Genomic DNA, 144,179 nt, shown 5'->3' with positions numbered 1-144,179 from the left:
TGCAAATACACTACTACTTCCACTACAAGCAATACCAACATGTTTTCAACAGGATTCCCGTTACCTTCACTGTAACTTAAGACTTCCTTGGGCCAAAGCAGCTCTCTTGTATCCAATAGCCCCTCCCACTAGGCTTACAGTATACACAGTATACAGTAAAACTCTAGAGAAAGCTTTAGGTTGTGAGACTGACTCCAGGTCAGCGATTAGCGCTCCAGGTGTGTGATGCTCTGTGTAGCAGCGCAGGGTAGACTGACTCGCTAGCTTCCTTGTAGATGACCTTAGATCAAGCTAAGACTGCAGATTGCTTGACAAGTTCTACTAAAGTGAAATATCCCTTTTTAAGATTGCCACCCAGAGATGTTGTAAATAATGGTAAATGGCTGCTTTTTTTATATAGTGCTTTTATCCAAAGCGCTTTACAATGTTAGTCGCATTTTTACCCGTTCACTCACACATTCACACACCGACGGCGGAGGCAACCATGCAAGGTGCCAACCTGCTCACCGGGAGCAATTAGGGGTTAAGTGTCTTGCTCAAGGACACATCGGCACCAGGTCTAAACTGTCTGGGAGGCACCAGGTTGTTTCTCTTCAGTATAACCGCTCCCTCTCATATGATATTATTATTAACTAAAGGCGTTTATCTTCAGTATAACCGCTCCCTCTCATATGATATTATTATTAACTAAAGGCGTTTATCTTCAGTATAACAGCTCCCTCTCATATTATATTATTATTAACTAAAGACGTTTATCTTCAGTATAACAGCTCCCTCTCGTATGATATTATTATTAACTAAAGACGTTTATCTTCCGTATAACAGCTCCCTCTCGTATTATATTATTATTAACTAAAGATGTTTATCTTCAGTATAACAGCTCCCTCTCGTATTATATTATTATTAACTAAAGACGTTTATCTTCAGTATAACAGCTCCCTCTCGTATTATATTATTAACTAAAGATGTTTATCTTCAGTATAACAGCTCCCTCTCGTATTATATTATTAACTAAAGACGTTTCTGATAACCTTCTCCCGCCAGTGGAGGTGGAGCTGGAGGACTGTGAGCAAGTCTCCGTGGTGAACGAGGCCGACATGACGTGTGCCTCTGCAGTGGAGAGCCTCCTGGCGGCAGAGGAGGACGCGTCGGAGGAGCAGAGGCACCGAGGGGATGCTGGGGGTGACGCCTCGGAGGAACAGATGCACCGAGGGGACGCTGGGGGGGACGCCTCGGAGGAGCAGAGGCACCGAGGGGACGCTGGGGGGGACGCCTCGGAGGAGCAGAGGCACCGAGGGGACGCCGGGGGGGGCGCCTCGGAGGAACAGAGGCACCAAGGAGACGCCGGGGGGGACGGACCGCCATCGACGCGCAAGTGGAGCTCCATCTGGATGCACTACGAGTACCTGGAGCAGCAGAAGTGCGCCCTGTGTCTGCTCTGCATGGAGAAGCTCTACCACCACAGCAGCACCAGCAACCTGCACCGGCACCTGTCCAAGAGGCACCCCGAGGTGTTCGCCCGCATCATCAAGAAGCGCCCGCCCAAAGCCGCGCAGCCGCCCAGCAGAGCCAGAGCCTCCAGGCCGTCCAAGAAGATCACCGTGAAGGACAAGTTCTCAGGTCGGTTTCTTGTTCCTATGTAAATATGACATAATTTGCATAATAAATATGACATAATAAAGTGTTGATGTTTATAGCTGTGGCTGTTTTTGAAATCAAATCTAATTTATTTGTAGAGCCCGAAATCACAACGGATTGCCCCCATGGGCTTTACAGAAGAAACATCACAATAGATCCACAACAAAAACCACCATAAAGTCCACATATGCAACAACACCCCCAGACTTTTCCCCAATGAAGATGAGGAACGACTCCCTAAAACCTAGCAATAGGGGAAAAAACCAAGAGATTTTAACTTGTAACCATAGGATCCACAGCCAGCGGACTAACCAGTTGAGCTAATCAGTCGGATGTTAACTGTGAGTGACTAATCCATCATTTACACTTGTGCCAATTGCGTTTGTCCCAAATTTTTTGTATTGGCATTAATAAATCAGATATGTCATGTTCTACAGTAGGACTTACTACTATGATGCCCATTAAAACAGTCATTTGAATAATAGAAGCCTACTTTGCTGGAACGATTAATTTCAAACTTATACAGTGCGTGTGTGTGCTTTTGTGTGTGCGCTCGCACGTTGAGGCTCGCTAAGCCTTTCTCCACGCATTATTTTGACCTCCGCCTGAGTAACGCCCCCATTGATGACGGAGACGGTGGAATGTTGGTTCTGCTTAAATGGGTGTAAACTGTAAACGCGGGCTGGTTCGCCAGAGAGCACCAGGGTTCAGAGGGTTCAGAGCGGAGCTGGAGCTTGAACCGGAGCCCGGGCGGTGTAAAAGGGCTATCAGAGAGACGGGGCAGACATGGGAGCAATAAACAGACATCCTAACTGAACTAAGCAGACTAAGCTATCGCTTTCACATATAGTTTTGGTGGACTCGGTGCAGTTCTGGGGGTGAAGTTTGTAAGATTCTGATCAAACTGGCCAGTATCACGTCTTCGTCTGTTTGGCCCTCCATCCAATTCCTCTGCGTTGTGTACTTTTAATGGTCCTGACGTCTCCGATACTGGTAGATAAGATCCTTATCTTCCCCCGTTAGTGCAATCCATAAACCATAATACTTCTCCACTTCCGTAAGAATTCGACACTTCGACACTGTGAGATACCTTATGAGGAGAAGCGTTGTTTTATTGCTATCAACAGAACCTCATAATCAGATGTTATCTCGGTGTGTTCAGATTGTCCTTTTGTTATTCAGTCCAATAGTGGTCAGGCCTAGTCGTTAGCCTGAACCCTCCTCGTGTTAGCCGAAGCTAATGATGTCGTGGCATTCTTCCTCCCCCCCCCCCCCCCCCCTCTCTCGTGATAAGAGGGGAGAGAGAGTCCTCTGTGTGATCTCAGTCCTACTCGCTCTCGGTCAGATTATCATCTGCCTTACACCCGGAAACACCGTTCGACTCATAGATGTTCGTCGCCGCAACGACGGCCCCGCCTTCTGGTTGTCATGCGACGTGTTGTCATGACAACTGCATAACCTTTAACACTAATAAACTCACGTTTCATTAAGATGAACCTCTCTCCCTCCTGCCCTGGGAGACAGTACGTCTAATCTCAGATGTTCTTCTAAGGAATTCATAACAAAACCCTCGCTGACGCGGCCTGTGCCTGTGAAACCACTGGTTCCACCACCGTCAATATCACCGTCCATGCACATTTCACCGTTTTAGCTGTGGTCACCCCCCCCCAATTTATACATCACATACATTGAAAAAGCACCGTTTTCTCTCATTCCCCCCTTTGATTCTCAATCAACTTTCAGAATCAACAGACTACTTGGTTTTTCAATTAATTATACCCAAAAATGGACTCATAACAATTAGGGCCCCGCCGTCTGCTATTTGCCTTTTGTTTTCCATTACCCGCATCACACCCAAACCAGAAAGGATAAACAACGGTCATGGAGGAGAGAGAGAGAGAGAGACAGAGAAAAACACAGATTGCAACTTTTCAGACGACACACCTAAAACCCTTCGGCCCCCCTATCAGGTACCCCACGTCCAAATCAGAGCGCTCCCTTCCCTCTCTTACAGTACACCTCCCATCTTGGGCCGGTCCCGTCTTCTAGGGCAAGGGCCCCTTTCAGTGACGGCTCCTTTCCTGAGCTGGTCCCCCTCCCAGGGCGCGGTCCCCTAGGCAAAAATGTCTCCCCTGGTCTGCTACTGCTCAGTGTCTCTGGCTGTCCTCTCCACATCTGCTCCTCCACCGCCGCCGTCTCCTCCCTCTCGTCGTGGATCCTCTGTGTACCAGGCTGCGGTGCCTGGCCCCTGCGGCTTCCTCCTCCTCCAGTCTGTCCTCCTGGTCATCTCCATCGCTGTCGGTGTCATTCCCCCCTTGAAAGCAGAAACACAACACCGGCAGTCGTCTGTCCATTCGACTTCCCTTGTTTTGCTATTAGTCTACCATGGCTTTGGGCCTGCAGCTCGTTCTATTAGTCCCCCACCTTCTCAACACCCATATCTAATCCTACAGGGCTGTTCCCTGTTTTGTTGTCTTCCGGCGTGACACCAGCAGCTAAACGATACCCACTCGGCGCTCTACGTTTGTCCCACGGGTGACCCCCAGCGCGCGCCAGTTCTTTCTGGTGACGTGTCCCCTCAAGACTCTGCCTGTTTATTAGGTGTGAGAAGGCCCCACTGGAATTCAAACTCCCTCTTTAATTCCATAATTAACCCATTCTAATAACTGCACCATATTTCTGTGCAATTCTTATTTAATCCTTTGTATAATTAAACTCTATATCTAATATTATTATTATAATAATAATCCACTCTCTGTGCTAAATATTCCCCTATGGGTAATGAAAACTCCCCAGCACTACCCCCCCTCCACCACTAGGTGGCGACCTACTCCTCCTCTATGGTGGTTTAGTTGACGTGTCACTTCCTGATTCTAAACCCCTCGTGGCTCTGCGGCCATTTTGACTCGGTGCAAATGGCTACTCTCTCAACAAACGAACGCTGCCCTTCCTTCCAAGGCCTAAAAACACCGCTGTTTTTCTTCTCTTTCCTATCCATTATCAGGGGACGCTTTCTCAGACTAATACTCTTGCCTGATCGGACATAATACACACTGGTACAATCTCCTTTCGACTTTCCTTCTGTTATGAAAACAGTCCCGCCATAACAATTTTTCGATCTGATTCAAGCGCCCCCCCCCCCCCCCCCCCCTTTCCTCATCTCGCATTTACCCTCCTTAAACCAAAACTGTGCAGCCTGCCTCGTTTGCTTTTCATTCTCTGTAGATAACACCCTCGATTTTCACCATGGCTCTCTGCTCATATTATTACAGCTGGCATTCTCTCTGTCGAACTAGAAATGTTTACGTTTACGGATTCACTATCTGTTCGTTTTTATTTGGCTTAAAAGATCAAAACAACCGTGTGCACAGTGAACTCACATTTTTTATCGGAGCGCTGTTTCCCCTACAGCGCTGGTTTGCCTCCTGACCGCTCGACTCGCCGCTCTCTCCCAGGGCTGGCCGGCCTTGCTTCGATCATGATTCTCCCACACATTGATGACTGTTGTCCACTGTCGCCCCATTATTGAAAAAGTCTTTATCCGTTGTTCTTATCTCTTGCAAATCCGGCTGTCATCAACAACCAACTGTTCCCGTTGTTTTAATCTCTTGCAAATCCGGGTCACGGCACCAACTGTAAGATTCTGATCAAACTGGCCAGTATCACGTCTTCGTCTGTTTGGCCCTCCATCCAATTCCTCTGCGTTGTGTACTTTTAATGGTCCTGACGTCTCCGATACTGGTAGATAAGATCCTTATCTTCCCCCGTTAGTGCAATCCATAAACCATAATACTTCTCCACTTCCGTAAGAATTCGACACTTCGACACTGTGAGATACCTTATGAGGAGAAGCGTTGTTTTATTGCTATCAACAGAACCTCATAATCAGATGTTATCTCGGTGTGTTCAGATTGTCCTTTTGTTATTCAGTCCAATAGTGGTCAGGCCTAGTCGTTAGCCTGAACCCTCCTCGTGTTAGCCGAAGCTAATGATGTCGTGGCATTCTTCCTCCCCCCCCCCCCCCTCTCTCTCTCGTGATAAGAGGAGAGAGAGAGTCCTCTGTGTGATCTCAGTCCTACTCGCTCTCGGTCAGATTATCGTCTGCCTTACACCCGGAAACACCGTTCGACTCATAGATGTTCGTCGTCGCAACGACGGCCCCGCCTTCTGGTTGTCATGCGACGTGTTGTCATGACAACTGCATAACCTTTAACACTAATAAACTCACGTTTCATTAAGATGAACCTCTCTCCCTCCTGCCCTGGGAGACAGTACGTCTAATCTCAGATGTTCTTCTAAGGAATTCATAACAAAACCCTCGCTGACGCGGCCTGTGCCTGTGAAACCACTGGTTCCACCACCGTCAATATCACCGTCCATGCACATTTCACCGTTTTAGCTGTGGTCACCCCCCCCCCCCAATCTATACATCACATACATTGAAAAAGCACCGTTTTCTCTCAAGTTGCAACATTGTTGCATTCTTCATTTGGTTCGCCTGCGTTCACACAGATATCTGTCAGGCGGACCGAGACCTTCTGAACAATGTCACGCGGTCGAAAAGGGCGCTTGTCTATTGGACAGTGGAAATGTGTGTGTGGCTGCGATCCCGTGTGTGCGCGCGCGTGTGTCTGTGTAGACTGCGGACATGGCATTGATCCATTGTTCTATTGAAGCACATTACCACCATCCTCTCGCTAAACAACTTGTAGACCACAGTGTTTTTATGAGTGCCCACAAGTAGCTGTTTTATTAATAATATAATAAGCCGCGTTCGGTAATAATAATAAGCCGCGTTTTTTCTTCCTTCTTCCCAAGATGCACAGATATATAGATAGATAGAGAGATTAGATGCAGTGTGCTTGTTTTGCAGTGAGTGCTGCGAGCAGTGGTAATAATAATCACTTCCTATATTTGGTTCGCGTTTGGTTCGATGAAGCCGAACCGAGACCGACGTTTTCAGGCGGACCAGAGTTCGACTGTTTGGTCCGCGAACCGAGTTCGACGCGCATTCACACAGACCTGAAAAACCGGACTATCGAATTCTGGTCCGAAAGTCCGGACCAAACAGCCCCTGTGTGAAAGCGACCTAAGGGTCAGTCCCCGACCAGGTGAGATCAGGGTAGGCTGAAGGAGCGAGAGAGAAAAGATGGGTCTTAAGCGAGGATTTAAAAGCTTCAACAGAGCAGGCGCCCCTGACGACGGCAGGTAATTTATTCCACAGATAGGGAGCGCGGTAGGCAAAGGCTCTGTGGACTGGCCAGTGGATTTATCTTTTACGCTAGGAATCGATAGGAGCCCTGCATTTTGTGAACGAAGAGCATGAGCGGGCGAGTATCATATAATGAGATCGGATAGATCGAGCGGTGCCCATTTAGAATGTTGTAGGTGAGGAGTAGGGATGCCCCCCGGACCCCGGTTTTAAACGGGAACCGGTACTATATTAGAAAATACCGGAGTATTTATAAGCTCTGACGTCCTCGGTACTGCTATCGATACTCTAGAGAAATTATTATTATTATTATTATTATTATTATTATTTAAAAGTTGCGAACGATCCTCTCTCTGTCTCTGCACGAGAAGCGAGCCGCAGCCAGCGAGTCAATTATTACACACACTCCTCGCGAGTCGCTCGCTAGTGCTACACATAGACATACGGGTCCTACATACGGGTACTCCTTAATGAAAGTCCCCGACGCCCCGTGCTATAGCGCTCTGCACACAGACAGCAGCTCTGCATGCACTGAGTCGTGATCATGGCGGATAGAGCGAAGCGTTCTAAAGTATGGATATACTTTACAAGGGTCAATGCCGACAATGCACGTTGCCACAAGTGCAACAAAACATTTGCCAGTAAGGGTGGCAATACGAGCAAATCAATTTATCAAAACATCTGTTGGCAAAACATGATATTAGTGTGCAGAAATGCGCGTATTCGACTGCCTTGCGCGCAGTGTTCCATCTGCATCCACTGCAGCCGTAACCGTAAGCCAAGATACGGAGTTGCCTAGGCTAATAACGAATTATTACAAATAGGCTAATAAACAAAACAATTGTTTAGCTACAAATACTACAATCTAAACTTTTTATAGATCGTCAAGCTGAGGCGTCAGCCACTATGTCCCAGGCCAGTGAGCCCAGGGCCACCACACATCCTTCCCTCTACCTCCCTCCACCACCCAAAGTCCTTTCTCCCTAGCAGCTAGAGGAAGGATGACAGAGGATAGGGTGAACGAGTGTCACAGTTCTGTTAGCCTTTTGCATTTGTTGTTTATTATAAAAAGTCTATAATTCAGAGTCAGACACATTTAAAACATTGTTGCTGCTGTTGCTGAAGAAATTATATTAATTTATTATATTTATTTATAAAGTTATATAAAAGAACATTGCTGCTGCTGTTGCTGAAGAAATTATATTTATTTATAATACTTATTTATAAAGTTGTATTTATAAATAATAAAGCAATGTTGATTCTGTTCTTAATTAATTGTCTTTTTTTCTTGCAAAAAAAGAACAAAAAAGAACCGATAAGAGTATCGATAAAGTACCGAACCGTTAAGCAGTATCGATAAGAGTAGTAGTATCGATAAAATCCTAACGATACCCATCCCTAGTGAGGAGCAGCACTTTAAAGTCAGATCTGGCCTGGATGGGAAGCCAGTGTAGGGCGGACAGAATGGGTGCGATATGATCACATTTCTAGTTCTAGTTAGTATCCGTGCAGCCGCATTTTGCACGAGTTGAAGATTTTTCAGGTTTGAGTTAGGTAGATCAAATGTAAATGTATTTGTAAGCATGTATGGCAATAGAAGCTTAATATTCAACGTTAATTAAAGATCAAAGTAAGCCAGTGTAAAGTAAAGATATTGAGCATAGATTTGTAAAATGTGCAACCCTAGTTTCACCTAGTGTCGTATGAGACGTATTTGTCGTACGGCTGGATGTACCGAACTGTGACGTCCGTACCGTGAAGTCGCGGGACGAATACACGTACCGTGACACCCCTAGTATCCATTGACCTCTATAGGTTATGTTAAAGTGGTATGTGGTCCAGTTATGCTGCTCTGATTACGTCCTCTTGAAGTAGACAGACTTCAAATGTGGAAGTATATAATCTTCATCTTTTTTTATTTTGTATATATTATGTTTTCTATACAAAATCCTTTTCTTCAAAGTAACTAGTAACTGATGGGTCCAGATAAATGTAGTGGAGTAAAAAGTACAATATGTCCCTTTAGGGCTGTCTTAAATACTTCAAAGCTTCGTTCGATGGCACGAGCTTCGAACAAAAATCTAATTTTTCTAAGTTAAAAAAAAGAAAAGTTATTATTTTTTTTCTCAAATCTTGCGCCTCCATTCCAATGAAACGAAAGTAAGCGGCGCCTTCCCGCCTCCATTCCAATTAAACGAAAGTAAGCGGCGCCTCGACTCCACCTCTCTACAACAAGCATGTGGAGATTATCTGTAGGGATGTCCCGATCGCCTTTTTTTGCTTCCGATCCGATCCCGAGCATGTGATTTTAAATATCTATCGATCCGATCGTTTCCGATCCGATCTTTCACATTAGTAATCAATTTTGACGCATTTGTCAGAAACTGGTGGAGCGAGACAAGCCCATCTGTTGCCTATATCCGGGGCGCGAGCGCGGAGGCGTTTGTTATTACATTCACCCTGAGAAATGTGCTTCTGCTTCATATGAGAAATATTAAAAGTTTCAATATATGTTTGCACATTAGTATACATTCAGTGTTCGACTTACGTAATGGTCCATTCTGGTCTGAAACGCCGACGATCATCCTCAGTCACGTAACGTTATCCTCCAAAAGTTAGTCTGAAAACTTCGCCTCCAGCCGGCTGTCCTCCTTGCAAACATTGCAACTGGCTTGACTTTCTATTTTTAAATGCTTAGTTCCAAACCTCTGACATTAAGTCTAGCTGCTCAAGTCAGTGGATATTAACCGTGTTTCGGGAGCGACGTGTTGTTGTTGTTGTGGTCGAGCCGCGTGTAGCGTGTAGCGTCTAAATTAAAGGGGTGTTTGTTGCAACGGTGAAAATTAAAGGGGAATGTGTTTGTTGTGGAAAATTATTCTGCTCTGTGTGACAATAAATACATTAATGATGATATATTATATGTAATTTAAAACCAAAACTAAGGCCTCCGTATGAGTTTAAGACGTGGACATGGTCATGTTTGTTGAATAAAAATTTTCTTTTTTTGACTGCCGATTTTTATTATTATTTTTTCCCGATCCCCGATACTCTGAAAAGCACGTGATCGACGCCGATTCCGATCACGTGATCGGATCGGGACATCCCTAATTATCTGTGTTGAAAACAACAAGGACATGTGCAGCAGACATGTCGACGAAGAAGCGAAGCAATGCCGTTCCATTCCCCGACGCTCGATTGTCCAAATCACCATGACAACAGATCAAAAAGTTTGAGCCTGGTCGAGAGCAGGGTTAACTTCAGTTAGCCGGATGAACCATGGCCACGCCCCCGCAAATAAATGACAGCTCGCTTCCTGAAATGATTCTCACAGTCTAGAGATCCCATTTATACCATTCTGAATTATGTTTCTGTGCTTCGTTTTCCTAGAGGGGGCTTTTGAAATGTATAATAATAGAACTAAATGCTGATAATAAATCATATTGAGCCTATAGATTTACTTTGTCCTAAATAAAATAATGCACGTCATATACGGCGCTCGGAGTCGCGATACACGCTGCATGTGGTTATTTTAATAACGGCGCATTGCAAATGTGAATCCCGCGGGGATATTTTTAATGAATGAATCGGCCGTTTGGCTCTGATTAGTTTCATATATTCTCCGCTGTAGATTTGCTTAACGGAGCGCCCGGATTGTGTTTCATTCAAGCATAAAATTGAAGTGTCTATGCGTGGATTGTGGTTTTTGTGTGATATTGTAACTGGGATTAAAATGTCTGATGAGATGCGCTGTTTGACGGATTTGAGAAATTGAATGAGCCGTTGACGTCACATTAATGCATTTGAGAATAAAGAGATAAAACTTCATTCAAAAGAAAAATATTCTAAACACGGGTCTCTCGTCCATTAATGGATAAACAATGAATATATCCCGTCTGGCACAGTGGCGCAGCGGTAGTGCTCAATCCTGTCAACCGGGCGACCGGAGTTTGAATCCCCGCGTTTCCAATATAATTTTTTTGGAATATAATATTAATGATTATACGCAAAAGTAGCCTAGTTTTAAGTTAAAATATTATAAATCTACATGCATTGAGGATGTCATTCTTTATATAGCTCTCAACGTGCACCAAATTGAATTATTCCTACATTGCAAAAAGAAGGAAAAGACTAGGAGAAGTGGGATTCGAACCCGGGCCGTCTGCGTGAAAGTCAAAACCACAAACCGTCACACCACAGTGCAGATAAGTAAAAGATCCACCATACATCAATCAATGGGTAAGAGAGCCGTATTCTTATTCTGTATAACATTTGAACTAATTATTTTCGCTAGCAAGATCTCATTTGATTATTCAATCCATAAACCTACTGCCAGCAGGCAAGTTTAAAGAAATATAATCTGATTGATTACCAAACATTCTTAGAACACTGGCTGTGTGTCGGCCAGCCCATTTTAAACACCTGATGCCTGTTTCCCCAAATTAGCCACATGCATCTCAATTGGCATCTCCCTAATTAGCTTATCAAAAATATAATAATTACAACAATACATGATCACAAAACCCATTATGTATATAAGTCATGACTTCATTCATACCGATAACAATAATAATAATAATAATTCCACAACCATACATTTGGCACCAACAGTGATTATGTAGATTATGGCATTTTAAGTGCTTCTATAGGCTATGTATGAAATATAGACTATAGACCTATACCATTATTTACGAAGTAAACAAAATCATACATTTGGCTCCAACAGCCGTTTGTTATTTAAGACTGTCGGACAGATTTGTGTTCATTGTGCTGCTTTTTTAAAGTGTCCCGACCCATATAAAAATATGTCTTAATAAAACGTGCTTAATTAAGTCGAATTCTGCCTTTGTCTCTATCAACTACATATAAATATTTATATAATTGTTTGCGTGAGACGAAGGTTGCAACATAATTATGTAATGTCATGTCGTTGGCTGTGAGAGCAGCCCCACTGCACCCAGGCAGCGCAGCCGAGTGAAACCTTGTTGGCTGCGTCACAGTCACGAAAGGGGCTACTTAATTAATTAATCCAATCCACTTTATTTATAGAGCACATTTAAAAACAACAAAGTTTACCAAAGTGCTGTACACGTCCCACAACATAAGATTTTTTTTTTTTTTTTATTATATATATATTTTTTTTTTCTCTCGAAGCTTCGAATAAAAATCGAAGCTCGGCCCGAAGATTCGATTGCCAAAAAAAGCTTCGAAGGTCAGCCCTATGTCCCTTGAAATGTAGTGGAGTAAAAGTATAAAGTTCCCTAAAATGAAAATACTCACATAAAGTTCAAGTAGCTCGAATTTATATTTGATTTCACTCCGCAAATTGAAATACAAAGACTCTTCATGGTAATTCGAAAACTGTATCTTTTGAAATTAAATGTTCCCCTTAAATTGTAACCCCCATCTTGCACGTTGAACAATCTTTGAATATTTCCTGGGAGTTTATTATTTTTTGCTTTGTTACATTATTTGTGCAGTTTGATACATTACAATATCAGGACATTTTAATCAGTTTGACTGTAAGAAAAGTGAATGAGTATGTTCCAGATATCCAACCTTGTGAATGATGCGCACAGCTCTTTTCTGTAGGATGTTTAATGGGCATTTATAATTATTTCCCCAGATGGCTAATGGGTGTAATGAGCACTTATAATTATCTCCCCAGACTTCAACGCAGTAAGTTAAATATGGTAAAACTAGTGAACAGTAGAGAATGTGAAGTGATTTGTGATCCAGGACCTGCTTTGCTTGGTTTATTACTGAAATGCTTCTTGCCAATTGGGTTTGAATAGGTTTGATATGTGATTGCCAATACATTTTTTCGTCAATCGTGACACCAAGAAATTTTATTTCAGACACTCTATCAATATCCACCCATCTATTTTTATCTGTACACATATATCTCTCCTACAATTTCCAAACAGCATTATTTTGGTCTTGAATAAATGTAATGATTTTCTTTTTTAAATCAAAGCATATAAAAAAAAAAAAAATCTATTTTTCTCCCATCCCAATTCCACTGTGCCAATTCTCCCCTCCCCTGTCTTGAACGTTGCTCGCATATGCCCCCCACTGGCCGGTTGTAGGGAGGATAGAAGCCTTGCATCACGTGTCCCCTCCGGTACACGAGGAGGCAGCATGTCACATCTTTTCGCGTGCCAGCGCGGACTCTCAGTGGCGAGGTGTAACGTGTGGGAGGCTCACACTACCCCCGCCATTTCCTGTCTCTGCTGTGCAGGCGTCCCCCAACCGACCTGTAGGAGTCGCTGTCCACAACGTCCAGATTACCACCCATCGACTTCCACCCGCTAACTCTGCCAATTGAGTTAGTATGGCGGCCGGCCAAAGCCGGAGCCAACGGCGACAGCCGGATCCGAACCCGGTGTCTCTTGCGTTGGTGACGAGCGCAATGTCCGCTCGTCACCATGTACCGGAGGGGACACGTGATGCAAGGCTTCTATCCTCCCTACAACCGGCCAGTGGGGGGGCATATGCGAGCAATGTTCAAGACAGGGGAGGGGAGAATTGGAAACCGCGAAATTGGGGATGGGAGAAAAAATAGAAAAAGTGGAGAAAAAGTGGATACAAAATTTTTTATTGTGGGAGTAAAGAGACGGGTCTGTGAAGTGGTGTTTGCTCCCAGTTTTATACAGTGGTATGACTTGAGCTGTTTTCATTTCATTTGAGAAATGAACCAGTTTGAAATGATACATTTTTCAGATGTATGTTAATGGATTTGAAATCCCAGCAATGACCTTTTTTTACTAATGTCATATCAATGTCATCGCAAACACAAACAGTATTTGAGTAAAAAAAAAAAAAAAAAAAACGTAGTTACTTTCCACCACTGTAAACCGACATCTCTGGGTCCCCCTCCTCCCTTCTCCCCCCGCAGATGTGTTCGAGGTGCTGGGGGCGCGCGAGGCGGAGGTGCGCGTGCTGGAGCGGGAGCGCGAGCTGACGGAGGCGCTGAGGAACGCCCAGAAGCAGGAGGGGCGCGCCCTGGAGCAGCAGAAGGAGCTGCTGGACCTCATGCAGAGGGCCAACGCCCGGGAGGTGGCGGCGGACAGGAGGGTCCAGGAGCAGGAGGCCGGGGACCTGGCCCGGCAGAGGGAGGGGCTACAGAAGGAGAGGGAGGAGCTGCAGAAGGAGAGGGAGGGGCTGCAGAAGGAGAGGGAGGAGCTACAGACGGAACGGGGGCAGCTACAGCGGGCGAGGGAGGAGCTTCAGTATCTGGGCGACAGCCAACCGGCAGACTGATTCTCTGATATCATACCTGGGAGACGACCAGATGTGATGGGACATTATTACTGAGAGACGACCAGAGATGATGGGACATTATTACTGAGAGACGACCAGAGATGATGGGACATTATTACTGAGAGACGACCAGAGATGATGGGACATTATTACTGAGAGACGACCAGAGATGATGGGACATTATTACTGAGAGACGACCAGAGATGATGGGACATTATTACTGAGAGACGACCAGAGATGATGGGACATTATTACTGAGAGACGACCAGAGATGATGGGACATTATTACTGAGAGACGACCAGAGATGATGGGACATTATTACTGAGAGACGACCAGAGATGATGGGACATTATTACTGAGAGACGACCAGAGATGATGGGACATTATTACTGAGAGACGACCAGAGATGATTAGGGTTGGGCATCGTTTGGATTTGAACGATTCCGGTTCCGATTCCGATTCTCCATATCGATTCCTGTTCTAAACGATTCTCGATTCAGATTCTTTGAGGTGCAGGTCAAAACAGGTCACAGCTTATTTCGAAGGAGATTTTAAATTTTTTTTTTATTTCAAAAAGAAAATCATACTATTCACATTTTCAGTTGACTTGATACAGTTTAATTTGGTTGCTGTACTGTAACTAGGGTATTAAAGTAAAAAAAAAAAAAAAAGTAAAAAAAAAAAAAAAAAATCGAAATTTAGAATCGAAATTCAAATATGTTACTTCCGGTTCCAGAACCGGAAGTTAGGAACCGGTTCCTATTAGAACCGGTTTTCGGTGCCCAACCCTAGAGATGATAGGACATTATTACTGAGAGACGACCAGAGATGATAGGACGTTATTACTGAGAGACGACCAGAGATGATAGGACGTTATTACTGAGACGACCAGAGATGATGGGACGTTATTACTGAGAGACGACCAGAGATGATGGGACGTTATTACTGGGAGACGACCAGAGATGATGGGACATTATTACTGAGAGACGACCAGAGATGATGATGGGACATTATTACTGAGAGACGACCAGAGATGATGATGGGACATTATTACTGAGAGACGACCAGAGATGATGATGGGACATTATTACTGAGAGACGACCAGAGATGATGATGGGACATTATTACTGAGACGACCAGAGATGATAGGACATTATTACTGAGAGACGACCAGAGATGATGGGACATTATTACTGAGAGACGACCAGAGATGATGGGACATTATTACTGAGAGACGACCAGAGATGATGGGACATTATTACTGGGAGACGACCAGAGATGATGGGACATTATTACTGGGAGACGACCAGAGATGATGGGACATTATTACTGGGAGATTACGGGAGTAGATAGAGGACATTATTACTGGAAGATGACCAGAGATGATGGGACATTATTACTGGAAGATTACGGGAGTAGATAGAGGACATTATTACTGGAAGATGACCAGAGATGATGGGACATTATTACTGGAAGATTACGGGAGTAGAGGACATTATTACTGGGATCTCCCCTGAGAGGAGTGTTCCTGTGCCCAATTGGACTGTTCAGCTTTAGTTTCTCAGTTGACATCGTCAATAATGTCAGTTGTTGTTTTTTTGCTCAAATGCCCGTAAACTAGACTTGAAAAATGTCAAAATGTTTATTATTAAAATGTATTTTGTAAGTAATGTTTGGACTACCCGTCATGCTTATGGTAATACAGACGAGCAGCACTGTAAAGATAGGGCTCCGGTCTCCCGCCCTGTGGCACGCAAGGTCAGTCTGTCAGCGGTACCTCCGGCTGGGTCAGTCTGTCAGCAGTCTGTCAGCGGTACCTCCGGCTGGGTCAGTCGTCCCTATCAACACAATCGTCAGTGTTAGCGGGTGGGAAGCCGGTGGGGTATGTGTCCTGGTTGTTGCAACAGCGACTCCTACTGGTCGGTCGCCAGTTCAGCAGGGAGGGGATCTGGGGGAGATCAAGTTCAAGTTCAAGTTCTTTAATAGTTGTCATACAGAAGTACAGAATACTTTCATACAAAATGCTTCTTACTGTTACGCTCCAGAGACTGTGCTAGACAAGATAGTATCAAATAACATAATATAGCATGTAATTTAGAAGAAGAAAAATGAGGTCACAGTGTTCGGTATAGACATATGTACAATGTTCTGAGTTACCATATAATATACAATACTATGCAGTGTACTAATGTACAGTACTATCTAGTGCAAAGCAGAAATGGGATGAGGTACAATTTTAGGTACAATTTACAGTAAGGTGTACGAGTTGTAGTGCAATCCTTCATCAATAAATATAAAGTGTGGGGAGTGGGTGCTACAGTGTGTTTGTTTAAAGTGGGTGTGTGCTATAAAGTGTGTGGAGTGGGTGCTACAGTGTGTTTGTTTAAAGTGAGTGTGTGCGTGTGGATGTGTGTGCTATGTGCGTTTGGTGGTTGTTGTGTAGTGTTCATTCATTGTTCGTTTAGCAGCCTGATGGCCTGGGGATAGAAGCTTCTTCTGAGTCTTTCTGTGCTCGCCTTGAGACTCCGGTATCGCTTGCCTGACCGCAGCAGTTCAAAGAGGCAGTTGTTCGGGTGACTGGAGTCTTTAATGATTCTCTTAGCCTTGCCCGTGCAACGCTTGTTGTAAATGTTCTGGAGGGTGGGGAGCCCCCCTCCAATTGTGCGTTCGGCTGAACGTGTCACTCTTTGTAGTCTGCTTCGGTCTTGTGCAGTGCTATTCCCAAACCAGGAGGTGATGTTGCCGGTCAAGATGCTCTCTATTGTACATGAGTAGAAGTTCTTAAGGATCTTCTGACTGACTTGGAACTTCCTTAGGCGCCTGAGGAAGTAGAGGCGTTGTCGTGCCTTCTTCACAACACTGTCAATGTGTGTGGTCCATGTCAAGTCCTCGGATATGTAGGCTCCGAGGTACTTAAAGCTGTTGACTCTCTCAACCGGTGCCCCGTCGATGCTGAGGGGGCTGTAGTCCTTGACCCCCGACCTCCTGAAGTCCACAATCATCTCCTTTGTTTTGCTGACGTTCAGGGAGAGGCTGTTTTCCTGGCACCATCCCGCCAGGACCTTGACCTCTTCCAGGTAGGCCCTCTCGTCGTTGGCAGAGATCAGGCCCACCACCACTGTGTCGTCAGCAAATTTGATGATTGTATTGCTACTCCGCTGAGCCACACAGTCGTGTGTGTACAGGGAGTAGAGGAGGGGACTCAGAACACAGCCCTGGGGGGCCCCTATGTTGAGGGTGATGGATGAGGAGGTGCAGTTGCCTGCTCTCACCACCTGGGGTCTGCCAGTCAGGAAGTCCAAGACCCACTGGCAGAGGTCATAGCCCAAGCCCAGGTCCCTGAGCTTGGCTATGAGTATGGAGGGGACTATGGTATTGAATGCCGAGCTGTAGTCGATGAATAGCATTCTCACATAGAGATGGCGTGAACCTCGGCACGCGCGTTACGTTCTCACAGTGAAACTCCTCGCCGTCAGGTGAAAAGAAGCGGCTGGCGATTCCATATGTAACGGAGGAGGCATACAGTACATGCCCATAGCTGTACCCCCCCCTCCCCCAATGTGCTGCCATACCTGTACCCCCCTCCCCCATACCTGTACCCCCCCATCCCCTATACCTGTACCCCCCCATACCTGTACCCCCCCCTCCCCCATGCTGCTATGGTGCCTGCATTTCTCCAAGGGGATCAATAATGGAATATCTTATCTTAGTCTACACCCTCCCCAGACCAACAGTGTGGTAGTCTACACCCTCCCCAGACCAACAGAGGAGACACTTGGTAGTCTACACCCTCCCCAGACCAACAGAAGAGACATGTGGTAGTCTACACCCTCCCCAGACCGACAGAGGAGACATGTGGTAGTCTACACCCTCCCCAGACCAACAGAAGAGACATGTGGTAGTCTACACCCTCCCCAGACTGACAGAGGAGGCATGTGGTAGTCTACACCCTCCCCAGACCAACAGAGGAGGCATGTAATAGTCTACACCCTCCCCAGACTGACAGAGGAGGCATGTAATAGTTTACACCCTCCCCAGACCAACAGAGGAGGCATGTAATAGTCTACACCCTCCCCAGACTGACAGAGGAGGCATGTAATAGTCATACAGGGGCTACAGTGGCTCGGGAGGTAGAGCAGTCTGGCAATCCGGAGGTTCCCGGTTCGATTCCCGCTCCTCCCAGGTAGCGTGTCGATGTGTCCTTGAGCAAGATACTTAACCCCCAATTGCTCCCGTTGAGCAGGTTGGCACCTTGCATGGTTGCCTCCGCCATCGGTGTGTGAATGTGTGAGTGAATGGGTAAAAATGTGAGTAACAAATTGTAAAGCGCTTTGGATAAAAGCGCTATATAAAAAAGCAGCCATTTACCATTTACCATCTACAACACCCTCCCCAGACCGACAGAGGAGACATGTGGTAGTCTACACCCTCCCCAGACCAACAGAGGAGACATGTGGTAGTCTACACCCTCCCCAGACCAACAGAGGAGACATGTGGTAGTCTACACCCTCCCCAGACCAACAGAGGAGACATAGTCTACACCGTCCCCAGACCAACAGAGGAGACATGTGGTAGTCTACACCCTCCCCAGACCAACAGAGGAGACATGTGGTAGTCTACACCCTCCCCAGACCGACAGAGGAGGCATGTGGTAGTCTACACCCTCCCCAGACCAACAGAGGAGACATGTGGTAGTCTACACCGTCCCCAGACCAACAGAGGAGACATGTGGTAGTCTACACCCTCCCCAGACCAACAGAGGAGACATGTGGTAGTCTACACCCTCCCCAGACTAACAGAGGAGACATGTGGTAGTCTACACCCTCCCCAGACCAACAGAGGAGACGTGGTGGTCTACACCCTCCCCAGACCAACAGAGGAGACATGTGGTAGTCTACACCCTCCCCAGACCAACAGAGGAGACATGTGGTAGTCTACACCCTCCCCAGACCGACAGAGGAGGCATGTGGTAGTCTACACCCTCCCCAGACCAACAGAGGAGACATGTGGTAGTCTACACTCTCTATGCTGGAGAGAATCGCCTGCCAAGCAGACAGTGAGAATGACCACTGCTTTTAAGTCTCAGAATAATGCAAACATATAATGAGTCAATCATTTAATATTGATAATAAAATGTAAATACATTCTGACTATCTGGGGAGAAAACTATTTTGCATTTATATGATCAAATAATGATAATAATAAAAACAGACTTAAAGTACCATATACAGTATATAATGTCTAAATAACAATTCTACATTGGTGCTTTAATACATGCAACTGTTTTATGAGATCCGGCTTGATCTATGATCATATCATACTGTTCTCAACATTCTTTCTGTGTGATGGCAATCAACTGCTTACATATCAGGAATGTCAATATTTTAAATAAAATGTTCTCATTTTGGTGTGGAAACTACATCGCTAGCCTGACGTAACCTTGTTGTTTGTACACATACTAAAAAATATCTGCTGACAGTGAGTTAATAAAAAGGTCAATATGTTTATAAGGCCCTAAACATTAAGCTGTTGCTGAATCAAATACGCCCTGTTCAGCTGGACTCTTAACAAGCCTGTTTACAGCACATTTTGAGAAATCTGAAGTTGGTGTCGTGGGAGATTTCAACACGGATTTACTTAAAAAGAGTTCTGGATTAAAGTCCCTTCTGAACTATTGTAAATTGTTTGACCTGCACCAGCTCATCACTGAACCTATACTATACCTCCCTTTCTCAAAAGGGACTATAATTAACCCAGATACTCTCTTTTATTTATTTAACATGACCTTTAGAGGTCAATGGAATACATTTACATTATCCCTGAGTGGGAGGTTCAAAGGGTCAAAGTGGGTATAAAACAGGAGGGAAGACTGTCACGTTCTAAACTGTGGATACCAAACAGAGAAGGTAAAGATGACTTTGAACTGTTGAACAGTAATCCAGAATTTTTTTTATTGCACTGTAAAATATATATATATAAATCTATTCTATTCTACATTTGTATTGCACTGTAAACAAATATTTTATCTATTCTATTCTACTATTTTATTGCACTGCACTATTGCACTATTTTACTCTGTCTATTTTATCTTACACTTTTGTCTATTTAAAAACTGAATCAAACCATAAACAAGGTGGGATGTTAGATCCTAATGTGAAAAACTGATTTGATATGTCTGCACTTTATGTGCTCATTTTATGCCTTATGTCTTTTTTCTGTTGTGAAGCACTTTGAGCTGCAGTTTCTGTATGAAAGGTGCTATACAAATAAAGTTTATTATTTATTATTATTATTATTTACATTTAATAATTTAGCTGCAATGCATAAAGTGCAAACATAAAGACGATTACAGCATGTTGACTGCTATATCTGTACATAAATGGCTGCTTTTTTTATATACCTACTCTTACTAGTTACACTGCTGGCCAGTATGACTTTACTACTGTTGTGGCTGAGTAGTTGTTAACACAGCAGGAGACGATATTTCCAATTTCAACAGGCAATTTGTTTAATGAAAGAAAGTTTTAACAGCAGAGCTATGGATCGAGAAGACGGTCACCACGGCTTGAACAAAAAACACTCTCCCTCCTCAACCCCTGTGCTTGTCAGATAAACCCCTTCTCAGCCCTGCCCCCACATGACAGATATGATGACGTGTCATATCATATCAGATATGACATGACGTACATTAAGATGACACGTAGATTTAACATCGAAGAGAGATAAAGACATTAAGAAGAACATAGATTTAACATCGAAGAGAGATAAAAACATTAAGAAGAACATAGATTTAACATCGAAGAGAGATAAAAACATTAAGAACATCGAAGAGAGATAAAGACATTAAGAAGAACATAGATTTAACATCGAAGAGAGATGCAAGATTAGTGAGATGTGTGTGTGTATATGTGTATGTATGAAAGAGAGAGTCAAGATTAGTGAGATGTGTGTGTGTATGAAAGAGAGAAAAGATTAGTGAGATGTGTGTGTATATGTTTGTGTATGAAAGAGAGAAAAGATTAGTGAGATGTGTGTGTATATGTTTGTGTATGAAAGAGAGAAAAGGACAAGATATGATGTATAAGATTAAAGCACACAACGTGATGTACTGAAATGTCTATCTGCCTATCTCCAAATTGTTTTAAGAACATCAGCCAGACCGTCTTTCAGTACTGCTTAGTTGACCCATATTAAACTAGTTCACTTCATATACACATTTTCCCCAACATTCCCCCATTTGGGGCTATCCCTAGTCCCACCCAAATCATATAACCAAGAAAATGTGAACGTCTAACTAAACGAGAAACCATATTTACATAATAAAAGTTTAAATGCCTAATCTAAACAAGAAACCTAATACATTTTAAATGTCTAACTAAACAAGAACGCTTACTTCATTCACTGGACCCCTAACGGACCAACAAAGGCTGACTACCGTTCTCACAATAAACACAAAACCGCTCAAAACAAGAGTAATAATAAAACATCAAAAAAACACCCCAATTTATAATCCTAACCTGACAGACAAATCCCCCCAACCTCCACCGCTTACCAAATGAGCCACAGTTCCGGCCGGAAACCGCGACTCTCATCAGGGAAAGGAGAAGTTGACCGTCAGAACTAAACATAGAACATCCCTCCCCCACAAAAATGACATTGTCTCTTCCATAACATTGAGTCCTAGTGTCCATCGCTCAGCCCCCCTTCCATGCCCACGCCATAGTCTCCTCACCGTATTGCCAAAAGTCACATTTTGCCAATACAGCAACCACCACGCCACACCTCCAGTCCCCGTAGAAGCATGTCCCCATGCCTGGACGGGAGGCGCTGGTCCCGACCTCACCACGTGTCCCCCCATCTTCGACGGGAGGTGCCCATCTTGCCCACTGCGTTAGCCCCCCCCTTTGTCCCTTCAGTCCCCAGAACCGATCCCCAGAACACTTCTTCTCAATGCTTCCTCAGGCTCAGAACCGACACTCCGTACCATTCCATACCGATGCCTCTTCCCATTCCGGTTTGACCAGGACCATGAGTAAAATAAACAAAAATAATAAAAAATAAACCATCACTCAGACCATCCCCCGTCACTCTTAAAGGAAAGAACTAGGGATGTCCGATATTATCGGCCGACCGATATTATCGGCCGATATCGGCAGTAAAATGTGATATCGGAAAATATCGGTATCGGTAAAAAAAAAAAAAAAAACAATAACAATTTTTTTTTTTTTTTTTTTTTTTTTTAACATTTATTTAACCTTTATTTACCCAGGCAAGCAAGTAAGAACCAATTCTTATTTTATTTATTGTCAAAAGTATGCATGTTGGTTTAAAATGTTCATTTTTACTTTTTTAATTATCATATTTTGCACAGATAATGCTTACATTTAGAAAGCCTTTTGAATGCATCCAGTGAAATTATTAGTTACCTGAAATTATTCCGTTTTTTGGGGGGGAAACCCTGCATATATCGGTATCGGTTGATATCGGTATCGGTATCGGAAATTGGAGTTGGACAATATCGGAATATCGGTATCGGTAAAAAAGCCAATATCGAGCATCCCTAGAAAGAACCAATACAAAATGTCTTCAAAAAACCTTTACATGTTTTTTTTTTTTTTCTTTTTTTTTGGTCAAAGGAATAAAACAAACAAAACTGAACCAAACAGAAAGAAAATGTCCCTTCCTCACCATACGCCTAGTTAAAGGAATAAAACAAACAAAACTGAACCAAACAGAAAGAAAATGTCCCTACCTCACCATACCCCTAATCCTCTATCCCCTCGTCTCCCTCTAAGGCAGCATAAAGCTGAGGGCATGGCCCGATTTGTGGCTCAATCTCTTTCTGTCCCACCATCAGCATTCGGCTCGTTACGTGTGAAGTTACCAGCCTACCCAAGAGAGGCATACCACAACAGAAAAGGAGAACCAATATCAACCCTGCCACCCCAATGGATATCCCCGTCTGCATCACTATGCTTCCCCACTGTCCCAATCTTTCCAACACCCCACTCCCCCACCATTCTTCATTCCGGCCAGAATTCCCCCTCAACTCCTCCCTCAAATCCTTCAGCTTAGCCATGGCCTCGGAGAACCTTCCCCCTGGCCCCACATTCGTCGGAATGAATGTGCAGCAGTACTGTCCAAACATGGAACAGACTCCACCCTTCTCCGCCATTAACCAGTTCAGAGCCTGTCTATTCTGCCACGCCACCGTACTGGTCGCGTGCATCTGGTCCCCCATTGCATCCAACGCCTCCTCGGTGTAGTTGAGATACCGCTGCTGATTGTAAAACAAATAGTTGATCCACCCGGTGTTCTTATTGACCGATATCCATGGCAGAATAGACTCAAACCCTGCCGCAATCTCATTCTTAGCCATGAACTCGGCTGGAATGCCCCTTGGCTGTCCTATGCTGTCCAGATACACCCTTGGGTCTGCCTTGTAGCTACGCTTCGTTCGAGAGATAGGAGACTCAGAAGGTCCTTCCGTCACTGATAATGGTAGGACCACCATTGGCATGATCGCCTGAACCCGGGCACATCTACCTGACCAATCTAAAGGAAGTGTATTCCTCAACCTCCTACCGCCGCAGAGCCAGTATTGGTCCGCCAGTGCTATATCCTGGACATGAAAAGGGCAAGCTACAGGCCGTGGGTTGGTATCCACTCCCTTTAACACGACCCCGTGTCCACACTTTCCTTCTTTCGTGCAGTTAGTCGTGATGCTCCAAATAGTAGTGCACCGCCCCTCTGCCACCTCCCCTACGTCCCGGGTCCCCTCCTTTTGCAAGCACTCGAAATCCTTGGTCAGCCATAGTTTGACACCTCTGGGTATTGGCAACCCCGTCGCTACCCCCTGCACACGTACATCCAATTTCCTACAACGTTCCCGCATAGTGACATCCTTGAAATCCGTGACGTTTCCTGCCGCCTTAAAACGACTAGAGCCGAGAAACCCCAAACACTCTGCCTCGCACCAAGGGCGACTATTATCGGGTCAGCTTCCGGGTCTTCCTCGTCATAGTCATAGTCGCCCCCATCTTGTTCCCCGGAAGGAAGCAAACCCCTCAACCTGGCCCAGAGTGAGCCCACTGAGTCCCTCAACGTTCCGGCTGTCCTCTGGAACATATCCTGTCCCCCCACCTCTTCCGACTCCTTGACCTCCCTTTTTCCCCTCACCCCTGTCCCCTGTGCTTGGTTCGGGACAGGCTCAACCCTCCTATCTACCCCCACAACCCGATCCTCGTTAGTATAGTGGTAAGTATCTCCGCCTGTAACGGGGGAATGGTCAAAATCAAAAACATGCCCTTGCGGTCCTCCGGGAAACACCCCTTTTGGTTGTAGTCTTATCTTCTCCCCCCCTTCCTCGATGGAGGGCAGAGGGGGCGCCTGATTCTGAGCCTGGTCATGAAAGCCTGCCGGTACTTGAGCCTGAGCGGGACCCCGTGGGACTCCTACCCACTCAAACCCGTCATCCTCAAGGACGGGTCGACCGTGACGGTTCTCAATGACGTCGTTGCCCCCGGCCGACCGTCCGCACACTGCTGCCAACATCTGCGGGAGCATCAGCAGGCACTGCACCTTCCAGTTGCCGTCTCGGGCCCTCCATGTCGGGTTCTGCATAACTGCGATCGATTGTATCCCCCAAGAGATCGCCGCTGGCCTTTATGCAGTGATTGAAGTGGAACCAGGTCGCTGATCCTTTGACTTGGACTGCCGTTCCAGTCGATCGGATCACCTCGTACGGGCCCTCTCTCCGGGGTGATGACCACTTTCTCTTGTGGACCTTTACGAAGACCAGGTCCCCAGGGATCAGCCTCGGTTTGGTGGCTTCCTTCTCCGCCTCCTTCACCCCCTTTTTCTCCTTTCTCTGCTCCTGTCGAAACACAGCTTCATGTATTTTAGTCACTTGCTGAAGATATTTTTTCAGATCTTGCTCAAAAATATCTAATGCCGGGCCCCTAGCTAGGTGTCTAAATGGCGGTGTTGGCATGCTGCGGCCTGTAAGCATTTCATGCGGTGTTAGCTGTGTTTGGCGGTTTACGCTGCTTCTAATAGCCATCAGAGCAAGTGGCAAAGCATCAATCCAGTTAAGCCTAGTTTGCATACAGATTTTCAACAGTTTGTTCTTAATGACCAGATTGGCCCTTTCCACCTTTCCCTGCGACCCGGGACTATAGACACAGGAAAGGCGCTGTCTTATACCTAATTTCTGCATCAGCCCTTTAACCACCTTGTCGATGAACTCGCGGCCATTATCGCTTTGTAATATCGTGGGAATTCCAAATCTCGGAACGACCTCGCGACACAGGAACTTGATCACTGTGTCCGCGTTCTTGTGTTTAGATGGAATGGCCTCAATCCAGCGACTAAAGCAGTCCTCTACTACCAGGAGGTATCGTTTGCCCTGCACTGGCGTTATCATATCCGTGTAGTCCATAATCAGGTGTCTGAATGGTCCCTCAGGGAGGGGTGTGTAAGCCGCCACTGTCGGTACTCCTTTGCGCACATTGCCCTGTAAGCATGTTAAACACCTGGCTAGTGTAACGTCAATTTGTGCCTGAAGCTTTGGGGACCAAAATCCCATTTTCGTGATTCGTTTCAGGGTCTCTGCTCTTCCACAGTGATCAACACCATGAGCCTCAGGTATCACCAAGGACAGAAGATCGATGGAGGCGACTATCAAACCGTTATGACTCCTCCACAGACCATCTGCCCCCCTTACAGCCCCCCTCTCCGTCCACGACTGTTTCTCGGCCTGCGTGGCTGAGTCCTGAAGATCACTCAAATTATCCTCAGTTACCTCAGTCGTCAGTTCGGCCGCAAACATCAGAACAGCCGTGGACGGCACCGCAGCCGCCGCCTTCGCGGCCTCGTCCGCCGCGTTGTTTCCCGTCGTCACAAAGGACAGGTCTTTTCTGTGTGCCTGGCACTTTACGATAGCAATGCTTTTGGGCAACTTTACAGCCTGAATAAGCGCCACAACCTGCTTGTGGTGAAGGATCGGTGAGCCGTCCGATTTCTTAAAGCCTCTTGCCTTCCAAATGGCCGCGAATAGGTGGCATACGCCATGCGCATAAGCAGAGTCTGTAAAGATGTTAACCGTGCGATCTTTAGCTATTATGCATGCTTCTGTTAGTGCTATTAGTTCTGCAAGCTGGGCCGAACATGGTTGCATGCATTGTCCGGCCTTTCTTGTTAGTGTTTCTCCGTTAGGTTTGCACTGTACGACGGCGTATCCTGACCTTAAATTTTCCCCCTCCCGATAGCAGGACCCATCCACAAAAAGCGAGAGTTCTGCTATCGCGAGCGGGTCGACTCCCAAATCAGGACGGAGTTTTACGAAAGCCTGTACCTCCACCTCGCACTCATGCGGTTGACCCTCGCTCGGGAGTGGTACCAGATCCGCCGGGTTACTGCCATGGCATGTTTTTATCGTAACATCCGAGTACTGCAGGAGCCTCATGTAAGCCTGTTGCCGTTGGCTGGTCAGAACAAATTTGCCTCTTTCAATCAAGTTTGCCAATTTGTGATGTGTCCAAATGCAAATGTCATATCCCATTGTCACGGCCGTTGCTTTCTCATACATCAAATGTGCTGCGGCCAGGGCCTGATAACAAGGTGGCAGACCCTGCTCTACCGGCGAAAGAGCTCTAGAGTAATATGCTATCGGTTGTTTTTTCCCACTCCCCCCCTGTGTTTGAGTCAGGACAGCTGTCGCATGCTGCGCTCTATGTGAGACGAATAGGTGGAAACACTTCTCATAATCCGGCAGCGCCAGGGCAGGGGCCTGTAACAACAGACGCTTAATGTTTATGAACGCGTCCTCCCCCTCCTCGGTCCATGTCAAGGGAGCGCGAAGCTTGTCTGTACCCGCCTCTTTTATCATCATCCTCAACGGCGCTGTCGCTATCGTATAGTCCTCCACCCACTCAGAGCTGTACCCAGTCATCCCTAAAAACGTCATCATCTGTCGGACCGTCAATGGCCTAGGTGCCTTGGATACAGCTTCGAGTTGCGTGGGTGAGATGTTTTTTATGCCCTTTTGAATGACGCGAGACAAGTACTCAACTTTTGGCTGGCAGTACTGCAGTTTTGAACGGGATGCCTTGTGGCCTCCCACGGCCAATCCACTCAAAACTTTGATGGAGTCCTCATGGCACTGCTGACGTGTATCCGAGCAGATTAGAATGTCATCTGCATACAGTAAAACCGTGCTGAGTAGTGTGTCGCACACTCCTTGCAAGTCTTCCTTGAGCGCCTTCGAGAAGTAATGTGGCGAGTGCGTGAACCCTTGTGGCAACCGGGTGTAAGAGTATTGTTTGTGTGTGGATTAGCGACTTCCGCCTCTGGTCCAGACACCACGTCGTTCACCGCCCTCAAATCGTGTACCAGTCTGTACCTAGCCCTGTCCGCCTTTAGCACTGGGTGGATAGGTGTATTACATCTGGATTTGAAAGGGACGAGCACTCCCCCCTTTAACAGTCCCTCAATCTGATGTGATATAGCTTCCTCCGACTCTGGCTTCATTGTATACTGTCTGATAAAGGGTGGTCTACAACCCTTCTTTAACCTGACCTTCACTGGCTGTGCCGACAATATTAGACCCACATCTGTGTCGTGTTTTGACCACAACCGTTCTGGGGTGCGCGCCAACATGTCCTGTTCCAGCAAAGCATCCGCCTCTGGAATAACGCAAGGGTCTCCTGGTAATCTGATTACTTGCGGTTTTGCCAAAACTGAAAAGGAAATCATTATTTTTATGAAACTCCCATCTGCGCTGTTCCAAATTAGCGGAGATTCCGTGGAGACCCACCTTTGAGTCTCGGATTCCTGTATCATTGAACCTAGATGTTCGGATTCGTAACCAGGATTTATTCTCAGAGTGATGTGTGGGGCGGCGTCTCTTAGTCTATGTTGTTCCCGTAGACACTTACTTGTGTTAACCCTCAACGCAGCGCCCTGTCTCCCTACAATTATCGTAGATGAGTTAATCTGCACCTGCTCGGGCTGTCCCTGCAACCATGCCTTGTTCCTAACTAGGTCACTATTCGTCAAATACTGTAGTGTGCAATGTGCCTCCATGTTTGTTTGTCTAGACTGAGGCAGTTGGGTTTTCAGAAATGGCTCCCAGGGGTCACAGACCCTTTGCAGCTCTGCATCTATGTTGCCCAGCCAGAACACAGTGGCCTCTTTCTCCCCTGTCCCTTGTAACATCATTTGGTACACGTCTTGTTCAATTTGAATCCCCTCAGGCGTACATAGGATTTTACAGCCTAGTTTACACATTGCATCTCGTCCCAAGAGATTGCGCGGGGTGCTGTCCGAAATTAATACAGGTATTGTTATGGTCTTGTTGTTATACGTCATAGAGATTGGATCTGACGTGGGTATTAATTGTGTTTTTCCCGAGAATCCGACTGTCCGAACATACTGTCCAGACTGGGGTAAGTGAGCGGCGTATTTTTGCTTTATGCAGGAAAAACCTGCTCCAGTGTCTGCCATCATCTCTGTTAATTTGCCCTCCACTAGGACCTGCAGAATAGGTTCTTGCTCAGCTCCCTTGGAAACCACAATCATTTGATTTCCCCCCGTCGCATTCTCTGGGCACCCCTAGTGATTACCCCCCTGGTTTCGGGGCCCTCCTGTCTCCCCCTGGTTGTAGGGCCCTTGTGACTCCCCCTGGCGCACGGGTCTTCCATACTCCGAGCCGGGACGGTATGGTTGCCCACATCTCATTTCCCTGTGTCCCTGCATGCCGCAGTTCCAACAGTGGAAACGGGGAAACTGTTGTTCGTTCCCCGGTCCCTGTGTAAACCGTGGGCCTGATTGCCCATTCCCTGCCTGCCGCCTGGACGCCTGGTTCTGTGAACTATAGCCATAGCTTCTCACTACCTGAGGTGCAGGCGGGGGTCCCTGGTCCTGCATGGGTGGAGAGGTAGCAGATGACACCATTACTGCCTGCAGCCTCCTTTGGGGCTGCAGTTGTTGCTGAGTTAACTTCCTTGCGTCATTTCTATCCTGATCCCTGACTTTCTGCTCCTGAGCCCTTTGCTTCTCCACACTATGTGTTACATGTGCACAGAACAAAGGATAAGTCATGTCCATTAACCCCACCACGTCTTCCAGTCTATTCTTAACCACCTCTGGAAGCCCTCTCATCACACTTTCTCTAAACATCGCTCTCTGCAACGGGTCAATTTCTGGGTTGTGTCCTAGCTCACCTCTCCACTCCTTCAGTACTTTGTTCACATAGGCGCCAGGCCCTTCCGTCTCCATTATGGGGTTGCCTGCCAGTTTTGCCGGATTAATACGTGATGGATATTGATTCCTGAGTTTGTACTACAACGCCGCTCTATGCGCGTTGAATATGTCTCCATCATGGGCCTGCGTGTCGCATGCCACTCGCATCGATGTATCACCCATGATGTCCCGGCAGGCACCAACTCCTAGCAAACGCGTCAACAGGGATTTGACGTCACCCACTGCTAGCAGAAAAGATGACGTATTTTCCTCAAACTGCGTGATCCACCTGGAGGCTCCTTCTGAAAGGTCCGGTAGTCTTACTATTAAACCATCGATGTCTAGAGGTGACCATGGCATGTGAAAGATATCGTTCCCCTTTATTAGCAGGGGAAACTGGCCTGTGCTTGTCACACTTCCCACGAATGTAGGGGCGAAAGTCAGGGTTCCTGTAATGTTTCCTTTCTCCTGTCCTGGTTTCGTGTCATTCTCATCTTCCTCCTCAGTCAACAGTTTAGTGTGGCCACACGCTCCGTGTTTCTCTGATGTCTGCTGTGCCACACTCTGACGGGGCTCTTCCTCTATCTTCCTCCCGACTCCCTCCCTCTGCCTGCCCAGGTTCTCTACCTCCTCTTCCTCTGCAGTATACAACTTCCGACGTACTGTCTCGCCATATGCCGCCAGGTCTTTCGGATAGAGATCCTGCGGGGTCAGTTTGGGGGGGGTATCTCGCCTAAGGGAGGTCTCTGATCTAGCGGAGGTTTCTGACCTAGCGGGGGTCCCTAATTCCGTCTCCTCATATTCTCCTCTTATTGTCACAGTGCCCACCGGCAATTGCGTGACATAAGGTGGGGATGTTGGTTTCCCTATATCCGTCTCTCTCTGATTTAGCGCTAAAGCTTCCTGCCTGTATGCTCTCCCCTTCTGGGCGTAGAGCTTCATTACCCCCAACTCTTCTGTCCTCTTTTTCAACCTCTTTTTGCTGTTGTCGCCTGGCTTGTGGTTACGAATCATTACATTCATCTCTTCGCATACGTCGAGATCAAAAGTACCTCCGGAAGGCCATTTTGTGTCCCCGGCCTTTGTACGCCTCTGCCAACGGACACCTACCTTGAGAATTAGGTTTTTTAGGAGCGGGTTCCGGTCTAACAGTATGTCTTCTGCTGTATGCATCGTTGTTTAGTGTGTGTGTGTGCTTATTGTGTGTGTGTGTGTGTGTAATGAGTGTGTGTGTGAGTGAAAGAGTATGTGTGTGTGAGTGAATGTGTCGGTGTGTGTGTCTGTGTGAGACTGTGTGTGTGTACTGTCTCGCCATATGCCGCCAGGTCTGTCGGATAGAGATCCTGCGGGGTCAGTTTGGGGGGGGTATCTCGCCTAAGGGAGGTCTCTGATCTAGCGGAGGTTTCTGACCTAGCGGGGGTCCCTAATTCCGTCTCCTCATATTCTCCTCTTATTGTCACAGTGCCCACCGGCAATTGCGTGACATAAGGTGGGGATGTTGGTTTCCCTATATCCGTCTCTCTCTGATTTAGCGCTAAAGCTTCCTGCCTGTATGCTCTCCCCTTCTGGGCGTAGAGCTTCATTACCCCCAACTCTTCTGTCCTCTTTTTCAACCTCTTTTTGCTGTTGTCGCCTGGCTTGTGGTTACGAATCATTACATTCATCTCTTCGCATACGTCGAGATCAAAAGTACCTCCGGAAGGCCATTTTGTGTCCCCGGCCTTTGTACGCCTCTGCCAACGGACACCTACCTTGAGAATTAGGTTTTTTAGGAGCGGGTTCCGGTCTAACAGTATGTCTTCTGCTGTATGCATCGTTGTTTAGTGTGTGTGTGTGCTTATTGTGTGTGTGTGTGTGTGTAATGAGTGTGTGTGTGAGTGAAAGAGTATGTGTGTGTGAGTGAATGTGTCGGTGTGTGTGTCTGTGTGAGACTGTGTGTGTGTGCGTCTGTTTGTGTCTGTGTGTGACTGTGTGTGTGTGTGTGTGTGACTGTGTGTGTGTGTGTGTGTGTGTGTGTGTGTGTCTGTGTGTGTGTGTGTGTGTGCGTGTTTGTGTTTGTCTGTGTGTGACTGTGTGTGTGTGTGTGTGTGACTGTGTGTGTGTGTGTGTGTATGTCGGTGTGTGTGTGTGTGTCTGTGTGTGTGTGTGTGTGTGTGCGTCTGTGTGTGACTGTGTGTGTGTGTGTGTGTGACTGTGTTTGTCTGTGTGTGACTGTGTGTGTGTGTGTGTGTGACTGTGTGTGTGTGTGTGTGTGACTGTGTGTGTGACTGTGTGTGTGTGTGTGTGTGTGCGTCTGTTTGTGACTGTGTGTGTGTGTGTGTGACTGTGTTTGTCTGTGTGTGACTGTGTGTGTGTGTGTGACTGTGTGTGTGTGTGTGTGTGACTGTGTGTGTGTGCTGTGTATGTGTGTGTGTCCGTCTGTGTGTGTCTGTGCTGACTGTGTGTGTGTGTGTGTGTGACTGTGTGTGTCTGTGTGTCTTTGCACAGACGTGTGTGTGTATTGTCTGTGTGTATTGTGACACAGGAATGTGTGTATGTATGTAATCAGCAGGTTTCTTATAAACAGGTGTTTAACTCCACCCGCTTGCCTCACAACCCGCTGTCTACCGGGACACAGGAATGTGTGTGTGTGTGTGTGTGTGTGTCGGTGTGTGTGTCTGTGTGACTGTATGTGTGTGCGTCTGTGTGTGTCTGTGCTGACTGTGTGTGCGTGTGACTGTGTGTGTGTGTGTGTGCGTGTGTCTGTGTGTGGTGACTGTGTGTGTGTGTGTGTGTGTCTGTGTGTGTGTGTCTGTGTGTGGTGAGTGTGTGTGTATGTCTGTGTGTGTCTGTGTGTGTCTGTGTGTCTTTGCACAGACGTGTGTGTGTATTGTATGTGTGTATTGTGACACAGGAATGTGTGTGTGTGTGTCTGTGTGTGTGTCTGTGTGTGGTGAGTGTGTGTGTTCAAGTTTCAAGTTTCTTTAATAGTTGTCATACAGAAGTACAGAATACTTTTGTACAAAATGCTTCTTACTGTTGCGCTCCAGAGACTGTGCATGACAAGATAAGTATGAAATAAAAACATAGTAAAAATTAGAAGTAAAAAAAGAGGTCACAGTGTTCAGTTTAGACATATGTACAATGTTCGTAGACGTAGTTACCATACAATATACAATACTGTGCAGTGTACTAATATACAATACTATATAGTGCAAGGCATAAATGGACGAGGTGCAGTTTAGGTACAATTCACAGTAGGTGTACGAGTTGTAGTGCAAATCCTTTATCAATAAATATAAAGTGTAAGTGTGTTTGTGTGATCTAAAGTGTGGAGAGTGGGTGCTGCAGTGAGTTGTTTGTTTGAGTGAGTGTGTGCGTGTGGGTGTGTGTGCTGTGTGCATTTGATGGTTGTTGCATAGTGATTATTGTTCGTTTAGCGATTATTGTTCGTTTAGCAGCCTGATGGCCTGGGGATAGAAGCTCCTTCTGAGTCTTTCTGTGCTCGCCATAAGACTCCGGTATCGCTTGCCTGATGGCAGCAGTTCAAAGAGGCAGTTGTTCGGGTGGCTCGAGTCCTTAATAATTCTCTTAGCCTTCCCCTTGCACCGCTTGTTGTAAATGTTCTGGAGGGTGGGAAGCCCCCCTCTAATTGTGCGTTCGGCTGAACGTGTCACTCTTTGTAGTCTGCTACGGTCTTGTGCAGTGCTATTCCCAAACCAGGAGGTGATGTTGCCGGTCAGGATGCTCTCTATTGTACATGAGTAGAAGTTCCTAAGGATCTTCTGACTGACTTGGAACTTCCTTAGGCGCCTGAGGAAGTAGAGGCGTTGTCGTGCCTTCTTCACAACACTGTCAATGTGTGTGGTCCATGTCAAGTCCTCGGATATGTGGGCTCCGAGGTACTTGAAACTGTTCACTCTCTCAACTGGTGCCCCGTCGATGCTGAGGGGGCTGTAGTCCTTGACCCCCGACCTCCTGAAGTCCACAATCATCTCTTTTGTTTTGCTGACGTTCAGGGAGAGGCAGTTCTCCTGACACCACTGTGACAGGTTCTCTACCTCTTCCAGGTAGGCCCTTTCGTCGTTGGCAGAGATCAGGCCCACCACTACTGTGTCATCAGCAAATTTGATGATGGTGTTGTTGTTCCGCTGTGCTACGCAGTCATGTGTGTACAGGGAGTAGAGGAGGGGGCTCAGAACACAGCCCTGGGGGGCCCCTATGTTGAGCGTGATGGATGAGGAGGTGCAGTTGCCGGCTCTTACCACCTGGGGTCTGCCCGTCAGGAAGTCCAGGACCCACTGGCACAGGTCATAGTTCAAGCCCAGGTCCCTGAGCTTGGCTATGAGTTTGGAGGGGACTATGGTATTGAATGCTGAGCTGTAGTCGATGAACAGCATTCTCACATAGTTCCCCTGCCTCTTGTCCAGATGTGATGCTGCTGTGTGCAGCACATGGGCTATGGCGTCCTCTGTGGACCTGTTGGGGCGATATGCAAATTGCAGAGGGTCCAGGTTGATGGGGAGGGAGGAACAGATGTAGCCCTTCACTAGCTTCTCAAAGCACTTCATGGCTATGGAGGTGAGGGCTACAGGGCGGTAGTCGTTGAGGCAAGCGGGCGTAGATTTTTTGGGTACAGGGATGATGGTGGACTTCTTCAGACAGGTGGGGATGACGGCCTGTTCCAAGGACAGGTTGAAGATGTCAGTGAATACCGGGGCCAGTTGGTCGGCACAGACTTTTAGGACGCGGCCGGGGATGCCGTCCGGTCCTGCTGCCTTCCTGATATCCACTTTTTTAAAGATCCGTCTCACCTCATGCTCTGTTACCCTGAACACTGAGTCTCCATCAGCAGACCCCCCCCCCCCCCATTGCCGTGGTTTGTAGGCTGGTGTTGTTATTCACAGCCTCAAACCTCGCATAGAAGGAGTTGAGATCATTTGCTAAGGAGATGTCACTGTTCAGTCACTGTATGTCTGTGTATGTCTGTGTGTGTCTGTGTGTCTTTGCACAGACGTGTGTGTGTATTGTATGTGTGTATTGTGACACAGGAATGTGTGTGTGTGTCTGTGTGTCGGTGTGTGTCAAGGCCCAACAGTGGAAACAAACTAGAGTCTCGTCAAACGCTGCCCAAATTGTTTTTCACTCTGCTCATATTATCACAGCTAGCCTCTCTGTAGCTACCCACACTATCTACTATCTTCGTTCTTAAAAAGATCAGAGTGAACTCACATCCCTCTCGGAGCGCTGTCTCTCCTAGATGAGAATGAGTGTGTATGTGTCTCTGAGAGAGTTATGTGTGTACGTGAGAGATGTGTGTGTTTTGAGGGTCCTATTTGTAAGTGTGTGTGTGGCTTGTGTGAGAGGGACGGAACCTACTAACAGCCAGGACACAGTTAACCTGGTTCTACTACAGCCAGGACACAGTTAACCTGGTTCTACAATGCTACAGCCAGGACACAGTTAACCTGGTTTTACTAACAGCCAGGACACAGTTAACCTGGTTCTACTACAGCCAGGACACAGTTAACCTGGTTCTAAAATGCTACAAACAGCCATATAGATATAACTACAAACAGCCAGGACACAGTTAACCTGGTTCTACTACAATGCTACAGCCAGGACACAGTTAACCTGGTTCTACAAACAGCCATATAGATATAACTACAAACAGCCAGGACACAGTTAACCTGGTTCTACTACAATGCTACAGCCAGGACACAGTTAACCTGGTTCTACAAACAGCCATATAGATATAACAAGGGAAGTGGGGAATGGGCGAGAGTGTTTGTAAAGGGTCAGAGAAAAGTTTGACCAGAGAGAAAAGTTTGACCAGAGGTCGAAAAACATGCAATTAAAATTGATTAGTGGCGCATTTATAGCCTGTTAAAAGAGGATTCGCCCTAGTGTCAACACCTCACCACTCGTGTTCATTTTCTAGTCGTCCATCCAAAAACCAGTCACACAGCCAGCTCACTTTTTCCTCCCGCAGAATCTCCGACGGATATTATAATAAAAAGCACAACGCTCACCTTTTTTGTCGACAACCGCCAGAATGTCTACGGGAGATTCCAGGAACTGGCCGTATGAAAGGCCCGGTGGAGCAATCTATCACGTCAGGGTCACCAAATGTTGTGGCTGAGTAGTTGTTAACACAGCAGGAGACGATATTTCCAATTTCAACAGGCAATTTGTTTAATGAAAGAAAGTTTTAACAGCAGAGCTATGGATCGAGAAGACGGTCACCACGGCTTGAACAAAAAACACTCTCCCTCCTCAACCCCTGTGCTTGTCAGATAAACCCCTTCTCAGCCCTGCCCCCACATGACAGATATGATGACGTGTCATATCATATCAGATATGACATGACGTACATTAAGATGACACGTAGATTTAACATCGAAGAGAGATAAAGACATTAAGAAGAACATAGATTTAACATCGAAGAGAGATAAAAACATTAAGAAGAACATAGATTTAACATCGAAGAGAGATAAAAACATTAAGAACATCGAAGAGAGATAAAGACATTAAGAAGAACATAGATTTAACATCGAAGAGAGATGCAAGATTAGTGAGATGTGTGTGTGTATATGTGTATGTATGAAAGAGAGAGTCAAGATTAGTGAGATGTGTGTGTGTATATGTGTGTGTATGAAAGAGAGAAAAGATTAGTGAGATGTGTGTGTATATGTTTGTGTATGAAAGAGAGAAAAGATTAGTGAGATGTGTGTGTATATGTTTGTGTATGAAAGAGAGAAAAGGACAAGATATGATGTATAAGATTAAAGCACACAACGTGATGTACTGAAATGTCTATCTGCCTATCTCCAAATTGTTTTAAGAACATCAGCCAGACCATCTTTCAGTACTGCTTAGTTGACCCATATTAAACTAGTTCACTTCATATACACATTTTCCCCAACACTACCATACTGTCTTTACACCTGTATCACTGTACATATTATACTACAACTCTGTACACAGGGGCTCATTTACATTTTACATTTAGTCATTTAGCTGACGCTTTTATCCAAAGCGACTTACAAGTTCTGTGCGACAAGACAGCAAGAAGGGTATAACTCTATCAGCTGAGTAACAATGTTCATCAAAGTGTTGCGTGTTACAGTGTAGGTTAGTTTATTATTTATTTTTTATCATTTCAGATAATGGTTGAAGAAGTGAGTCTTTAGTCGACGGCGAAAGATTGGACGGGATTCGGCTGTCCTAACTGGGATGGGTAGTTCATTCCACCATTGTGGGGCAAGGACTGAGAATAGGCGGCTTCTCTTTGATGACCCTCCGGGAGCTTGGATAGGAGTAGATCTGAGGCGGCCAGAAGACGCAGAGCGTAGGGGTCTTGAGGGTGTGTAGTTAGAGACCATTGACCGGAGGTAGGCGGGAGCGGTTCCCTTTGCCGCACGGTATGCTAGGTCGAGGGCCTTGAAGCGGATACGTGCAGCAATGGGGAGCCAGTGCAGGTCCCTAAGAAGTGGGGTGACATGGGCTGACTTCGGTAGGTTTGAGATCAGGCGGGCCGCTGCATTTTGAATGAGTTGAAGAGGCTTGGTGGCAGTGGCCGGGAGGCCAGCTAGCAGTGCGTTGCAGTAGTCGAGGCGGGAGATGACTGTTGATTGGACGAGGAGTTGGGTGGCTTCTTTTGTCAGGAAGGGGCGTATCCTTCTGACGTTGCTCAGGAGGAATCTGCAGGTTCTGGTTGTCGCTGCGATGTGAGCAGAGAAGTTCAACTGGTCGTCGAGGACAACACCAAGGTTCTTGGCGGTCGGCGACGCGGTCACAGCTGCATTCTCGACTGTGATGGAGAGGTCGGTCAGGGGGGAGGATTTGGCCGGCAGGTGGAGCAATTCTGTTTTGCTTAGGTTCAGTTTGAGGTGGTTGGTCGTCATCCAGGCGGAGATGTCGGACAGACAGGCCGAGATCCGCTCAGAGACGTGGATATCTGAGGGAGGGAAGGAGAGGAAGAGTTGAGTATCATCGGCATAACAATGATATGAGAAGCCATGAGATGTGATAATGTTACCCAGTGATTTAGTGTAGAGGGAGAAGAGAAGGGGTCCTAGGACCGAGCCCTGGGGGACACCCGTCCGGAGGGGGCGGGTGGCCGACAGAGTCCCTCTCCATGACACTTGGTAGGAGCGGTCATTGAGGTATGATGTCAGCGCAGATCCAGCCACTCCCATTCCTGCGAGGAGGATCTGATGGTTGACTGTGTCGAAGGCTGCAGATAGATCTAGGAGAATCAGGACAGAGGAGAGGCCTTTCGCTTTTGCTAAGTGAAGTGCCTCTGTGACCGCAATGAGGGCCGTTTCTGTGGAGTGGCCAGTCCGGAAGCCAGACTGATTGGCTCAGGAGGTAGAGCAGTCGGAAAGTTCCCGGTTAGATTCCCGGGCAGTGTGTCGATGTGTCCTTGCGGACGACTCAGCCCTGCTGGTCTCTGACAAGAACAAGTTACAGGTTGAAAAAACCCTCAGCTCGGAACTAGGCAGAATCTGCATATGGCTCGCTGATAACAAACTATCATTACACATGGGCAAAACAGAGTCCATTCTCTTCGGTTCAAATAACAAACTCAGCAAGACCGACGGCTTCTCAGTTACAGTGGGTGACAATATTGTCACAAGGAAAGATGAAATTACCTACCTGGGGTCCATCCTAGAGGCTAATCTCTCCTGTGACAAAATGGCATCCAATGTAATAAAAAAAGTCAACCAACGAACTCGATTCTTGTACCGGATCTCCTCTCTGGTAAACAAGAACACCCTGAAGACTCTGGCAGGAGCACTCATTCAGGGGTACTACGACTATGCTTGCACCTCATGGTACCAAAGCACCTCAAAGGCGCTAAAAACAAAATTACAAACATCTCAAAACAAACTGGTCAGACTACTGCTTGACCTTACTCCTAGAACCCACCTCACCCCTGCCCACTTCGACAACCTAGGATGGCTTAGAGTAGACGACAGAGTACAACAACTTGCAATGGGCCTGGTCTACAAGATACACTACACGACCAAGGTACCCATGTACATGTCAAAATACTTCCCAAAGGTCAGTGAATACCACGATCACAACACCAGAGGGAGCTCCACAAATCATGTCAAACCCAGATTCGGCTCAAATAAGGGACTAAACACGTTTCGCAATTATGCCACATCAATGTGGAACGCCCTACCCAAAGCCGTAAAGGAATGTGGATCACTACCCACTTTCAAAACCTCTCTCAAGGGACACCTACGGGAGACTGCAATTCAACACTGGCCCCTGTAAATATCCTAACCCAATCATTCCAACCCCCTCCAATGTACAGTCATTTACCTAGTATGGTTTTGTCAATAGTTCAATGTACAATTGTGTTTGTTTGTACAGTGTCTCCTCCCCCCCCCCCTCAATGTACAGTGTTACTTGTTTATACAGTATGCCCCCCGCCCCCCCCCCCCCCCCCCAACCACCTCCAATGTAAATTACCCAGTATGGTTGTCAATATCCCAATGTACCCAACCCCCCCCACCCAACCTCCAATGTACAGTTTCTACGTCAAATGTATATACTCCCTTTTCTTGACTCCTTCTGTATCACAAACAGTACTGTATTTGCAAATCTGGTATGTCATAAATGTATAGATGTAGCAGTACTGACTATCTGTATGTCATGTATGTCATATATGTCTATATGAATTGAAAATGGGGGACCCTGATGGAAACAAGACAAACGTCTTTCTCAGGTCTGCATCCCCTTAACAATTGTATGTATTGAGCCGTACTGTATTGTACCCATTCTGCAATCTGTTAAATAAAGTTTTCATTCATTCATTCATTCATCCTTGAGCAAGACACTTAACCCCTGACCTACGGGAGGCTGCAATTCGAAACTGGACACCGTAAATGTCCAAACCCCCCACCCCCTCCTAATAGACAGTCTCCTCCCCTCCATATGTATATAATCTCTCCCCACCGTATGTATATTTCTCTCCCACCCACCCACCCCCTCCTAATGTACAGTCCCCTCCCCATCATATGTATGTGTACGCTCTGTCAGGATCTATGGGTAACAGTACTGTATATTTGAATACCGTTTATGTCACAAATGTATCAGTACTACATACCTGTATGTCCCTATGTCATAAATGTCATGTATGTTGTGTATGTCATAAATGTCAATATGAATTGAAAATGGGGGACCCTGATGTAAACAAGACAAACGTCTTTCTCTGGTCTGCATTCCCTTAACAATTGTGTGTATTGAGCCATACTGTATTGTACCCATTCTGCAATGTGTTTAATAAAGTTTTCATTCATTCATCCCTAATTGCTCCCGATGTGCAGGTTGGCACCTTGCATGGTTGCCTCCGCCATCGGTGTGTGAGTGAATGGGTTAATGTGAGGAACAAAATTGTAAAGCGCTTTGGATAAAAGCACTATATAAATGCACCTTTTTATATATATATTTTGTACATACATCTAATTAGCACTACACTCAGTACAGTAGTACTAATTTATATATGTTATACCCAGTTTAATCACCTGTACATTGTAAATTACTGTTGCACTTTACTGTTACATTTGCACTCTGGTTGGACGCCACACTTGTTTTCGTTGTACTGTACTACTTCAAGTCAAGTCAAGAGTTGTAATTGTCTTTACTTGTGCTGCATGATGACAATAATACATTTGAATCGAATCTAATTACTACTTAGCCCCTTTCGTGACTTTCGGTTTGCAAGCCTGGGGCTTTTGTGACCGCAGTCACCCAATAGTATGCATCTCCAGTCACTGGCTTTCGCATCGGGATCATCCAGGAAAACAACAACCAATCGCATGCGCTGTGACACCAACGGCGGAGATGGACGTTTGGTCTGTAAATACCACTCGTCGAGTAACAATGTTTTAAACTGTTTATTAGCAACTCCGAGCTTCCAGACCCCATCGTGAAGCTGTGTTAAACCCATATTGTACGCTGGGTATCTTTGAAATTCAGATCTGATATATTCTTGACACACTCAGAGCCCCGCGATCACGCTTGGTTGTTTCTTTACTGGATGATCCCGATGCGAAAGCCAGTGACTGCGGTCACAAAAGCCCCAGGCTTGCAAACCGAAAGTCACGAAAGGGGCTATGCTGCATGATGACATTCATTTGAATCGAATCTAATTACTACTGGTCTCTGGGCGTGTGACGTAATGACGTAAGAGAGCGCAACGTAACGTAGTGGCGTGGTTTACGAGCACCGGCCGAACGTCGCATCACTGTCTTCGGTACGCCAACAACATGGCTGACGGCGGGTTCATACTGAAGAGATGCGACTCCTCCAGTGTATCTTCTGTCAGCATGGAGACCATCTACGGTCTGACGGAGCTGGAGGACCTGGAGCTTCTCTACAGTCGGTTCTGCGTAGAAGAGGTTAGTGAGTCACTAACTGGACCTGCTGCTGTGACAATTTAACTAGCTTCCTGCTGCAAACCATCACACTCAGCTGGTGACGTCGCTCTCGCCGCTGCACTTCCGCGTTACATGGAGCTCGTGAGGGAGGCGGGGCGGGGCAGCGCGCCAATGAATGTTGATTAGAGCCGTGACGTAAGCCCCCGCGCTCTCCCACGGGCTCAAAATACCGGAAGTGTTCCGGTGGTCTATTAGTAAACATTAGGTATTTTAATAAAACAACGGCCGATATGTCAGAATAATAAAACATGAAAACGTTAACGTAACATTGTGTCAATCGTTTAGGTGGTAAGAGAGTTTTATTTTAAATGTTATCATATTTAGGGGCTGAAGACTGGCTCATTTGTTTATGTTTACATTTAGTCTTCTTCACTGTGATGTGTACGTGTGTTGTGTTTGAGATGAATAAATCAAAACGCCACAGGGTCTGTAATGAACTGAAACTGTGTTTGGTTGAAGTCTTCTGAACAACCGAGACAGGTTTCATTGACAGCAGCACGGATGTCCAGGAAACGTGACACGATACTGAGTTTTTAGATGAGATTAAAATGTATTGTCATCATGCAGCACAAGTACAGTACAACAAAAAGAAGTTTGGCATCCAACCAGAGTGACAATGTAACAGTAAAGTGCAATAGCAATATACAATGTACACTACAGGTGATTAAACTGGATATAAGATTATATAAATTTGAAAACATGTATTTATCCCGAGGGGAGATTCAGGGTACAGAGTTGTAGTATTAATATGTACAGTGATACAGGTATAAAGACACTGTCTGGTAGTAATTCATACTGGCCAACAGCGTAACTAGTAAGAGTAGGTAAGAGATATATACAGATATAGATATAGTATCTGAGATATGTAACAAGGATTATGTACAGACCGATAAATATATACACGGATGTCCAGAGAATGTGACATGAAATTGTGAGTTTTCTGAGGTGTGTTTGGATATATACGTTAAAGGGGGATGTTGCACGTTTTTTAAAGAATTCACATCCTGTGTATATTGCTCCTGGACAAGTCACCTGGAGGTAAACACCGGGGGCTCTCGACCATGAATGAAGCAACTGACTTGTGGAGTAAAATGTTAAGTTGAGTCCACACACCCAAATGAACTCTAACTCTAACCGGTGCCCTCACGTTTTATACCACCATTGTTTTCAACAATTGTTGCAATATATTTGTTGCAAATGTATGACTGCATTCAGGGATGAAGCCCTCGGAAGCTGCTGATCTGTGTCTTAACCCTTTCACTACCACACTACAGAAGGTTAACCCTTGGGGCGGCTGGGTGGCGCAGCGGACTAAGCGCTCGTCACCAACGTGAGAGACACTGGTATTGAATCCGGCTGTCAGCGTTGCCTCCGGCTTGGCCGGCCGTCATACTGGCTCAATTGGCAGAGTCAGCGGGAGGGGAGTCGATGGGTGGTATCCTGGTCGTTGTAAACAGCGACTCCTACAGGTTGGTCTGGGCGCCTGCACAAAGAGGGAGGGAGATGGTGAGGGTAGTGTGAGCCTCCCACACGTTACACCTCACCAATGAGAGTCCGCGCTGGCAGGTGAAAAGATGCTGCTGGCTGTCTCCTATGTCTCGGAGGAAGCATGTGATAGACTTCAGGGCTCCCTATACCGACCAGTGGGGGGCACATGCGAGCAACGACCAGGAAGGGGAGGGGGGAATTGGCATAACGACTAAAACTGGGATGGGAGAAAAACACAGAAAAACAGGAGGAGAAAAAGTGGATAAAAAAAAAAAAAGTTAACCCTTTACTATCACACTACATACGGCCTGTAGTGTGAGTTTTCGGCAGTGAAGGGGTTAATAATGCCATGGCTGATCTTTGTCTTAATGTCGTTGATCCGACGCAGAGGGAGGTGGAGACTAAGCTGGACAAGCTGGTGGGTCAACAAGGGACCGTTCACACCAAGATGGTGGCTCTGCAGAGGATGGGGTCAGTAATGACATCACACACAGTTCATTCACACCAAGATGGTGGCTCTGCAGAGGATGGGGTCAGTAATGACACATGACGGTAAGCTGTAGGAATTCAGATCTAGTCAGTTTGTATAATAAAAATATAGAACATAGTTTAATATCTGCTTCCACAGAGATTAGAGACACACAAGCGTCTGACCAGAAAGTGACCAAGAGCTCTGGTCAGAACTTAGATTAAATACATAATAATAAAGATACCAGATATGACAGAAAAGGTAAACAAAATATGCCCTAGTCAGAATGAAATAACAAAGACGGCTAGGGCTTATGTTATGGCTCCACACTAGAACTGGAGAGATAGGCACTCCTCTGGACCTGGTGGTGTTGTTGTCCAGCAGGGGGCACTCTGTCCTCTGGACCTGGTGGTGTTGTTGTCCAGCAGGGGGCACTCTGTCCTCTGGACTTGTCAGTAACAATGCCCCTGTTATGGTGATGGGGACACCATACAGCTGCGAGTGCCGTCCTTCAGACGAGACGCTAAACCGAGGTCCTGACTGAATTCGGTCGTTAAAGAACCCAGGACGCCTATCGTAAAGAGTAGGGGCTCCCCGACGTTCCTGGCCAAATTCCCAATCAGGTCTCTGACATCAAGGCCACCTAATCATCCCTCCCCCTTAATTGGCTGATATCAATCCCTGTCTCCTGAGCCGTTCAGCCATTGTGTGTAGTGTGATGTGTGCCAGGTGCCAGTGTATGGTAGTCAGTGTGATGTGTGCCGGGTGCCAGTGTATGGTAGTCAGTGTGTAGTGTGATGTGTGTCTGGTGCCAGTGTATGGTAGTCAGTGTGTAGTGTGATGTGTGCCGGGTGCCAGTGTATGGTAGTCAGTGTGTAGTGTGATGTGTGCCTGGTGCCAGTGTATGGTAGTCAGTGTGTAGTGTGATGTGTGCCGGGTGCCAGTGTAGGGTAGTCAGTGTGTAGTGTGATGTGTGCCTGGTGCCAGTGTATGGTAGTCAGTGTGTAGTGTGATGTGTGCCTGGTGCCAGTGTATGGTAGTCAGTGTGTAGTGTGATGTGTGCCTGGTGCCAGTGTATGGTAGTCGGTGTGTAGTGTGACGTGTGCCTGGTGCCAGTGTATGGTAGTCAGTGTGTAGTGTGATGTGTGCCTGGTGCCAGTGTATGGTAGTCAGTGTGTAGTGTGATGTGTGCCGGGTGCCAGTGTATGGTAGTCAGTGTGTAGTGTGATGTGTGCCTGGTGCCAGTGTATGGTAGTCAGTGTGTAGTGTGATGTGTGCCGGGTGCCAGTGTATGGTAGTCAGTGTGTAGTGTGATGTGTGCCTGGTGCCAGTGTGTATGGCAGCCATTGAGCCTGTGTAGTCCAAGGTTGGGTGCTACCAGTGGTGGTGAAGGAGGCAATTTCCACCTCTAGATTGTAAAGCGCTGTAAAAGTGTCTAGAAAAGCGCTCTATAAATGCAAGTAATTATTATTATTTTTGTAAAAGCTGTTGTATGTAAACCCACCGCTGGTCCCGCCCCCTCCAGGCCCAACCTGCAGCTGATTGGAGAGGACGCCCGTCAGCTGCAGGGGATGATCACCTTCACCTGCAGCCTTGCCGAGAACGTCAGCCGCAAGGTGCGCCAGCTGGACCTGGCCAAGGTGGGTACTGCTGCCCCGCGTTACACACATGAAGAATTATACTATATTACATACATTAATGATTATACATGTATTACATACATTAATAATTATACATACATTAATAATGATGTATATACACTAATAATTATACATGTATTACATACATTAATAATGTATATACACTAATAATTATACATGTATTACACACATGAAGAATTATACTATATTACATACATTAATGATGATGTATACATTCATAATTATACATGTATTACATACCTTCATAATGATGTATATACACTAATAATTATACATGTATTACATACATTAATAATTATACATTAATAATTATACATGTATTACATACATTAATGATGATGTATATACACTAATAATTATTATACATGTATTACATACATTATTAATTATACATGTATTACATACATTAATAATTATACATGAATAATTATACATTTATTACATACATTAATAATTATACATGTATTACATACATTAATAAGTATGTATATACATGAATAATCATACATGTATTAATTAGTGCTGTCAAACGATTAAAATATTTAACTAGATTAATCGCATGATTGTCCATAGTTAACTCGCGATTAATCGCAAATTAATCGCATTTTTATTTTATTTTTTTATTTTTTTACCTTAAACAGATCTTTTTCAAGTTCCAAGTTTTAATACTCTTATCAACATGAGAGTCAACAAATGCTTGCTTTATGCAGCCATTTAACACAAAAGGATGACCCTCATGCATTGCAAATTTGCATCAAATTCAAAACAGAGTGATGCACAAAATAACTTAAAAGAAAATAATAATTTAAAACAATGAATAAAGTGTGCATGAAATAATAGGGGAAAGAAAATGTTAGGAACTTGTTACATTCACCCACACAAGGGCTGATTATTCACACCCCCCTCTCTCTCTCTTTCACACTCTCCCAGCTCTCTTTCTCTCTTGCCCCTTCCTCATCTCTCTCACCCCCCTCTCTCTCTATATCTCACACACACACACACACACACACACACACACACACACACACACACACACTTCAGAAACAAACATAGTATTAATGAGAGCATCAATAATACACCTGAGTGAAGTCTAAAAACCCCCCTTTTTTTTTCTTTTTTTTTTTTAGTGAATCTTGAGTTAAAAAAATTAGTGGCATTAATAGAATCGGGAGTTAACGCGTTAATATCGCGTTAACTTTGACAGCCTTAGTATTAATATAAACACCTTGTTGTTTGCAGACGCGGCTCTATAAGGTGATCCAGCGAGCCGACGACATCCTGGACCTGAAGTTCTGCACCGACGGGGTCCAGACGGCGCTGCACGCGGAGGACTACGAGCAGGCCGCCGCCCACATCCACCGCTACCTCTCCCTGGACCAGTCCGTCATCGAGCTCAGCCGCCAGGGAGACGAGAGTAAGTGACCCTGACCCTCCTTCTCCCTGGACCAGTCCGTCATCGAGCTCAGTCTCCAGGGAGACCAGAGTAAGTGACCCTGACCCCTGACCCTCCCTCTCCCTGGACCAGTCCGTCATCGAGCTCAGTCTCCAGGGAGACCAGAGTAAGTGACCCTGACCCCTGACCCTCCCTCTCCCTGGACCAGTCCGTCATCGAGCTCAGCCGCCAGGGAGACGAGAGTAAGTGACCCTGACCCTACCCCCCCCCTGGACCAGTCCGTCATCGAGCTCAGCCGCCAGGGAGACGAGAGTAAGTGACCCTGACCCTCCCTCTCCCTGGACCAGTCCGTCATCGAGCTCAGCCGCCAGGGAGACCAGAGTAAGTGACCCTGACCCTCCCTCTCCCTGGACCAGTCCGTCATCGAGCTCAGTCTCCAGGGAGACCAGAGTAAGTGACCCTGACCCCTGACCCTCCCTCTCCCTGGACCAGTCCGTCATCGAGCTCAGCCGCCAGGGAGACGAGAGTAAGTGACCCTGACCCTCCCTCTCCCTGGACCAGTCCGTCATCGAGCTCAGTCTCCAGGGAGACCAGAGTAAGTGACCCTGACCCTCCCTCTCCCTGGACCAGTCCGTCATGGAGCTCAGTCTCCAGGGAGACCAGAGTAAGTGACCCTGACCCTACCTCTCCCTGGACCAGTCCGTCATCGAGCTCAGTCTCCAGGGAGACGAGAGTAACTGACCCTGACCCTCCCTCTCCCTGGACCAGTCCGTCATCGAGCTCAGTCTCCAGGGAGACCAGAGTAAGTGACCCTGACCCTCCCTCTCCCTGGACCAGTCCGTCATCGAGCTCAGTCTCCAGGGAGACCAGAGTAAGTGACCCTGACCCTACCTCTCCCTGGACCAGTCCGTCATGGAGCTCAGTCTCCAGGGAGACCAGAGTAAGTGACCCTGACCCTACCTCTCCCTGGACCAGTCCGTCATCGAGCTCAGTCTCCAGGGAGACCAGAGTAAGTGACCCTGACCCTACCTCTCCCTGGACCAGTCCGTCATCGAGCTCAGTCTCCAGGGAGACCAGAGTAAGTGACCCTGACCCTACCTCTCCCTGGACCAGTCCGTCATCGAGCTCAGTCTCCAGGGAGACCAGAGTAAGTGACCCTGACCCTACCTCTCCCTGGACCAGTCCGTCATCGAGCTCAGTCTCCAGGGAGACCAGAGTAAGTGACCCTGACCCTACCTCTCCCTGGACCAGTCCGTCATCGAGCTCAGCCGCCAGGGAGACGAGAGTAAGTGACCCTGACCCTACCTCTCCCTGGACCAGTCCGTCATCGAGCTCCGTCTCCAGGGAGACCAGAGTAAGTGACCCTGACCCTCCCTCTCCCTGGACCAGTCCGCCATCGAGCTCAGCCTCCAGGGAGACCAGAGTAAGACGTCCTCCTCAGCCGCCCGTCATGTGGAACACGCGGTCACCGTCATCACTAGATGGACTGCCCTCTTTTCTTGATCCTCCAATCACAGCTGAGGAAAGATTAGATGAGATTAAAATGTATTGTCATCATGCAGCACAAGTACAGCACAACGAAAAGAAGTTAAGCATCCAACCAGAGTGCAAAGGCAATGTAAAGTGCAATAGTAATATATACAACGTACAGGTGATTAAACTGGATATAAAATATATAAATTAGTACTACTGAGTAATAGTGCTAATCAGATGTATGTATAGAGTTGTAGTATTAATATGTACAGTGATGCAGGTATAAAGACACTAATGGTAGTAAGTCATACTGGCCAGCAGTGTAACTAGTAAGGTGTATGTACAGATACTGTATAGATATAGTATCTACAGATATGTAAAAAGGATTATATACAGGTATGTACAGACATATGTGGATAAATATGTATACGGTAAGAATAAATATCTGTATACGGTATATACAGCATGATTGTACATGCTATCATACAGAGTTATATGGGTTATATGCAGGTGTATAACTAGGTCTACGCAACCATTGTGATTTGGAGGATCAAGAAAAGAGGGCGGGTTTGAGAGGGGTCCTTTACTCGTTTCTGCGCAGGCAGCTGGGTGGACGCCAGCCTGGCGCTGCTGCAGGCATAGATATATATAGAACACTAGATAGCTTAAGGCGGAGTCACCAGCGTCGCTGAACCGCCGCCATCTTGCCCCAGTCAGCCTTGAGTGAGAGTGAGTGAGCTGCACAGACAAAAATACTCATAACTCGCTGAAATATTGACTGATTTACAAGCGGTTTGGTTTATTACAAGCATTATTAACATGGCTATGATTCAAGCGGTTTGTAAAAAAAACATCTTAATTAATTTTTTATTTTTATAAGTATGCAGTATCATAACTACATCTTTGATGTTTATAGCAAACCAACCCGTTTGAAAATCGGTAAAGAATTGAGCAATCTATGGTTATTTAAATAGTACATGCACCATAGACATTAATGTTATCAGTAGCTGAGCTGCCTGGGGCAAGATGGCCGCCCTACGACGACGTCGCTCTCCATTGGCCGGCAGCGCGGGTAAGCTATCTAGTGTTCTATATATATATCTATGGCTGCAGGGGTTTGAGAGGGGTCCTTTACTCGTTTCTGCGCAGGCAGCTCGGTGGACGCCAGCCTGGCGCTGCTGCAGGAGGCGGAGAAGAAGCTGAAGATCGTCGTGGTGGAGAAGCTGGACGCGGCCGTGGCGGCGGTGGACCTGGTGCAGGTGGAGCGCTTCTTCAAGATCTTCCCCCTGCTGGGCCTCCAGGAGCAGGGCCTCGCCCGCTTCGGACAGTACCTCTGCAGCCAGGTGAGACTCAGGGCCTCGCCCGCTTCGGACAGTACCTCTGCAGCCAGGTGAGACTCAGGGCCTCGCCCGCTTCGGACAGTACCTCTGCAGCCAGGTGAGACTCAGGGCCTCGCCCGCTTCGGACAGTACCTCTGCTGCCAGGTGAGACTCAGGGCCTCGCCCGCTTCGGACAGTACCTCTGCAGCCAGGTGAGACTCAGGGCCTCGCCCGCTTCGGACAGTACCTCTGCAGCCAGGTGAGACTCAGGGCCTCGCCCGCTTCGGACAGTACCTCTGTAGCCAGGTGAGACTCAGGGCCTCGCCCGCTTCGGACAGTACCTCTGCAGCCAGGTGAGACTCAGGGCCTCGCCCGCTTCGGACAGTACCTCTGCTGCCAGGTGAGACTCAGGGCCTCGCCCGCTTCGGACAGTACCTCTGCAGCCAGGTGAGACTCAGGGCCTCGCCCGCTTCGGACAGTACCTCTGCAGCCAGGTGAGACTCAGGGCCTCGCCCGCTTCGGACAGTACCTCTGCAGCCAGGTGAGACTCAGGGCCTCGCCCGCTTCGGACAGTACCTCTGCAGCCAGGTGAGACTCAGGGCCTCGCCCGCTTCGGACAGTACCTCTGCTGCCAGGTGAGACTCAGGGCCTCGCCCGCTTCGGACAGTACCTCTGCTGCCAGGTGAGACTCAGGGCCTCGCCCGCTTCGGACAGTACCTCTGCAGCCAGGTGAGACTCAGGGCCTCGCCCGCTTCGGACAGTACCTCTGCTGCCAGGTCAGACTCCAGGAAGCAGACTGTAACCTGACTCTCCAACAAGCAGGAAGTAGACTGTAACCTGACTCTCCAACAAGCAGGAAGGAGACTTTAACCTGACTCTCCAACAAGCAGGAAGTAGACTTTAACCTGACTCTCCAACAAGCAGGAAGGAGACTTTAACCTGACTCTCCAACAAGCAGGAAGTAGACTTTAACCTGACTCTCCAACAAGCAGGAAGGAGACTTTAACCTGACTCTCCAACAAGCAGGAAGTAGACTTTAACCTGACTCTCCAGGAAGTAGACTTTAACTTCACCCTCCAGGAAGTAGACTTTAACCTGACTCTCCAGGAAGTAGACTTTAACTTCACCCTCCAGGAAGTAGACTTTAACTTCACCCTCCAGGAAGTAGACTTTAACCTGACTCTCCAACATGCAGGAAGTAGACTTTAACTTGACTCTCCAGGAAGTAGACTTTAACTTGACTCTCCAGGAAGTAGACTTTAACTTCACCCTCCAGGAAGTAGACTTTAACTTGACTATCCAACAAGCAGGAAGTAGACTTTAACTTGACTATCCAACAAGCAGGAAGTAGACTTTAACTTGACTCTCCAGGAAGTAGACTTTAACTTCACCCTCCAGGAAGTAGACTTTAACTTGACTCTCCAGGAAGTAGACTTTAATTTCACTCTCCAGGAAGTAGACTTTAACTTCACTCTCCAGGAAGTAGACTTTAACTTGACTCTCCAGGAAGTAGACTTTAACTTCACCCTCCAGGAAGTAGACTGAACTTCACCCTCCAGGAAGTAGACTGAACTTCACCCTCCAGGAAGTAGACTTTAACTTCACCCTCCAGGAAGTAGACTTTAATTTCACTCTCCAGGAAGTAGACTTTAACTTCACTCTCCAGGAAGTAGACTTTAACTTGACTCTCCAGGAAGTAGACTTTAACTTGACTCTCCAGGAAGTAGACTTTAACTTCACCCTCCAGGAAGTAGACTTTAACTTCACCCTCCAGGAAGTAGACTGAACTTCACCCTCCAGGAAGTAGACTTTAACTTCACCCTCCAGGAAGTAGACTTTAATTTCACTCTCCAGGAAGTAGACTTTAACTTCACTCTCCAGGAAGTAGACTTTAACTTGACTCTCCAGGAAGTAGACTTTAACTTGACTCTCCAGGAAGTAGACTTTAACTTGACTCTCCAGGAAGTAGACTTTAACTTCACCCTCCAGGAAGTAGACTTTAACTTCACCCTCCAGGAAGTAGACTGAACTTCACCCTCCAGGAAGTAGACTTTAACTTCACCCTCCAGGAAGTAGACTTTAATTTCACCCTCCAGGAAGTAGACTTTAACTTCACCCTCCAGGAAGTAGACTTTAACTTGACTCTCCAGGAAGTAGACTTTAACTTGACTCTCCAGGAAGTAGACTTTAACTTGACCCTCCAGGAAGTAGACTTTAACTTGGAGCCTGATGGCTGCTGACACAAAGTTATATGCAAATGTTATGCTTTTTTTTTCACATGTTGAACTGATAAGTTATTCTCATGTGAACACCCTCACAGCTGAATATTAAAGAAGTCGCCCCCCCCCCCCCCAAAAAAACAACAACACGAAATTGTTATTTTTTGTTTCAGTTTAAATTCAGTTCAAATGTTCAGTGTCCGTTAAATTCAGTTATTCTTTTTAGTAGAATGGATCATTAGAATCAAAGTATTTGAAATATAATTGCACATAAATAGGCACTTCAGATAATCCTTCAGAACGTTGATCGGCTCAGCTGACCGACAATAAATCAAAATGACACCGTTCACCATCGTAGCCTATAATAATAACAGCATTGCATTGGCCTATCAACCGGTTTTAATAAACAAATCTTTTAGATCAATTAGGCTGTGAAAATTAGGCTGCCTCTAAATATAAAAATGAATTAAATAAGAATGGTTTGCTTCATATATATATATTTTTTTCCGACTCTGACATGAAAATCAAAATCAAATGGAGACTGGCACGACTCATCCCTATCCCCTCTCTCCCCAGGGCCCAGGAGTTCACAACTTGTAATCCCTATTGATTGACCATTTTAATTAACAGATTGCAGAATGGGTACAATACACAATGCACACAATTGTTAAGGGGATGCAGACCAGAGAAAGACTTTCGTCTTGTTTACATCAGGGTCCCCCATTTTCAATTCATCATAATGAGTTGAAATGAATGAATCCAAATCTGATCCGATCAGATGGGGATTAAAAGTTTTGAACTCCTGGGCCCAGGCCATCGGGATGCTCAACGACAATAACACTATGTAACAAACCATCAAATGCACTCACAGCACACACATCCACACGCACACATTCACTTTAAATAAGCAACTCACTGTAGCACCCACTCTACCCACTTTAACACACTTTATATTTATTGGTAAAGAGATTTGCACTACAACTCGTACCTCATTGCACCTTACCCTAAGTTGTACCTCATCCCATTTCTGCATTGTACTGTATATTGTATATATGTATATTGACCACTTTTGTTTACGCTTGTTTATGTACTTTTGACTTTCTATTTTATACTTATACTCTATTTTCATCTAGCACACTCTCAGGAGCAAAACAGAAAAAAGCATTTCATATAAAAGTATTCTGTATTTTTGCTAATAAAGAAACTTGAAACTTGACGTGAACCCCCCCCCCCCCCCCCCCCCCTCACAGCTGGCCTCCAAGGCGGAGGAGAACCTGCTCCTGGCCACCGGGGGCGACCTGGGCGAGAGGAGAGCAGCGCTGGTCTTCGCCGACACTCTGACCCTGCTCCTGGAAGGTGAGGAGAGAAGGCTGGTGAATTGTCTGTACACCTCAGTGTGTAGTTGTTTGTTTGTTTGGAGACTAAGTGTGTGTGTGTGTGTGTCCGTGCGCAGGCATCGCTCGTGTCGTTGAGACTCATCAGCCCATCGTGGAAACATACTATGGCCCGGGCCACCTGTACACACTCATCACCCACCTGCAGGAGGAGTGCGACCGGCAGGCCCAGAAGATAGTGGACAAGTTCATCCAGCAGAGGGACTACCTCAACAAGGTACGTTCAGCCTCCGGACTACCTCAACAAGGTACGTTCAGCCTCTTATCCTCCTGATCAGATTTCTCCACGTGGTACATACTGTACACAGAGGTCACAACATGTTTACAGGAAAGCGGTGGAGTTGTATTTGGAGTGTATTTCGTGACTGTTGGGAACTAGGCTACACTGGCACACCTACTTCCAGTGAATGACGCTAAGCTAGGCTAACGGTGCGCCTGTTCCCTAAACCTAATTCATGGAGAAGGAAAGGGCGTCTGCTCGTCTAACTCCGGGGTAGATGGCAAATAAGCTAATTTCCTTTAACGGATGTCGCCTGCAGTTCCACACGGTTCAGAACATTGACATGTATGTACTGTATGTTAACACATGTATGTACTGTATGTTAACACATGTCTCCTGCAGTTCCACACGGTTCAGAACATTGACATGTATGTACTGTATGTTAACACATGTCTCCTGCAGTTCCAGAAGGTTCAGAACAGCATGATGAAGACCCTGCAGCAGGAGCGGATGGAGCCCAGGTACGTGTGTCTCGTCTCCGTAACGTCCTCTGTCTCTGTAACGTCCTCTGTCTCGTCTCTGTAACGTCCTCTGTCTCGTCTCTGTAACGTCCTCTGTCTCGTCTCTGTAACGTCCTCTGTCTCGTCTCTGTAACGTACTCTGTCTCTGTAACGTCCTCTGTCTCGTCTCCGTAACGTCCTCTGTCTCGTCTCTGTAACGTCCTCTGTCTCGTCTCTGTAACGTCCTCTGTCTCGTCTCTGTAACGTCCTCTGTCTCGTCTCTGTAACGTCCTCTGTCTCGTCTCTGTAACGTCCTCTGTCTCGTCTCTGTAACGTCCTCTGTCTCTGTAACGTCCTCTGTCTCGTCTCTGTAACGTCCTCTGTCTCGTCTCCGTAGCGTCCTCTGTCTCGTCTCTGTAACGTCCTCTGTCTCGTCTCCGTAACGTCCTCTGTCTCGTCTCTGTAACGTCCTCTGTCTCGTCTCTGTAACGTCCTCTGTCTCGTCTCTGTAACGTCCTCTGTCTCGTCTCTGTAACGTCCTCTGTCTCGTCTCTGTAATGTCCTCTGTCTCGTCTCTGTAACGTCCTCTGTCTCTGTAACGTCCTCTGTCTCGTCTCTGTAACGTCCTCTGTCTCGTCTCCGTAGCGTCCTCTGTCTCGTCTCTGTAACGTCCTCTGTCTCGTCTCCGTAACGTCCTCTGTCTCGTCTCTGTAACGTCCTCTGTCTCGTCTCTGTAACGTCCTCTGTCTCGTCTCTGTAACGTCCTCTGTCTCGTCTCCGTAACGTCCTCTGTCTCGTCTCCGTAACGTCCTCTGTCTCGTCTCTGTAACGTCCTCTGTCTCTGTAACGTCCTCTGTCTCGTCTCCGTAACGTCCTCTGTCTCTGTAACGTCCTCTGTCTCGTCTCTGTAACGTCCTCTGTCTCGTCTCTGTAACGTCCTCTGTCTCGTCTCTGTAACGTCCTCTGTCTCGTCTCTGTAACGTCCTCTGTCTCGTCTCTGTAACGTCCTCTGTCTCGTCTCCGTAACGTCCTCTGTCTCGTCTCCGTAACGTCCTCTGTCTCGTCTCCGTAACGTCCTCTGTCTCGTCTCCGTAGCGTCCTCTGTCTCGTCTCTGTAACGTCCTCTGTCTCGTCTCTGTAACGTCCTCTGTCTCGTCTCTGTAACGTCCTCTGTCTCTGTAACGTCCTCTGTCTCGTCTCTGTAACGTCCTCTGTCTCGTCTCTGTAACGTCCTCTGTCTCTGTAACATCCTCTGTCTCGTCTCTGTAACGTCCTCTGTCTCGTCTCTGTAACGTCCTCTGTCTCGTCTCCGTAACGTCCTCTGTCTCGTCTCTGTAACGTCCTCTGTCTCTGTAACGTCCTCTGTCTCGTCTCCGTAACGTCCTCTGTCTCGTCTCCGTAACGTCCTCTGTCTCGTCTCTGTAACGTCCTCTGTCTCGTCTCCGTAACGTCCTCTGTCTCGTCTCTGTAACGTCCTCTGTCTCGTCTGTAACGTCCTCTGTCTCGTCTCCGTAACGTCCTCTGTCTTGTCTCCGTAACGTCCTCTGTCTCGTCTCTGTAACGTCCTCTGTCTCGTCTCTGTAACGTTCTCTGTCTCTGTAACGTCCTCTGTCTCGTCTCTGTAACGTCCTCTGTCTCGTCTCTGTAACGTCCTCTGTCTCGTCTCCGTAACGTCATCTGTCTCGTCTCCGTAACGTCCTCTGTCTCGTCTCTGTAACGTCCTCTGTCTCGTCTCTGTAACGTCCTCTGTCTCGTCTCTGTAACGTCCTCTGTCTCGTCTCTGTAACGTCCTCTGTCTCGTCTCCGTAACGTCCTCTGTCTCGTCTCCGTAACGTCCTCTGTCTCGTCTCTGTAACGTCCTCTGTCTCGTCTCTGTAACGTCCTCTGTCTCGTCTCCGTAGCGTCCTCTGTCTCGTCTCTGTAACGTCCTCTGTCTCGTCTCTGTAACGTCCTCTGTCTCGTCTCTGTAACGTCCTCTGTCTCGTCTCTGTAACGTCCTCTGTCTCGTCTCCGTAACGTCCTCTGTCTCGTCTCCGTAGCGTCCTCTGTCTCGTCTCTGTAACGTCCTCTGTCTCGTCTCCGTAACGTCCTCTGTCTCGTCTCCGTAACGTCCTCTGTCTCGTCTCTGTAACGTCCTCTGTCTCGTCTCCGTAACGTCCTCTGTCTCGTCTCCGTAACGTCCTCTGTCTCGTCTCTGTAACGTCCTCTGTCTCGTCTCCGTAACGTCCTCTGTCTCGTCTCCGTAACGTCCTCTGTCTCGTCTCCGTAACGTCCTCTGTCTCGTCTCCGTAACGTCCTCTGTCTCGTCTCCGTAACGTCCTCTGTCTCGTCTCTGTAACGTCCTCTGTCTCGTCTCTGTAACGTCCTCTGTCTCGTCTCTGTAACGTCCTCTGTCTCGTCTCTGTAACGTCCTCTGTCTCGTCTCCGTAACGTCCTCTGTCTCTGTAACGTCCTCTGTCTCGTCTCCGTAACGTCCTCTGTCTCTGTAACGTCCTCTGTCTCGTCTCCGTAACGTCCTCTGTCTCTGTAACGTCCTCTGTCTCGTCTCTGTAACGTCCTCTGTCTCGTCTCCGTAACGTCCTCTGTCTCTGTAACGTCCTCTGTCTCGTCTCTGTAACGTCCTTTGTTCCAACGCTCTGCTTAATATTTCATAGAGTAAAATAGACGTCACACCCGCGCCTCTCCCTGCCGTCTGCAGGTGGCTAATCTTGCGTTTCCAACCCCCCAGTAAGCTAACCATGGATAAATCCCCAAAAATAAAAAGTATCGGAGGACAATATAGGGTTTAATTCAGAGTGGACAGATTAATTTGCTTTCACTACTAACCTGTATGCTTGATATGTGGCGAGAAATTTGTAAAAAAAAAAAAAAAAAAGCCAAACTCAAACATTTTCCAAACAAGGTTTTATATTAACTTAATAAATAAACAAAATGAAAAATCTCCTTATGTAGATGAAAATGTCCAATAGGTTTAACTAAATAACAGATACACAAAACCGTTGGTTATGCGCTAGCAGCGTGTCTGATGGCCGAATCTGTCTGATGGTGCACGGATTTATGAAATATAGAAATGGATGCGTTTGTTAGAGAAAACTAATTCCAATAATATATTCCTTATTCTATGCGCATATATCCCTCTCTATATATAGTCATATATAATACTTTATACACTGTTATCTTCATTTTAAGGGTAAATTGGTTTTGCAGCTCCAGATAAATTTAATTTTGTGCAGGAGGGGGCAAAATGGCTCTTTGGATAGTAAAGGTTGCCGACCCCTGCCTCAACTATACATACAGTTCCCATATCAAAGCGAACAGCAGGCCGAGGTCAAGAGAGGGTTTTACGCCATCACCCATCACCGGGTTTCCCAACATCATCGGAGCAATATACTGTATACCCATGTAGCAATCAAATCAAATCAAATTTATTTGTAAGGCCCGACAACACATGTTAATGTCCCCATGGGCTGGAAACGTCTTCTTTAACACTTTGGATGCCACGCCATGTTTTCCTTTTTACCCCCATGATGCCCAAACCCACTCCAATGTTAATTTAATATCAATCAAATCAAATCAAATTTATTTGTAAGGCCCGACAACACATGTTAATGTCCCCATGGGCTGGAAACGTCTTCTTTAACACTTTGGATGCCACGCCATGTTTTCCTTTTTACCCCCATGATGCCCAAACCCACTCCAATGTTAATTTAATATCGCCTAATCTATGTTTTAAATTATGGCTATGTGTCTAATCTGCCCGTCGCTTAACAAAGACTCATTTTCCAGTCAACATTGTCAAGGCAGATTGTTTTTTTATCGCTTAATTTCCGTTTGATAGCATTTTGAAAATCACCTGTTTTCTCGGAAAAAACAACCCTATGATGATAATCGTCTTTTACTGGAATATTCCAGAACGTTGTCATTTGTCGGCCTATTTATGAATAGTTTTCAAATAAACGCTAAATGATCGATAGTATATGTGTGCGCACGCACGCTCGTGCCGCGAGCTGATAATCGCTGCTCTTATTTCCTGATGGCTTTTACAGTGAAACAGCAATATCACATATAGTGGAAACGCTTATATCTCCGTGAAAACGAGTCTGATTATCCTAAGACTGATAACATAGATTCCTTACCTGACATCAGATGGTATCCAAATGGTATATTCCAATTCCTGATCACCATTCTAAAAAATCGATAATTGTATTGATCCAGCGTGTATACAGTAGAACACATATTCGCCGTGGCACCAAGGTTCCAGAATGAACTCTGGTAGACCCCGGTTACATCAGTGAGAAGTAAAATGTGGAGTAAGAAATCCGTTCTCCCATTCACTTTCATTGAGTCCACTCCAAAAGGGTGATTTACCATCTGGGAGACGATAGGGGGCGCTTTTTTCCACATCTGAGCGCCGGCGGTGCCTGGATCTCCAACGGTAGGCTCGCTTGATGCAATTTCAGAACGCTAATAATTTTTTTTTTTTTAAACAGAAATCTCGTGATGGGCATTCAACGGTCGGGGCGTAAATCCGAGATATCTCGGGCGTGGCATCCAAAGTGTTAAACAAGTCAAGAAGAAACATCACAATAAATCAAGAACAAAACAAAAACACCATAAAGTCCAAACATTTAAAAATAAATAAAATAAATGAATGCAACAAAGGGTAAGGAAAAACTCACTAAAACCTAGCAATAGGAAAAAATGCACCACAGGCAATGTGGAGGAGAGAAACCTTAGAAGGGCCATTCAAGAGGGGATCTCCCTTAGATGTCGGTGATAGTAGTGGTGCAATAAAACAGGCGAACAGTTGGTAAGCATGCACTCATATCATCATCATCATCATCAACCTTTATTTATTCTCGAAATTACAATTGAGGTCACCCTCATTTTCAATGTAGTCGAGACTTTACAGACATTTCAATGCACTCATTTCTACAATATAACAATAATAAATATGAATAGCTATCTACATAGTACTCTCAGTCCAGAGTGCACCACAGCAATTAGTATAATTTTTTTTAAATACAATTTAAATGAACATGGGTATAAAATCAGCACACAAATTGACAAAATAAAAAATTGCATAAACTTCAGACATAAGAATAGGTATAAAAGACAATAAAAGTATTGAAATGTACAGTAGACACAGATAAGTGCATCTGTGTAATGAAACACAGATAAGTGCATGCAATAGCAACTGAACATTTTGAAATATTTTAAAATAGAGCTGATGGCGGATCTATTTGAGGCGTGGGGGCGGCGCAATCAAAGCACCACCAAGCAACCCAATGGAGAATTAAAAACTCGTCGTAACCACTATTTTGCGTTTGAGTCATTGTAATAATCATAATGGAAAATAAACGCCTTTTTCCGTTTAGTTTTTTTTTTTTTTTCGATAGATTAATACCTTGCAAGGGTAGACTTACTTAAAACTGCTGTATGATCCTCTTGACTGAATTTCTGCAGCTTTTGGAGGTGGGTGTTCTGCGTCTGCCCCCCCCGTGCCAAACGAGCACAGCCACCAGACTTTCAGCCGGCCAACTGCTCTTATGATTGGGTCGTTGGGTTGGTCAGAGTCATTATCTATGGCTTCAGTGGATAACCCTGCTCACCTGCATTTAAGTGATATTTTAATTACCGGAACCCCAGTAATAACATTACAATTCAATTAAATATAATTGGGCCTGAATGAGTCGTGCGTTCCTCCCGGCCACTGGCAACGACATGTATCGGCCAAATGCGCATCGCAGATTATCTGTACATTAACTGAGTGAAATCCCTTTCTATTCACATACCTGAATTTGTTTATTGATGGAGCTTTGACAGCTACATGGGTTCAGTATATTGCTCCGATGATGTTGGGTAACCTGGGTTTGTGTGTTTTGTTCCACACTCCAATTTAGGTCCCAAATTGCGGTACAAATCAAGGATAATGTGTCTCGGGTAGCGGACGATACTTAATTATGTTCTCTCGGCAAATAGACTGCCCTATCACACACTCACCGCGGAGCGCACCCTGTGACAAGTCTTCCGATAGCGCAAGATAAACCATGCTGCATTCATTCATTTCATTTCAACCTTTATTTAAAATCGTAAGCTTCTGAGGTTTCCCTCATTTACAGAAACGACGATTGTACAAAATGTAAACGGTACATAATACAAGCAATATTCACAGAAAATTAAACACCAGAGTAAAAATTAAAATCTTTAAAAATAATTTTAAAAGATCAGCTAAAACAGTTACAGGTAGTCACACAATGGTCTGAACATTTCTGAAATCATACGTTTAAACATTCCAAGGGAAGGGAGAACCTCCAATTTCAGAGTGAGTTGAAGGACATTCCATGAGTTAGAGGCATCAAAGGAAAACGCTGACTTCCCTCGATCAGAACAAACTTGAGGAACCCTAAGAACCATCCAGTCATTCGATCGAGCTGAATAGGTTCCAATATTCCAATCTAACAGTGAGGAGATATAAACAGGTTGTTTACCAATAAGGGCTTTAAAAATAAATAAATACCAGTGTTTGTTGCGCCTTTCTGCAAGAGAAGGCCAACCCACCCTGTCATACAGGACACAATGGTGAGTATCATATCTGACACCAGTAATACATCTGAGAGCTGAGTGATATGCAGAATCCAGAGGTTTAAGAGTTGATGCCGCAGCATGCCTATAAATTGCATCACCATAATCCAAACTGATAAAAAGACTGATTCAACTATTCTTTTTCTACTAAATAGAGGAAAATTGGATCTGTTTCTGTACAGGAAACCAATTTTCTGTCGCAGTTTAGAGGCAAGATTGTCCACATGGAACTTAAATGTAAATGTCTCGTCAAGCCACAGGCCAAGATATTTATACTCAGTGACACTCTCTATACAAGAGCCACTGACGGTAGATATCCTCACATCATCAAAGTTAATATTTCTGGCTCTTGAAGATAGATAATCCTGAAACCAGACATGGGCATTATCATCCAACCCAATGTTGGATAGTTTCTTTAGTTTCTGTATCAAAGGCTTTTGATAAATCAACAAAGAGGGCATCACAATGTTTCTTCTTATCTATCTAATGCTGAAATAATATCATTTGTAACCAGAGTGATGGCTGATGTAGTCCTATGTTTGGCTCTAAAACCTTCCCTACAGGTCGACACTTTTGTTTGTTTACTAGTGTTTCCAGGACTTTAGCTGGGCAAGGTAACCTGGAGATAGAGAGATAAAAAATATATTATCTGCTCAGCGATAACTGGTGCAGCCAACTTAATAAAAAAAAAGTTATCCTCACCTGTAGTTGACCGTGAAAAGGGTTGAAAGGAGAAATGTGAAGTGATGCCCACAGAGTACTTATCAGAACCAGGTCCATTATAGTTCCTATTAAATTAATTACCAGCCTCTGCAAAATGCCTATTGAACGCAACACAAATTGGAAAGACCTATTCCAAACGCTATTTATAGGGTCTATTTTACAACAAACTATAATTAATTATGAGTCATACCGAACATGTCGGTGTTGAAACTCTTAACTAATGCCTGAAAGCTTATTTTTCCGTCTGTTGCAGTTTTCCTAGTCTACCGCTTGGTGCCATGTACGTACTGTACGCACGGTCGGAGCTGTACGCACAATCTCAGGCACACGTTCATATTGATAAATCCCACACTTTGCTTTGAAATGATTGTATGCACGGTTTACGCACGCGTGTGTCTCCAGGTCTTTACACGCGTGTGTCTCCAGGTCTTTACACGCGCGTGTCTCCAGGTCTTTACACACGTGTGTCTCCAGGTCTTTACACGCGTGTGTCTCGTGTCTCTAACAGGTCTTAACACGCGTGTGTCTCGTGTCTCTGACAGGGAGCTGGACCCCGTCCTGATGGAGGTGACCCTGATGAACGCCAGGTCTGAGCTCTACCTGCGCTTCCTGCGTCGTCGCATGTTGGCAGACTTTGACGTCGGAGACGCCCAGAGCGACACACACGGTAACACACACTACACACAGACACACACTACACACAGACACTCATACACACTACACACAGACACTCATACACACAGACACTCATACACACTACACACAGACACTCATACACACAGACACTCATACACACTACACACAGACACTCATACACACAGACACTCATACACACTACACACACACACTCATACACACTACACACAGACACTCATACACACTACACACAGACACTCATACACACTACACACACAGACACACTACACACTACACACAGACACTCATACACACTACACACAGACACTCATACACACAGACACTCATACACACTACACACACACACTCATACACACTACACACAGACACTCATACACACTACACACAGACACTCATACACACTACACACAGACACTCATACACACTACACACAGACACTCATACACACTACACACAGACACTCATACACACTACACACAGACACTCATACACACTACACACAGACACTCATACACACAGACACTCATACATACTACACACACACTCATATATACTACACACTCATATATACTACACACTCATACACACTACACACACATATATACTACACACTCATATATACTACACACTCATACATACTACACACAGACACTCATATATACTACACACTCATATATACTACACGCACTCCTGGAGGTAAGTTCACACACGAGAGTCCTTTATGAAAAGGTTGGATGGTCTTTTCTGGTTGAAAGGCACTATCATACACATTCATATTGTTTATTGTTAAAGCCCTTACTGGTGAACGTCCCTCTTACATCACGACACTGTTGGAATGGAATCTTGGAACCTATTCTACACGTTCAGAATGATGACTGACTGGTTCTCAGGGTTCCTCCAGTTTGCTGTGAACTTAGAGAAACTGCTTTGTCCTTTGATGCTTCCAACACCTGGAACGCCATCCGACTGACTCTGAAGCTGAAGGTTCTTCAAACACCTGGAACGTCCTCCGACTGACTCTGAAGCTGAAGGTTCTTCCAACACCTGGAACGTCCTCCAGCTGACTCTGAAGCTGAAGGTTCTTCCAACACCTGGAACGTCCTCCGACTGACTCTGAAGCTGAAGGTTCTTCCAACACCTGGAACGTCCTCCAGCTGACTCTGAAGCTGAAGGTTCTTCCAACACCTGGAACGTCCTCCAGCTGACTCTGAAGCTGAAGGTTCTACCTTCTCTTGCTGCGTTTAAATGTATGATCTCCGACCACCGTGTGTCGACTTGTAGCCGTCTTAGCTGATCTTGTATTGGTTATTGTTATTTTATTGTGTCTATATGTATGAATCTACTGATAAACTGTGTTTTGTGAGCTCATCGTCGCTGTAAATGAGGGTCACCTCAGTGTCTTACGAGTTGAAACAAAGGTTTGAAATAAATTACATAAAAGATCTAATAATTTGGGATGAGTTAGAATTTTTCGAATAGTCGTGCCAGTCTCCACATTCGATTTTCATGTCGGTCTAAAAATATATAATTCTTTTTACGATTTTTTTTTTTTTTTTTTTTTTTTTTTTTTACAATTTTTGAATATTTGGTCATTCTGTAATATTCTTGGTAAAGAATAGCCGGACACCGGACTTAACGTAGTTAACACTTTACTGCTTGTTGACATGGTAACGGAACCCCATCCCGGGACCCCAGTGCGCATGACACAGAATAGGCAATCTACTACACTCCTCCCCTTTTAGCAATAACCCTACCACAATAAAAATGCAGCAACAAACAAATATACTAAAATTAACCAATGACATAAAACATGTCAACTCTACTGCCAACAATAAAATGCAGCATTTTCCTTACGATTAGAACAATAATAACCGTGTCAACTCTACTGGGTTGAGGTAGACAGCTCAACCCAGTACAAATCCAGGGAGTTATACTGGATTATAAATCCAAGCAATGTTCGGTATATTTCTGCCAGGACAGCCCAGTCTCTGTTACATCACTAAAGGTCAAGCCTTTCAGGTGGTCTTCGTTGGCATACAGGATTGCGTCTCTCAACCTGGACCTCGGGTGGAGGGCCCGGTTGTACTTCGAGTGTACTTTTGAGTCTGGAGCGAAGTCCTCTGGGTTGATGCTGCTCTCCTTGTCTGGTTCCGCAGCACTGTTAGACCGCAACAGGTGGTCGACGTGAACACTGACCTGGCGATGACCCACCTGTACTGTATAGGTTAAAGGGCCTTTGCGATGTAGGATAACCCCTGAGTTCAGTAGACAATGGAACAGTAGACTATTCGAAAATGATTTTGGTCAGTGGTGTGCACATCCCTACTAACGATACTAGGGCTGTCCCCGACTAAGGATTTGGATGGTCGACTATGATTGGCCAACATTTGCCGTTAGTTATTGGTCGACAAAAAAAAAGAAAATAATAATAATATTTTTTATTTCTTTTTACATATTTTTAATTTTTTAATTTTATAATCATTCCATTTGGGCTGTGGGGGGTGCTTAATGTCTGAAGGAGTCGACTGAAGGCTTCTTGTCCTCTGCAAAAGCATGCAATTGGTCCACTGATGGATACATCTTGATATTTGTCTAGTCTAGTGTGTTCATTAGATGGGTGAAATCGTCTTTCAGTGCCTCTGTGCCTGTTTTCGTAGGCAGTTAGCCTCTGGTATGCGTGCCATTAGCGTTAGCCACGCTTCTAGGCGTCTTTTCTTTTGGAAAGAATGATAAAAAAATTATAAATATATATTTTTTAATTTTTTTTTTATATATATTCGACTAAGAGGTTGGCCAGTCGACTACGGCTCCTTTCGACCGACTAGTCGACTAATAGGGGTCAGCCCTAGTCGTGTGCACATCCCTACTAACTATGCTGATGTGTGTACCCCTCCAGCGCACCAGCAGCAGGTGGACCGGCTGCTGAGACAGTGCCTGCTGAGTACCACCATGCAGGAGCTGATCGGGTACTACATCCCCATGGAGGAGTTCTACATGAGGGAGACCATCGTCAAGGTACACAAACAAGCCCATTGGCCCCTCCTCTCAAACCCCCCGCCCCCCTTTTCCTGATCCTCCAATCACAGCGGTTGCTTGCCTTAGTTCCCGGTTGTGGTTGGGAGGATCAAGAAAAGGGGGGGGGGGGGGCGGGGCTTGAGAGGTCAACCGGTAAACATTATTCTGGGCGCCCCAGTGGCGAACCACATAGCGCGCTCAGCCGCGACACGGCCGACCCGGGTTCGACTCCCGAACCCGTCGTTATTTGCCGAATGTCTTCCCCCCACTCTGTCTCCCATTCCTCCTCTGTCTCTCCCTACTGGACTGCCCAGTAGAAATAAAGCGATAAAAACGGCAAAAGAGAAATCTTAAAAAAAGAAAAAAATTTAAATAAACATTATTCTGGCGTAATCACTTAAATTTAAAGTTGATTATAACTGCTCCCCTATGTAACTCTGTAATACTGTGTTTTTACTGTGTGTACTTGTATTTGTTTTTAACCCTGTACGGCGACCTTGGGTGCTCAGAAAGGCGCCTTTTAAAGAAAAATATTAAATGCATTATTATTATTATTAACGTAGGACAGAATTACCTTTTTTAAATATCCTCTGCTGGGTTATCTTGAAAGCTCTTTCCCACACTGTGACATCATGCATATTACTTGAGTGTTATTCAAATAATAATAATAATAATAATTATTATTATTATTATTATTATTAATAATAATTAACCTTATTTGTAGCACCTTTCATAAAAGAATTGCAGCTCAAAGTGCTTCAAAGCAGTAAGTAGATATGACATTTGCATAAAATAGAGAATAAGAAAAAGGATGAAAACAATGCAGGTGACAAGTGTTGATGTAATGAGACTCATTTATGATAATAATAATAATAATAACTTTATTTGTATAGCACTTTTCATACAGAAGTTGTAGTTCAAAGTGCTTCACAACAGTGAAAAATACAGGCATAAGCGAGCATAAAAAAGAGAGGTAGCAAGGGAAGGTCAATCACAGTGTTTCACCTTAGGATCTAGCATCCCAATAGGCCTCTCTGTTTACAGTTTCATTCAGTAATACAAATAATAAAAATGAGTAAAAAAAAAGTGCGGTTTGATTCAGTTTAAAAATAAAAATAATAAAATAGAACGGACATACATCAGGGTATTTAACATACAACAGAGCAGTGCATCAGTAAAAAGTGTGATAAAATAGTTCAATAAAAATATAACAGAGCAGTGCATCGCTCTTAACACTTTGAGTTTCTTTACAAAGTCAGGGCTGTACGCTAAGCTTTTTCACTAGGGGCACACTTGCCCCTAAATGAGAAATTTAGGGGCAAAAAAGATTTTTTAGGGGCACATTTTTTAATAACAATTTTACCATTATTTATATCGATTGTTTTTTTTTAATAAAATATATATATTATATAATCATACTAATAATAGTTGTATTATCTGCGAGACATCGCCACCACGCAACAAGTCAAAATGCTCGCTATATTAATAATACTTTAAAAATCAACCACACCTAAACTTATGAACACAACAAGGTTATTCTAACAATTTAAGTAATCACTCCACTGATGAAGAGACTGGCACATTGAAGCTCTAAAAGGCTCTGCTTTTCTATTTTATCTAATCACTTAATTCAGTTCTAGTGGCTTCTCCACGTTGAGTATTATTCTATCTCTCATTCCTTATCTTTATCTTTTTTTTATTATTCTATTTTTTCTCTTTCTTTTAACTTACATTGTTCTTTTCCATTGTTCTTCACATTAAGGTGTCAATATTTCCCTACAATCTTTTCCTTTTTCCTGACTTTCCTACATGTTAGTAGAGGGTTCAAATGAATATGTCGATAAGTTTATTCTCTTTTTTTTTTCATTTTTCACAATATTTCATTACAGTAAGGGAAGGTGCAAGACCAAAAGCGACATTCTATTGTATTAGAATGAAAATGTTAGATCCTATGGCAATTAGCATAGGAAGATTAGGATTACAATGCTCAGTTTGGGCAATCCGGTGGACTAAGGGAGAAAGTCATACGCGGAGGATGTGTTTTTGGAACACAGGCCTGTACGACTCTCTGGGCGAGGGGAAAATAGGGGATTTTTATTTGTATATATATATGTTTTTAAGCTCGGCTCAACGGGACCTCATTAATTGGATGTACATCTATTGTAGCTTCGCACTCCAGAAGCATTACCAAAAACTACACAAACATGCATAGATTATGGCTAGTTTGAATATAATGATATGGAACACCGGTGGGATAAACAAACAACACAAACGCAAAAGCGTGCTCACACTGATGAAAAAAGAACATGTGGACGTGGCTCTACTAAGCGAAACGCACATTTTAGAGGAAGACATAGATACGTTAGCGGATAACATATACCATAATATTAGTCACTCTTCTTTTGGTACGAGAACTCGAGGTGTAGCCATAGTCGTCAGACGTAAATTAAATATCGAATTAAAAGGGGTATGGTCGGATGCTGAGGGGCGTATAACTATAGCTAGGATTGTACATAATAACAGGAAAATAGCGTTGGCAGCGGTATATGCCCCAAATTTGTACGAAGTGGGTTTCTTCACTTCACTAACCGTTGAAATGTTAAACCATCCCGAGTACTCATATATAATAGGTGCGGATTTTAATGCCATTTGGAATCCAAGGATGGACAAATCTTACCTTGCCTTTTCCAGCGAACAAAAAAATTCATCTAAAGCATTAAAAGATTGGTCAAAGACTACAGGGGTAATTGATTTATGGCGTTCACTTAATCCCACGACCCGAAAGTACTCCTGTCGATCGGCGAGACACAACACATTATCCAGAATTGATTACGTCTTTGCATCCCCGAGACTATTTGATAAATATGAAGTGGAAATGATACCCAATGCGCTTTCAGATCACTGTAATTTAATCCTAAAAGCAACATTTGGTATACTATCTTCCCGGGCCCCAAGATGGCGTTTTAATACTATGCTGCTTAACAACAAGGAATTCATTACACAACTCAAAGAAGCTCTCACAGTATTCCTACGGGATAATGCAAACGCGGTGCAAGACCCCAGAATAATATGGATGTCGGTAAAGGGTATGATCAAGGATTTCACGGATAGATTTTCCTCCATATTGCGCAAAAATCAATGCACAAAACTGTCTGAAATGGAAACGCTTTACTCAACGTTATTTAATTCTTTAAAATACAACAACTCAACTAGACTAGAAAATCAAGTTAACATTCTAAAAACAGAGATCAATGCAATATACAGACAAAAATCGGAAATGCAAATATGCAGCACAAGACAACAGCAGTATTTCCAAGGTTCTAAACCTAGTCACCTATTAGCCATGCGATTAAGAATTAATGCAAAATTTGCAGATATAACTGCCATTAGAAAACAACAAGTACTTGTAACAGACCCCAAAATAATAAACGATACATTCAAAGAATTCTACTCCGACTTGTATAATTCAAAAACGACCTTTGATCAAAACAAATTGGACACATATCTTAATCAAATTATTCTCCCTAAACTTTCGGAGGACGACGCTAAACAGTTAGAAGCACCGATCACATTAGAAGAACTCAAGAAGGCCATATCCGGAATGAAAAATGGTAAGGCTCCGGGAAGAGACGGTATCCCATCAGAAATGTACCTTTCTTGTTGGGACATATTTGGACCCTTATTACTAAATATGATCTTATACTCAGTCAAGGAGGGGAGCTTCCATAAACACCACAATATCGCACTCATTTCAGTCCTTCTCAAAAAAGACAAAGACCCCACCGAGTGCGGTAGTTACAGACCTTTAAGCCTCCTCGGAACCGATGTCAAACTGTACTCTAAGGTATTAGCCATCAGATTGCAAAAGCATATGACGTCTTTAGTTCATCCGGACCAAACTGGCTTCATAAGAGGTCGCCTGATCAATGATAACATAAGACGAATACTGCACGTACTAGATGCAGACAAAGAGGACACCACACCTAAGGCGATGCTATCCCTGGATGCTATGAAAGCATTTGACAGGCTGGAATGGTCGTTTCTATGGGCAGTATTAGAAAGGATGGGGTTAGGAAAAGGATTCATTGATATGATTAAAGTATTATACAAGGACCCATCGGCCATGATTACAACAGGCACATTCATCTCCGAAATCTTTCCGGTATCACGCTCAGCCAGACAGGGTTGCCCTCTTAGTCCCGGACTATTCGATCTATCATTAGAGCCTTTAGCACAATATATAAGACAATCCCAATACATAGAACCAATCGTAATCAAGGGCACACAACATAAAATTTGTTTATATGCGGACGACGTAATATTGTTCATGCAAAACCCCAACACCACATTGCCGCATCTACTCAAGTTGATGGAGAACTTTGGTGATTTATCGGGATTTAAAATAAATTGGCCGAAGTCGGCTTTCCTTCCTCTTAACATCCATGCAAAAAAAGACACAACCCTCCCAGGTGCGATACCCATGGTAAAACATTTTAGATGCTTGGGTGTGGAAATATTTCCCACCATAAGACAAACGGTGAAGCACAATTACACAAAAATACAGAACAAAATCAAAGACGACCTGGACAGGTGGGCAAAACTTAAAAACTCAGTACAGGCAAGGGTATCAATAGTTAAGATGGATGTATTACCAAGAATCAACTTCATCAGCTCAATGCTACCGTTACCCCCTCCAGAGGGCTACTGGAAAAGATTACACTCCTCCACATACAAATTTATTTGGAATAACAAACCACCTTGCATAAAAAGATCCACCGCACAGAGAAATAAAGCAGACGGTGGCATGGCAGTTCCAGATTTTTTACAATATTTTAAAGCTTTCACATTAAGACCATTGAGAATATGGTTTGATCCCCAGGCTTTGGTATCTTGGAGAGAATTGGAAGAAAACATAGTAGCCCCACAGAGACTGAAGGACATAGCACACACTAAACTTTCAATCAAGCACTGTGAGCGGAAATTTGGCCCCATAATTACCCATGCAATCAGAACATGGCGGGAAACACAAAAAAAATATCCTAACCCTCAAAAATGGCATAATCACACTCCCATATTCAATAACAATGCACTCTTAATGGGAAAACGTCCTATAAGATTCCCTATATGGGAAGAGCAAGGCATACACTCATTAGGGGATATTTTTAATAACCAGGGCTTCTGTAGTTATGGAGAAATATGCACAAAGTTTAACCTCACCGAGTCCACATGGCTTTTTTACATACAGTTACGCCTATGTTTGAAGTCTCACGGTGTTCCATTACACATACCAGTTGAACACCACAGATACCACACATTTTTCTATGAAAGAGAAACATTGTGAGGTTTTGTATCAGGTTTTTATTATTAATTACTAACGTCCTCGTATGAAACCCTTCAACTAGACACTGTCTGGAGGAGGGATATTCCAGACCTGGAAAGTGACTTTGATTGGCAAGAAGCATGGGCAAATGTCCGTCTTACATCAAGGAACCCGGACCATCAACAAATCAATCTTAACTATATTCACAGGACATACTTGACTCCTATAAGACTGAACAGAATGGGCCTGAAACAGGACTCAAAATGCTCCCAATGTACAAATGGAGACGAAGGGACATTTATGCACATGTATTGGGACTGCCCACCAGTTAAGGCATTCTGGAAAGATGTGACCCATCAATTATCAAAACTCGTATCTTGGAATATACCAGTACACCCCTCTGTATTGCTTTTAAATGATGTTTTTGAGTTTGCAGTAAATCCACAGCTAAAGAGATTGGTCTTATCGGGTATCACAGTAGCTAAAAAACTGATCGCATCACGCTGGTTTCAACCGGAAAAAATGTGCCGGAAAGTTTGGTCTCTTACATATCTCGATGTGATATATCAAGAAATATCTACAGCAAGAATTCTGGGTCTCAACGAATCCAAAATGTCAATGTGGGTAGAAGTGGTGGAGAGAATAAAAGCTAGCTTATAATGGTAGTGTCTGGTTAGGAGTGAGGGATAATGGAGGTACTATCCAAGGAGGGGTCCGGGAGGGGGGGGTTCGAGCTGGAGCATATGTGTGTAGGGTTTTAGAAAATAGGTATTAGGGGTATGTCCTATATAAACATTTATATAATTGTTAATTTCGCTGGATATACACTGTATACGGTTAAAATGTTATTATAGACTTTTTTTTTTGTCTTGTTTCTGTACTTGCATGTAATTTTAACCACCTTGACTGTTAGTTTCATTATGCATTATGTGTTGAGTACTGACTTTTAATAATTTTTGTTTTGCAATAATAAAAAAAATATATAAAAAAACAAAAAAAAATGCTCGCTATATGCAACCAGCTCCACTGTCTGTGTGTACTCGAGTAGCCTCCAGCTACGGCCAGGATTCTCCGGAGCTGCAGCTGGACCCTATACTGTAGCCTCCAGCTACGGCCAGGATTATCCGGCGCTGCAGCTGGACCCTATTGACTATATTCAGCGTGCCCTCAACTCGAATACACATCGACTCATAACTAGGACTCCCTACTAGTAAACAGTCAACCCTCCGTCTCTTATTATATGTGAACTAAAGAGTACAAGGTTTACACAACAGCCCCCACCCCTTGTTTTATTGTATTTGTACCTGTACTACCTGCTGTCAGCTGTTTATCTCTCTCTGTGAGCTTGTCAGCTTGATTAGCTCACGTTAGCTAGCGTTAGCTCCGCGGCTAACCCTGAACTAAATCAATGACTAGGTTCTAAAGCATTTCGAGTAGTTTTCACTGCACATAGAAGCAGCCAAACAGCGGGAGAATTTCGGGAGCATATGACCAAAACCCAGTTAGGAACCATCGATTCCCATCCCTACTACTAACTTTACTTTTCTTCATAGCTAGTCAGCCAGTCTATCAGAGCGAGTGCTCAGTTGATTTTCCCGCTGATCATACCTGAGTGCTCAGCGTCATCACACGCCTTGGATCATTTAGGAGTGAAATGCGAATGCAAGGCTTGAAATCACTACTCGCAAGCCCGCCCCCAAATATTATTTACCAATCGCAACGGTCAATTAAAGGGGCAATTTGCGATAATCTCGTCGCAGTGTACAGCCCTGTACAGTTCTAAATTACCTTATAGAACAACAGAGCAGTGCGTCGCTCACAACTTAACAACAGAGTAGTGTGGATGTAATGAGCCTCATTTATAATAATCACAGTGTTGATGTAATGAGTCATATATAATAATCACAGTGTGGATGTGGAGTGTAGTGTGGTAGAATGTATTAGAAGGTTAAGGTAAGAGATACGTCTTTGGCAGAATGCATTAACACATTCGGGGCCACTGGGATGCGTCTAATAAATCTCTAGAGGACCGGCAAATGTAAACAGACTTGGGGCTGTTTGTAGAGCTAAATCTATACTTTATAGCAGTGTTTCTCAAAGTGGGGGGCGCGGAGGCATGACAGGGGGGGCCTTAAGATTTATATAAAAAAAAAAACATTTTTTTTTTTTTTTTTTTTATTAAAGAAAATTATCACTAAAGTGCTATCTGTTGCAGCTGCACTGTTCTCCATTAAAATACCATATTTGGATATTTGGATACCATATTTATTTAATAAAACACAGAAAAGGATCACCAAGTTACTCTGGATAAAAAAAAACTTTACAGACAACATTGAGACAAAGCTTCCTGACACATCTCCATCCAAACTCTTGGAAGAACTCATTGAAATCTCATCTGATACCACCTGGAGAGCTAGTTTCAGAGTGTGGCGCTGAGTACCAAGTATCTCATGATGCAGCAGTTAAGGTGTTGATACCATTCAGCACCACATATCTGTGTGAAGCTGGCTTTTCATCCATGACAGCTCTGAAAACAAAATATAGGGCCAAGTTGAGCCTTGAGGATGACATGCGTGTTGCCTTGTCAAAGACTGACAGCAATAAAGACTGTTTGCTTATTTCCTATGTTCGCTTTGTAAATTCCCAGTCACTGAGTGAAGATCTGCTGTTTTGCAAATATGTCAAAAACAGCGACAGCTGATGAGCTCCTCAAAATTATTGACAGTTACCTGACAGAACATGGACTGAAATGGGAGAACTGTGTGGGCTTTTGCTCTGACGGTGCGCAGGCCATGGCAGGGAAAAGGAGGGGGCTATAGGCGCTCATCAAGGGGGTCTCGCCAAACGCGCAATGGACGCACTGTAAATTCACAGAGAGGCGCCAGCGTCAAGACAGCTTAGCCCTGAGCTGAATGAGGTTTTGACAGAAGTTATAAACGTGGTAAATTTCATCAAAACCCGAGCCCTGAAAGCGCGCCTGTTCTCTGAGCTGTGTGAGGAGATGGGAGCTGACCATTCTGCAGTGCTGTTTCACAGCGAGGCAAGGTGGCTCTCGCGAGGGAAGGTGTTGCCAATTTGAAAGGTCACAATATTGGTGTTATTTCAATAAATTTAAACATGGCCCATTTCATGACTATTTTGTTGGGGCGAGGGGGGGGGGCCCAATATATTTTGGTCCGCCAAAGGGGGGCCTGACAGAAAAAGTTTGAGAAGCACTGCTTTATAGTATTGCTATCTGTCCATTCTCATTGTCAATTGAGACATAAACCGTCCCTTCAAAATGGCTTAAAGAAAAAAAAATCATCAATACGTTCTCATTTTATAGCGCCGTGAATATAAGCGTTATAAGGGATTTCGGCTGGGATATTTCCTGGAAGGCGAGATAAAGGGCTAATAGCTACTACCGTTATATCCAATGACATTTCCGTTATACATAATGCTACAGAAATAACTCAAACTGCATATGATCGGCACGATCCTCAAGCATGTATGCATGAAAGGGGGGGGGGGGGGGCGGGGGTCGTCGTTTCTGATTATTGATTACCAATAACCGCATTAGCCTCATTCATTGATCGGATGGATCAAAACAAGGCCCGATCGGGATGTACTTTACGTGAAAAAGATCTTACCGTGGGCCGGTGGGATCCCCCAGAGCATTTCCCCGTTATCGATCGCCATCTGGTAGATCGATATGTCCATTGGCTGATGATAAATCCCCTTATTGCATAGTGAAATCCGCGATCCAAAACGTAATTCAAGCTACAAGCTGCATATCCAGAACCCAGCTAACTGAAAACTCCATTGAAAGTAAAAAAGAATAGTCCACCGTTCTGCCACAGGGCACACTCTATTATCGCGACAGCGCCCCTAAGAGGATCTGGCCGGTAATGCACATTGGCGAATTCAAAGAGTAGGGTAGGGGAGCTCCAGTAGCTCACCACGTACCGCGAGTGCTATTTCAGCGCCGTGGACAACCGTGCTCGTCACGGATTGTCTTCCCCCCCATCTGAACCCTTTCAGCCTGCTTCTGTCGGTCGAACTTGACCAAGTATAAATGCGATAAACGTATAAAAGAGCCAGGGAAATGGCCAAAGTTTAAAAAAGAAAAAAAGAGTAGGGTAAATCTGCAGTGCCACTCGGCGACCTTGAATAGGTTATTAAAATGGAATAAAGCCAAAACAACCTTCCCACGGACATGTCCGTGCTTCTGTCCACAACGGGTGGAATCGAATCACGGAGATATCCGTGCTTGGGCGGGATTGTGTTAAAATAGCAGCATAATCATTCACTTTCATTTTAATAATAATAATAATAATGGCTTGAATTTATATAGGGCCTTTCACGTACCCAAGGCGCTTTACAATAGAAAGGGGGAGGGGAGAGGATAACGGTGACCTAAACTAAGAAACAAAATGCAAAAAACGGAACGGAGCAAACGGAAAACGGAACTAAAACGGACCAAAACAAAATAGAACAAACGGAATGAATAGGATGCTCATGAGCGTCAGAGACCATAATTTAAAAAAAGATATATATATATGAACTTTTCCTTCTCAGGCTGTTGCTATGGATACATATGACAAGGGTCAGCTGACCTCCAGCATGGTGGACGACTGTTTCTACATCGTTAAGAAGTGCATCAGCCGAGCTTTATCCAGCTCCAGCATCGACTGCCTGGGTGCCATGATCAACCACTCCACCTCCATCCTAGAGTCAGACTTCAGGTAACGGAACGTAGGCCAAATGCGTCCACATTTTTATAGGATTCTATCACATTTTCATAACAATAGCACCCTGCGCCGTTTTCATTGAGGTTTCTTACAAATTAACGATGCTTTATCTTGTCCTTTTTATGCCGATTATCATTCAACTCTTAAATTGTACCATATGTCCCCCTTTAGACAACATATGTAACACTACCAGCGCACTTTTGTTAAGATAATTAGTTTACCATTTGCGGCCGCTATACCGAGGTCGCAGTAATAGTTTACCGCTGTTCAGATCACGTCGAAGAATATAGACACATCCCAGTGACCTGTGACCTGTGCTAACGCTCTTGGGAAATGCAGTGTTGTAGTTCTCAACATTTTCACCTTTTAATTTTAAACCAATGCTGCCATCTACTGACAACAGAAAGTGTTGTCTAATCGTCACCTTGAGAGCCGCTTCCGTATACAGCGTATATCTCTCTCCTCCATCTCTCTTCTGTCTCTCTCCTCCATCTCTCTTCTCTCTCTCCTCCATCTCTCTTCTCTCTCTCTCCTCCATCTCTCTTCCGTCTCTCTCCTCCATCTCTCTTCTGTCTCTCTCATCCATCTCTCTTCTGTCTCTCTCTCCTCCATCTCTCTTCTGTCTCTCCTCCATCTCTCTTCCATCTCTCCTCCATCTCTCTTCTCTCTCTCCATCTCTCTTCTGTCTCTCTCTCCTCCATCTCTCCTCCATCTCTCTTCCGTCTCTCTCTTCCGTCTCTCTCTCCTCCATCTCTCTTCTGTCTCTCCTCCATCTCTCTTCTGTCTCTCTCCTCCATCTCTCTTCTGTCTCTCCTCCATCTCTCTTCTCTCTCTCCTCCATCTCTCTTCTGTCTCTCTCCTCCATCTCTCTTCTGTCTCTCCTCCATCTCTCTTCTCTCTCTCCTCCATCTCTCCTCCATCTCTCTTCCGTCTCTCTCTCTTCCGTCTCTCTCTCCTCCATCTCTCTTCTCTCTCCTCCATCTCTCTTCTGTCTCTCCTCCATCTCTCTTCTGTCTCTCCTCCATCTCTCTTCTGTCTCTCCTCCATCTCTCTTCTCTCTCTCCTCCATCTCTCTTCTGTCTCTCTCCTCCATCTCTCTTCTGTCTCTCTCTCCTCCATCTCTCTTCTGTCTCTCCTCCATCTCTCTTCTGTCTCTCTCCTCCATCTCTCTTCTGTCTCTCTCTCTCCATCTCTCTTCTGTCTCTCTCTCTCCATCTCTCTTCCGTCTCTCTCCTCCATCTCTCTTCTGTCTCTCTCCTCCATCTCTCTTCCGTCTCTCTCCTCCATCTCTCTTCTGTCTCTCTCCTCCATCTCTCTTCCGTCTCTCTCTCCTCCATAATAATTAGTTAATTAGATAATTCGTTTACCATTCGCGGCCGCTATACCTAGGTCGCAGTAATAGTTTACCGCTGTTCAGATCACGTCGAAGAATATAGACACATCCCAGTGACCTGTGACCTGTGCTAACGCTCTTGGGAAATGCAGTGTTGTAGTTCTCAACATTTTCACCTTTTAATTTTAAACCAATGCTGCCATCTACTGACAACAGAAAGTGTTGTCTAATCGTCACCTTGAGAGCCGCTTCCGTATACAGCGTATATCTCTCTCCTCCATCTCTCTTCTGTCTCTCTCCTCCATCTCTCTTCTCTCTCTCCTCCATCTCTCTTCTCTCTCTCTCCTCCATCTCTCTTCCGTCTCTCCTCCATCTCTCTTCTGTCTCTCTCATCCATCTCTCTTCTGTCTCTCTCTCCTCCATCTCTCTTCTGTCTCTCCTCCATCTCTCTTCCGTCTCTCCTCCATCTCTCTTCTCTCTCTCCTCCATCTCTCTTCCGTCTCTCTCTCCTCCATCTCTCCTCCATCTCTCTTCCGTCTCTCTCTCTTCCGTCTCTCTCTCCTCCATCTCTCTTCTGTCTCTCCTCCATCTCTCTTCTGTCTCTCTCCTCCATCTCTCTTCTGTCTCTCCTCCATCTCTCTTCTCTCTCTCCTCCATCTCTCTTCTGTCTCTCTCCTCCATCTCTCTTCTGTCTCTCCTCCATCTCTCTTCTCTCTCTCCTCCATCTCTCCTCCATCTCTCTTCCGTCTCTCTCTCTTCCGTCTCTCTCTCCTCCATCTCTCTTCTCTCTCCTCCATCTCTCTTCTGTCTCTCCTCCATCTCTCTTCTGTCTCTCCTCCATCTCTCTTCTGTCTCTCTCCTCCATCTCTCTTCTCTCTCTCCTCCATCTCTCTTCTGTCTCTCTCCTCCATCTCTCTTCTGTCTCTCTCTCCTCCATCTCTCTTCTGTCTCTCCTCCATCTCTCTTCTGTCTCTCCTCCATCTCTCTTCTGTCTCTCTCCATCTCTCTTCTGTCTCTCTCTCTCCATCTCTCTTCCGTCTCTCTCCTCCATCTCTCTTCTGTCTCTCTCCTCCATCTCTCTTCCGTCTCTCTCCTCCATCTCTCTTCTGTCTCTCTCCTCCATCTCTCTTCCGTCTCTCTCTCCTCCATCTCTTCTGTCTCTCCTCCATCTCTCTTCCGTCTCTCTCTCCTCCATCTCTCTTCTCTCTCTCCTCCATCTCTCTTCTGTCTCTCTCCTCCTCTCTTCTGTCTCTCTCCTCCTCTCTTCTGTCTCTCTCCTCCATCTCTCTTCCGTCTCTCTCTCCTCCATCTCTCTTCTCTCTCCTCCATCTCTCTTCTGTCTCTGTCCTCCATCTCTCTTCTCTCTCTCCTCCATCTCTCTTCTGTCTCCTCCATCTCTCTTCTCTCTCCTCCGTCTCTCTTCTGTCTCTTCCATCTCTCTTGTCTCTCTCTCTTCCATCTCTCTTCTCTCTCCTCCATCTCTCTTCTGTCTCCTCCATCTCTCTTCTCTCTCCTCCATCTCTCTTCTGTCTCCTCCATCTCTCTTCTCTCTCCTCCATCTCTCTTCTGTCTCCTCCATCTCTCTTCTCTCTCTCTCCTCCATCTCTCTTCTCTCTCCTCCATCTCTCTTCTCTCTCCTCCATCTCTCTTCTCTCTCCTCCATCTCTCTTCTGTCTCCTCCATCTCTCTTCTCTCTCCTCCATCTCTCTTCTCTCTCCTCCATCTCTCTTCTGTCTCCTCCATCTCTCTTCTCTCTCCTCCATCTCTCTTCTGTCTCTCTCTCCTCCATCTCTCTTCTCTCTCCTCCATCTCTCTTCTGTCTCTCTCTCCTCCATCTCTCTTCTCTCTCCTCCATCTCTCTTCTGTCTCCTCCATCTCTCTTCTCTCTCCTCCATCTCTCCTCCATCTCTCTTCTGTCTCCTCCATCTCTCTTCTCTCTCCTCCATCTCTCCTCCATCTCTCTTCTCTCTCCTCCATCTCTCTTCTGTCTCCTCCATCTCTCTTCCGTCTCCTCCATCTCTCTTCTCTCTCCTCCATCTCTCTTCTGTCTCTCTCTCCTCCATCTCTCTTCTCTCTCCTCCATCTCTCTTCTCTCTCCTCCATCTCTCTTCTGTCTCCTCCATCTCTCTTCTGTCTCTCCTCCATCTCTCTTCCGTCTCCTCCATCTCTCTTCCGTCTCCTCCATCTCTCTTCTCTCTCCTCCATCTCTCTTCTGTCTCCTCCATCTCTCTTCTCTCTCCTCCATCTCTCTTCTCTCTCCTCCATCTCTCTTCTGTCTCCTCCATCTCTCTTCTGTCTCTCCTCCATCTCTCTTCTGTCTCTCCTCCATCTCTCTTCTCTCTCCTCCATCTCTCTTCTCTCTCCTCCATCTCTCTTCTCTCTCCTCCATCTCTCTTCTGTCTCCTCCATCTCTCTTCTCTCTCCTCCATCTCTCTTCTGTCTCTCTCTCCTCCATCTCTCTTCTCTCTCCTCCATCTCTCTTCTGTCTCTCTCTCCTCCATCTCTCTTCTCTCTCCTCCATCTCTCTTCTGTCTCCTCCATCTCTCTTCTCTCTCCTCCATCTCTCCTCCATCTCTCTTCTCCCTCCTCCATCTCTCTTCTGTCTCCTCCATCTCTCTTCTCTCTCCTCCATCTCTCTTCCGTCTCCTCCATCTCTCTTCTCTCTCCTCCATCTCTCTTCTGTCTCCTCCATCTCTCTTCTGTCTCTCCTCCATCTCTCTTCTGTCTCCTCCATCTCTCTTCTCTCTCCTCCATCTCTCTTCTCTCTCCTCCATCTCTCTTCTCTCTCCTCCATCTCTCTTCCGTCTCCTCCATCTCTCTTCTGTCTCCTCCATCTCTCTTCTCTCTCCTCCATCTCTCTTCTGTCTCTCTCTCCTCCATCTCTCTTCTCTCTCCTCCATCTCTCTTATGTCTCTCTCTCCTCCATCTCTCTTCTCTCTCCTCCATCTCTCTTCTGTCTCCTCCATCTCTCTTCTCTCTCCTCCATCTCTCTTCTGTCTCCTCCATCTCTCTACTGTCTCCTCCATCTCTCTTCCGTCTCCTCCATCTCTCTTCTCTCTCCTCCATCTCTCTTCTGTCTCCTCCATCTCTCTTCTGTCTCTCCTCCATCTCTCTTCTGTCTCCTCCATCTCTCTTCTCTCTCCTCCATCTCTCTTCTCTCTCCTCCATCTCTCTTCTATCTCTCTTCTCTCTCCTCCATCTCTCTTCTGTCTCTCCTCCATCTCTCTTCTGTCTCCTCCATCTCTCTTCTCTCTCCCATCTCTCTTCTCTCTCCTCCATCTCTCTTCTCTCTCCTCCATCTCTCTTCCGTCTCCTCCATCTCTCTTCTCTCTCCTCCATCTCTCTTCTGTCTCCTCCATCTCTCTTCTGTCTCTCCTCCATCTCTCTTCTCTCTCCTCCATCTCTCTTCTCTCTCCTCCATCTCTCTTCTGTCTCCTCCATCTCTCTTCTCTCTCCTCCATCTCTCTTCTGTCTCTCTCTCCTCCATCTCTCTTCTCTCTCCTCCATCTTTCTTCTGTCTCCTCCATCTCTCCTCCATCTCTCTTCTCTCTCCTCCATCTCTCTTCTCTCTCCTCCATCTCTCTTCTGTCTCCTCCATCTCTCTTCTCTCTCCTCCATCTCTCCTCCATCTCTCTTCTGTCTCCTCCATCTCTCTTCTCTCTCCTCCATCTCTCCTCCATCTCTCTTCTCTCTCCTCCATCTCTCTTCTGTCTCCTCCATCTCTCTTCCGTCTCCTCCATCTCTCTTCTGTCTCTCCTCCATCTCTCTTCTGTCTCCTCCATCTCTCTTCTCTCTCCTCCATCTCTCTTCTCTCTCCTCCATCTCTCTTCCGTTTCCTCCATCTCTCTTCTCTCTCCTCCATCTCTCTTCTGTCTCCTCCATCTCTCTTCTCTCTCCTCCATCTCTCTTCCGTCTCTTCCATCTCTCTTCTCTCTCCTCCATCTCTCTTCTGTCTCCTCCATCTCTCTTCTGTCTCCTCCATCTCTCTTCCGTCTCCTCCATCTCTCTTCTCTCTCCTCCATCTCTCTTCTGTCTCCTCCATCTCTCTTCTGTCTCCTCCATCTCTCTTCTCTCTCCTCCATCTCTCTTCTCTCTCCTCCATCTCTCTTCTGTCTCCTCCATCTCTCCTCCATCTCTCTTCTCTCTCCTCCATCTCTCTTCTCTCTCCTCCATCTCTCTTCTCTCTCCTCCATCTCTCTTCTGTCTCCATCTCTCCTCCATCTCTCTTCTCTCTCCTCCATCTCTCTTCTCTCTCCTCCATCTCTCTTCTCTCTCCTCCATCTCTCTTCTCTCTCCATCTCTCTTCTGTCTCCTCCATCTCTCTTCCGTCTCCTCCATCTCTCTTCTCTCTCCTCCATCTCTCTTCTCTCTCCTCCATCTCTCTTCTGTCTCCTCCATCTCTCCTCCATCTCTCTTCTCTCTCCTCCATCTCTCTTCTCTCTCCTCCATCTCTCTTCTCTCTCCTCCATCTCTCTTCTCTCCTCCATCTCTCTTCTCTCCATCTCTCTTCTCTCTCCTCCATCTCTCTTCTGTCTCCTCCATCTCTCTTCTGTGTCTCTCCTCTCTCCTCTCCTGTCTCTCCCGTCTCCCTCTCCCCTCCCGTCTCTCTCTCCTGTCACTCTCCTCTCTCTCCTGTCTCTCTCCTCTCTCCTCCGTCTCCCTCTCCTCTCTCTCCTGTCTCCCTCTCCCCTCCCGTCTCTCTCTCCTGTCACTCTCCTCTCTCTCCTCTCTCCTCCGTCTCCCTCTCCTCTCTCTCCTGTCTCCCTCTTCCCTCCTGTCTCTCTCTCTCATGTCTCTCTCCCCTCCCGTCTCTCTCCTGTCTCTCTCCTTTCCCGTCTCTCTCCCCTCCTGTCTCTCTCTCCTGTCTCTCTCCTGTCCCTCTCTCCTCTCTCTCCTCCATCTCCCTCTCCTCCATCTCTCTCTCCTCCTCCTCTCTCTCTCTCCATCTCCCTCTCCTCCTCATCTCCCTCTCCTCTCCTCCTCTCTCTCCTCTCTCTCCCCTCTCCCCTCTCTCCCCTCTCCAGGGAGGTGTTGTGCTGTAAGCTGAAGCAGGGCTTCCCTGCCACCACCCTGCAGGACATCCAGAGAGGAGTGAGCAGCGCCGTGAGCCTGATGCACAGCAGTCTGCAGCAGGGCAAGTTCAACAGCCTGGGCATCGAGAGCGCGGAGCAGGCCAAGGCTGCCTTCCTGGTGAGACCCTGACCCTGACCCAGACCCAGACCCTAACCCCAGGCCAAGGCTGCCTTCCTGGTGAGACCCAGACCCTGACCCAGACCCTGACCCCAGGCCAAGGCTGCCTTCCTGGTGAGACCCAGACCCAGACCCTGACCCAGACACTAACCCTGACCCAGGCCAAGGCTGCCTTCCTGGTGAGACCCTGACCCAGACCCAGACCCAGGCCAAGGCTGCCTTCCTGGTGAGACCCTGACCCAGACACTAACCCTGACCCAGGCCAAGGCTGCCTTCCTGGTGAGACCCTGACCCAGACACTAACCCTGACCCAGGCCAAGGCTGCCTTCCTGGTGAGACCCTGACCCAGACCCAGACCCAGGCCAAGGCTGCCTTCCTGGTGAGACCCAGACCCTGACCCAGACCCAGGCCAAGGCTGCCTTCCTGGTGAGACCCAGACCCAGACCCAGGCCAAGGCTGCCTTCCTGGTGAGACCCTGACCCAGACCCAGACCCTGACCCAGGCCCCAGGCCAAGGCTGCCTTCCTGGTGAGACCCTGACCCAGACACTAACCCTGACCCAGGCCAAGGCTGCCTTCCTGTTGAGACCCTGACCCAGACCCAGGCCAAGGCTGCCTTCCTGGTGAGACCCAGACCCTGACCCAGACCCAGACCCAGGCCAAGGCTGCCTTCCTGGTGAGACCCTGACCCAGACACTAACCCTGACCCAGGCCAAGGCTGCCTTCCTGGTGAGACCCTGACCCAGACCCAGACCCAGGCCAAGGCTGCCTTCCTGGTGAGAACCTGACCCAGACCCAGACCCAGGCCAAGGCTGCCTTCCTGGTGAGACCCAGACCCAGACCCAGGCCAAGGCTGCCTTCCTGGTGAGACCCAGACCCTGACCCAGACCCAGACCCCAGGCCAAGGCTGCCTTCCTGGTGAGACCCAGACCCAGACCCAGACCCAGACCCTGACCCCAGGCCCAGACCCTGACCCAGACCCAGACCCTAACCCCAGGCCAAGGCTGCCTTCCTGGTGAGACCCAGACCCTGACCCAGACCCAGACCCCAGGCCAAGGCTGCCTTCCTGGTGAGACCCAGACCCAGACCCAGACCCTGACCCCAGGCCCAGACCCTGACCCAGACCCAGACCCTAACCCCAGGCCAAGGCTGCCTTCCTGGTGAGACCCAGACCCAGACCCTGACCCAGACCCTGACCCCAGGCCCAGACCCTGACCCAGACCCTAACCCCAGGCCAAGGCTGCCTTCCTGGTGAGACCCAGACCCAGACCCAGACCCTGACCCAGACCCAGACCCTGACCCAGACCCAGACCCTAACCCAGACGCGTCTCTACATTTCGTAGCTCCATTTCTGCAGACCCCTCTCTGATTGGTTGAACTCCATTTCTGCAGACCCCTCTCTGATTGGCCACTACGCCCATGTGACCGCGGCAGCGCGAGAGAGCTGCAGTGCGGAAATAGGCTGCATCCTATTGCCATTCTCTGCGACAAACTCTAACCTTAACCAACTGCGAAACAGCTCCTAAACTTAACCCTTCTAACCTTAACCAACTCCGAAACAATGCCTAACCTTAACCCTAACCTTAACCAACTCCGAAAGAATGCCTAACCTTAACCCTAACCTTAACCAACTCCGAAAGAATATCGCCCTGCTCTAAGACAAACTCTAACCTTAACCAACTCCGAAACAATGCCTAAACTTAACCGGCGAAAGAATGCATGTTAAAAAAATAAATAATTGAAGGGAATCGAACTTGTCACCAACGCACCGCAGGATCCACAGCAAGGCGGCGAACCAGTTGAGCTAGTCGTCGACCTCGATAACTACGCGCACCTCCCTCGCATACCTTAGAGAGGGGCTTCGCTCAACCAATCAGAGAGGGGCTTCGCTCAACCAATCAGAGAGGGGCTTCGCTCAACCAATCAGAGAGGGGCTTCGCTCAACCAATTAGAGAGGGGTCTGCAGAAATAGAGTTCAACCAATCAGAGAGGGGTCTGCAGAAATAGAGTTCAACCAATCAGAGAGGGGTCTGCAGAAATGGAGCTACGAAATGTAGAGACGCAACCCAGACCCCAGGCTGCCTTCCTGGTGAGCAACCCACTCACACACACAACCCACTCACACACACAACCAGCTCACACACACAACCCACTCACACACACAACCAGCTCACACACACAACCCACTCACACACACAACCCACTCACACACACAACCAGCTCACACACACAACCAGCTCACACACACAACCCACTCACACACACAACCAGCTCACACACACAACCAGCTCACACACACAACCCACTCACACACACAATCCACTCACACACACAACCAGCTCACACACACAACCCACTCACACACACAACCCACTCACACACACAACCCACTCACACACACAACCCACTCACACACACAACCAGCTCACACACACAACCCACTCACACACACAACCAGCTCACACACACAACCAGCTCACACACACAACCCACTCACACACACAACCAGCTCACACACACAACCCACTCACACACACAACCCACTCACACACACAACCCACTCACACACACAACCCACTCACACACACAACCCACTCACACACACAACCCGCTCACACACACAACCCACTCACACACACAACCCGCTCACACACACAACCAGCTCACACACACAACCAGCTCACACACACAACCAGCTCACACACACAACCAGCTCACACACACAACCAGCCCACTCACACACACAACCCACTCACACACACAACCCACTCACACACACAACCCACTCACACACACAACCAGCTCACACACACAACCAGCTCTCACACACAACCAGCTCACACACACAACCAGCTCACACACACAACCAGCTCACACACACAACCCACTCACACACACAACCAGCTCACACACACAACCAGCTCACACACACAACCAGCTCACACACACAACCCACTCACACACACAGCCCACTCACACACACAGCCCACTCACACACACAACCCACTCACACACACAACCCACTCACACACACAACCCACTCACACACACAACCAGCTCACACACACAACCAGCTCACACACACAACCAGCTCACACACACAACCCACTCACACACACAACCAGCTCACACACACAACCAGCTCACACACACAACCAGCTCACACACACAACCAGCTCACACACACAACCAGCTCACACACACAACCAGCTCACACACACAACCCACTCACACACACAACCAGCTCACACACACAACCCACTCACACACACAACCAGCTCACACACACAACCAGCTCACACACACAACCCACTCACACACACAACCAGCTCACACACACAACCAGCTCACACACACAACCCACTCACACACACAACCAGCTCACACACACAACCAGCTCACACACACAACCCACTCACACACCAGGGTTTCCGTTAGAATTCTTTTTTTGTCGGTCTTGAGTGACCGGTAGATTTCACTCTACCGGACAAATGGGATAAATTCCGGTCAGAGTTTATTGAGCTTAAAAACAATTGATAGGCCTATATAAAGAATGACATCCTCAAGGCATTTATAATATTTTAACTTAAAACTAGGCTACTTTTGCGTATATACAGTCATTAATATATTCCAAATAAAATAAGTCCCTCGAGACTTCGTGCTGCTGCCGACTTGAGGTGTCGCCGTGTCTGTGGGCAGTCTGCCTGACATTAATAAACAGCAGTCTGTTATAATCACATTTTTATGAGCTAACGAATTCCGTTATATTGGACATTTGTATTAATTATATCAAGCGAAGAACTGAGAAATTTGGCAGAGAGACGGCAACATTATCGTGGGTTTGCGTGATGTATATCTCCACCTCCCAACGACTTGGTGCTGGTCATAATGTCCGGTGAAAATAATTCCCTCTAAGCACAATTTGATTATTTGAATTGTATTAAAATAGGCTAAAATTAAATAGCCTATGCGATGAACGATTCATTACATTTGTTTAATCGTTGCTTCCTTCACCAAGCAGCCGGTCTAATAATGACAAAGCTGTTGTCAGCGCGAGCTTGCTGCTGCTAGATTTGCAAGAAGCATCCAGCTGCAGACCCGCAGAGCAGCTGTGTTTCCAGGTCCGGTCTGGGGACCGCACTGTGTACTGCACTGTGCCAGCAAAGCTGGTGGGTTCTGTGGGTCTGCAGCTGCATGCTTTTCGCAAATCTAGCAGCAAGCTCTCGCTGACACAGCGTCGTCATTAGACCGGCTGCTTGGTGAAGCAACGATAACAAATGTAATGATTGTTTCGTTCATCGCATAGGCTATTTAATTTTAGCCTATTTGAATACAATTCAAATAATCAAATTGTGCTTAGAGGGAATTATTTTCACCGGACATTATGACCGGAGAGATTAAATATGTCGGACTTCAACAGATTTTGCCGGTCAAATACCGGTAATTACCGGCTAACGGAAACGCTGTCACACACACAACCCACTCACACACACAACCAGCTCACACACACAACCAGCTCACACACACAACCCACTCACACACACAACCAGCTCACACACACAACCCACTCACACACACAACCAGCTCACACACACAACCAGCTCACACACACAACCAGCTCACACACACAACCAGCTCACACACACAACCAGCTCACACACACAACCAGCTCACACACACAACCAGCTCACACACACAACCAGCTCACACACACAACCCACTCACACACACAACCAGCTCACACACACAACCAGCTCACACACACAACCAGCTCACACACACAACCAGCTCACACACACAACCAGCTCACACACACAACCAGCTCACACACACAACCAGCTCACACACACAACCAGCTCACACACACAACCAGCTCACACACACAACCCACTCACACACACAACCAGCTCACACACACAACCAGCTCACACACACAACCAGCTCACACACACAACCAGCTCACACACACAACCAGCTCACACACACAACCCACTCACACACACGCATTGTGGCAAAAAACACAATTACAATTATTTTGATTGATATTGAAATCACGAATATTAAAACAACTCATTGATTTGAGACCATCCTATGACGACACAGACAAATTAGTTTGACCTTTCTTTCTCTCTCGACCTGTCGGACGCCCTGCTGGTCTCTGACGGGGACACGTCGCAGGTTGAAAAAGCCCTGGGCTCTGAACTCGGCAGAATCTGCACCTGGCTCGCTGATAACAAACTCATCCACGCACTCACCTAGGGCCAACTTTCTTTAGGCAACTAAACTGGCTTCCGGTCAATAAAAGGTCATTCACATCAAATTAGGTCTCACACACAAGATGGTTCAAAATACGGGTCCGAAATATCTATCCAATTACTTTAATCGATTCCGTGACAATCATTCATACTCCACTAGAAGGAGCAGTACGGATTTTATTCTGCCAAAATTCAACTCACTAATGGGCACAAATACTTGCAGCACTGGAGTGGAACAAGCTTCCAGTGGCCCTGAAAAACATCGAAGAGGGGGGAAGCTTTAGACGTGCCGCAAAGAAATGGCTAGCCAGTGAATTCTAGAATAGCCACGTCTAGGAAGGAGAGGGTACGGAGTGTTTTATGGGGTTGCTATATGTTTTATTATGATGATCTATGTTTTATTATGATGATCTATGTTTTATTATGATGCTCATGTTTTATTATGATGCTCTATGTTTTATGATGTCTGTCCATGTCCAAAATCAGGGACCATGATGGAAATAAGTGCTTGCACTTTCTCATGTTTTTATCCCCTGGATGCCGTCTTTTTTACTCCACAATAAAAAGCTATCTATCAATCATCATTACAGCACCTGGGTAAAACAGAGTCCGTTCTCCTTCTTCTTCTTTCGTGTAACATCAGAGGTCCAACTCCGTATCTTGTAGCCATGCACTTAACTCTGGTCCCACATCAAAGAGGCTGGCTTCCGAGGGTGGTTTGAATAGGGGGCAGAGGGTGGTCTGTATAGGGGGCAGAGGGTGCTCTGTATAGGGGGCAGAGGGTGGTCTGTATAGGGGGCAGAGGGTGGTCTGTATAGGGGGCAGAGGGTGGTCTGTATAGGGGGCAGAGGGTGGTCTGTATAGGGGGCAGAGGGTGGTCTGTATAGGGGGCAGAGGGTGGTCTGTATAGGGGGCAGAGGGTCCTTCAGTAGATGACCGTCCCTCTGTCTGTCCTTCTGTCCAGGTGACTCTGAACAACGTGGAGGTCTGCAGCGAGAACATCACCACTCTGAAGAGGAACCTGGAGGCAAGTACACACTACACACACACTCATACACACTACACACACACTCATACACACTACACACACACTCATAGACACTACACACACACTCATAGACACTACACACACAGACACTCCATCACCTCCTCTCTTCTCCTCTCCAACACCTCCTCTCTTCTCCTCTCCAACACCTCCTCTCTTCTCCTCTCCACCTCTCTTCTCCTCTCCAACACCTCCTCTCTCCCTCTTCTCCTCTCCAACACCTCCTCTCTCCCTCCTCTCTTCTCCTCTCCAACACCTCCTCTCTTCTCCTCTCTTCTCCTCTCCAACACCTCTCAAACACCTCCTCTCTCCTCCTCTCCACCTCTCTTCTCCTCTCCAACACCTCCTCTCTTCTCCTCTCTTCTCCTCTCCAACACCTCTCAAACACCTCCTCTCTTCTCCTCTCCACCTCTCTCTTCTCCTCTCCAACACCTCCTCTTTCTTCTCCTCTCTTCTCCTCTCCAACACCTCCTCTCTCTTCTCCTCTCTTCTCCTCTCCAACACCTCCTCTCTCTTCTCCTCTCTTCTCCTCTCCAACACCTCCTCTCTTCTCCTCCTCTCTTCACCTCCTCCTCTCTTCTCCTCTCCAACACCTCCTCTCTTCTCCTCTCTTCTCTTCTCCTCTTCACCTCCTCCTCTCTTCTCCTCTTCACCTCCTCCTCTCTTCTCCTCTCCAACACCTCCTCTCTCTTCTCCTCTTCACCTCCTCTCTTCTCCTCCTCTCTTCACCTCCTCTTCTCTTCTCCTCTCCAACACCTCCTCTCTTCTCCTCTCTTCTCCTCTTCACCTCCTCCTCTCTTCTCCTCTTCACCTCCTCCTCTCTTCTCCTCTTCACCTCCTCCTCTCTTCTCCTCTCCAACACCTCCTCTCTCTTCTCCTCTCTTCTCCTCTCCAACACCTCCTCTCTTCTCCTCTCCAACACCTCCTCTCTCTTCTCCTCTCTTCTCCTCTTCACCTCCTCCTCTCTTCTCCAACACCTCCTCTCTTCTCCTCTCTTCTCCTCTCCAACACCTCCTCTCTTCTCCTCTCTTCTCCTCTCCAACACCTCCTCTCTTCTCTCTTCTCCTCTCCAACACCTCCTCTCTTCTCCTCTCCAACACCTCCTCTCTTCTCCTCTCCAACACCTCCTCTCTCTTCTCCTCTCCAACACCTCCTCTCTTCTCCTCTCCAACACCTCCTCCTCTCTTCTCCTCTCCAACACCTCCTCTCTCTTCTTCTCCTCTCCAACACCTCCTCTCTCTTCTCCTCTCTTCTCCTCTCCAACACCTCCTCTCTTCTCCTCTCCAACACCTCCTCTCTCTTCTCCTCCTCTCTTCTCCTCTCCAACACCTCCTCTCTTCTCCTCTCCAACACCTCCTCTCTTCTCCTCTCCAACACCTCCTCTCTTCTCCTCTCCAACACCTCCTCTCTTCTCCTCTCCAACACCTCCTCTCTTCTCCTCTCCAACACCTCCTCTCTCTTCTCCTCTCCAACACCTCCTCTCTTCTCCTCTCCAACACCTCCTCTCTTCTCCTCTCCAACACCTCCTCTCTTCTCCTCTCCAACACCTCCTCTCTCTTCTCCTCTCCAACACCTCCCTCTCTTCTCCTCTCCAACACCTCCTCCTCTCTTCTCCTCTCCAACACCTCCTCTCTCTTCTCCTCTCCAACACCTCCTCTCTCTTCTCCTCTCCAACACCTCCTCTCTCTTCTCCTCCTCTCTTCTCCTCTCTTCTCCTCTCCAACACCTCCTCTCTCTTCTCCTCTCCAACACCTCCTCTCTTCTCCTCTCCAACACCTCCTCCTCTCTTCTCCTCTCCAACACCTCCTCTCTTCTCCTCTCCAACACCTCCTCCTCTCTTCTCCTCTCCAACACCTCCTCCTCTCTTCTCCTCTCCAACACCTCCTCCTCTCTTCTCCTCTCCAACACCTCCTCTCTTCTCCTCTCCAACACCTCCTCTCTTCTCCTCTCCAACACCTCCTCTCTCTTCTCCTCTCCAACACCTCCTCTCTTCTCCTCTCCAACACCTCCTCTCTCTTCTCCTCTCCAACACCTCCTCTCTCTTCTCCTCTCCAACACCTCCTCTCTTCTCCTCTCCAACACCTCCTCCTCTCTTCTCCTCTCCAACACCTCCTCTCTTCTCCTCTCCAACACCTCCTCCTCTCTTCTCCTCTCCAACACCTCCTCCTCTCTTCTCCTCTCCAACACCTCCTCCTCTCTTCTCCTCTCCAACACCTCCTCTCTTCTCCTCTCCAACACCTCCTCTCTTCTCCTCTCCAACACCTTCTCTCTTCTCCTCTCCAACACCTCCTCTCTCTTCTCCTCTCCAACACCTCCTCCTCTCTTCTCCTCTCCAACACCTCCTCTCTTCTCCTCTCCAACACCTCCTCCTCTCTTCTCCTCTCCAACACCTCCTCTCTCTTCTCCTCTCCAACACCTCCTCCTCTCTTCTCCTCTCCAACACCTTCTCCTCTCTTCTCCTCTCCAACACCTCCTCTCTCTTCTCCTCTCCAACACCTCCTCTCTTCTCCTCTCCAACACCTCCTCTCCTCCTCTCTTCTCCTCCTCTCTTCTCCTCCTCTCTTCTTCTCCTCTCCAACACCTCCCCTCTCTCCTCCTCTTCACCTCCTCTCTTCTCCTCTCTTCACCTCCTCTCTTCTCCTCTCCACCTCCTCTCTTCTCCTCTCTTCACCTCCTCCTCTCTTCTCCTCTTCACCTCCTCCTCTCTTCACCTCCTCCTCTCTTCACCTCCTCCTCTCTTCACCTCCTCCTCTCTTCTCCTCTTCACCTCCTCTCTTCTCCTCTTCACCTCCTCCTCTCTTCACCTCCTCTCTCTTCTCCTCTTCACCTCCTCTCTTCTCCTCTTCACCTCCTCTCTTCTCCTTCACCTCCTCCTCTCTTCACCTCCTCCTCTCTTCACCTCCTCTCTCTTCTCCTCTTCACCTCCTCTCTTCTCCTCTTCACCTCCTCCTCTTCACCTCCTCCTCTCTTCTCCTCTTCACCTCCTCTCTTCTCCTCTTCACCTCCTCTCTTCACCTCCTCCTCTCTTCTCCTCTTCACCTCCTCTCTTCTCCTCTTCACCTCCTCCTCTCTTCACCTCCTCCTCTCTTCTCCTCCTCCTCTCTTCACCTCCTCCTCTCTTCTCCTCGCAGAACGACTGCTCCAAGTTGTTCACACAGGGAGCTGGTTCAGGAGCACAAGCCAAGATCGACAGCGGTTTGTCGGACCTCGTCAGCACGTCCAGCAAGTTCAAGGACCTCCTGCAGGTAGGAAGCAGCTCCCAGACAGACAGACTGGAGACACGAGGAGCTCCAGGTAGAAGCAGCTCCCAGACAGACTGGAGACACGAGGAGCTCCAGGTAGAAGCAGCTCCCAGACAGACTGGAGACACGAGGAGCTCCAGGTAGAAGCAGCTCCCAGACAGACTGGAGACACGAGGAGCTCCAGGTAGAAGCAGCTCCCAGACAGACTGGAGACACGAGCTCTCACACGGGAAGCAGTTTGACGAGGTGTGGAGACTAGGGATGGGTACCGAATTCGGTACTTTTGAGGCACCGAACCGAAACACGTCGGTACTACCGAGTATCTATTCAAGTGAGATACAATTTTATTTTTTTATTATTATTATTATTATTATTTTTTACCTTTTTTCTTTTCATGTCAACGTTCACACGCACAATATATGCTTACCTAGGATTTGACTTGATTCCACAACAAAGCAGTCGGAGCAATGGCAAGCCGAAAACTGACGAAATTGTAGTTATTTGAATATTTATATTTAGTTATATTTATTTTTACGACTAAGGTAGGTAAATACATTTTCTTGAGACTAAAGTACCGAAAAAAGGTACCGTTGGGTACCGGTATCGATTCACAGGTACCGGTACCGTATCGGTTCAAATGTGAACGGTACCCATCCCTAGTGGAGACGTGTAGACGTGCTGCACTAAAACATCCATTTATAAAAAAAATTTTTTTATATATTTCTCATGTCAACCCATAGTAACCGTTATCTCCAACATCAAACGGTAGTTAAATGAAGCTGCTCTCTCCTCAGCTCTACTTTTTTTTCAGTGTATTTGATCAGGGACAGTGCATATCAATCAACAGTTATACATTTATAAATGAATACAAATTAAAAACTGTAAATATGCCAACATTAGCAGGGTTGCTAGTTTTCACTTGTAGTCCCTGGGCTATAGATGTTTAAGCCAGAAAGAAACAGAGAAATAGAAGGACATTAAAGCTAATATAAAAACTATTTAACAAAAAAAAACTATTTACTCACTGATGATGTAATAATAAAGTAGTTAAGTGAAGCTGCTCTCTCTCTCAGCTCACTGATGATGTAATAATAAAGTAGTTAAGTGAAGCTGCTCTCTCTCAGCTCACTGATGATGTAATAATAAAGTAGTTAAGTGAAGCTGCTCTCTCTCTCAGCTCACTGATGATGTAATAATAAAGTAGTTAAGTGAAGCCGCTCTCTCTCTCAGATCACTGATGATGTAATAATAAAGTAGTTAAGTGAAGCCGCTCTCTCTCTCAGCTCACTGATGATGTAATAATAAAGTAGTTAAGTGAAGCTGCTCTCTCTCAGCTCACTGATGATGTAATAATAAAGTAGTTAAGTGAAGCCTCTCTCTCAGCTCACTGATGATGTAATAATAAAGTAGTTAAGTGAAGCCTCTCTCTCTCAGCTCACTGATGATGTAATAATAAAGTAGTTAAGTGAAGCTGCTCTCTCTCAGCTCACTGATGATGTAATAATAAATTAGTTAAGTGAAGCTGCTCTCTCAGCTCACTGATGATGTAATAATAAAGTAGTTAAGTGAAGCTGCTCTCTCTCAGCTCACTGATGATGTAATAATAAAGTAGTTAAGTGAAGCTGCTCTCTCTCAGCTCACTGATGATGTAATAATAAAGTAGTTAAGTGAAGCTGCTCTCTCTCAGCTCACTGATGATGTAATAATAAAGTAGTTAAGTGAAGTCGCTCTGCTCACCTGCTCTGATGTAAACAAGTTGTTTTGATTGACAGGAGGGTCTGACGGAGCTGAACAACACGGCCATCAAGCCTCAGGTGAAGCCGTGGATCAGCGGCTTCCTGGCCGTCTCTCACAACATCGAAGAGGTACGGCCACTAGGGGGTGCTGTGGAACAGTCTTAAAGTCTCTACATCGAAGAGGTACGGTCTTAAAGTCTCTCTACATAGAAGAGGTACGGTCTTAAAGTCTCTCACAACATCGAAGAGGTACGGTCTTAAAGTCTCTACATAGAAGAGGTACGGTCTTAAAGTCTCTCACAACATAGAAGAGGCACGGTCTTAAAGTCTCTCTACATAGAAGAGGTACAGTCTTTTTTTTTTAAACTTTGACCAGTCAGCTGGTTCTTTTTGCGTTTATCGCTTTTTTCTGGTCAAGTATGACCGACAGAAACAGGTTGAATGGGGGTACAGATGGGGGGAAAGACACTCTGAGAAAGTACGGCTTGTCCGGGAGTCGAACTCGCTACCCCAGATCCGTGACGCGCACGGTTGTCCCCGACGCCGAAATAGCGTTCGAGGTACGCGGTGAGCTACTGGAGCTCCCCAGAAGAGGTACGGTCTTAAAGTCTCTCTACATAGAAGAGGTACGGTCTTAAAGTCTCTCACAACATCGAAGAGGTACGGTCTTAAAGTCTCTCTACATAGAAGAGGTACGGTCTTAAAGTCTCTCTACATAGAAGAGGTACGGTCTTAAAGTCTCTACATAGAAGAGGTACGGTCTTAAAGTCTCTACATAGAAGAGGTACGGTCTTAAAGTCTCTATATAGAAGAGGTACGGTCTTAAAGTCTCTCTACATAGAAGAGGTACGGTCTTAAAGTCTCTACATAGAAGAGGTACGGTCTTAAAGTCTCTACATAGAAGAGGTACGGTCTTAAAGTCTCTCTACATAGAAGAGGTACGGTCTTAAAGTCTTTCACAACATCGAAGAGGTACGGTCTTAAAGTCTCTCTACATAGAAGAGGTACGGTCTTAAAGTCTCTACATCGAAGAGGTACGGTCTTAAAGTCTCTACATCGAAGAGGTACGGTCTTAAAGTCTCTCTACATAGAAGAGGTACGGTTTTAAAGTCTCTCTACATCGAAGAGGTACGGTCTTAAAGTCTCTCACAACATCGAAGAGGTACGGTCTTAAAGTCTCTACATAGAAGAGGTACGGTCTTAAAGTCTCTACATAGAAGAGGTACGGTTTTAAAGTCTCTACATAGAAGAGGTACGGTCTTAAAGTCTCTACATAGAAGAGGTACGGTTTTAAAGTCTCTCTACATAGAAGAGGTACGATCTTAAAGTCTCTACATAGAAGAGGTACGGTCTTAAAGTCTCTCTACATAGAAGAGGTACGGTCTTAAAGTCTCTACATAGAAGAGGTACGGTCTTAAAGTCTCTACATAGAAGAGGTATGGTTTTAAAGTCTCTCTACATAGAAGAGGTACGATCTTAAAGTCTCTACAAACCCTCCAACTGGCGCTGCACTGATGGCTGCCTTTCTGATCGCTCCGTCGAGACTGTGCTTTCTTTTGTTAATTTTTATAGTATTAGGAGTTTTATTTGCACCAACTGGTGCATTATATGTGTATGACCGTCAGTCAATCATTGACATTGGATTAAGGAAAACTTACCGTTTGGATTGCTCTCTGGATCGGATCGCTGAACAGCAGAAATGGCCCGCCGAGATCCTTTGTTATGGCCATGGCCAAGACCAGGAGAAGCCGCCGCGAAGACGTGGAAAGAGAGCCGGGGTCCGAAACAGACTGAGGTCCAAACGACACAGAACCACATTGCCCAGCATATTGTTGGCCAATGTGCAATCGATAGGAAATAAGCTGGACGACATCAGAGCACGGATCCAATTCCAGAGGGACATTCGGGATTGTAACGTCCTCTGTTTCACAGAAACTTGGCTGAGTCCAGATGTCCCGAATCACGCAATAGAACCGGCAGACCACTTCTTCGTTCTCCGCAAGGACCGGACGGCAGAAGAGTCACTAAAGAAGAAAGGAGGCGGCATTGCCTTCATGATAAACAAGGAGTGGTGCGATTTAGGCAACACAAAGGAACTGTCTAACCACTGCTCCCCAGACCTGGAGTTTATCACGATAAAATGTCGACCCTTCTTCCTCCCAAGAGAGTTAACGTCCATCATCCTCATCGGAGTGTACATTCCACCACACGCGAACACTGGGGTCGCACTTTCAAAACTTCACGACGAGGTAAACAAACTCCAGGCAGCTAATGTTGACGCTGCCATTTTGGTTTTGGGTGATTTCAACAGCGCGCGTCTTAAAAAGGTGTTGCCGAATTTCTATCAGCATGTGACCTGTCCCACCAGAGGCGAGAACATATTGGACCATGTATACTCGCTGTAACTGAGGGGTACAATTCCCTGACTGTATTGATAAGTATGGTATCATTAAACCACTACCGCTTTATGTACTTTAACTACTGGCCACACAGTACATGATATAGATATGATGAACACTTTCCCACCATGAAACCAAGTCCACACAAATGTATAAATCGAATATTTAATATATAGCAAAGGGTATATACAACGTTCACTTAACACTTTGGTTGCCTAAGGTTAAATTAATGATATACCATAGATTGCCAGCGCTATTTGTCTATGGAGAAAGTCCCCTTCTTTGCAGGGCTATAATTTTTTAAATTCTATTGCTACATTGCCATTATTAGGGCCCATTCAAAGTCCTATATGTATTGTTCATTGTGTAGCAACGTTAAACTTTTTCATTCACATATTCATAGTAAAGTATGGTCTAATGTATAAGTATGTTTTCATCTCTTTCTGCAGCTTTCTCCAGAACGTGATATATAGCCCCAAATGCATTATATTGATGATGAAATACAGTTTGATGGCAATCGGGGCGATATAAAAAATTCCAACTAGACGTACTTCTAGAAGTTACTACACGTCATCTGATGTTGACCGGATGGGCGAGGGGGCGTTTATAATTCCGTGGGCAGCGTTATACCAATCATCTAATGTGGGTCAAATGTTCATCATAGCAGTTAGTGTCGAACACGGTAATATTACACGCTAAAACTCACCCCAGTCTCCGCGGGCCGTTGGGCGATCAGCGTGGGGTAGACAGTTTTCCATTATGGGATGTTGAAATAGTCGGTCCATTTCCAGGTTGTATAATAATATATACGTCCAAATCATGTTGTTTTTTCGAGTTATTTGCAGCGATCGATGTTCACTGTGTGAAGACGGAGTCTCTCTAACATTAGCGAGTGCCCGGACCCCATATGGAGTGAGTCCTACCGGGTTAAAGGTTGACATCCGGTTTCGATCTGCCGATCGGCCACCAGATGGCGGTCTTGAACCGCTAGAGGATTGAGAGGAGATCACACTTGTGTCTCAGGCCAGCGGAGGGACATTATGGATCAGATCGCAGATTTTTGAAATATTGATATAAAGACGACGTAAAGCGTCCCCCGGCAACTTTAGCATCGCCAGCAAAGACGTCTAAAGACGCCCCCTGGCAGTCAAAGTGTTAATGACATTTATGATTTGAATGCACTTGTAAGGCAAATGAGTATTCGTAGGCAAATCAACATTGAATGTCCAATCTCTGGTTACGCAGGAAGCAAGTATACAACCTGGTTCTTTAGGGAACTATAGTGATGGTACTTAAATGATTATAGCTGGATACACTAAAGGGGGTCCCGCTGGTTGTAAGTCAGTAGGGGGGGGGGGGGGGTTAGGAGAGCCGCTGGCGATATCCCATCTGGCCAACGATTTCTTGGGAGAATTCAGAGTGCTGAACACGGTGCCCACAGAACCTTGGTCCGCAGATGAATACCGTTGGGCCCTCTTGTAGACGGTAGCTGCCGGTCCACAACGAAGAGACGTGAGGCGACCTCACTCGGGTTAGAGCGCCGTCTCACCTGGACTCCTCTCGGGGGTAGTTCCAACACTTACCAGTGTTGGCTGTTATCCATGGCATAATCAAAGCACCCAAAGCAAGTAGATAATCCAAGCCGTGTAGGGCTCGCCGTCGTCCGGGTAAGGTAATCCAATGTGCAGGTCCACTCGTCCTGGCCCAGAACTCCTCGGATGAAAGCACCACACGTGGTCTGCCCAGCCTGGTTAAGACTCTAGATAACGCGAGGAAACGATGGGGGTACTGCTCACTGTATAACTCTAACCGAACGATGCACCATACATAATAGACTATTATTAACTTAATAGAAATACGTCCCACTCGACGGTATAGTGCCAAACTATGACAATTCAACTATTAATCCACACGATGTCTCAATGCCATTCTGAGGCCAAGTTGACCATACTGCACCACACGGGTATCGTGGGTGAGGCTTAACGTCTTGCCAATAGGTTGGAGGGTAAAGAACTAAGGGCTAAGGGACTAAAAAGAAAGTTCTACTTTACTTGCGCCATATATATATGCGCTGTGAACAAATAGTACCATTCGTATTTCGCCAGACGTATTCCTACGCGGAACCGGGCTAGTAACGACATGTTCGTCGGCACGATTGAACTTGAACCAAGGGGCTTGGCTGCTGGCGCCAAGTTCTTGTCCAATGAGAGAATGAAACTATTATGGGCTGTTAGTAGACTAAAGGGATATTCAGTGTATATGTACAAGGAATATACAAGGGATATCAAACGATATACAAATACTATTAAATATATATCCATAAATAAATATATATATTCGGTTTAATCTGATCCTTCACAACACTCGCAATTTAAGAATGGGTACAAGTCACAGGCTCTTAGTCCATTCGGTAAGTCCGATCACGCCGCAATATTTCTTTTGCCAAAGTACAAACAAAGTCTCAAGCGAACGCCGGTGGTCTCGCGAGAGGTTAAGCGTTGGGCCGTGACGTCAGAGGAGTCACTCCAAGCTGCACTGGAATGCACAGACTGGAGTGTATTCCGTGATAACACAGCCAATATTAACGAATACACCGAAACGGTGATTGACTGTCTGTACTCAGGTAGAAGAAACAATCCCCTCCACCAAAATTAAAATCTACCCAAATCAAAAGCCCTGGGTAGACAAATCCGTCCGTGAGGCTCTGAAAGTGCGCACATCAGCATACAACACCGGGCTGGTGACAGGCAACATGGAAGAACACAAGATGGCAAGATACAACGTCAGGAGAGCAGTAATAGAGGCAAAACGGCGTTACGGGGATAAAGTTGAACTTCAGTTTGAACAGGCTGACTCTAGAGGCATGTGGCAGGGCCTCAGAACAATGACGGACTACAAAGGCACCCCCCTCAAACTGAACAGTGACATCTCCTTAGCAAATGATCTCAATTCCTTCTATGCGAGGTTTGAGGCTGTGAATAACAACACCAGCCTACAAACCACGGCAATGGGGGGGGGGGGTCTGCTGATGGAGACTCAGTGTTCAGGGTAACAGAGCATGAGGTGAGACGGATCTTTAAAAAAGTGAATATCAGGAAGGCAGCAGGACCGGACGGCATCCCCGGCCGCGTCCTAAAAGTCTGTGCCGACCAACTGGCCCCGGTATTCACTGACATCTTCAACCTGTCCTTGGAACAGGCTGTCATCCCCACCTGTCTGAAGAAGTCCACCATCATCCCTGTACCCAAAAAATCTACGCCCGCTTGCCTCAACGACTACCGCCCTGTAGCCCTCACCTCCATAGCCATGAAGTGCTTTGAGAAGCTAGTGAAGGGCTACATCTGTTCCTCCCTCCCCATCAACCTGGACCCTCTGCAATTTGCATATCGCCCCAACAGGTCCACGGAGGACGCCATAGCCCATGTGCTGCACACAGCAGCATCACACCTGGACAAGAGGCAGGGGAACTATGTGAGAATGCTGTTCATCGACTACAGCTCAGCATTCAATACCATAGTCCCCTCCAAACTCATAGCCAAGCTCAGGGACCTGGGCTTGAACTATGACCTCTGCCAGTGGGTCTTGGACTTCCTGACGGGCAGACCCCAGGTGGTAAGAGCCGGCAACTGCACCTCCTCATCCATCACGCTCAACATAGGGGCCCCCCAGGGCTGTGTTCTGAGCCCCCTCCTCTACTCCCTGTACACACATGACTGCGTAGCACAGCGGAACAACAACACCATCATCAAATTTGCTGATGACACAGTAGTGGTGGGCCTGATCTCTGCCAACGACGAAAGGGCCTACCTGGAAGAGGTAGAGAACCTGTCACAGTGGTGTCAGGAGAACTGCCTCTCCCTGAACGTCAGCAAAACAAAAGAGATGATTGTGGACTTCAGGAGGTCGGGGGTCAAGGACTACAGCCCCCTCAGCATCGACGGGGCACCGGTTGAGAGAGTGAACAGTTTCAAGTACCTCGGAGCCCACATATCCGAGGACTTGACATGGACCACACACATTGACAGTGTTGTGAAGAAGGCACGACAACGCCTCTACTTCCTCAGGCGCCTAAGGAAGTTCCAAGTCAGTCAGAAGATCCTTAGGAACTTCTACTCATGTACAATAGAGAGCATCCTGACCGGCAACATCACCTCCTGGTTTGGGAATAGCACTGCACAAGACCGTAGCAGACTACAAAGAGTGACACGTTCAGCCGAACGCACAATTGGAGGGGGGCTTCCCACCCTCCAGAACATTTACAACAAGCGGTGCAAGGGGAAGGCTAAGAGAATTATTAAGGACTCGAGCCACCCGAACAACTGCCTCTTTGAACTGCTGCGGTCAGGCAAGCGATACCGGAGTCTTAAGGCGAGCACAGAAAGACTCAGAAGAAGCTTCTATCCCCAGGCCATCAGGCTGCTAAACGAACAATAATCGCTAAACGAACAATAATCACTATGCAACAACCATCAAATGCACACAGCACACACACCCACACGCACACACTCACTCAAACAAACAACACACTGCAGCACCCACTCTCCACACTTTAGATCACACAAACACACTTACACTTTATATTTATTGATAAAGGATTTGCACTACAACTCGTACACCTACTGTGAATTGTACCTAAATTGCACCTCGTCCCATTTCTCCATTTCTGCCTTGCACTATATAGTATTGTATACTAGTACACTGCACAGTATTGTATATTGTATGGTAACTACGTCTATTCTGCATCGAACATTGTACATATGTCTAAACTGAACACTGTGACCTCATTTTTTTACTTCAAATTTTACTATGTTATTTTATTTCATACTTATCTTGTCTTGCACAGTCTCTGGAGCGCAACAGTAAGAAGCATTTTGTACAAAAGTATTCTGTACTTCTGTATGACAACTATTAAAGAAACTTGAAACTTGAAAACTTGAAACTTGAAGAGGTACGGTCTTAAAGTCTCTCTACATAGAAGAGGTACGGTCTTAAAGTCTCTACATAGAGGAGGTACGGTCTTAAAGTCTCTATATAGAAGAGGTACGGTCTTAAAGTCTCTACATAGAAGAGGTACGGTCTTAAAGTCTCTACATAGAAGAGGTACGGTTTTAACACATTCAGCGCCAATCACGACTATAGTCGGGTTATCTCGCCAGCTGTTGAGCGCCAGAAACCGACTATACTCAGGTTTTCATCGTTTTTTCTTTTATTCGATTTTAATATTCTATACAGTCTCACGGACCTTGGTGTATCATTGGGACTCATTCTGAGACCTCGAGATTGCAATGCCGGCCGAATCCTGCTAGGTGGCAGTATCGCCTACCCTTTGAAACCTTATTTCACACTGTGTTACATTTTATATGGTCCGGGCGGAGAAATGGGACCCGGGCAAGTGAAAGGCTTCATTCGAGCCACTTGGAACGCGTCCAGCACACTTGATGCATAGTTTGGACATCAATACTGGAAATCGTGATCAGACGATTGGAATATTCATTTTGGAATACCTCCTAGCAAAGGTAAGGACTATATGACTTCAATCCTACTTTGATCCTACAATGATTTCACATCGATCGCAACGATCATATGTCACATACTCCAGAATGTATGCCGTTGCTGACGATCAGAGCATCACAAAACGACCCCCCCCCCCCCCCCTTTGATGCCTTCATGATGAAACATAATACCTATTATATACCTTTGATTTGGAAATAGTATCGTGTCCAGGCGAGCAACACAAACGACTTTCGCAAAATGCACATAGTGCTCCATAACTCTGCTTCCAGGAATTAGCCCGGATCACTCTGAAACTATACAATATTCACCACGGGATAACACATGAACGTATACATGAAAAAATTCACTATTTTTTTTACATGTTGGATGAGCGATAGTGACTGTCAAATGAGCCATAGTATTGTCTCCATAGCTATAATATAGAATATAGATATAGCTCTGCAAACATCGTGAAACACCGTGAAAATGACCATCTTTTTAAGCGTGGCCACAGGCAGCGCAGATGGGGATTAAGCGTGGCGCTGAAAGTGTTAAAGTCTCAACATAGAAGAGGTACGGTCTTAAAGTATGAAGGCTGAGTAGAGGAGACACAGGAGAGAAGGTTCTTTATTGAGACAGTAGGAAGGCTGAGAGGGAGACACAGGAGAGAAGGTTCTTTACTGAGACAGTAGGAAGGCTGAGAGGGAGACAGAGTAGAGGAAACACAGGAGAGAGGGTTCTTTATTGAGACAGTAGGAAGGCTGAGAGGGAGACAGAGTAGAGGAGACACAGGAGAGAAGGTTCTTTATTGAGACAGTAGGAAGGCTGAGAGGGAGACAGAGTAGAGAAGGTTCTTTATTGAGACAGTAGGAAGACAGAGTAGAGGAGACACAGGAGAGAAGGTTCTTTATTGAGACAGTAGGAAGGCTGAGAGGGAGACAGGGGAGAGAAGGTTCTTTATTGAGACAGTAGGAAGGCTGAGAGGGAGACAGAGGAGAGAAGGTTCTTTATTGAGACAGTAGGAAGGCTGAGAGGGAGACACAGGAGAGAAGGTTCTTTATTGAGACAGTAGGAAGGCTGAGAGAGAGACAGAGTAGGGGAGACACAGGAGAGAAGGTTCTTTATTGAGACAGTAGGAAGGCTGAGAGGGAGACAGAGTAGAGGAGACACAGGAGAGAAGGTTCTTTATTGAGACAGTAGGAAGGCTGAGAGGGAGACCGAGTAGAGGAAACACAGGAGAGAAGGTTCTTTATTGAGACAGTAGGAAGGCTGAGAGGGAGACAGAGTAGAGGAGACACAGGAGAGAAGGTTCTTTATTGAGACAGTAGGAAGGCTGAGAGGGAGACAGAGTAGAGGAGACACAGGAGAGAAGGTTCTTTATTGAGACAGTAGGAAGGCTGAGAGGGAGACAGAGTAGAGGAGACACAGGAGCATTTTATAGCATTTTGAAAAGCCCTCGTTTTCACGGGGGAAAAAAAGATTCCATGATAATCGCCCTGTACTGTAATATTCTAGAACGTTGTAATTTTTCGGCCTATTTATGAATCGTTTTCAAATAAACGCTAGATTATCGATAGTATCTCAGTTCCTGATCGCTCTTACAGTCAAACAGCCATATCACGGGGGGGCAGGTGGCGCACAGAGACTACGTTCGTCACCAACACCGGGAGACACTAGGATTCGCCTGTTCGAATCCAGCTCCCGGCGTTGCTATCAGCTTGGCTGTCCTCTCATGCTGATACAATTGGCTGTATCAGGGGGTGGGAAGCTGAAGGGTGGGTCCTGGGCGTTGTGGACAGCGACCCCTACAGTTCGGTCGGGGCGCCTGCTCAGCGAGGGTTGGATCTGAGGAGAGATAGTGTGGCCTCCCACACGCTACACTCTCCCCGGTGAGAACCTGCGCGGCCAGGTTGGCCTGCTCCAGGCTGCACATGCGTCGGAGGAAAGCATGTGACAGTCTCCGGTCTCCCGGACCAACAGTAGGGGAAAGTACGCAACAACCAGGAAGGGTGGGATGGGAGAAAAATCAGGAAAAGGGAGGGGAAGAAAGATAATAATAATAATAAAAATTAAAAAAAAACAGCCATATCACATATAGGGGAAAAGCTTATATCTCCGTGAAAACGGGTCTGATTATCCTAAGACTGGTAAAATAGATTCCTTACCTGAGATCAGATGGTATCCAAATGGATTATTCCAATTCCTGATCGCCATTCCAAAAATCAATCCTTTTATTGATCCAACGCGTATACTGTAAAACACATATTACACACTGTGCTGAGGGTCCAGAATGAATCTGATCGGCTCCGGTTACATGCGTGAGAAGTAAAATGTGGATTCCTGAGTTTTTTTTTCTTATCCATTTTCATTGAGTCCAATCCAAAAGGGTGCATTACCATCTGGGAGACGATAGGGGGCGTTTTTTTCACATCTGAGCGCCTGGCGGGGCAGGTTTACCAACGGTAGACTCGGTTGATGAAATATGAATTCAGATCGCTAATAAAAAAAAGAAAACCCTGAGATATCTCGTGATGGGCATTCAAAGTGTTAATGAATATAACTCATCAGTTTCGTCAACATAAATAATCCAATCAGGGCACGGTTGGTACGAAACGAAAGTGATGGTGACGTCTTGATGGAGCGCCAAGCGGATGCAGACCGGCTACATCATTTATGATAAATGTTTTATTTTAATTGTTATGACGAGTCATATACTATAATAGTATAATACTATAATATTAGTGTAGCCTAATCTTTATCTGCAACTGTGAAGAAAAACCCCATTGGTTTAAACTGAATGAATAGACGCATAACAAATATATATATTTAAAAAAAAAAAATTATTGAACATTTTAAATTCGAATGTTGATTTAGAATTCGAATGTCAACATAATGAACAACGCTTCGAACTATTGGGTACAGCCCTACACTGATGTCTTCCTGTGTGAGTGACTGATGAGTGAGTGTTGTCGTGCAGGAGGACTTTAACGAGTACGAGGCTAACGACCCCTGGGTGCAGCAGCTCATCGTCAACCTGGAGCAGCTCATGGCAGAGTTCAAGGTATCTGACCTCTGACCCTGGAAGCAGCACCGTTCACGAACCAACCAAGCTTTACATCATCATTATATTTGATTTGATTTGTTTTTATTACGGATCCCCATTAGCTGGTGCCATAGCAACCAGCTAGTCTTCCTGGGGTCCACACACAAAAAATATATACATATACATATACATACATACATACATACATATACAAAAACAATTATTATTGCAAAATAAAATTATTAAAAGTCAGTACTCAACACACAATGCATACTGAAACTAACAATTAAGAGTAATATTACAGTGGGGCGGTCAGGTGGCGTAACGGAGATTGCGTTCGTCACCAACCCCGGAGACGCTGGATTCGCCTGTTCGACTCCAGCTCACAGCTCCGGGGTTGTCACCAGCTTGGCTGGCCGTTCACACTAATACAATTGGCTGTATTAGAGGGTGGGAGAAGCTGGCGGGGTGGGTCCGGGTTGTTGTAAACAGCGACTCCTACAGTTCGGTCGGGGCGCCTGCTCAGTGCGGATAGGATCTAAGGGTGGTAGTGTGATCCTTCCACACGTTACACCCTCTCAGTGAGAGTCCGCGCTGCCAGGTGAAAAGAAGCGGTTGATTGGCTAGACGTGTGTCGGAGGAAGCACGTAATAGCCTCCGCCCTCCCAGACCGACTGTGGGGGGTAAGTGCGCAGCGACCAGGAAGGGGATTGGGAATTGGCATAACGACTAACATTGGGATGGGAGAAAATTGGAGGAAAAAGGAGGGGGGAAAAGATAATAATAAAATAAAAAAAAAAAAATAGTAATATTACATGCAAGCAAAGAAACGGAAAACAAAAACAAAACAAAATACTTTACAGTGTTAATGTTTAATGTTAATTTAAGTTTCTTTTTAAAAGTGAATTTACTGTAAATGCAGCAGAGGTTTTGAATATATCCTCTCTATTCCCTCTCTCCCCCCTCTCTTTATTCCCTCTCTCCCCCCTCTCTCTCCCCCCTCTCTCTATTCCCTCTCTCCCCCCCCTCTCTCTATTCCCCCTCTCTCCCCCCTCTCTCTCTTTATTCCCTCTCTCTCTCCCCCCCTCTCTCTCTTTATTCCCTCTCTCTCTCTCTATTCCCCTCTCTCTCTCTCCCTCTCTCTCTCTCCCCCCTCTCTCTCTCTCCCCCCCTCTCTCTATTCCCCTCTCCCCCCATCTCTCTCTATTCCCTCTCTGCCCCCCCCCCCTCTCTCCCCCCCCCCCCCCCAGACGGGTCTCTCTCCGGTGATCTATGACACACTGACTAGTCTGATGACGAGCCTGGTGGCCATTGAAATGGAGAAGACGGTTCTGAAGTGCACCTTCAGCAGGGTGAGGCGCCGGGCACGGCCACAGGGGGGCGCCAGGCACCTTTCACATCACACTTACGTCACTGACACACATGCAGAGAGAGAGACCACCCTGTTATAGTGTGTTTTATTCATGAGGCCAGAGGGGAGACACCACTCAGCGCTCTGCCTCCAGAGACACCATCTTCTTTGTGGCATCTGACCCACAATCCAGAGCCATTTAGAAGCAAGGGGGGTCGTCCAGTGTATTAACCCCTCCCTGTCCAGTATATTAACATCCTCCCCGTCCAGTATATTAACCCCTCCCCGTCCAGTGTATTAACCCCTCCCCGTCCAGTATATTAACATCCTGCCCGTCCAGTATATTAACCCCTCCCCGTCCAGTATATTAACTCCTCCCTGCCTAGTATATTAACTCCTCCCTGTCCTGTATATTAACCCCTCCCCGTCCAGTATATTAACCCCTCCCTGTCCAGTATATTAACCCCTCCCCGTCCAGTATATTAACCCCTCCCCGTCCAGTATATTAACCCCTCCAGTATATTAACCCCTCCCCGTCCAGTATATTAACCCCTCCCCGTCCAGTATATTAACCCGTCCAGTATATTAACCCCTCCCTGTCCAGTATATTAACTCCTCCCCGTCCAGTATATTAACCCCTCCCCGTCCAGTATATTAACCCGTCCAGTATATTAACCCCTCCCCGTCCAGTATATTAACCCGTCCAGTATATTAACCCCTCCCCGTCCAGTATATTAACCCCTCCCTGTCTGCCTCAGCTGGGCGGCCTGCAGTTCGACAAGGAGCTGCGCTCGCTGGTGGCCTACCTGACCACCGTCACCACCTGGACCATCAGAGACAAGTTTGCTCGCCTCACGCAGATGGCTACTGTCCTCAACCTGGAGCGGGTAAACATCACACTGTATCTATGTACTGTACACACTGTACACAACACATACTGTACATAATGTACACAACACATACTGTACATACTGTACACAACATATACTGTACATACTGTATACGGTACACACTGACTGCACACAACATATACTGTACACAACACATACTGTACACACTGTGACTGTACACAACACATACTGTACACAACCTATACTGTACACACTGTACTCACTAACAGGTTATATCACTTACTGCTGTTCTGATGTCTGACCTTCAGCAGGTTAATGGGTGATGTGTGTGTGTGTGTGTGTGTGTGTGTGTGTGTGTGTGTGTGTGTGTGTGTGGTGTGTGTGGTGTGTGTGGTGTGTGTGGTGTGTGTGTGTGTGTGTGTGCGTGCAGGTAACGGAGATCCTGGATTACTGGGGTCCTAACTCCGGCCCTCTGACGTGGCGTCTGACCCCCGCGGAGGTGCGTCAGGTCCTGGCTCTGCGCACCGACTTCCGCAGCGAAGACATCAAGAGACTGCGGCTCTGAAGCACTGGACTGGGGCACTGATGATCAGACTAGTCTTGTAAGGGCCATCTGAGTGTTTTGGTTATTATTATTATTATTATTTCAAATAGAAGGATATGATCATATCTGGTACATACTCCATTACAGGGTGTATCATAAAAGAAAGAGAAGACAACATGAGTGGTGTTTGATTCACATCATCATTCCAAGGCACCACCATGGCAAACTCTGGAGTGAGGTGGATTGTGGACCCCCCCCCCTGACCAAGGTCTTGACTTGAGAAAAGGAAACCCAAACACAAGAATGTGAACATGATGTATTGGTGTATTGATCACACGACAATAATACCCAATTAAGACAATGGAACATGCATCATTAAGACAATGGAAAATGCGTCATTAAGACCATGGAACATGCATCATTAAGGCATTTAAGTTTATTATGGACTCTTTTTAAGTTATGAATTAATCATGGCATTTAAGTTTATTATGGACTCTTTTTAAGTTATGAATTAATCATCGACTTGAAGATTTGTTATTTTGTAACAAGGAATGTCCAGAAGACTAGAATATGGACTTTTGAATGAACATTATCATATCCATTATAGTGGACGACACAGCGCCCAGGAATTCCTGGCCGCTTGGACGGATCCTGGAAGCTTGTATCCTTTCGGCGAGCAACAAGCCCTTCCGCGTCAATCAATAAGCTTTGCCTACTACTGGAATCAAAGAAGAATTGCCAGCTATAATGATAACTCACCTGACCATGTTATTTGTTTTGTAATTGTGTAGACACAATTAGGGGCTGGTGTAAGGGCCATGAGTGTTTTGGTTATTATTATTATTATTATTATTATTATTATTATTATTATTATTATTATTATTATTATTATTATTATTATTATTATTTCAAATGGAAGGATATGATTTCTGTGAATGTTATGATTTCTGTGTACCCTAAAGGGGAATGCTTGCTCACTGTTGGCCTATTCTCAGTTGTATTGTGGTGGTTCACCTGTCGGGCGGACCAGCCACGGCGCAGCTGAGAGCATAAATTGGTGATGGGAATCAGCTGGGGGGTGTAGAACGGGGAAAGGGCATACAGTTTTCTGACCGCTTAGAATCATGTTTAGAATCACGCTTTGGATAGTTTTGGATCGCTTTGGTCCCCTCTTCAATTTAAAAATACTTTTTCTAAATAAATGGGATATCTGTGGTATCTGACAACGGAACTCAAAGTGTGGTGACTATTTTTGGATAAAGCGTGTACGGAATACCTCCCCGACTGCCACTGGAAGCGGACCCAGTCAGAGTCTGGACTGGTGCACTGATTATCAGGACTAGTTCTGTTAGTCTGGACTGGTGCACTGATTATCAGACTAGTTCTGTTAGTCTGGACTGGTGCACTGATTATCAGGACTAGTTCTGTTAGTCTGGACTGGTGCACTGATTATCAGGACTAGTTCTGTTAGTCTGGACTGGTGCACTGATGATCAGGACTAGTTCTGTTAGTCTGGACTGGTGCACTGATGATCAGGACTAGTTCTGTTAGTCTGGACTGGGGCACTGATTATCAGGACTAGTTCTGTTAGTCTGGACTGGGGAACTGATTATCAGGACTAGTTCTGTTAGTCTGGACTGGTGCACTGATTATCAGACTAGTTCTGTTAGTCTGGACTGGTGCACTGATTATCAGGGACTAGTTATGTTAGTCTGGACTGGTGCACTGATTATCAGGGACTAGTTCTGTTAGTCTGGACTGGTGCACTAATTATCAGGGACTAGTTCTGTTAGTCTGGACTGGTGCACTGATTATCAGGGACTAGTTCTGTTAGTCTGGACTGGTGCACTGATTATCAGGGACTAGTTCTGTTAGTCTGGACTGGTGCACTGATTATCAGGGACTAGTTCTGTTCGGAGGTCATTGTCCTTCTGTTCGGAGGTCATTGTCCTTCTGTTCGGAGGTCATTGTCCTTCTGTTCGGAGGTCATTGTCCTTCTGTTCGGAGGTCATTGTCCTTCTGTTCGGAGGTCATTGTCCTTCTGTTCGGAGGTCATTGTCCTTCTGTTCGGAGGTCATTGTCCTTCTGTTCGGAGATCGGCTCAAAGCCTTTAGGAACAGAGATGGTGGGGAGCGGGGGATGGAAACCGTGTACAATTTCAACATATTAAATGTAAACCTTTATACCAGTATATTCTCTCAAATGTGTGATTTCTTGTAACTACATTCCACTGTACGTCCCTTGTGACTTGTAACTGAGGGACTTGTGACCTGTAACTGAATGTGCTCTGAGGGACTTGTGACTTGTGACTAGAGGTGTAACGGTACGTGTATTCGTCCTGCGAATTTACGGTACGGCCGTCACGGTGCGGTACGTTAACCAAATGAAACCAATGGAAAGAAACACACGCGTCGCCGACACCAGGCCACGTGAGCGGATCGGCGCGGGCGTGAAATCCGCTCTTCGCTCTAGACGGCTTGTTCCACTCCGCTAATCGCTCATGTTGACCCCGCCCCCAAGTCGCTCACCGCTCACCTTGAATCGAGCGCTCCCGCTCCCCATCGCTCGGCAGATTTATCTTTTTTTTTTGGAGCATGGTGTAAATTAGCTCAAACTACAACAGTCTACACCCCCTGGGCCCCTTAACAATTGTTTGTATTGAGCCGTATTGTAATTGTACCCATTCTGCAATGTTAAATAACGTTGTTTATCCATTCACTAGCTCTACTAAGCGATGATAGCTTGATAGCTAGCCTAGCCACAATGCTATGGTCGCTACCATTAACGTTAACATGTAAGCTAACGACAACAACAATGGCGTCATATACTTTTTCTAACAGGATGTGAGTGACGGTTCACCCTTCTCATTGGTTGAAAATGGCCTTCATGTTTGTACATCGCCATCTGTTGCTTTGGCATTGTACTACATGTATATTACATCAGTGTTAAACCACTGAGCGGCCTGGAGTGGATTGGAGCGGAGGAGAACTCTCGCTCCGGACGTCGCGCCGACCCATTTTAAAACCCACTCCTCGCTCACATCTAAACCACCCGCTCCGCTCCCCGCGCCGCTCACGTGCACTGGCCGACGCACACATCAACATTCTCCCCCGCCGGACTCACAGGCACAATCAAATAAAAAGGAGAACCTACTTTTCCGGATAGATCATCTGAGCTCCACTGTGTTTAAATCCAAATAATCCTCTGCCATTGTTGTAACATGTCATCTGTTCTCTAGTATTCAGTCCCATGAAGTTAAATTCTCTCTAGAAGTGAAACTGAAACGTAGCAAGGATAAGGTTAAAGGGGCAGTAAGCAAGTGGATGCCTGAACACAGAATGACACCAGTATCACTAATTACCATGGCAAGCCTATAGAAAATTATTCTATTTAATAATAATAATTATAATAATTATCAAAAATATAATGTATACATTTAAAAAAATAAATAAAAAATGTTTACAAAAAAATTATATTAACACTTTGGCTGCCATGGGTTCAATGGATTCATTATCAACCGTAGGTTGCCGGCTCTATTTGTCTATAGAGAAAGTCCCCTTCTTTGCAGGGCTATAACTTTTTAAATTCTATTGCTACATTGCCATTATTAGGGCCCATTCAAAGTCCTATATGTATTGTTCATTGTGTAGCAACGTTAAACTTTTTCATTCACATATTCATAGTAAAGTATGGTCTAATGTATAAGTATGTTTTCATCTCTTTCTGCAGCTTTCTCCAGAACGTGATCTATAGCCCCAAATACATTATATTGATGATGCAATACAGTTTTATGGCAATCAGCGCGATATAAAAAATTCCAACTAGACTTACTTCTAGAAGTTACTACACGTCATCTGATGTTGACCGGATGGGCTAGGGGGCGTTTATAATTCCGTGGGCAGCGTTATACCAATCATCTAATGTGGGTCAAATGTTGATAATAGCAGTTAGTATCGAAGACGGTAACTTTACACGCTAAAACTCACCCCAGTCTCCGCGCGCCGTTGGGCGATCATCGTAGAGTAGAAATTTTATCATTATGGGATGTAGATTTACCCGGTCCATCTCCAGCTTGTATAATGGTATATACGTCCAAATCATGTTGTTTATCGAGTTATTGGCAATCGATCGCTATGTAGTGTGTCGAGATCGAGTCCCGGGACCTATTAGCGAGTGCCCGGAAGTAATACGGCCGTGCAGCACAACCTCTACGGCACTTCCTGTTAAGCGATTGCGCCGATCGGCCACCAGATGGCGCTCCTGAACCGCCAGAGAGCTCAGTGGGTCCTCCTGGTGGATCTCAGGCCAGCGGAGGGGACATATGAATCCGATCCCAGATTTTTGAAATATTGATATTAAAGACGCTATAAAGCGTCTTCGGCAACTTGAGCATGGCCGGGAATGACGTGTTTAAGCGTTTCCCGGCACCCAAAGTGTTAACACATCCCACGCCGGAAACGGCTTACGACGTGTTTCAAGTTCATGCGAATTCTGCCATTCCACGGCGTACGACGTTATTGAGATCCTATTTCATTTTTTCGCCATGTTATTCATAATTCCCTCACGGAGCCTGGTCTGATGCAGTCGGAGCCTGCAAAACTCTGCAACGCTTCAATACTGCCGCCTGGTGGATGATCGGCGAGTTACCAAACCGGAAATGGACGAGTCGATCTCGGTGCGTCTGGGAAATGCGTCCGGCACTCGCATATTGTCGCGGGACTCTAGACACACACAGTGTATATGGATTGCTGCCATAACTCAATAATCAACATGATTTGGGCGTGTATTATTATTATACAAACCGGAAATGTATCGACTCGATCGCCGTCAAATAAGTGGGATCTTTTTGCTCCAGTCTCATCGGCCAACGGTAAGAGGACGCTGACGTCATTTTCAAGGCGATTGTACATTTCTTTGTTTACAAACCAACTGATCAATAAATCAACCCATACTACATAAAGCATTTACTGACGATCACGGACTTATAAACGTCCCCCCCGTTCATCCGCGCATGATGAGTCATAACGTTTAGGATCGTATTCAGTTGGATTTTTTAATATAGCGTGTATCACGAATAAACTGCAATCGATAATCTATATCAGGGGTGGCCAACCCGCGGTTCACGAGCCGCATGCGGCTCTTTGCCCGTCAATGTGCGGCTCTTCCATCCATACATTTTTTTTTACTCACTCATTCCATAAGGACGTAGAATAAACATTTAAAAAAAAATTAAATGGTCCATTTGCATGTTCTTGGTATCTGAATCTAGGGACATGGATCAGTGTCAGAAATACTGTGTCTGTTACTAGGCTTGAGTAAATTGTAATGAACCAAAGGAGAATATCAATTATATTTAAAAAAAAAATTATCTTTGACTGTGAATAACACCATGCTAAAATTTACCAGACCTGAAAAATCTAAGCAAATGAATAAAGGGAAGATGATTAAACAGAAGGTTTTGTAGATACAGTACTGAATTCTGCCATCTTTTTTATAATGTAAATTTCTCCACCATTTTTATATTGCAACACCGTTTTTTGCAAGACGTTCACAGAAAGGTAGAGAAACTAACTGCGTTCTGTTTTATGGCAATAACGTTCAGGTTTGTGGGAGATAATCCCAAAAAATAAGAGAAATAAAAAAGTAAATCCAGAAGTCAGATGATTGTGTGAGCTGGGTAGGGTAGTTTTTCGAAATTTGAAAGCCCTGAGTCTCTTCCTTCAAAAGACTACACTCACTTTTGGATGTGCCACTTCCTCCTGTCAATATGCGCTGGTTTACAACTCAATGACCTGAGATTTCTATAATCTTATATTTCACTAATAACAGTTAAAATAATTGGTAAACAAACGTAATGCTGAAAATATACACTTTTACTGTATATCTCGGGCTTAAGAGGTTAACCCTGTGAGGCCCAAATTAAAAAGACATTAGCAACTTCAGAGGGTGGGACATATTAACACATTTACTATCAAATAGCATTGTGAGGCTGAACAACAGGACCAATTGACTATACATGTGCTTAAAGGGGAACTATCTTATAAATGGTCTTTTTCAGTGTTTACCATTGTTTCTTAGCTATGTGGACTTATATTAATAGGATCTATGTCTCTAAATCTCATATTGGCGCATTCTTCCAATTCTCCTCTCACAATATTCACCCTCACTGAACTGAGTCATCTGAAAATGTGCATATCTGTGATGTCAGAGATTTCTCAGCTGCATAATAATGTGGCAGTTGATGTGGCAGTTGGCACCAGGCCACACAGTGGTTGGAGCCCAGCCTCAAAACGGCTTAAGATCTTGAGGTAGAAAAATGCGTTTTTTGAGTACTTGATTAGAAATACAAAACAATGCATCTTTTTTGAAAAAAACCTAGGTGTTCCATAGACTCACAGGAATTGTGTAAAAGTGCCCAAATAGTGAAAGAAATAGTAAAATAGTTCCCCTTTAAAAAAAATAAAATAAACATTATTTTTTTAAATGGCTAAAAGTGATTTTGTAATTTTTGTAATTTTGCAACCGTGGGTCTCGCAGGGTACTTTTAACCCTGTGAGGCCCAAATAAAAAAGACATTAGCAACTTCAGAGGCCAGAGGGTGAGACCTATAAACACATGAAGGGTGCCGTGACTGAAAAAAAAGTTGAGAAACGCTGGTATATGGTGTGGCTCTTTGTGGTACCACAGTAAAGGGTGGTTGGCCACCCCTGATCTATATTATGCGTTTAGGCCTATAACTAGCGTTCTAGGAATTACTGCAGAAAATGATAAAAACATTTATATTCTAGACGGTATTTTCGTATGAATGAAAAAGTATAACGTTCCCACATCCTGAACGATAGATAATCGATGTTGAATGGGCCATAGTAATGTCAATTTAGCAATACAATTTAAAAAGGTATAGCCCTGCAAAGAAGGTGAACATCTCCATAGACTTAGAGTGGTGGCAGAGAGTGGTATAAGATGCTCAAATTGCGTGGCAGGGAATGTGTTAATAATAATTATTATAAATATTTTTTTTCTGTTGTACCGAACTCATACCGAACCGTGACCCCAATACAAAGGTACGTACCGAACCGTGGCTTCTGTGTACCGTTACACCCCTACTCGTAACTGAATGCTCTCTGAGGGACTCTCGCCCGTGGGTGAAACGGCACAGTAACGAGGGACTCTCGCCCGTGGGTGAAACGGCACAGTAATGAGGGACTCTCGCCCGTGGGTGAAACGGCACAGTAACGAGGGACTCTCGCCCGTGGGTGAAACGGCACAGTAACGAGGGACTCTCGCCCGCGGGTGAAACGGCACAGTAATGAGGGACTCTCGCCCGTGGGTGAAACGGCACAGTAACGAGGGACTCTCGCCCGCGGGTGAAACGGCACAGTAACGAGGGACTCTCGCCCGTGGGTGAAACGGCACAGTAACGAGGGACTCTCGCCCGCGGGTGAAACGGCACAGTAACGAGGGACTCTCGCCCGTGGGTGAAACGGCACAGTAACGAGGGACTCTCGCCCGTGGGTGAAACGGGCACAGTAATGAGGGACTCTCGCCCGTGGGTGAAACGGCACAGTAATGAGGGACTCTCGCCCGCGGGTGAAACGGTACAGTAACGAGGGACTCTCGCCCGTGGGTGAAACGGCACAGTAATGAACATCACATCCATTAACGTGACAGAAGCAGGTCAGATGGCTGATCCAGCCTCGTCACTCACTATATGAATAGCTCCCGGTCTCTGCCGGTGATGAGACACTTTTAACCTAATAAATTGCAAACTGCTGATCTCCGGCTGCGCACTGCTCTCCTCTCTCTCGCGGAAAGACCTGCTGCCAATCCTCTCTACGCTGCCGCACGCGCTCTCTGACCCCGACCCTAACCGCACCGGGTGATTAAGTGGAAATTCAGCATCACTGCGTACACTTGGTTTAATCCAAGCGTCCATTCGGAAACGTATTATTTTACATTTACATTTAGTCATTTAGCTGACTCTTTTATCCAAAGCGACTTACAAGTTTTGTACAACAAGACAGCAGGAAGGGCACAACTCTTATCAGCTGAGTAACAATGTTCATCAAAGTGTTGCGTGTTACAGTGTAGGTTAGTTTATTAGGACAAGTGCATGACAGTAAGGTTAGTTAGGGTTAGATTATTATTTTTTTCATTTCATTACAGATAATGGTTGAAGAAGTGCGTCTTTAGTCGACGGCGAAAGATTGGACGTGTTTCGGCTGCTGTCCTAACTGGTGGGTATTATGAAATAAGACTGGTGAGTGTGAGTCACTAAACTCTCTTTTTCGCATGATTGATTCATTTCCTGATAATGAGCGTATGGCTGGTTAGTGTCTGAAAGAATGCCAAGAAAAAAAGCAATATTCATCACCGTATGGCAGGGCTGGAGCCCGAATGTTCTGACCTTCGTTCGTTACGTTGGCATTCAAATCTTAATTATTGGGTTCGAACCTCCGCTTTTAAATCTTTTTATTTACACGAAAAATATATATCAGGAAATTAATCAATGATGCGAAAAAGAGAGTTTAGTGACTCATACTCACTGTCTTATTTCATAATACAACGTTTCCAAATGGACTTTTGGATTAAACCAAGTGTATGCAGCGATGCTGAATTTTCCCAGCGGAACACAAGTTACTTAACGTTACACAGGTATGTTCTGCACGTTAATTAAGCTACGCAGAGCGCAGCCCTTTAGCTGGCTAACGTTAAGATAGCAGGAGCCGTCGGCCAACAAAGATGTTGTTTCAACAAATGGATTCACAAAATGGATTACCATCCAAACGTTATTGAAGCCTCCCGTCACCAGTGACTAACCGCAGCAATATGCGCTACGTTCTCTGGGTAAATGTGCGCTATGGTGCCTGAAGTCAAGACTCGACCGTACTGAACCAGAACAATTCTCTAGGAGCAAATTTTTTTGCATGATTTTAAAACGAAGTTTCGAAACATCCTTTAGAAAACCCTGGCGATGTTCGAAGCCCAAAAACAGGCTTCGGGGAAACGGCTCTACCGTCTGGATGTTCCCAGAGCCACGTGGTGCCGGGGTTAATAAGTAAGTAAGTAAGTAAAACTTTATTAGTACAGCGCCCCTCTCAGCACGAGTGCACAGAGTGCTTCACAGCATTTAAAAAAATCTGTAGAAAATACAAGAAATAATACACGTGAAGAGAAAAAAAAACATAAGAAATTTGCTAAAACACCAGAATAGACAACGAAAAACTAAAACGAGAACAAAACGGACATGAACAGAGATAAAACGGCTATGAGTGTTTAAAAGGCCTGCCTGTAGAAGTGGGTGTTCAGGGCTAAAGGGAGGGCCTGTTCCAGAGCCTCGGGGCTGCAGTCACCGCCAGGCCTCTGCCCCCTCTTTAGGTTGGGCACCGCCAGGCTGGGCACAGGTTGGGCACCGCCAGGCCGCGCGCTCCGACTCCAGGAACAACAGATGCACAGCATGAACGCAGGAGTCGTTAGGAAAAGTGTGGCTTTAATGTAAACACAACATTCGATTGGCTCAGCACAAACATTCCACATGAGAGCAACCAATAAAACTACAGGAGGAGGTTGGGGGGGAGGGGGGTGCAGCACAAAAAAAAAAAAAAAAACATTCACAGTAAAAAAGAAATCTGGTTTAATCATAATATATATATACAGTACGGTGTTTTTAAGGTGGAAATGGGGGGGGGGGGTGATATGTGATGGGTTAGGGTTATGTGATGGATAAAGATTATAGGACTCAGGAGGATATTCGGTGCTCGGGTGAATAGATGGAGAGCTGTACTTTTCCTCTTGTGAAATGAGATATGTGAGACAGATGGGGTCGACGGTAACCGGGGGGGGGGAGGGGCTGCTTGGTAACCGGGGGGGGGGGGGGGCGGGGGGGAGACGCACCCCTCCCCTCCCCATGTGCTGCTCTGGTTCTAAACAGTCACACTATGATTACAGCTCCACACGGACAACAGGGTGGTTTCTTTTATTTTTCAAGAGCAGAATTGGACCCAGAGTCTGATAGGACAGATAACGGTGTAACACCCAGTCTGATAGGACAGATAACGGTGTAACACCCAGTCTGATAGGACAGATAACGGTGTAACACCCAGTCTGATAGGACAGATAACGGTGTAACACCCAGTCTGATAAGACAGATAACGGTGTAACACCCAGTCTGATAGGACAGATAACGGTGTAACACCCAGTCTGATAGGACAGATAACGGTGTAACACCGAGTCTGATAGGGACAGGTAACGGTGTAACACCCAGAGTCTGATAGGGACAGGTAACGGTGTAACACCCAGAGTCTGATAGGACAGGTAACGGTGTAACACCCAGTCTGATAGGACAGGTAACGGTGTAACACCCAGTCTGATAGGACAGATAACGGTGTAACACCCAGTCTGATAGGACAGATAACAGTGTAACACCCAGTCTCATAGGACAGATAATGGTGTAACACCCAGTCTGATAGGACAGATAACGGTGTAACACCCAGTCTGATAGGACGGATAACGGTGTAACACCCAGTCTGATAGGACAGGTAACTGTGTAACACCCAGTCTGATAGGACAGGTAACGGTGTAACACCCAGTCTGATAGGACAGGTAACGGTGTAACACCCAGTCTGATAGGACAGGTATCAGTGTAACACAGAGTCTGATAGGACAGATAACGGTGTAACACCCAGTCTGATAAGACAGGAAATAAATATGTGGCACGGGGTTTTAGGAGGTAGGATGACTCATGTCGGGCATGAGGCTTAAATAAATTAATAAATCATTCGATGATAATAAAATGTAATGGGTTTGCTTTCGATGACATTGCTCCACGGGTAGTTTGGACGGCGTGAACGGGACCCGTGATGTTCGGATTCTAATCTCCTCGTCCGTCGTTCTCAGAAGGTTGGCACTGATGATATACGACACTTTCCAGATATCATTGGCTGATAGGCATTCCATCTCACTACAGGAGGCCAATGGAAAAGGCTAGCCACTGTTACCAAGACCCGCCCCTCTTACCAAGACCCGCCCCTCTCCCTGTACGTCTGGAGTGGATGAGGAGGTGAATAATGGAACAGACCAGGTTCTGATGTGTCGGCGTTTAAACAGCCTTCCTGTCAACAAGGTTCTAAAGGACTCAGTGCTCTGTGTCAACAAGGTTCTAAAGGACACAGTGCTCTCTGTCAACAAGGTTCTAAAGGACACAGTGCTCTCTGTCAACAAGGTTCTAAAGGACTCTGTGCTCTGTCAACAAGGTTCTAAAGGACAGTGCTCTCTGTCAACAAGGTTCTAAAGGACACAGTGCTCTCTGTCAACAAGGTTCTAAAGGACACAGTGTTCTCTGTCAACTAGGTTCTAAAGGACACAGTGCTCTCTGTCAACAAGGTTCTAAAGGACTCTGCTCTGCATCAACAAGGTTCTAAAGGACACAGTGCTCTCTGTCAACAAGGTTCTAAAGGACACAGTGCTCTCTGTCAACAAGGTTCTAAAGGACACTGGGCTCTCTGTCAACAAGGTTCTAAAGGACTCTGCTCTGCATCAACAAGGTTCTAAAGGACTCTGCTTTGCATCAACAAGGTTCTAAAGGACTCTGTGCTCTCTGTCAACAAGGTTCTAAAGGACACAGTGCTCTCTGTCAACAAGGTTCTAAAGGACTCTGTGCTCTGTCAACAAGGTTCTAAAGGACTCTGCTCTGCATCAACAAGGTTCTAAAGGACTCTGCTTTGCATCAACAAGGTTCTAAAGGACTCTGTGCTCTCTGTCAACAAGGTTCTAAAGGACACTGGGCTCTCTGTCAACAAGGTTCTAAAGGACTCTGCTCTGCATCAACAAGGTTCTAAAGGACTCTGTGCTCTCTGTCAACAAGGTTCTAAAGGACTCTGCTCTGCGTCAACAAGGTTCTAAAGGACTCTGCTTTGCATCAACAAGGTTCTAAAGGACTCTGCTCTGCATCAACAAGGTTCTAAAGGACTCTGCTCTGCGTCAAAAAGGTTCTAAAGGACTCTGCTCTGCATCAACAAGGTTCTAAAGGACACAGTGCTCTCTGTCAACAAGGTTCTAAAGGACTCTGCTCTGCATCAACAAGGTTCTAAAGGACACTGTGTTCTCTGTCAACAAGGTTCTAAAGGACTCTGTGCTCTGTCAACAAGGTTCTAAAGGACTCTGTGTTCTCTGTCAACAAGGTTCTAAAGGACACCGTGTTCTCTGTCAACAAGGTTCTAAAGGACAGTGTTCTCTGTCAACAAGGTTCTAAAGGACTCTGGGCTCTGTGTCAACAAGGTTCTAAAGGACACTGTGTTCTCTGTCAACAAGGTTCTAAAGGACACAGTGTTCTCTGTCAACAAGGTTTTAAAGGACTCTGGGCTCTGTGTCAACAAGGTTCTAAAGGACTCTGTGTTCTCTGTCAACAAGGTTCTAAAGGACACTGTGTTCTCTGTCAACAAGGTTCTAAATGACTCTGGGCTCTCTGTCAACAAGGTTCTAAAGGACACTGTGTTCTCTGTCAACAAGGTTCTAAAGGACTCTGGGCTCTCTGTCAACAAGGTTCTAAAGGACTCTGGGCTCTGTCAACAAGGTTCTAAAGGACTCTGTGTTCTCTGTCAACAAGGTTCTAAAGGACTCTGGGCTCTCTGTCAACAAGGTTCTAAAGGACACTGTGTTCTCTGTCAACAAGGTTCTAAAGGACTCTGGGCTCTCTGTCAACAAGGTTCTAAAGGACTCTGGGCTCTGTGTCAACAAGGTTCTAAAGGACTCTGTGTTCTCTGTCAACAAGGTTCTAAAGGACGTTTCCCCCCCGGCTCTGTCTCCTCTTCCTCGTTGTTGACAAACGACGACAACAACAACACGTGACACACATTCAGGTGGAAAACAAACACATGTTGATAAACAAACATGTTGATAAACAAACGCATGTTGATAAACAAACACATGTTGATAAACAGACGCATGTTGATAAATAAAGAAAGGGGGAGTTGTGTTCTGAGATCAGAAGGAGAACAGGAACAAGACTGTGATCCAGGTGTCTGACGGCAGCTCTTTGGGTCCTTTTGGACGTGTAAGATTTACATATTTATGCATTTTTAGTATCATCAAAATTATCATTATTATTAACACCTCATACTCTCCACGGCGACCCCTGTGTGCTGGGGGGGCGGGGCCTCAGTATAAGCCGCAGCCTCTCAGGTTGTTTGCGATAATGATGTCAGTGACGGCGTCGAACACCACCTGGATGTTCCCCGTGTCCGTGGCGCAGGTCAGGTGACAGTAGATCTCTTTATTGGGAGAGCGGTTCTTGCTCTCAAACTGAACCTGGACGTACGCAGTCGCATCGTCGTACGTGTTCGCACCTGCAGACGAGAGAGGGAGAGAGAAGCGCTGTGAGAGACTGGCATTCAACTTGTGTTCGTGCTGTTGGGGGCTGGGGGGGCGTTTGATTGATTGATTGATTGATTGAAAACTTTATTAACAGATTGCAGAATGGGTACAATACAGTACGGCTCAATACATACAATTGTTAAGGGGATGCAGACCAGAGAAAGACTTTCGTCTTGTTTACATCAGGGTCCCCCATTTTCAATTCATCATAACATATATGACATACATGACATACAGATATTCAGTACTGCTACATCTATACATTTATGACATATCAGATTTGCAAATACAGTACTGTTTGTGATACAAAAAGAGACAAGAAAAGGGAGTATATACATTTGATGTAGAAACTGTACATTGGAGGAGGTTGTGTGGGGGGGGTTGGGTACATTGGGATATTGACAACCATACTGGGTAATTTACATTGGAGGGGGGGGACACACACTGTACAAACAAGCAAAACTGTACATTGGGGGGGGGGGGGGACACTGTACAAACAAGCAAAACTGTACATTGGAATATTGACAACCATACTAGGTAAATTACTGTACATTGGGGGGGGTTGTGTTAGGACATTTACAGGGGCCAGTTTCTAATTGCAGCCTCCCGTAGGTGTTCTTTGAGAGTGGTTTTGAAAGTGGGTAGTGATTCACATTCCTTTACAGCTGTGGGTAGGGCGTTCCACATTGATGTGGCATAATTGCGAAACGTGTTTAGTCCCTTGTTTGAGCCGAATCTGGGTTTAACATGATTTGTGGAGCTCCCTCTGGTGTTGTGATCGTGGTATTTACTGACCTTTGGGAAGTATTTTGACATGTACATGGGTACCTTAGTCGTATAGTGCATCTTGTAGACCAGGCCCATTGCAAGTTGCTGTACTCTGTCGTCTACTCTAAGCCATCCTAGGTTGTCAAAGTGGGCAGGGGTGAGGTAGGTTCTAGGAGTAACGTAGGCTGGGGAGGCCTTCCCTAAACTTTGGGCGAAAGAAAGCTCTTTACAATTTGTGCCTCACATTTGACCCATTCACTCACCGACGACGGAAGTGACCATGCAAGGTGCCAACCTGCTCATCGGGAGCAATTAGGGGTTAAGTGTCTTGCTCAAGGACACTTCGACACGCTGCCCGGGAGGAGCAGGAATCGAACCGGGAACCTCCGGATTGCCAGACGACTGCTCTACCTCCCGAGCCACTGTCGCCCCCATAAATTCTTATCTTACTTAACCTGATCAAGAGGCAGATTCTTTTTTTTATTTGCTTTACTGAAAATTATGTGATAGCATGGGGTCAGCTGACATGAAGTGATGTTAATATATGATTAATGTTATGATGAACGATTAATGTTATCAAGGCGGCTAATATTTGGTTAGCTAATATTAGATGTGGTGAACAGAACAGAACATTTACATTTAGTCATTTAGCTGACGCTTTTATCCAAAGCGACTTACAAGTTCTGTACGACAAGTCATCAGGAAGGGCACAACTCTATCAGCTGAGTGTGGCGGCTACGTGGCATAGTGGGCAAGGCGCTCGCCACGAAATGCTGGAGACGCTGGGCTCGTCAGTTCGAGCCCAGCGCTCCACATTTGCTTTCAGTTTAGCTGGTCATCCGTACTAATACACATTGGCCGTATTAGGGGGTGGGAAACTGATGGGTGGGGATCGGGCGTTGTGGACAGCGACTCCTACAGGTCGGTTGGTGCGCCTGCGCAGTAGAATCAGGAAGTGTCTGGGGCAGCGTGAGCCTCCCACGCGTTACTCCTCGCCACTGAGAGATCGAGCTGCGCAGGTGAAAAGATGCGACTGCTGTTACCTCAAGTACCGGAGGGGACTTGTGCTATGTATGACTTAGTCCACATTGCAGCCGGCTTGTGGGAGGCAAGAAACAGCGTCCGTGACAGGGGAGGTTTGAATTGGATGATACGAAATTGGGATGGGAGAAAAATATAGAAAATGGGAGAAAAAGTGGATAAAAAAAAAAAACTCTATCAGCTGAGTAACAATGCTTATCAAAGTGTTGAGTGCTACAGTGTAGGTTAGTTTATTAGGACAAGTGCATGATGACAGTAAGGTTAGTTAGGGTTCGATTTAAAAAAAAAAAAAAAAAAAATCATTTCAGATAATGGTTGAAGAAGTGCATCTTTAGTCGACAGCGAAAGATTGGACGTGTTTCGGCTGTCCTAACTGGGGTGGGAAGTCTGTTCCACCATTGTGGGGCAAGGACTGACTTCTCTTTGATGACCCTCCCGGAGCTCGGATAGGAGTGGGTCTGAGGCGGCCAGAAGATGCAGAGCGTAGGGGTCTTGAGGGTGTGTAGTTAGTAGGGCTGACCCCTATTAGTCGAATAGTCAACTAATCGATCGAAAGGAGCCATAGTCGACTGCCAACCTCTTAGTCGAATGCACAAAAAAAATATTATACGTTTTTTTTTTTTTTTTTTTATTTCCCTCGGGTAATGTTAGATTATTTTATTTAATTTTAGTAGCCTCTGGTAATGTTAGATTATCTTATTTAATTTTAGTAGCCTCGGGTAATGTTAGATTATCTTATTTAATTTTAGTAGCCTCGGGTAATGTTAGATCAGTGGTCACCAACCCGTCGATCTTGATCGACTGGTCGATCTTTGAGACCTTCCCTGTAGATCTTTCCCAGAAAAAATTAAATGTAAAAAAAAAGAATTTGTATCTTTCCCTGAGAGTCCACATTACAGTTCTACTTTTGTTTTGATGTGAAAAGTGATGCTGCATAAGAGGACTGCACTTAGCACTGACTGAGAAAGTACATATTACAGTTCTACTTTATAAAATGCTAATTGTAAATATGTTTGGCAATGTTAATTAATAGGAGAAGGTCCACATTACAGTTCTACTTTTGTTTTGATGTGAAAAGTGATGCTGCACTTAGCACTGACTGAGAAAGTACACATTACAGTTCTACTTTATAAAATGCTAATTGTAAATATGTTTGTCAATGTTAATAATATGAGAAAGTCCACATTACAGTTCTACTTTTGTTTGATGTGAAAAGTGATGCTGCATAAGATGACTGCACTTAGCACTGACTGAGACACATTACAGTTCTACTTTGACGTTTTAATGTTGGACCAAAGCATTGCATGTAATTAGAATACAGGCAAATAAAAGTCATTTAGTTTAAAGGGGAACTATTTTACTATTTCTTTCACTATTTGGGCACTTTTACACAATTCCTGTGAGTCTATGGAACACCTCTGTAATATATATATATTTTTTTATTCATTGTTTTGTATTTCTAATCAAGTCCTCAAAAACAGCATTTTTCTACCTCAAGATCTCGAGCTGTTTTGAGCTAATGTGGACTGGGGTGCAGGTGCAGGTGCCTGAGGAGCCACATTAACATGCAGCAGTGACTATATGACATCACATATAGGCACATTTTCAAACGACTCAGTTCAGTGAGGGTGAATATTGTGAGAGGAGAATTGGAAGAATGCGCCAATATGAGAATTTTGAGACATAGATCATATTAATATAAGTTCACATAGCTAGGAAACAATGCTAAACACTCAAAAAGGCCATTTATAAGATAGTTCCCCTTTAAAGTACAATCTTGGCTGTCTTTTTCTCTCAACGCTTCAATAGGTAGATCTTGCCTTCACCAAAAAAAGAAAAAAGAAAGTGATCTTGGGCTTAACACTTTAACCGCCGAAAACGGCGAACGCTCGTCATTCCCCGCCATGCTCATTCCGCCGAAGACGCCGTAACTCGTCTTTGATGTCAATATTTCAAAAATCTGTCATCGAAATCATATTTCCTTTCTGGAGCCCTGAGATGTACTGGTGAGCTCCACTCAACTGTCTAACGGTTCGAGAGCGCCATCTGGTGGCCGATCGGCAGATCGGCCAAGAGGGAGGGGCGCGCCAAACAGGAAGTGCCCATCCATATATGCTCCGGGCACTCGCGATCGGTAGCCGGACTCCATCTCAACACACTGGATGATCAATCGCTCGCCCTAACTCAATAAACAACGTTATTTGGACGTATATAGTATTATACAACCTGGAAATGGTTCATCAGGATCAACATCCCATAATCGAAAACGGTCTACTCCACGCTGATCGTCCAACGGCGCGAGGAACATACGGTAAGATTCAGCGTTATTTTCTAACCTATTCCATATAAACTGCTATGATGAACATATGACCCACTCTGGATGAATCATCTAACGCTGCCCACGGAATTATAAACGATCCCCCGCCCATCCGGTCATCATCAGATCATACATAGATCATTCTAGAAGTACCTCCAGTTGAAATTTTTCATCTCGCGCCGATCGCTACCAAACTGTATTTCATCATCAATATAATGCATTTAGGGCTATAAATCACGTTCTGAAGAAAGCTGCAGAAAACGATAAAAACATACTTATACTTTAGACCATATTTTAGTATGAATATGTGAATGAAAAAGTTTAACGTTGCTACACAATGAACAATACATATAGGACATTTAATGGGCCATAATAATGGCAATGTAGCAATAGAATTAAAAAAGTTATAGCCCTGCAAAGAAGGGGAACTTCTCCATAGACAAATAGAGCTGGCGAGGGATGGTAAATTATGAATTTAACCATGGCGATCAAAGTGTTAAAAAGGTTGGTGACCACTGTGTTAGATTATCTTATTTAATTTTAGTAGCCTCGGGTAATGTTAGATTATCTTATTGTGTTCGCTGTTCACTGATATAACTCACCTGTGTATTCAGTCATATTCACCTGTGTATTCAGTCATATTTACCTGTGTATTCTGTCATATTTACCTGTATATTCTGTCATATTTACCTGTGTATTCAGTCATATTTACCTGTATATTCAGTCATATTTACCTGTATATTCTGTCATATTTACCTGTGTATTCAGTCATATTTACCTGTGTATTCAGTCATATTTACCTGTATTCAGTCATATTTACCTGTGTATTCAGTCATATTTACCTGTATATTCAGTCATATTTACCTGTGTATTCAGTCATATTTACCTGTGTATTCAGTCATATTTACCTGTGTATTCAGTCATATTTTACCTGTGTATTCAGTCATTTTTTACCTGTGTATTCAGTCATATTTACCTGTGTATTCAGTCATATTTACCTGTGTATTCAGTCATATTTACCTGTGTATTCGGGGAAACAGATGCTCAGTGCAGATTTCTTGATCTTCTCGGCGAACAGATCCTTCTTGTTGAGGAAGAGGATGATGGACGTGTCGATGAAGAACTTGTTGTTGCAGATGGAGTCGAACAGCATGAGGGATTCATGCATGCGGTTCTGAGGCGAGAGAGACAACCCATCAGAGAGACAGGTAGTAGAGAGAGACGGGTAGTAGAGAGAGAGACGGGGAGTAGAGAGAGAGACGGGTAGTAGAGAGAGAGACATACTGTGTACTAGAGGTAATGTTTGTGTACTGGAGGTACGGTTCTGTGTACTAGAGGTAATGTTTGTGTACTGGAGGTAAGGTTCTGTGTACTAGAGGTAAGGTTCTGTGTACTAGAGGTAAGGTTCTGTGTACTAGAGGTACGGTTCTGTGTACTAGAGGTAATGTTTGTGTACTGGAGGTAAGGTTCTGTGTACTAGAGGTACGGTTCTGTGTACTAGAGGTACGGTTCTGTGTACTAGAGGTAAGGTTCTGTGTACTGGAGGTAAGGTTCTGTGTACTAGAGGTAAGGTTCTGTGTACTAGAGGTAAGGTTCTGTGTACTAGAGGTAAGGTTCTGTGTACTAGAGGTAAGGTTCTGTGTACTAGAGGTAAGGTTCTGTGTACTAGAGGTAAGGTTCTGTGTACTAGAGGTAAGGTTATGTGTACTAGAGGTACGGTTCTGTGTACTAGAGGTACGGTTCTGTGTACTAGAGGTAAGGTTCTGTACTGGATGTTCTACTCACGGTCGTCTCGTCCTCGTGCAGAACCTGGTCGTAGCCGCTCAGAGCGACACAGAAGATGATGGCCGTCACGTCTTCGAAACAGTGGATCCACTTCTTCCTCTCTGACCTCTGACCTCCCACATCAAACAGCCTGACAGGAAGTAGGTAGTTTTAGTGAGAGATAGATAGATAGATAGATAGATAGATAGATAGATAGATAGATAGATAGATAGATCGATCGATCGATAGATGGATAGATAGATACAGTAGATAGATAGATAGCCTAATAGAACCTGAAGTGAAGGTTCTTGAAGGTGAAGTGAGTCTCCACGATGCCGGTGGTCTTCACTCTGGTCCTCAGGATGTCCTGCTCTGTGGGCTGGTAGTCCGGCGCTCCGATCCGGTCTAGACTGTCCAGGTAGCTGGTGGTGAAGAGGAGGAGGGAGGAGAAGGAGGAAGAGGAGAAGGCTGATGAGGTGAGGCCCAGCCGGGAGGCGTGAATACTTTCGGCAGCCAACAAGCCCTTCCGCGTTGCTCTGATTGGCCGCGCGCGCGCATGAGCCAGGCAGGAATACTAAGCTCCGCTTAACGCAATTTATACAAATGGAAGTATTGATTACGCCGTAACGAATCATTACAAAAATATACCGTTAACTGGAATATGACACATATGTTGGATTATGTAATTGGTTTGTCATGACAAACTAATAAAAAATCGCGAATTAACCGGTGGCTACAACAACACACAGTAACTACATGCATGGTATGGTATGGTATTTATTTTAGACAACAAAACATATACAGATCACATATTTGCTTTTGTCAAGGATAGGAACGAAAAGGCGCAATGACTTATTTACATCGTTGTCCTTGGATGTCAATTAGATTAGCCCCACCGTTCATTGTAAAAGGGTAGGGGGGGGGGGACACTGTACATTGGAATACTGACATACATTTGACATGGAAACTGTACATTGGAGGAGGTTGGGTAGGTGGGGTGGGGTTGGGTGGGGCTGTACATTGGAATAGCCATGCTTGGTCTTTATTGTACAACTGGGTTAGGACATTTGTAGGGGCCAGTTTTGAATTGCAGTCTCCCGTAGGTGTTCTTTGAGAGTGTTTTTGAAGGTGGGTAGTGATTTACATTCCTTTACAGCTTTGGGTAGGGCGTTCCACATTGTTGTGGCATAATTGCGAAACGTGTTTAGTCCCTTGTTTGAGCCGAATCTGGGTTTTACATGATTTGTGGAGCTCCCTCTGGTGTTGTGATCGTGGTATTCACTGACCTTTGGGAAGTATTTTGACATGTACATGGGTACCTTGGTCGTGTAGTGTATCTTGTAGACCAGGCCCATTGCAAGTTGCTGTACTCTGTCGTCTACTCTAAGCCATCCTAGGTTGGCAAAGTGTGCAGGGGTGAGGTGGGTTCTAGGAGTCAGGTCAAGCAGTAGTCTGACTAGTTTGTTTTGAGATGTTTGTAATTTGGTTTTTAGTGCCTTTGAGGTGCTTTGGTACCATGAGGTGCAAGCATAGTCGTAGTACCCTTGAATGAGTGCTCCTGCCAGAGTCTTCAGGGTATTCTTGTTTACCAGGGAGGAGATCCGGTACAAGAATCGAGTTCGTTGATTGACTTTTTTTATTACATTGGATGCCATTTTGTCACAGGAAAGATTAGCCTCTAGGATGGAACCCAGGTAGGTAATTTCATCTTTCCTTGTGACAATATTGTCACCCACTGTAACTGAGAAGCCGTCTGTTTTGCTGAGTTTGTTATTTGAACCGAAGAGAATGGACTCTGTTTTGCCCATGTGTAATGATAGTTTGTTGTCGGCGAGCCATATGCAGATTTTGCCTAGTTCCGAGCTGAGGGTTTTTTCAACCTGTAACTTGTTCTTGTCAGAGACCAGCAGGGCTGAGTCGTCCGCAAACAGGAACAAGTTGCAGTCACAAGCTGACGACATGCCCATGTGTAATGATAGTTTGTTGTCGGCGAGCCATATGCAGATTTTGCCTAGTTCCGAGCTGAGGGTTTTTTCAACCTGTAACTTGTTCTTGTCAGAGACCAGCAGGGCTGAGTCGTCCGCAAACAGGAACAAGTTGCAGTCACAAGCTGACGACATGTCATTTGCATAAATTAGGAACAGTAGTGGTCCTAGTATGCTTCCTTGTGGAACACCACAGTTCACTGTGAGGGGGGGGGATAGGGTACCGTTTACCTCCACCATCTGTTCTCTCCCCTCCAGGTAGGATTGTATCCAGCTCACTGATAAACTATCAAAACCAATTGCTTTCAGCTTGTCAATCAGAATGGTGTGATTGACAGGCTATGTGTCTAATCTGCCGGTCGTTTATCAATGACTTGTTTGCAGTCAACATTGTCGAGACTGATTGTTTTTTAATCGGTTAATTTCCGTTTTATAGCATTTTGAAAAGCCCTCGTTTTTCAGGAAAATATATAGATTCCGTGATAATCACCCTTTACTGGAATATTCTGGCATACACGAAAACTTTTCATTTTTCGGCCTATTTATGAATAGTTTTCAAATAAACGCTAGATTATGTGTACTTATGCACGCTATAGAAGCGATCTGAAAAATATATTCTCTCATTTCCTGATCAGCGCGCACACACAGACACACACGCACACACAGACACACACACACACACACATAGGGCACACGTTGATATATAGGTTAAAATAGATCCGATTACCCCAAGACTGGTAAAATAAATTGCTTACCTCACATCAGATGTTCTCCAAAAAGATTATTCCAATTCCTGATCGCCATTCCAAATATCTATCGCATTTATTGATTCAGCGTTGGGTACTGGAAATACATAATCCACGCTGTTCTGAGGGTCGGCGATCAACTTGGGTCTCTTCAGATGCCTTGCCGGAAAAGTAACATGAGGAGGCTGGACCGCCCCCCACCCCCCATCAGTCTAAACCAATGGGGTGCAGTTACACAGGGAGAGACGATAGCAGACGGTATTTTCCCAATTGAGCTCAGAGAGAGTCTGCAACACTAGCGTGAGGCTCGATTGATGAAATATGTAATAAAAAAAAATACGACAAACAAACGCTATGTCGTTGGTGGCACTCAACTGGCGGCATGAACTAACGACAAATCGCGTCCCTGGCACTCAAAGTGTTAACATGTCTTATTTCAAACTGGTGGCAATAAAATATTGAAAACAGACAATTAGTTGTTTATTTTACATTTTGTCTGATTGTGTCCATAGATCACAATTACAATACAGAACTTTGAGGGCGTTTTTCTCAAAAAACGAGTTTTTATGCTTTTCACTTACACACAAAGACATGGAACTCCGTTTCCCCAGTACCTACACACACCAAACTGTCCACATATCTTCCCATCCATGTCCTGCTTCTAATTACAGAAGGGTTTGTTGATATATCATTCATAGCCATGTTTATAGTACATTTTATACCAAAACCTTTAGCTGTTATTCCCACTGTGTACTCACTGCTGGGCGGAGTCGTTTAGCTGGTATTGAATGAATGTATGAATGTATATATTTATTTTTTACAAAGCATAGTAGTAGAACTTCCACAAAAAACCTGAAAAGGTGTAGGCTGAAGCCGAGGCTTATAATTGCCTACCCTTTTTATATTACATTACACTATTCACACAAAAAAAAATGCAAAAAAGAAACATAATTCAGTATATCATTTAGCAAAGGTTACAAACGTTTCATAGTTTTATGTACAGAACGTACATTTCTTTTTAAAGGCCAACCTTCACGTTGTATTTTTGTTCAATAAACAATGTGGACTAGGCCAACAGTGACTTTCATGAAGAATGAAAAAAAAGTATTGAAATTGACCCAGTTTTAGCGTTTTTATCAAACATTTTGTCTGCCCAACACAATCACCACGCACGTGGATATTTTAATCAATGGTTCATAACGTGCGTGTGTAATCGAAATGATCTCGTCACAACAGGTGCAGGGCACCAGGGGGCTCACCAGGGGGCGCTGAGAGTCACACACAGCTAGTGGCAGGCACTGCAGGCAGAGAGCCTTGCTACCATTGATATATGCTTGCTACTACTAGCCGAATGAAAATGTATCTGTTTCACCTAACACTATTGCTCCGTGATTATAGCCATCCATCTATTTGTAAAAGCCACAACCACGTTACCATATTTGTAATAATGTAAGTCATTGTGTCGTTGTACATATTGTGTTTATAACGTTAGTAGCTAACTAGTACACTGCACAGTATTGTATATTGTATGGTAACTACGTCTACGAACATTGTACATATGTCTAAACTGAACACTGTGACCTCTTTTTTTTTTACTTCTAATTTTTACTATGTTTTTATTTCATACTTATCTTGTCATGCACAGTCTCTGGAGCGCAACAGTAAGAAGCATTTTGTACAAAAGTATTCTGTACTTCTGTATGACAACTATTAAAGAAACTTGAAACTTGAACATAGCTTAGCTTGGTAGCTATTGTGCTAACAACATATCCCGACATCCGGCACGCTGGCCGGCATGAACGGCTGACCCAAAATGGTTCTCTCCTCTCTGTACACCCCCGTCCCCACGGGTACCCCGCCGGGGAGCCCACGGACGCGACAACGGCGGCAGCCGCAGGGTGCTCGAGCCCGCAAAGGCTAGTGGTACATGATAGCTATGAGCTAACTAACGCTAGAGGCTCAAACACCCTACGGCCGCCGCCGCCGTCGCGTCCACAAGCTCCCCGGCAGGACACCCGCGAGGACGGGGGCACACAAAGAGGAGAGAACCACCACACAGGTCTGAGAAGAGGACTCAAACTCCTCTACATGCCCCGATCTCAAATGGTTCACGACAGTAGACATAATGCTAACGTTAGCCAGCACCATATATCGAGTAGTACTATGACCCAGACGGGCAAGGCATTTCCTGAAGTGACGTCACGGCCGTGCTAGCGTCTGATAAGCTTTTAGATTCGGCTCATTAATATGCACCTGTAGTGACGTCGGCGTTTGATAAGCTTTTTTGATTCACGCGTGCATGTTATTCGTGCATGGACCTTTTTAACTCTTTCAGAGTGGCATTTCCGGTGTCAAATGGAAAAAAATAAAGAATGAAGTTATATACCAATGATGTAAACTACCCATAATTGATCAGTAGGGTTTCACCTGGAGGTTGGGCTTTAAATACTTTTTCTTTTTATATATATATATATGTTTTTCTTCTTCCCTTTGTCACTATTTGAACACAGCTATGTTATAGATGAAATATAACTAATATATAACAGGGGCGGCTGGGTGGCGCAGCGGAGATTGCGCTCGTCACCAATGCAAGAGACTCCGGTATCGAATCCCAGTCTCAGCGTTGCCTTCGACTTGGGCCGGCCGTCGTACTGGCTCATTTGGCAGAGTCAGCGGGTGGAAGTCGATGGGTGGGGATTGGACGTTGTGGACAGCGACTCCTACAGGTCGGTCAGGGCGCCTGCGCAGTAGAATCAGGAAGTATCGGTGGCAGCGTGAGCCTCCCACACGTTACTCCTCGCCACTGAGAGTCCGTGCTGTCTGGTGAAAAGATGCGACAGGCTGCCTCCTCGTGTATCGGAGGGAACACGTGATGCAAGGCTTCTATCCTCCCTACAACCGACCAGTGGGGGGCATATGCGAGCAACAATCAAGACAGGGGAGGGGAGAATTGGCGATACGAAATTGGGACGGGAGAAAAATAGAAAATGAGGAGAAAAAGTGGATAAAAAAACGAATATATAACAAACATTCCCACTGTGTACTCACTACTGGGCGGAGTCGTTGAGCTGGTATTCCCGCGCGCGGTTGAAACACTCCTGGGTGCCGGCGTCCGTCCAGACCTTCTTCATGGCCGTCAGCAGCTCGGCGGAGTAGGGCTCCGTGTCCTCCATACGGGTCACCACGTCACACACCAGCTTGGCATCGGCCTGGACACACACACACACACACACACACACACGCACACGCACACACACAAATTACACACAAATTACATTCATAATTCTCAAGGATAGTTCACATTGCAGGTTATCGTGATCACACTAACATATTGTTTTTGGAGTCAAAGACATTGAAGTTAAATGATCTTGTGGAATTTAAAACGGCACAATTAATGTATAAAGCAAAAAGTCATGCACTTCCAAGAAACATTCAAGAACTGTTCTTTGATAGGGAGGGGGGTTATAATCTGAGGGGAGAACACAATTTAAAAGTGCTAAACGTACGCACTACCATGAGAAGACACTGCATCTCGATATGTGGAGTGAAACTGTGGAACAGGCTAAATGTGGTGCTAAAGCAATGTCCAAATATGAGACAATTCAAACTGATGTATAAGGAAATGATGTTCACAAGGTACGGGTGTTTACATTTTTATTTTATTTCTTTCATGTTTACATGTATAGTTTTAGTTTTTTTGTTTTGCATATATATATATATATATATATTTTTTTTTTATGTTTTAAAATAGTACACTCATTTGAGTAGTGGAAAAGGGTTAGGATTAAATAAGTGTATACTTCTTCCTACTCCTTTTCGAACATGTAGATTGAGTTGTGTTTTGCTTTTGTTATTGTTTGTTTGTATTCATTGCATGTTCGAAATAAAGATTTCAATTCAATTCAAAATTCAAATTTAAGGTATTAAAAAGTCTTACATTTCATTTGCAAAGGTATTCATTTATTTTATTTATTTAAAAATGTTTTGGACTTCATGGTGTTTTTGTTTTGTTCTTTATTTGAATGAATGAATGAATTAAAAAGTGTATTTTTGAACATGTATTCTCCATATTCCTCCAAACAAATCACAATATCAAGCTCCGTCCTACATAACAATCATAATGAAAAAGAAATTAAGCAAAAAGTCAAGAGCAATGTAGTTAGTTTGTTGACATGTTCAAAAAGGAGCAGAGGGAAGCTAAGCTTATTGATCCCCACCCGCTTACATTTAAATTTTTTCTTCTATAAAATTTAACTTGATATAACATAATTTAGTATAATACATTATATACTATACTTTTACTTATAGTACAAAAAGACAACTTGATTCACTTGACAGCAGTGAATATAGTACAGCACTACATAACACAATATAACATAACTTTGTTTATCCGCATTACTCTATTCTGTATTTATCTAATGTGTATTTTTTAAGCTGCTTTTTAAATTGTGCCACATGTTTACTCAGTTTGATGTATTCGGGTAAGTCATTCCACAACTTCACTCCACACACAGATATGCACATGCTTTTCAGTGTAGTGTGTACCATTGGTTGTTTAAGATTCCCTCTCCCTCTTAAAGGAACACTCCAACATTTTGGGAAATTAGCTTATTTAACATCTTCCCTGGAGTTAGACGAGAAGATACAGCAGGTAGGGGGGGGGGGGGGCGTTATGGTACATGGACGTCAGATAGGGGGGGGGGGCGTTATGGAACATGGACGTCAGATAGGGGGGGGGGGGGGGGCGTTATGGAACATGGACGTCAGATAGGGGGGGGGGGGGGGCGTTATGGTACATGGACGTCAGATAGGGGGGGGGGGGCGTTATGGTACATGGACGTCAGATAGGGGGGGGGGGGGCGTTATGGAACATGGACGTCAGATAGGGGGGGGGGGGGGGGGCGTTATGGAACATGAACGTCAGATAGGGGGGGGGGGGGCGTTATGGTACATGGACGTCAGATAGGGGGGGGGGCGTTATGGTACATGGACGTCAGATAGGGGGGGGGGGCGTTATGGAACATGGACGTCAGATAGGGGGGGGGGGGGGGCGTTATGGAACATGGACGTCAGATAGGGAGGGGGGGGCGTTATGGTACATGGACGTCAGATAGGGGGGGGGGGGCGTTATGGTACATGGACGTCAGATAGGGGGGGGGGCGTTATGGTACATGGACGTCAGATAGGGGGGGGGGGGCGTTATGGAACATGGACGTCAGATAGGGGGGGGGGGGGCGTTATGGTACATGGACGTCAGATAGGGGGGGGGGGGGCGTTATGGTACATGGACGTCAGATAGGGGGGGGGGGGGGCGTTATGGAACATGGACGTCAGATAGGGGGGGGGGGGGGCGTTATGGTACATGGACGTCAGATAGGGGGGGGGGGGGGGGCGTTATGGTACATGGACGTCAGATAGGGGGGGGGGGGGCGTTATGGAACATGGACGTCAGACCCGTGGAAGGCCCCAGCAGGCAGCGGGCAGCTCACCTTCCTGTCCTTGTCTCCGAACTCGATGGCCAGGGAGTCCATGGCGCGCAGCACGGCGGCCAGGCTCTGGATGGTGTTGCTGTAGACCACCGGCTTGTACTGCTTCACATCGTCCCCGGAGAAGCCGTCCTCGTGGATAATCCTGCACACACAGACGCACGTTAACAAAGCCTTGTGTTTGCATACATTTAGTATTTGTACTGTACACACACACACGCACACACACACACACTAATCATGTGCATACTAAGGGACACACATCTGTGCAATAGCACATACTACCAAAATCACACATTGGCCCACCATGCCTACTAGACGCAAAGACCAACATTTTGATTTCGATACCGATAGGAAAGGTAATGGAATATATGATTAGATGACAGAACATGGACAATTGTTTATACAATTCTTTAATTAATTATAATTTGTATTCATATTTTGACGCTGTTGAAATGTAAATAATCAAAAATAATAAAAATTATTCTGTTACAGCTGCTGAGCTATATACTATAGCTAATGTCCAGCAATATCTTCCTTTTGAATGAAATACGTTCAAGAATCAAATCAGGATTGTTAGCAGAGGCACAGCCCCCACTCCCCTCACTATGGGATGCCTCTGAGCGCTCCCAGTGATAGCTTAGTTAGCGTTAACGGCTGACATTATTTAAGGTTTTAGCGTGACGTGGGCGTTCCAGAATGGCGAGGATGAAAAGCATGTGAGACCGTTGGACCCGTTGCTCGCGGAGTTTACATCACACACAGAAACAGAGAAGTTGTCAAACACAGCTGTCACACGCAGCGCTGAAGACTCGAGCTAGATGTCATCGTTTCTACAATTGAAGGTCTGCTCTGCTGCTCTGCGTCTATTATGAAATGACAATTGCGCGTCGACACACGCCCACTACGCAAAACCATTACTCGCACACTGTGCTCCTAAAGAATCTTTCCCCCTCTTTATGCAGGACACGCCCTCCTCCTGAGTCCAGCCCCCTCTTTATGTAGGACACGCCCTCCTCCTGAGTCCGGCCCCCTCTTTATGCAGGACACGCCCTCCTCCTGAGTCCAGCCCCCTCTTTATGTAGGACACGCCCTCCTCCTGAGTCCGGCCCCCTCTTTATGCAGGACACGCCCTCCTGAGTCCAGCCCCCTCTTTATGTAGGACACACCCTCCTGAGTCCGGCCCCCTCTTTATGTAGGACACACCCTCCTGAGTCCGGACCCTCTTTATGTAGGACACGCCCTCCTCCTGAGTCCAGCCCCCTCTTTATGTAGGACACGCCCTCCTCCTGAGTCCGGCCCCCTCTTTATGCAGGACACGCCCTCCTGAGTCCAGCCCCCTCTTTATGTAGGACACGCCCTCCTGAGTCCGGCCCCCTCTTTATGTAGGACACACCCTCCTGAGTCCAGCCCCCTCTTTATGTAGGACACACCCTCCTCCTGAGTCCAGCCCCCTCTTTATGCAGGACACACCCTCCTCCTGAGTCCAGCCCCCTCTTTATGCAGGACACACCCTCCTCCTGAGTCCAGCCCCCTCTTTAGGCCACGCCCCCCTCTTTAGGCCATGCAAAATAAATGGTTTGGTTCCGGTTGCCGATTTATGTGCGACCCTAATTTATTTTATGAGTTTGTAAAAAGAAATTTAAAAAAATAATATATATATATATATATTTTTTTACAATAAAGTTGAATTAAATCTTAGTAAAAAAAAGTGCAGTCCATGTCAATAATGAGAATATATAAAAAGCAAGTATTTCACAATATTTGCACAGCTCTCTGACGTCAGGATATTTAGTGAGTAGTATTTAGGGCTGGCATTTGTAATACTACTACCTCCTTTGTACATTGTACTTTTGTAGTACAGTGTCTTTGTATTTTAACCTTTAGTATTATGGATATTAAACATGCTGGCAGAGTACATGCATCCATGTTGTCGTGAAAAAAAAATTAAAAATAAAATAAATTCCCTATCCATAGTCGCCGTGGGAAAAAATTAAAATAAAATAAATTCCCTACCTACCCACGGCCTTAACTGACAACCAACAGGAACCAAACAATTTATTTTGTTAGGCCATATGTGGAACACAGCCTCCTGGGTCCAGCCCCCTCTTTGGGGATATGCAGAACACACCTCCCCGTCAGCCTAATTGCCGGTGTGTGTGATATATAGCCTCTGCAGGAAGGTGGGTCTCAGTACGCCAACCTCCTCCACCACCATTAAATCACTGTGTGTGTGTGTGTGTGTGTGTGTGTGTGTGTGTGTGTGTGTGTGTGTGTGCGTGCGTGCGTGCGTGCGTGTGTGTGTGTGTGTGTGTGTGTGTGTGTGTGTGTGTGTGTGTGTGTGCGTGCGTGCGTGCGTGTGTGTGTGCCTGCCTGCCTTTGCAATGTGTTTGCCTGCCTCCTCCATCCTGTCGCGTCTCTCTCTCAGATCTATTCCACGGCGCTCACGGCGCTCGTGTTCATCTGTACAACGTCCACATCCTGACCTTTTGTGGAGAAGCTCTCAGCTGCACAGCGGGTTTAGATGTGAGCTGAGCTTCTTCTTCTTCCTAGCGGCAGGACCGGGCTGGTGCGCCTCCTAGTGGCAGGACCGGGCTGCTCTTCTAAGTGACGAGCTGCACCACAAACCAGGAGCACTCTTTCCCTCACGGTCGCGCTTCAAGTGTTTTCTTTTTCTTTCCATACGGCAACGATAAACAAGCTCTATATACGTCAACGGCGCTATAAATATCCTTTTGTTAGAGAGCTGGGTGAGGAGGGTGTGAAGCGGTTTGTGATGTAGGCCTCCAGCCACACCTACCTACCTACCTACCTACCTACCTACCTACCTACCTACCTACCTACCTACCTACCTACCTACCTACCTACCTACCTACCTACCTACCTCCACACCTACCTACCTACCTACCTACCTACCTCCACACCTACCTACCTACCTACCTACCTACCTCCACACCTACCTACCTACCTACCTACCTACCTACCTCCACACCTACCTACCTACCTACCTACCTACCTACCTACCTACCTACCTACCTACCTACCTACCTACCTACCTACCTACCTACCTACCTACCTACCTACCTACCTACCTACCTCCACAGCAGCCTACCTACTCCCAGTCTCACGTCCCCCTCACTCTTTCTGCCTCGTTCACATCGTCTATTTGTCGGTTTCCTATTATAGAGTGTATAACGTACATAGGCCAGACAGCTAGTTCTTCTCAGTTTATCATCAGTTAACAGCCAGCTAGTCCTTCCCAGTTTATCATCAGTTAACATACAGCTAGTCCTTCTCAGTTTATCATCAGTTAACAGACAGCTAGTCCTTCCCAGTTTATCATCAGTTAACATACAGCTAGTCCTTCTCAGTTTATCATCAGTTAACATACAGCTAGTCCTTCTCAGTTTATCATCAGTTAACATACAGCTAGTCCTTCTCAGTTTATCATCAGTTAACAGACACATACAGCTAGTTCTCAGTTTATCATCAGTTAACAGACACACACAGCTAGTTCTCAGTTTATCATCAGTTAACAGACACATACAGCTAGTTCTCAGTTTATCATCAGTTAACAGACAAATGCAGCTAGTCCTCAGTTTATCATCAGTTAACAGACAGCTAGTCCTTCTCAGTTTATCATCAGTTAACAGACAGCTAGTCCTTCTCAGTTTATCATCAGTTAACAGACAGCTAGTCCTTCTCAGTTTATCATCAGTTAACAGACAGCTAGTCCTTCTCAGTTTATCATCAGTTAACATACAGCTAGTCCTTCTCAGTTTATCATCAGTTAACAGACACATACAGCTAGTTCTCAGTTTATCATCAGTTAACAGACACATACAGCTAGTCCTTCTCAGTTTATCATCAGTTAACAGACACATACAGCTAGTCCTCAGTTTATCATCAGTTAACAGACACATACAGCTAGTCCTCAGTTTATCATCAGTTAACAGACACATACAGCTAGTTCTCAGTTTATCATCAGTTAACAGACACATACAGCTAGTCCTCCGTTTATCATCAGTTAACACACAGGCACAGCTAGTCCTCAGTTTATCATCAGTTAACAGACACATACAGCTAGTTCTCAGTTTATCATCAGTTAACAGACACATACAGCTAGTTCTCAGTTTATCATCAGTTAACAGACACATACAGCTAGTTCTCAGTTTATCATCAGTTAACAGACACATACAGCTAGTCCTTCTCAGTTTATCATCAGTTAACAGACACATACTCAGTTCTCAGTTCATCATTTGTAATTACAGAGTAAAAGGTGCTCAGTGCATTTAAGCCGTTCTTAATGAATTTGATGTGCAATGCACTGGAAACACTCCGATTACAAATCCATTACATCACGTGATACACGGCGCTCTGCGAAGGCCCAGTGAACTACACTCCTCTCTGTACTCGGACTCTCTACTGTACGAACGCATGCCAACAACATACTGTACGCTCGGTGCGGAGTATAGACCCCTGAGGCCGTCTGCATGCTATGACCTCACCGTCCATATGTGTGTCAATGGTAATTATGTCTAATGATAGGTATGTGTGTGTGTCTCTACTGTGTATACCCAGAGAGAGAAGTGGGTATAAACGCTGGTTCATAACTGACTTCACCTCTTTCACACACAGACAGACAGACAGACAGACAGACAGAGACACAGACAGACAGACAGACAGACAGACAGACAGACAGACAGACAGACAGACAGAGACACTCTGTGTGATGTAGAGTCACTACAGGGTGTTCCGTACTTCACACAGCAACACGACACGAGAGGTACTGGGCTGCACAACCAGAGCACCGGAGTGTGGAACTGAAATAAAGGGAGGAGGGGAGAGGGGCGAGGGGGGGGGGATACAGTCGGGGATGAGCGCTGATGGATGAAGGTGGTGCGTAGAGCAAGGAACCGTTACCCAACAGAAACCATGGAGGGGGTGTTCGACAACCAGACGCAGAATAGCCCACGTCTCCATCTAGTGACTATCTCTCTATAATATCACTGTCTCTCTATCTCTCTATATCACTATCTCTCTATAATATCACTGTCTCTCTATCTCTCTATAATATCACTATCTCTCTATTCCCTGTTTTTATACACCGGTTTTTATGCACTTGTGTCACAGACCTGGTTTTATCTCATCACGCTCTTATCGATATTGATGGATGTGATTTAATGGAATTTTATCATGTGCTTATTTTTTATTCATAATGCCGACATAACGTGAAACAACTGAATGAGAACTGTCAATGTCTGTATACTGTGCGAGCTGTGAGATACCCTGAATTTCCCCAAGGGGATTAATAAAGTATCTATCTATCTATCTATCTATCTATCTATCTATCTATCTATCTATCTATCTATCTATCTATCTATCTATCTATCTGTCTATCTGTCTGTCTATCTATATCTCTATATCTCTATCTATCTATCTATATCTCTATATCACTATATCTCTATATATCACTATATCTCTATATCTCTCTATATCTCTATATCACTATATCTCTATATCTCTATATCACTATATCTCTATATCTCTCTATCTCTCTATATCTCAGGGGTTCAGAGAAGGGGAAAATAACAGTGATTTAGAAAATACGAAAGAGTGATTTAGATTAGAAGGGGGACGATTTAGATGCCATATTTCGGCGTAAATCCGCTTTATAGGCAAAGTACTCTGAGCAATATCAGGCACTTAAAGCCATTAAGATTAAAGCAGCAGAGGTATTCGCTAATGGAGCGGTGGTGACCTCACAATAATGCACACGCGCGCACGCGCACACACACACATCATTTATTTATGTATGTCCACATACAGTTACAAGCAGCCAGGGGACATAAACAGTATACATGCAGTCATATATTAAGAGACCTGTCAGTTATTATGCACTGAACTGACAACCACGTTGAAACATGCAACATAATTATAGCACAGTAGCATGACTGCGTTTACTTCCAAGGGAACATACACACATGCACACACACACATGCACGCTCGTGTGCACACGCACACACGCGGTTTCATGTTGCGACTATAGGGCTGAGGATCCCTAACGTGATTTCAGCACCAGGTCGGTGAACAGCTCCCTGGCTGCACCGCCTCCATTTCAGCACCAGGTCGGTGAACAGCTCCCTGGCTGCACCGCCTCCATTTCAGCACCAGGTCGGTGAACAGCTCCCTGGCTGCACCGCCTCCATTTCCGCACCAGGTCGGTGAACAGCTCCCTGGCTGCACCGCCTCCATTTCAGCACCACGTCGGTGAACAGCTCCCTGGCTGCACCGCCTCCATTTCAGCACCAGGTCGGTGAACAGCTCCCTGGCTGCACCGCCTCCATTTCAGCACCAGGTCGGTGAACAGCTCCCTGGCTGCACCGCCTCCATTTCAGCACCACGTCGGTGAACAGCGCCCTGGCTGCACCGCCTCCATTTCAGCACCACGTCGGTGAACAGCTCCCTGGCTGCACCGCCTCCATTTCAGCACCACGTCGGTGAACAGCTCCCTGGCTGCACCGCCTCCATTTCAGCACCACGTCGGTGAACAGCGCCCTGGCTGCACCGCCTCCATTTCAGCACCACGTCGGTGAACAGCGCCTCCACCACCACAGAGAGGAGTCACCGGCGGCGCCGCGCGCACGGCCTCCTCGGGAGGAAAACATGGCGGCTCAGCCAGCCTCACTACGGGGCGGCGCAAAAAAAAATCTCAGGCCTCGACACTCAGACACACCTCGTCTAATAAGTAACGACGCGGAGATGTTGAAATCACGACACACGACACAACGAAAACACATCCACACTTACTTCATCTGTTTGACGATGGTGCTTTTCCCCGATTCTCCGCCCCCTGCAAAGAATTAAGAGGCGAGAATGAGTGAGATCAGCACCGCGGACAGCGCCCCGTTCAAGAAAGAAGAAGAAACAACAACCGTTACCGGGACCGGAGGGACGCGACGCGACGCGGCGGATATTCTTACCGAGCAGCAGCAGCTTGACGTCCTTGGCGGCCGTGACTCCGTCCTCCTTCAGGTTCCTCTCGATGGCCTTGCTCCGGTCCAGAGCGGCGCGCTCCTCGGCGCTGAGAGTACATCCCATGATGGTGCCTGCCCGGTTACTGCGCCTCTTCTGTTCCGTCCGCCCGAGCCTCGATTCAATCAGTGCGGATCTCTCTCGCTCTCTCTCTCTCTCTCTCTCTCTCTCTCTCTCTCTCTCTCTCTCTCTCTCTCTCTCTCGGCCCGGATTGAGGGCGAATAACTAGCCGCGGGATCCTGAAAGAAGAGGGGGAAGAAAGGTTTTGTTTTTCTGCTCCTCTCTCTCTCGCTCTCTCTCCGCGTCTCTCTCCGTCCCTCCTGAGACCGAGGGGGGGTGGGGTCGCTGGGAGCCTGCGGGGTTGGGGCTCTACAGGGCGGCGCTGGGGATGACAGCGAGCGGGCTCATCTCGGCTGGATCTAGTCGTCACAATAGGGAGAGAGAGGAGGGAGGGACGCCTCGCGAGACTCACCTACACACATCTCGCCGACGTCAGAGCTCAGAGGAGTCGAGAGCTGCTGCTGGTCGCAACGTTTTGATTGATTGATTGAAAACTTTATTTAACAGATTGCAGAATGGGTACAATACAGTACGGCTCAATATATACAATTGTTAAGGGGAGGCAGACCAGAGAAAGACTTTCGTCTTGTTTACATCAGGGTCCCCCATTTTCAATTCATCATGACATACAGATAGACAGTATATCTATACATTTATGACATACCAGATTTGCAAATACAGTACCGTTTGTGATACAAAAAGAGTCCAGAAAAGAGAGTATATACATTTGACGTAAAAACTGTACATTGGAGGTGGTTGGGTGGGTGGGGTGGGGTTGGGTGGGTGATGGGGGGGGGCTGTACATTGGAGGTGGTTGGGTAGGAGGGGTGGGGGGGGTTGGGTAGGAGGGGTGGGGGGGGAACACTGTACAACTCCTGCTATGAGAGATCAGTCCGGTTCCAGAGAAGCGTTTGCATAATAATAATAATTATAATAGTTAATAATAATAATAATACTAAGAATATGAATAATAATAAGAAGAATCTAATAATAATAATACTAAGAATACAAATAATAATAAGAAGAATCTAATAATAATAATAATAATGTTGATAACGTATATGGTTGGCGAAAAGCTAAGTTCTCAGAATATACTAAATCTAAGTTGGTCTGCAAACCAACGAGGTAGGCTTGATTAAGAATGACATTAAAAAGAAATTGTACTTCATGGTGTTTTTGTTTTGTTCTTGATTTATTGTGATGTTTCTTCTTGACTTGTTTAAAGAAGACGTGTCCGGCCCATGGGGACATTAACGTGTGTTGTCGGGCCTTACAAATACATTTAGATTTGATTTGATTTGATTAACATAAATATTAGGGGACCTACTGATCAAACTGGATAAACGCAATTTCGTAAATGATATGCGCCTATGTGTGTGTGTGTCAGAGAGAGAGAGAGAGAGAGGGGGGGGGGGGGGGGGTAGATAAAATGTACAATTGTTATGTTTGTGTGGTTAGTGTGTGTGTGTGTTGAAAGCTTCTAATCCAGACATCACATCTGGATGGGTGGAGTGGGGGGGGTTACAATGGACTGCTCGCCTCACCGACACCACGACTAAAACCTACTGCGTTAATCAGTACATTTCTCTGCTGTAGATAAAACCCTCTCTGATCAGCTCCAGGATCCTTATGCAACGGAAAGAGCAGCCAGCAGCAGCAACAAGTACAGTCTGTGTGTGAGTGGGTGAGTGAGTGAGAGAGGGAGTGAGGGAGAGAAAGAGGGAGAGAGAGGGGGAGGGGGGAGAGAGAGGGAGAGAAAGAGGGAGAGAGAGGGGGAGGGGGGAGAGAGAGGGAGAGAAAGAGGGAGAGCGAGAGAGGGAGAAAGAGGGAGAGAAAGAGGAGGGGGAGAGAAAGGGGGGGGAGAAACGGGGAGGGGGAGAGGGGGGAGAGAAAAAGGGAGAAAGAGGGGGAAAGAGGGGGGGGGGGAGAGAGAGGGAGGGAGAGAAAGAGACGGGGGGGGAGGGAGAGGATTACAACAATAAGTGCATCTGTGGGAATTTTTCCAATATTATGTTTTTTACTTTCAATTACAGTAATGCATCAAACGCCGACGTCAGGATTATTTTAAAACATTTGATTTTAATTTTATAATTGAATTGAGTTATAATTTGTATATATTTTTCCCCCTTCTCCTAAATCACATGTTCTCTGATCAGACCAAAGGAATGAGTACTGAGATCATCTGTGCGGCTGGAGGGTCTGTTCTCCGGCAGAACCATGTGAACCCATGCTTATGTCACAATAGAACATCCTTTTATCCAGATGGGGGAATAAAAAATAAATAAAAAAAAGTTCATTCAACTTGACAATCACAAACCAGATAAGACAACAATGGCCACACATTAACAATTTCACTACCACACTACAGACAGTTAACCCGTGGTTCTTTGTTTCTTTGTTCATTTGTTTTGCTCATGGTCAGCGTCTTTGGGTTTTGCAAAGCGCTTTATAAATAAAATGTATTATTATTATTATTTATTGTCGCAGTGAATGGGTTAAAACCCTTTGGTAGTGAAAGGAGCTGTAAGTGTACATAGTCATCACTGACAGTCTCTCAGTCCCTCCACTCTGCAGTAAATAGAAAATACTTTTTCTGTAATACAGTTCCCACTTCATCCAATCAGGAGAGAGAACCCTAGATTGCAAATGGTCCAAAATGCTGCAGCCAGGCTTCTCACGAGGTCAAAGAAATCATGTCACATCACTCCCACTCTGGTATCCCTGCACTGGCTCCCGGTACACTAGTATAGAATTCACTTCAAAGTCCTCACTTTCACTTTCAGAGCACTCAATCCAATCCACTTTATTTATAGAGCACATTTAAAAACATCAAAGTTGACCAAAGTGCTGTACGAGTCCACAACATAAGATAAAACATAAAAACATAAAAATGGAATAAAAGCACACAATAAAAACAAGTACTATATGTCACATAAAAAGGCAGGTCTCTCAAAAACTGTTTAAAACTCTGAAAGCGCAAATAGATGTGTCTTGAGGCGTGATTTGAACACCTGCAGAGTGGGGGCCTGCCTAACATGCAGAGTGGGGGCCTGCCTAACATGCAGAGTGGGGGCCTGCCTAACCTGCAGAGTGGGGGCCTGCCTAACCTGCAGAGTGGGGGCCTAACCTGCAGAGTGGGGGCCTGTCTAACCTGCAGAGTGGGGGCCTGTCTAACATGCAGAGTGGGGGCCTAACCTGCAGAGTGGGGGCCTGCCTAACCTGCAGAGTGGGGGCCTAACCTGCAGAGTGGGGGCCTGCCTAACCTGCAGAGTGGGGGCCTGTCTAACATGCAGAGTGGGGGCCTAACCTGCAGAGTGGGGGCCTGTTTAACATGCAGAGTGAGGGCCTGCCTAACATGCAGAGTGGGGGCCTGTCTAACATGCAGAGTGGGGGCCTGCCTAACATGCAGAGTGGGGGCCTGCCTAACATGCAGAGTGGGGGCCTGCCTAACATGCAGAGTGGGGGCCTGTCTAACATGCAGAGTGGGGGCCTGTCTAACATGCAGAGTGGGGGCCTGCCTAACATGCAGAGTGGGGGCCTGTCTAACATGGAGAGTAATAATAATAATAATAATAGATTGGATTTGTAATGCACTTTTTGTTCGCTGGGATCCCAAAGTGCTACACTACATGGTTAAAACAGTTAAAAAAATAGAATAAAATAGTTATTAGTAAAACAAATAAAACAAAATACAGAATAAAAATAGAACATAGTTAATTAAAAACATAGTATAAACAGACAATTTAAAAACAAAGCGCAATAAAATTTAAATAAAAAGCTAACAGTCAAAGGCCTTTTTGAACAGATAGGTTTTCAGGCCTGCTTTGAAAGAGTCCAGGCTCTGTGGTGCCCTCAGCTGGATGGGGAGGCTGTTCCACAGGCGTGGTGCAGCCGTGCAGAAGGCTGGGTCACCCATGGTGCAGAGCCGGGTACTGGGGACCTGAAGGAGCAGGCTACCTGCGGATCTGAGGGTGCGGGTGGAGGATTGTGGAGTGATGAGTTCCTGAAGGTAGAGGGGTGCGTGTCCGTTTATGCAGTTATGGGTGATCGTAAGGATTTTGTAGTTGATCCGGGATGAGACGGGGAGCCAGTGTAGTGAGTGAAGGATGGGGGTTATGTGATCGTGTTTACGGACTCTCATCAGGATCCTGGCAGCGCTGTTCTGGATGTA

The 144,179-nt window shown here is 45.8% G+C and overlaps 3 protein-coding genes across 6 annotated transcripts in view; 2 read left to right on the top strand and 1 right to left on the bottom strand.

The window, feature by feature from the left end:
- LOC311223370 (uncharacterized protein) overlaps nt 1-14,110 on the top strand; it is a gene marked incomplete at its 3' end in the record, with an annotated part of 18,330 nt that extends 4,220 nt beyond the window's left edge. Inside the window, exons 3-4 of the mRNA XM_084308159.1 lie at nt 1,045-1,620; nt 13,746-14,110. Of these exons, the coding sequence (XP_084164285.1) occupies nt 1,045-1,620; nt 13,746-14,110 (941 nt within the window). The remainder of the gene's footprint in view (nt 1-1,044; nt 1,621-13,745) is intronic.
- A 26,504-nt stretch (nt 14,111-40,614) lies between these two features.
- Nucleotides 40,615-106,827, top strand: cog4 (component of oligomeric golgi complex 4). 4 transcript variants are annotated; one of them, XM_084307577.1, is made up of 20 exons: nt 40,615-40,750; nt 42,666-42,748; nt 44,272-44,386; nt 45,647-45,821; nt 48,423-48,616; nt 52,062-52,167; nt 52,265-52,422; nt 52,888-52,946; nt 60,776-60,900; nt 63,787-63,905; nt 73,783-73,949; nt 80,313-80,478; nt 86,696-86,758; nt 89,908-90,021; nt 91,791-91,883; nt 102,624-102,707; nt 103,940-104,041; nt 104,799-104,927; nt 105,322-105,493; nt 105,583-106,827. In XM_084307577.1, the coding sequence occupies exons 1-19, from the start codon at nt 40,619-40,621 to the stop codon at nt 105,454-105,456; spliced, it is 2,319 nt and encodes a 772-aa protein (XP_084163703.1). In that variant the 5' UTR covers nt 40,615-40,618; the 3' UTR covers nt 105,457-105,493; nt 105,583-106,827. The 4 variants fall into 4 exon arrangements, with proteins under 4 accessions (XP_084163703.1, XP_084163702.1, XP_084163705.1 ...); XM_084307576.1 differs by having other exon boundaries at nt 105,322-106,827; XM_084307579.1 differs by lacking the exons at nt 40,615-40,750; nt 42,666-42,748 and adding an exon at nt 42,761-42,829 and having other exon boundaries at nt 105,322-106,827.
- An 11,763-nt stretch (nt 106,828-118,590) lies between these two features.
- On the bottom strand, nt 118,591-140,041 carry gnao1b (guanine nucleotide binding protein (G protein), alpha activating activity polypeptide O, b; the record flags this gene model as incomplete). The annotated part of the gene is made up of 8 exons (XM_084307344.1): nt 139,897-140,041; nt 139,724-139,766; nt 132,917-133,058; nt 130,476-130,636; nt 124,990-125,118; nt 124,718-124,847; nt 123,953-124,106; nt 118,591-118,778 (listed from the first exon to the last, which is right to left on the bottom strand). Exons 1-8 carry the CDS (start codon nt 140,012-140,014, stop codon nt 118,591-118,593), a joined length of 1,065 nt encoding a protein of 354 aa, XP_084163470.1. The 5' UTR covers nt 140,015-140,041.
- Between the last annotated feature and the right edge of the window lie 4,138 nt (nt 140,042-144,179).

Source organism: Notolepis coatsorum (assembly GCF_963971535.1).
Source record: "Notolepis coatsorum genome assembly, chromosome: 2".
NCBI classification, from domain to species: domain Eukaryota; kingdom Metazoa; phylum Chordata; class Actinopteri; order Aulopiformes; family Paralepididae; genus Notolepis; species Notolepis coatsorum.
The sequence above is the reverse complement of the archived record's forward strand: the minus strand, read 5'-3'. Positions and strand labels throughout refer to the sequence as shown.

What these genes read in the sequence shown, in the direction of transcription:
- cog4 (XM_084307577.1), top strand. Translation starts at nt 40,619, where the DNA reads ATGGCTGACGGCGGGTTCATACTGAAGAGATGCGACTCCTCCAGTGTA. An exon ending in AGAGGGACTACCTCAACAAG is followed by an intron (nt 52,423 to 52,887) that starts GTACGTTCAGCC and finishes TGTCTCCTGCAG; the next exon opens with TTCCAGAAGGTTCAGAACAG. An exon ending in CGCCCAGAGCGACACACACG is followed by an intron (nt 60,901 to 63,786) that starts GTAACACACACT and finishes GTACCCCTCCAG; the next exon opens with CGCACCAGCAGCAGGTGGAC.